We start from the raw sequence: 144,179 nt of genomic DNA on the forward strand, positions 1-144,179 counted from the left end.
ATATGGTATATGTACAGGCAATGCCATTGTGACAAAATGCCTTTAAAGGGGTTGTCTCGCGGCAGCAAGTGGGTCTATACACTTCTGTATGGCCATATTAATGCACTTTGTAATATACATCGTGCATTAAATATGAGCCATACAGAAGTTATTCACTTACCTGCTCCGTTGCTAGCGTCCCCGTTGCCATGGCTCCGTCTAACTTCGGTGTCTTCTTGCTTTTTTAGACGCGCTTGCGCAGATGCATCTTCTCCCTTCGGCTGGTCTTGGAAGCATCTGCGTTTTGGCTCCGCCCCCTTGTACAAATCATCGCGTAGCTCCGCCCCATGACGTGTGCCGGTTCCAGCCTCCTGATTGACTGGAATCGGCATGTGACGGGGGCGGAGCTACGTGATGACGCGTACAAGGGGGCGGAGCCAAAACGCAGATGCTTCCAAGACCAGCCGAAGGGAGAAGATGCATCTGCGCAAGCGCGTCTAAAAAAGCAAGAAGACACCGAAGTTAGACGGAACCATGGCAACGGGGACGCTAGCAACGGAGCAGGTAAGTGAATAACTTCTGTATGGCTCATATTTAATGCACGATGTATATTACAAAGTGCATTAATATGGCCATACAGAAGTGTATAGACCCACTTGCTGCCGCGAAACAACCCCTTTAATTTAATTTTGGGTGTACACAAAGTTTCACCATTTTTTTTTGCCCTTTTCATTGCTGACCCAAATGAAATGTATACATATAAATGTAGGTGGTTACACACAAGAGAATACCAAGTATGTGGTAGATTTTTCTATGTTATATGTATTTTATTAAATTAAATATTTTAGGTTAAATAGTGTGCTTTCTGCATATTTTTTTTTAATTCTTTAAGGTTTTTGACCAGTTATGAGTGGGAGATGGACAAAGCATTATAACATTCTTAATAGTAATCATAATAATAAAGTGGAGGGTTGGGTGGGATGGGTATTCTCAGTATCAGGGTAAGATTCTTCTACGGAGATATAATAAGAGGTGAGTAAGGGTGGTTTCACACATGCGCTCGGGGTTCTACTTTCCTGCTCCATTCGGTGACCACGAAAGGTAAATCCCTGTGGCCAAACCGATCCATCTCACGATGGAACTGAACAGCGCCGAACGGACTCCTTGATTATAATGGGTTCAGTTCATTTTCTGCTCACGTGCCTGGCTTTTGGGTGGAAGAAAAAGAGCTGTATACAATGCTTTTTCTTCCGGTATTTTGATCTGGAGGTTCCAACGCAGATGTGAAATCGTTCTATGAAGTCTATTCAAATTTTCTGTTTAATGAACAGAATTTATAATCATTAATCAGATCGACATAACTGACATAGGAGAAAAGAAATTGCTACATTACATAATCAGCATTCTAGGTATTATGGACCAAAATGCTGACAGCATATAATAAAAAGTGTAGCTTATGGAGGCACTCAGGCGTGTTTGGGTTAAATTATTATGGTATGATATTATGGTATTATAGTATTTTGGCAGTGTATCCAAACTTGCCATATTGTAATATACACTGCCTCACAGGGAAAATATCACGCCATGAAGAAATGCTGTAAATGAGGCTCAACATAAAGACAGAGAATTAAGTTCTGACCATCAATTTTAATTTCATACAATTACGCTTTTCAGTAAGTAATGGGCTGTTATGTTGGGTGATACATTTGTTAAGATGCCGTAGCATCGATTCAATGAGTGTTCGAATATGATCCTAAGGCAGTGTTAACTATGTGGTATTGACCATAGTCCACAGTTCATCTTCATTAAAAAGACTATGGAAGAGCACTCACTTGACGTCTGATCATGTCCAACAGATTGGAGAAGGATCTGGGAATCGTGCTGGCCAAGGAATTACTTGGACACCTTGCAAGGCATGCCTGCTGAAGTTCGCCGTGTGGGGCCTCACATTACTCTGCAGAAAAATGGTGTTAGTTATGCCATGAAGATATGGTAGTGCAATGGCCTGCTGTTACTATGCCCCTGATGTGTAACTAGAGGTGATCAGCTGTTGATCCTGATGGCACCCAAAACCAAAACTCCACGTTGTCAAACTGTGCAGTGCTCCAAAATTGTGGAAGCATCAGCCCTATTACCACGTTGCCTCCAGACTTTCCCTTAACAGTCATCATTGTCAACACAGACTCTCCAGTTGTCGCTGGATGCTACACTGTGCTATTCATCATGGAAGGTAGCTCTGGAGCAACACCACTGCAAGTGTTCATGACGATGGTGAGGTGTGAGGACAGTCTTAACAAAGGCCAACTTGACCTCAAACCTGCGTCAGCCAATCTTCAAGAAACTGTCCTCATTGATATTGGAGCATCACAATCTGACTGTAAGCTCCACGGAATGCAGCAAACTGTGGACTATGAAGCTGCTACTACATGATGCCAGATGTGTCAATCTGTGTATTGTGACATCCGTACTCCAGTTCTACTATGACAATGCAAATGTTGTCCTGCTGACAACCATCTTCAAATTTAAACCCACTGTTGTGGCATCCTGTTGCGCTTTATCCTCTATCATACTCCTGGATTATGTGATTGGCCTGAAACTGCATCAATTTGCATAACTTGTTAGTCTGAACATACCCTGAAAAACGCATAATGCTCGGGCAATATCTTGGTGGAGTGGCATTTCTTTGCAAGGCCATGTATTTATCAAAAAGTTTCCTTCTCTCATTCAATGTGTCTTCTGAAACTTATCTCATCGATCCATTACTTCATAAAAGACATTGATTTTTTTTTCAATATTTTTGGAATCAATAGTTTTACTGCATTAAGTAGATGTAAGGTAATTGGATAACGGATGCTTGAGGTATGAACGTCAAATAAATGTAGCTGTTTAAATTTAGGTGATAATCTATATGAAGTGAAGACAATATTAATTGTTTTCTTGATCTTGTCCCAGAATGATTTAATACTGGGCACAAAGCCCAAATACAGGATAAATTCCCAATCTTCCCTCCAACAAAATGGTGGTTATCTTGAGTTATTTTTGTTTAAGAGTTCAAGAGTCTGGAGATTATTTTATATATTTGTAAAACATTTTTTTCCCCATATATGGACTTAAACTAGACTTTTTTATTAACAATATGCTTGTGTGATATAGAGACTGATAGGGTGTCTGCCATTTTTTGCTGCATGTGTCATCCCTTTTAGTACCACTGTAATACTATTCAGGCCTAGAGTAGTTAAAATGCAGTCATAAGTTTCTCAGTCACAAGAGTGAATGAGCCGCTTCCAATTTCCTGGCTTCAGTTGTCTGTTTAGTTTAGAATTAGCATGAGGATACCAACTTGTGTGACCATTTACTTGTTAATGAAGTCTAAGTTTGGTTTTCCACAGACACTCTGAAATCTAAAATTCAAATTAGGGAAAAATCTTTTAATAAGGATTATTCCTCATGTGAAAGTTCTAGCCAGATATGAATTATATTTTCAGAATCGGGAGGGCCAACTGAATAAAACGCATCTAAAACTCATTAAGGTGCAGGCCCCAGAACACCCCTAAATGGCATATCTGGTAATAATTTACGTGTCATGTTTGATATCACTGAGTAGATAAAATCGTGGCCGGAATTATGCCAGGCATATATTCCCATATATTTTAAGTACTGTTTGTTATGTATACCTGTAAGCCTTATCTCCACTGTAACATTTTTTTCTGCATATTTTGTATATATATATATAAATAAATAAATATTTAGCACTGCTAGTCTTTTTTAGAATAAATCTGCAATTTATTAGTCAAACCTTGTCCGTTTTAAAACAAAACCATAACTCCAAACATTGTGTTAATACGTCACAAGTGTGGGTTCCAGCTTACTTGAAGAAACAAAAGCTGGTGGTGGCAGCAAGTGTGTGGGTATTGTAGAGTATGGGTGTGGTTAGACTGAATCAAGTGGTGATTTTTAGCTTTTGTTCTGTATGCGTGCAGAAGCCTGGGAAAGCTGCATACAAATCCGCCTGTATTCTAACATCTCCATGCTTGCAATTTAGCTAGAGTGATCGATTGAGGCTCTGCTGTGACAAGTTTTCGCAGCGGTGAGAGCACTCAGAATAGTCAATCCAGGACAAATCGGTGATAAGAGGCAGGATCAATCAGGGTCTCCCCCCATCTCTCCCATCTGTGACAGCTGGTATAACACTTCTGCATGCCACATATAGCAATATGTACAGGAACCTTTTAGGACGTATGTCAAGTATGTCCTAATTGGCATAGCCATGAGAAACCTCTTGGGAGCGGTCACAGCACTTACTGTAGAAGGTGTGGATCAATTGAGTTGATGGCGTTGAGCTAAACTTAATAGCAAAGCTTAAGGGATTGTGAGTTCTTCATCCTAGAACCTCAGCAACAATCTTTGTCTTTCCCACAGGGAATCCACAGTTTGTTACCCCCAAAGTACTCCATGTTAGCCGACTTGTAGATGGACTGAAGATGTGGATAATATGTGGAACCAAGCCACTAGGCAGCAATCAAAATCAGACCGAGGCCAGTGTAAGCAGAATATGTTCACAATGGTAGACAGGCTAAGGCCGCGACTGGCAGAGTTCAAGCAAACCAGTGGACAGTCAATAGGTCAGATCTGGGAGCAGATGGGTTGGTAGAAAAGGTCAGAAGAAAAGCCAGAGACCACATATCAATCAGAAGAACACTTGAGAGCTTACTAGACCTTATTTCTCCCCTCCACAGCATTGGGGAAGGGTTTCTTATAAAACGCAAGGCAGCAGGTTACTGGGGAATAGGATATGTGTGTCAAGTAAATTAGAAAATGGTGTGGGAACAAGATGGTGTTCAAACACTATGGTTTCTCTCAGACACAAATAGTTCATAAAGACAAATGTAATGTAATTGAACAAAATAAAACAAATCAAATTTGCCATAATAGAATTAGACAAAAAAAAATCAGAAATGCAATTTCTTTATGACATTGACTGGAAGGAATTTTTTTCAGCTTTGTGGTGTAGGAAAACCTTCTTGCATACACAGCAACATCAGGGATATTAATCTGGCCTTTGAATTGGCCATTAAAGAACCATACCTTTTTTCAGCCATTCCTGGATGGATTTTCTAGTTTGATTTGGGGCATTGTCAAGTTGTAAGGTCTACTTTTAGAAACAGCTTCAATCTCCCAATAGATAACTTTACATTAAGCAGCTATAGAGAGGAGTGCAGTGCGACCCATTAGTATTCATATATTCATTGCTCACCCCACTGATTGACAGGTGTGTCTGTATTACTGTGCATATCGAGTGACCTGTCAAATCAGCAGCAGGGGGCGGAAGAGGCGAAGTGAGCAACGAATATATGAATATTAATAATGTGCACCAGACTCATAGTTGGCTGCAAACTGAGTTTTCTAAAGCTGTAGAAGTGATTGGTATAGGTGACAGACCGCTGAAAACAGTACGTCTGTCACTATACTGTCGTGCCCACTACCATTAGCCACCTGACCACCGCACAGACTATATGCATGAATGCGGCGTTTGCTGTGCTTGGGAAACGCCATATAGTCTCTTGCCTGACAGTTTTAAGGTTCTTTTCATTTGGTTTTCCAGAAGCAAGATCTTTTCCATAATGGCTTGTATTTTTTAATGACACCAATTAATACAATGTATTGAAAAACTAAAGACAAATTTCGATGTTGAGGTTACAAAAAAAAAGTAAGGCCAGATTCACGAGTGTTGTTACGGAATGGGCGTTGAGTATTTGCGTGCGCATTGGCATATTTAATGTACTGATGCTCTCAACCATTGAAATGGTCAATAGTTTAATGATTTGAAAACATTTTCTTTCCCTGCGCAAATTTGCATGACTGAATTGCGCACACCAAATACATGTATGTAAATGAACCCATTGAATCAATGGGTTCTATTTTCTGAGTATTGCACACACAAATTTTTTTAATGCGCAAATGTGTGAATCCGGCCTGACTGCGCCTGTTTTTGGGACTGTTTTAGGTTTTGTTTGTACAGTGTTCACAGTGCAGAAAAATGATGCTAATCAGTACAAATGTGACAAACCAAATTTATATAGTTTTTGCTGTTTTCCTACGATCACAAGGATACCAAAATTTTTTTTTTTAGGTTTTACCACTTTCCTGCAATAAAAGCTCTTTTTTGGAAATTATTTTTTTTGCATTCCAAGTCCTATAACTTTTTTATTTCCCCATTGATGGAGCTCTGTGAGGGCTTACTTTTTGCAAGACGAGCTGTAGTTTATTGGTTCCATTTTTAAGTACACATGGCTTTTTTTGATCACTTTTATTGCAAAGCAAAATGGGGAAAAAATTAGCATTTTGCCTCAGTTTTTTTAGGTTTTTTCTTTACACTTTTTGCCATGCAGGAAAAAAAGCATGTTCATTTTTTTGTACACGTCGTTACGGATATGGCAATACCAAATATGTGGCATTTTAATTAAAAAAAAAATAAAATAAAATATAAAAAAAGTTATGCCAATATGGGAAAAAGTACCCAAAAAAGTTTATTTTTACATTTGTTTTTTTTTTTACATTATTTTTATCTTTTTTTCTTTTACACGGTTTGTATCCCTGTGGGGGACTTTTAGGGTGCATTCACAAGAGCGTAGGCGTATTTACGTTCGCACGTGCGCAGTGTATAATCGCCAGAAAGAACGTTTTTCGGAGATCATGACCAGAGCTAGAAAGCGTATTATCGTTTGTTCCTACTTTGCAAACTATCTTTTCTGCCATCGAATATGCGTTGGCGCGTATTTCAGTCGCGTATGTTCCGTGTTTTTTTCGGGTTGCCGTTTTTACGCGCCGTAAAATCGCCCGTGCGAACGAATACATTCGAAACCAACGCCTCAGATGGTCACGTATATACGATTGGGCGCAAAAACGCGCCGTTTATGCGCTCGTGTAAACGCACCCTTAAAATCACACCTATGATCGTTATAATAAGGCATTGCAGGACTTCCATTCTGCAATGCCTTCTTGCTTATATTACCGATCATAGGCACTAGCAATGCAGGATGCCTGCATATGTCATCCTGTTGCCATGGCTACCCGTCGGCACCCCCACAATTACATTGTGACAGTCCGATTACATCACAGACAGACGGCTCCCGCTGCCGGATCTCTTCTGCTCTCGCGCTATCCCCAGGACATAAGTGTATGTCCTGCTGCTTTAAGTACCCCTCTGCAAGTACATACACATGTCCTGTGGCATTAGGGAGTTAATGCGATTTAAAATTTTTGAAAACTTTATTAAATTTCTTTTTTTTTTTATTTAGTCCCAGTAGTGGAGCTTACCATGCAATAACTTGATCGCTTGTACACAGACATGCCAAAAGTCATGGGATAGCAGCATTTAAATTAATTGGGAAGTAACAGCTTGGGAGTGCACACACGCCTACATAAGTTGTGAGGTGTTATCTTCAGAGTTAGCTTTAGATCAGCATGCTCATGACAAGGTGACGTGAATTATCAGAGTTCGAACGAGGCATGATAGTAGGTTGCAGACGGATGAGACATTCTATTTCTGAAGTTGGGTGACAGTTAACATTCCTCATTTCAAAGTGTGACATGTGTACTAATAATACGCCATTAAAGGCATTACCACCCTATAGCAGACAGCATAGTGGCCGTCCACAAGTGCTTAATGATCGCAACCAGCAACATGAGGCTAGAATTGTCCATGTGAACAGACAAGAAACTCTGGCAGAAATCACATTTATATTCAATGCTGGAGGCCTCACCCACATATCCCACAGGTCAGTGCAGCAGTCTTTAGGTTTGAAAGGGTATGGGAGCAGGAGACCCATAAAAGTGTCTCTCAACACCAGACACAGTGCCTCACCTGGGCTTGCAAAGTCGCTAATTGAACCCTAAAGAATTAGCAACATGTGGTCTGGGCACAAGTCACAGTACCAGTTGTGTTGGGCTGATGGTAGGGTTTGTGTGTGACATAAACCCCATGAACACAAGTGGTCAACAAGGCATTGTGGAGGCTGGTGCTGGCTCCATACTGATGTGGGTGGTGCTCATGGCATGGGTCCATTGTTCTGCCTAAAAACATAATTTACAGATTCTGCTATGCTTCGCTGCTTGCTGACAGTTTTCAGCCCTTCATGAACTTCATGTATTCGCACAATGATGGACTATCTCAGGAAAATAATTCACCATAGCATCAAGTCCAAGTTATCAAGGAACTTTTCTACGAAGGGTGTGGCCTACAACTAAAGCCCACAGGAGCCCAATTGAGCATTTATGGAATGTGATGGGAAGGTCCATTCACACCTACAAATACCACAGAGCTGTGGTTGACTATCCAGACAGCATGCCTCAACATCCCTCCAGATAGCTTCCATCCACTTATGTTATTAATGCAACAATGAGTTGCTGCACTTTGCTGGGCTAGAGGGGGTCCTAAATGATATAAGTTCCTGTTCCATAATTTTTGGCATGTTAGTGTATAATACACTAGTGGATTGTACCTGTTAGCATTATCCAATTAAAGAAGTATTCCCATCTCAAACAATCATGGCTGAAATGGGAATAACTGTCTATGATGCCCGAGATCCCCATTTTTGTAACAACCCCTTAAACCTTTTCATGCAATCATCTGTAGATAAATCATCAGATGCACGCAAGGTTTGTACGGGGCAGGCTCAGGAGCCAAGCCCTCTCTATACACGGCAGGTGTAGACAGTCCTTAACCGTAGACACCTGGCCACATTCAGAGACAAAAAAAAAATGGGAAAAAGGCAGTAATCGAGTTAACAAAAAATTTCAAAAAACTTTAAAAAAAAAATTTGTAATCTGTCACATATGACAGCTGCGGTAGGGGATCCAGCTGCCATCTGTGGCAGGTGTAACAGGAAACATGGCAGCGACGGACAGGTAAGTTTTTTTAAAACACTAAAACTCTTGTTTTTCAGGGAAGAGATTATATGTAAAGCTCTTCCCTGAAAAACAATTTGGGGGTGCCGGCAAACCATTGCCTTCAATGAAGCAGCTGCGGCTCCATTGAAGGCAATGCACAGACCTGGATTCACGCATGTTTTTGCACGTACATAGGTGCGCACTTATGTACGCACCTATGTATGCACAAAAATATGCTGGTGTGAAGCCACCCTTAGACACACTTTTCTTCCTCCCACTGTGGGGGAAAAAAGTCACTGCGTCTTATAAAGAAAGTCGTTGCATCAGCATTTGTTCGCGCTAACTTAATCGCAGTTACGCAACAAACTCATGATCACGCAAACAAATGTGCGATCACTGACCAGTGTTCTCTTCTCCCCACTGCCACCCATACGGGCCACTGACTGGTGGTGAGCGCCGGCAGGCACTGCTGCTGCTTTTCTGCCTCCACCAATCGTCTTTTTTGTTCCTCCTGCCGAACAAGCGCCGCTGTGACTCAGAGCTCCGCTGCTTCAGACCTGTGCTGCTCCTTCTGCTTCGTTGCCCGGCACTATCCCCTGCACTGTCCCTGGGTGAGTTTAAAATATTTTTATATGTATATAAAACTTGGTAGGAAAAAATAAGAATAAAAATTCTCTGATCCTGAAAGGGTTAAGTTGCAAAAAATTTAGTCACTTTTTGAAAAAGGAATGTAGATTTTCTCTCCTGAATGAATGGGAACTAAAAAAGAAAACAAAAACACAATAGTACCTTGATAATGTTTACATCTTTACTTTGTTATGTAGACACTGATATGCAATTTATTAATAAATACAAAGCAAAATTATTAAAATATTTAAAGGGAAGCTGTCATTAGTTTTTAAGCCAGTTAACCAATAGCAGCAGTGCCATCCTGCAGTATCTATCATTTCCACACTGCTTTTGCCATCAATACCGATAAAAGGCATGCTATGTAATAGAGGTTTAAATATTTCTTGAACCCTATGTAAATGAAGGAGTTTGGTCCTATGGGCATGCCGGACCGTCTATTCTCGTTTTCCACCCAGGTCTGCCCCTCTAACCCCCAGTGGAGTGGAGGACGTAGTAGTGCTCTGAAGGACCATGTAGTACTTTGAAGTCTCCCGATGCATGTGCAGATAAGCGCCTCGTTTTTGCTTAAAGAAGAGAGTTAATCTGCGCATGCGCCAGAAGATCGCAGCACGCAGCGTGGATGATGGCCCACTACATCAGAGGGGCCAAAAAGGGCAGACCTGGGTGGGAAAACAAGCAGCAAGTAGAGACGGCCCAGGCATGCCCAGCGGACCACACTCTTACGTTTACATGCGGCGTGGGAAATTTTTGAACAGCTATTACTCAGGCATTCCTTTTATCAGCATTGATGGCAAAAGCAGTGTGGGAATGATAGATACTGCACAATGGTAGCACTGCTATTGGTCAACTGGCCTAAAAACTGGTGACCGCTTCCCTTTAAGTACACGTTGAAAAAAGACCAGCGATACTCCACTATTAGATTATGAAGTGTTCTTCATAACTGGTCTGTACACAAAAATGACAAATTAGCAATAATTATTTCCTTCACCACTTTCCAGTGTAAGGTTACTTTTAATTAAACCCAAATAAAAGTATTACCTAAAACAGCACTTGTGTAATATATAGCATTAGTATCAGGAATGCAGGCCTTTAGTAGTAGTTACGTTCCTGCAATATACACTTAGGGCTGCTGGAAGTTTCAAGCTCCAAAGTGCTACTTTCACAGACTGTTTCGTAGAACGTGCTCCAATAGCAGAGCATTGGCTGCTGTGAATAGAAGCCTGTACCCTGATGACAGATGCATAGGGCAGTCTTGTGGAGAATTTGTATTGGACAAATCAGATGGCCGTAAAGTGATTGCATGTTAGCATGGTATTATGGCTGCAAATCCTGGCCCAGCCGCGGTCTAATGAACAGCGCTAACACCATCATAGACCACTATACTGCTGTTGATTGGTGTTCAGACCAGTAAATGGATCCTAAAATAGGCCCACATTACAGACCGTTCATGTAAGATCTCATTCAAATAATGCAAAATTAACAAATCCAAGTAATTCCCTGATATATTCCTACTTGTTCATAAAATATGAAGCCACACTGCTATAAATATAATTTATTACATCATCATTTGTTAACAGTACACTAAAGTTGCCCACACCCATAAAATAAATGGCAACTGAAATATCCAATTTAAACCAATCAATATTTGCAAATTATATGTAAACAATAAGTTGCAATTGCTGACTACTGCCTGATAAAAAGGAAATTGTGGTTGTCTCAAAAAGTGTATAGCACAATCAGTCAAATGAGGCCAATTATGTGCATGCAAAGAGATTCACCTGGTGACTCCAGTTTGCATTTTCAGTTCACACTGAATTAAACTATTTGAGGAGTTGTACAGTCTTCTTTAACTAAGGCCGCCTGCAGACAGCCGGGTCGAATCCGGCTGCGAGAATGCTCGCAGCCGGACCCGACCCGAGCGCCTGCAGAGAGCAGCATGGAACTCACTCACTCCCGCAGCTCCGGCTCTTTCATGTGCCAGCTGCCGGGCGGCCAGTGAGTGACGTTTCTGTGCGGGGTTCGCAGAGCCCCGCACAAAATTAGAGCATGCCGCGGTTTGTTTTCTGCGTGGGATTCCACGCAGACAAACCGCGGCCGTCTGCATAGGATTGCGTATTGTAATGCAATCCTATGCAGGCGTGTACGGGCGGAAATTCTGCGTGGAATCCCGCCGCGGAATTTTTGCCCGTCTGCAGGCGGACTAAAGCTTAATCATTGCTACGAACGTATGTAACGTTTTAATATGCTTTATTAGTTTAAATCGTACCAATTTCAAACTCTCCATTTTGATGCAATCATTCGTGTAAACATCCAGAGCCAGAAATCCCAAACAGGTCTAATGCCCCTTTTATACGAGCAGAGAATCTTACAATTCCAGCTTGCCTGAGCGAACGAGCTGGTGACATCACTGGCATGTCTGCGCTCCGACAGCCTGTTTAGACTGCATGATACTCCTTCTCATGCACTTCTCATGCACAAATCGTTCAGTGTTTCACATTCCTACATGAGTCGGGAGGGGTATCGTCTCTCAATTCCCAATCATTATTAAGACTTGTATAAAGAGTCGGACATTGTTTTGAAGGAATGTTGCCATCCAATAGGTGGCGCTACAGAGGTATTGTTCCATCTTCCCTATTTACACACGAAATGATCAGTTTTTGAACTGCACAAGAAGTGCCTGAGCCTGCACTGATTTTTAGGCCAGCTGAAACTGAATGACAAACGAGAAGCTCACGATTCTCATTCGGCGTTGGCTTGTGTTTAAACTGAACAATTACACTGTGCAACAAATTAAAAAATTTGTAACAGAAAGTAATTGATAGGTTTCTGTAAAATTAAAACCTTCTGATTCCACTGGTAAACCTGAATAATAGCAGCACGTCACATTTTCAAGTTATTTAACCCCTTAGTTACCAAGCATTTTTTTTTTCCATTTAAAAAAAAACTTGTAACTCCTTTATTTATCCATCGACGTCGCTGTATGAGGGCTTGTTTTTTGTGGGACGAGTTGTATTTTTCAATGGTGCTATTTAATGTACCATATAATGTACTGAAAAACTTTAAAAAGTTCTAATTGGAGTAAAATGAAAGACGAAAAAAACTAAATGCCGTCATCTTTGGGTGAGTCTTGTTTCTACGGCGCACAAACTGCCACAAAAATGGGTTATACTATGGGTCAGTACGATTACTACGATACTCCACTTATGAAGTTTTTTTTTTTGCTGTACTACTTGTATTTTTTTTTCAAACACATTTAATCTTTTTTAAATTATTTTCTGCTGCCATCTTCTGCGCGCAATAACTTTTTTAGTTTTTCATCCACATAGTTGTGCGAGGGCTCATTTCTTGCAGGACCTCATATAGTTTGCACCAGTACCACTTTTTATAACATTTTTTCTTGTGAATGACCAAAAAAGAGCATTTCTGGCGTTCTTACGTGTTTTTTTTCCCGGATGACATTTATCATGTGGAGTAAATAATGCGTTATTTTGACAGATTGGACTTTTACGGACACAGCGATACTAAATATGTATTTTTGTTTTAGGATTTTGATTCTTTTATTCAGTCTAACCAATACCCTGTAAAAACACAGCTCATTAATTACAACTTACTGGTGGATGATTCGCAGTGTTTACGCCGTGGAAACATATCCTATACATTACATAAACCTACCCTTATAGTGTTCAGTCGTTACTAAGCAAGGTTAATGGCAGGCCTACTGGATTAATTGTATAGGCATATTTCCAAAAAATACAATACGACAAATGTGTTGCCTTATTCCCTATTATTAGAAAACCTTACGGGGCAGAATAAAACGGATATCATATTTGAATTCAGCACACTAAAAGTTACTATAAGCCGCCTATCTGCTTATCTGTTACAAAAATTGTGTTGCACAGTGTTATTGTTCAGTTTTGCTCGTTTGAACAATGTTCTGACCGATGATTGTTCCGTGTAAACGCAGCATTAAACTTTTCACACCTGAGGGTTTGTCACAGATTTCTTTGTGACCCAAATACATTAGCAGCACAAATTTCCCTCCTGTTCGGAGCTTCATACAAAGCGTCAGTGTAGGTTACATATATCAGTCTACAGTTTTGTTAACATTAATATAAATTATTTTCCATCTTTTGTTCTAAATCTACAATATTGGGAACATATTCAAGTCATTCATCCAAGTCAATAGTATTCATTAAAAAGTGAATCATAATAAATCTGCCATATCCATCAGGATACCAATAGAAATGCAAGGGTCCTAGTTTTTAAATGCCAATGATTAGCCTTTGATGCATATCCTATTGCTATGCAATCTGTGGTGGGAGAAACCTCTATATGTGCGGTTCAACAAGAACAACCAGATATTATGGATATCTGCAAAATTCCAAACATCACCAAGAAAGAATTAGCTGTTTCTCTACGGTTCTAGAAAACATAGAAACAAAAAGGATATAAAAGATAAAGCCATAATATTAGTAACTAGGAGTTGCAGCAGCAGTGGTAACAAGTCACCAGCTGGTCGGAGACCTCTGACATGTCCATTACCATTTATAAAAGAACTGTATAGTCCCTGTAGGTAATGGTCCTTTTACACGGAGCGAGAAATTGTTCTCAGGAACAAAGGATGACAGAGTTCAGCGAGTTTTTACAGGCAGATAAATAGTTTATATTTAGTTCACTCAATTGTTCAGTCGTTCACATTCAAGGTACCAATGAATGTGAATGGTTGCAAATAGTTGTGCGCAAACAGCGATAGTTGAAATGAGCAAACAATCATTTTTATGCCTGCATAAAATGAACAACAAGTAAACAAATGATTGTTCGCCATTCAATTGTTGGCAGTTTTCACAGAGAACAATTATCGTTCAAAGTTGCATGAGCCAACACCTTTTTTTTTTTTTTTTTTTAAATCTTTCCAATGGTGATTAACAATAGTAAGGGCCTAAGGCTGCTTTTAGATGAGCCGATTCTTGTTTGAACGAGCGAGTGAGGTAATCGATAACTCGTCTGTTCTCGTTCAGCCCGTTTGAACGGGCCAACGATGTGTCTGCCTGCCTAAACAAGCATTGTTCAGTCTTTCACATTCCTTGTATAAGCGAATGTGAAAGACTAAGGGGCGCTGTTTAGGGTAGATTCACACGAGCGTGTTTATGTGCGTACAAAAACACGCCTATTAGAACCATTGGTTCCCTATAGTGTGTTCACATGTCCGTGTTTTACAGGCGTGCAAATGCACGTACCTGCAAAACATAGGACATTCGTGCACCATAGGTCCGTGGTGCACGTCAATATTCCCCAGCAGGGAGTCCCCTTGTCACTGATCACTGAGACAGCACTGTGATTGGTCACAGCACTCAGCCAATCACAGGCAGTGCTTGGCCATTCATTGAATTCAATCACAGGCAATGTATGGCTGAGAGCTGCCTGTGATTGGCTGACTGCTCAGCCAATCAGATACAGCCCTTTCAGCGGGCGGGGGATTTTAAATCTCCGTCTGCTAAAAGAGCTTCAGAGCAGTGCAGGGAGAAGACAGGCTGGACGCGCCTGAGCCCCGGCAGCTGTATAATTTTTTTTACTTATAACACATTCTAGGGAATATTTAAAAGCCCTTCCCTGAAATTTCGTGCAGGGCTTGCCAGCAGCCCATTACTTTCAATGGGACTGCAAAAGTGACGGTCCCATTGAAAGCAATGGGAGAACATCGCGATCCTCTGCCACAGCTGGGGCAGGGGATTCTTTACTCCCCGCAGGGAGTTCCCTTGGCACTGATTACCGCGGCCATGTTGAAGGCAATGGGCACAGACCTGCATTCACAGGTGTTTGAGCATGTACGTGGGTGCGCGGTTTTGTGCGCACCTATGTACAGCACACGCACACGCTCGTGTAAATGCACCCTTAAACTGGACGATAAGTGAACAATGATTTTTCTGTCTGCATAAAATGAATGTCAAACGAAATGTGAATGATTACCTTTTGTCGTTCGGTCGTTGGCTCGCATTTAGACCAAATGATTATCATTCACTTTCACTTGTTTGAACTATAATCGTTCTGTGTAAAAGCACCTTAAGACTAACATTTATCAGGGAGAAAATATTCATTAAGTTGTAGGTGAAGATTTAATAAATAACTGCAAATAATATCAACCACAAGCGGTAATGCTAGACAACCAATGCTGAAAGGGCTGTTTGAGTTGTGATTTTCTTCAATGTCTTATCAGTCCATACAAGTTCCCAATTCTTTCACAGCAAATTGCATTTTTCTCCAGCTCTTTGTCAACAATTATACCTGAAAAACAAGAAGTGTCATACTAACACTGACAAAAGAAAGGTAAAAAAAGACAAAAGAAACAAACTTCATAGATCATTTCAGGCAAGTTTATAGTGTGTTATTATACAAATAAGGTCCATTTACACGGAGCGATGATCGCTAAAAAAAAGTTTAAAAAAGATCAATAAAAAGCGATCGTTTGAGCGATCCAGCGATCATTGTTGCGTATAAACGCGTGGCCATCATGCACTACTAGCTGACCATTAAATTCAGGCCAACCTAAACATCTTCCTGTGGTCTTATCAGGAGTTCTCCACGGGTAGTGCTGATGGCATTGTTGGAGAACAAAGGATCTGAGCACAGATAATAGGCTCTGGCTATTAACTGCTTTCCACTAAAGGCTTCATTTGCACACTTAATTGCTCTAAAGTAGCTGAGTAACTACTTAACAGTTTATGCAAAATAATCATCGCTCAGTGTAAATGGGCCAATAGATTTTATGTCAGTGTTGTCAGATTAATTAAATAATTTGAAGCCGATTCATCCCTCAATAAAATTAGGTTTATACATTTGTCATCACAGAGGAATAATATAATTAGAGATGAGCGAGCATACACGATAAGGCAAACTACTCGAGCGAGTAGTGCCTTATTTGAGTACCTGCCCGCTCGTCTCTGAAGATTCGGGTGCCGGCAGGGGCCGGGGAGCAGCAGGGGAGAGCAGGGAGGAACGGAGGGGAGATCTCTCTCTCCGTCTCTCCCCCCCCCCGCTCACCGCCGCAACTCACCTGTCACCCACGCCGGCAGGCGAATCTTTAGAGACGAGCGGGCAGGTACTCAAATAAGGCACTACTCGCTCGAGTAGTTTGCCTTATCGAGTATGCTCGCTCATCTCTAAATATAATACATGTATGTACAGCCAAGAGTCGGCTTGCAGCTTTATAGACTGATACAAGCAACCGGCCTTTATTCATCTAGAATTATTTTAAAAGCCTGAATTCATACAATTAATTCTCTGCCAAGGTGCAAAGAACTACAAGAGTGTGCAGAACTTACCGTTTCCGTCCTCAAGGTGCCAACAAAAGACTTGCCAATCTTTGCAGTTCCTCTCTCTGCTGGTAGATGTAGATCTGGGTGTCCCACAGCATGTTAACTAATACTGCATCACTAACTTCATCCAGCATGACGTCTGTTTGGAGTTGTGGGCTCAATCTACATTTAAAAGATCAAAAAACAGCATGAAGAGCAAAAATAGCAGCAAATCCAAATACCACCAGAAAATGTAATGCAACATTTTTAGACTACAGGTTAGTCTCAAGCAGGACCATGTAGTATATCCAGCCTGAAATATATGAAGGACCAGAGGAAATTACACAGCCACATAAGAACTAAATACTCTTCAAAAAGGGTATTAATAAAGGGGAATGGTTTGCACATCCACAATCACACACAAAATCAAATACTTGTGGGACAGATTTTGTTGCTTAAGTGATGCAGTGTCTGTGTAATAAATTAGATGTTGTAGAAAAAACTCCTCCTTTCCAGATCAATAATCACAAATTCAAGATAAGAGTTAAAAAAGAATTAGAAAAAAGCTTACGAATTCCAAAACAAAATTTGGAATGTTCACATAATGTGGAGATATTCCATGAAGATCTAATGTGGATCATATTCCATGTACTAGACGTGGTAGTGATAGGGTACGAAAATTTTAAATCACAGAGAATTAGAATAGATCTACAAACTAAAGGGCGCATTTGATGACCATTTAAAGCCATTTACCGACGTAAAAACGATGCAATATTTTGCACAAATGAGGACTTGTGCAAAAATTTGTGACTTTTCTTTAGTCTGTGCTGGTCCAGACACTTTTTCAAAAAGCGGGTGGGGCTTGTCAGAAGGGGGTATAATTTATACCAGATGCTAACGTTAATAATGCTAGAAATGTATGCCCGGCCTTGTCGGGGTCAGGAGTACATATTTCAGAAGGCGTATGACCTGCCGGGAATGCGCTGAATAGATGAAGTGGCGTGCTCCTCTTTATGTATTCAGCAAAGCGTACGCTGGGGGGAAAAAAAGAAAATCATATCCAGCCTGGCGGCCAAAATGCTGGGCTTACTAAATTTCCCCCTAAATTCTTTAACTCCCAAAGGTTTAAATACAGATTTCAAGCTCAGATCATTACAGACAGTATGGTAATTTTGGGCCATTTATGCTTGCCTTGCAGGTCCCCGACACTACTGATCATACTCTGATTGGGCCACCGTTACTAGTGGGGTGCCACAGGGTTCAATATTAAGCCCCCATTCTGCTCAATATATTTATCAACAACCTGATAGAGGGTCTGCAAAGCAAAATATCAATATTTGCAGACGATACAAAATTATACAAGATAATCAATACAACGGAGCACAATGTACGACTGCAAATGGACCTAGATAAGCTGGGGGCTTGGGCAGAAAAATGGCAAATGAAGTTCAATATTGATAAAGGTAAGGTTATGCACATGGGCAGGAGAAACGGATGTCACCAATATACACTAAATGGGGTACTACTAGGGAAAAGTGATATGGAAAACCACCTGGGGGTACTAGTGGATTATAGATTAAACTGGAGTAACCAATGCCAGTCAGCTGCTGCAAAAGCAAATTCAGTCTTGGGGTGCATTGAAAGAGGTATAGGGGCGAAGGGTGAGAACATTATTCTTCCACTATATAAGGCACTTGTCAGGCCCCACATGGAATACTGTGTACAGTTCTGGACACCAGTGCTCAGGAAAGATGTTGCAGTGCTTGAGGGTGTTTGAAGGGTACTGGTGTATCTAGATGCCACCAGAAGCTAGGGGTTTGACAGGGCTTCCACGCAGGAATGCCCCTCTCACACCCCTAGTTCCAGATTGGCGGAAGATGTGAAGGTCCTGGAAGGTCCTACCGGCCTCAGGGTAAGTAGCCTGTGCTGTGCGTGCGGTGGCTGTTACTCACTGTCCCCTGCCACTGTGGCCTCCCTGCAGCCTTGAGTGACTGTACCCCTGCACTGTATAGGCTCCCTGCTGTGGTCCACCAGCGGTACTCTTGCGGTGGCGGCGGCTGTCACAGGGTTTTGTGGGCTCCCTAATGTCCTCTGCCTGTACTTATCTGCCGCGTGTGCTGGGCTCCCCGATTTCCTGCTCCTACTGCATAACGCTGCGTGCGTCGGCTTTCAGTATGTGTCCCACACCACTCTGCCCTCCGTGCTGCAGCAGCACCAGGGAAGACGCTTCAAGCCGCTGTAGGTTCCCTGCTCAGGCCCCCCCCCCCCCTCTGTGGTGAATGCGACACCGGCGGGGGAAGGAGATTTACGGCGCTGTGCTGTCCCTGCTGAGGCTCCCCCCCTCATCGGTGAATGGGCCGATGGCAGAGAAGGAGCTTCACGGCGCTGGGCTGACTGGCTGCAGCGGGGGCCGAGGTATGTTTTAGCAACAACGGCTTCTGGGCCTGCCTGCATTGGGGGACGCTGTATAATTTCCCCATAAACTGTTAGTGGGCTGCCAGGACCAGCACCCCATCCAGGTCTGCAGCCAATAAGGTACAGGGGGTGTAACCCCCCTGTCAATCTTGACTCCACCAGTACTTTCCGGTGGCGTCAAGATACACCAGTACCGGTTCAAAGAAGGGCAACTAAATTAATAAACAGAATGAGAGAACTGAAATTCCCAGAGTGGATATCAAAATTGGTATTATTTACCCTGGAAAAAAGACGGCTAAGGGGCGATCAAATAACTATGTATGAATACATGAGGGGACAATACAAGGATCTCTCCCATGATTTATACCCAGGACTGCAACAGTAACAAGAGGGCAACCTCTACGTCAAGAAGAAAGCAGGTTTCATCACCAACACAGAAGAGGGTTCTTTACTGTAAGAGCAGTGGGACTGTGAAACTCTCTGCTTGAGGACATGGTGATGGGAAAATCCGTAGGAGAGTTTAAGAGGGGACTGGATGTCTTTTTAGAGTGCTATGATATCACAGGATATAAACATTAGGTGACCAGCGGGGGTTGTTGATCTCAAATTTGCCCTCCTCTGGACAAACAGGGGGGAGGTTAAACAGGCTGAACTAGATGGAAATAGCATGTTAGGCTGAATGAAGACAAAATAACTATTCCTGGTCCTCAACCTGACTACATGAGATTTTATAGTGCATTATTAATATAATATACAGTTTCATATTTTGTAAAAATATGATTTTAAGTTATTTAAAATATTGATTTGAGCCAAAATTTTTCTCTTTCTCATGGTGATTATTAGAATCCTGTCTTCCTCCTGGGACCATCTGAGGAATCCAAGATTTTTAATCAGACTTATTTATGAAGATTGTGGTTTATTATTTTTTATAAAGCTGTCTATAGTTGAATTGTATTTGTTAATTATAAGCATCTTTAGCTTTTTCTTTAGTAATAAGTTTATTAATACTTAATCTATTTGTCCAGTTTAAAGATGTTGCTGGTATAATGACGACACAGTGATGTCATCAGACATGTGCAATGGTGACTTGAGAATGCAGAGAATACAGCAGGAGGATGCAACCTTTTACTTTTATGATCACTCCATTTCATGGAGAAGTTATGTACAGGTGTTGGGTAGGAGTGGCGCGCATATTATACACATTATATATATATATATATATATATATATATATATATATATATATATATATATATATATATAAAAAATCTGGTTATTTCATGTCATTTGTATATTGCTGAATATTATTGCTTCTTAAAAGGCATCGGTTATCACCTTTGAGCTGCATTAACGATGGGAGGTAAGTTTTACACTCACCGGATCCCCTGATCCAGCACTGTGCCCCTGGGAAATCACCATGCACAAGTCTGGGTGCGCCTGCTCTCCCACAGAAATAAATTGGAGAGCACAGGCACACAGCCTTGTGAAAAGACCCGAGCTGTGTGTGCTGATTTCTCAGGGGCACAGTGCTGGAACCGGAGCCCAGTGAGTATAAAAAACAGCTCTCTGGACCTCCTGTTATAGGGCTCAAGGGTGGTGACAGATGCCCTTGATATATCTGGCATTTTTGCACTTGCACTTTGGACTTACTTAAAAAGGTTCTGTGGAACTGAAACATTGGAATGAGTAAATAAAGAGGAGATTTTAAGTTGATGTGCTACTCCTTCTGTTTGGAATGTGGATACCCTTTAAACCTGATCTTGAACAGATTTTTGGGATTTATATATATAAAAAATACTCCCATCACCCGATCCCCCACAGCTATTGATTAGAGGCAGTGCCTTATATCCCGCTGCTCTCTTCTTCACAGGGATACGCACCTGCTGAAGCCAATTGCTAGCTGTAAGTAACTCTGGATCAGCTGGTAATTGGCTGCAGCAGCCACATGACCAAGTAACGGGACGTCATCGCTGGAAGAGAGCAGTGGAAAATTGTGCATCGTCAGAAAGGCAGCTGTGTGGAATCGGTGATGGGAGTACGATTTTATTTTTTCATATAAGGCGGGGCATATTTCAATTGAATTTTTCTCACCAAACTTTGAGAGTTGTCTTAATAATGTCTTAGGACATCTATCAGAGCATGGGCTGGTACTATTAGCATTGATAAAATTGCTTGTGCAGTCACTCAGAAATAAATGGAAGTTATGGAAATCACCAAGTCCCCCCTCCCTTCCCGATCAGACAATTCCGTAAAATATTTAAAAAGACAATCAATTATAATATGCTCACCTGAAATATGGTACATCTATCATGTCACACCATGCCTGGGCTCTGGCTATAGCTGGACCATCAGAATCTGTGCACTGAAATAACATAACTAGCAAAAGTAAGTATGCGTACACAAATTGGATATACACGAAAACTGGACAGTTCATGCTCTGGATGATGTATACATACACAGTCTATAACCATCTTGCCCAGTTCTCTTGCTCCAACCACAGTCTTCATCACTTCCCATGGGTTAGACGGCCTAAACACATCAACAGAGCTGACTTGAATTTGAGGAGGCTTCCCAGTGCCTAGTGATACAACCACACCTAATTTCTTTACCTGGTCACCATTACCCTGGATAGAACAGATAAAAACATAATAGTACTGGATGTTTTTATAGTCTGAGGTTAATAAGCTTATTTATTGTATGATGGCAAGCTATGCAACTTTAAAGAAGAGGTTAAAACGTACCTAACTATTAAGGTGACTTTTCAGACTAAGCTGCTGTGTGTGTAAATGAGGAATAACACTATTTCTGGCCATTATATGACTTGCAGATAGCATTTTTCACCAGTTTTTCCTTTTGCATTGAAGGCTCCATCTCTAATTCTCAGCTTTCACTAAGCGGGTGGGTGAAGACTAGCTGCTATAATGTCTTCCATACACTGCACACAGAAGAGCAGGAACGTTTCTTCTCCGTCTCTCTGTAGTTTACCCTCAGAAGTAACAGCCTCATGGAGGACATTATACAGCAGTACGGAGCAGTGTAGATGTGAGTTTTGAAGCTTTAATTATATAAAACTGGAGAGCCCTTTTCATTTAGATATAACAAATATGAAATAGCAATAATATGGTTTCTCAAGTATGTCTTGAATAAAAACTGACACTACAAGTAGTTTTTCATCTCAGGGAGAATTACCTGCAATAAAAAATTACCTACATTTATCTTGGTAAAACTATACTACACAGAGTGGAATCACTTTGAAAATAGCAGTGAGGCTGCTGAAATCACACACAAAATGCAGCCTTAGCCATCTCACCTGGCGTTTTATGCAGGTGTTGTATTCATGTATTTCAGTCATAGCATCTAAAGTGGGATTATTTGACAGCAGTCCGCCATCCAGGAAACGGCCCATAGGGCGAAAATAGCTGGGGGCAGCACCACTGGAACGGGCAGCGCGCCACACCAACTGCTCTGTGTTTAGGAGAGCAGAAAATAGCAAAGCACAAAGAAAAGAGCAAGAATGTAGAGAATAGAGACAAAAAGTAGAAGTAAACAAAAATCAAACAAAGACAAAATTTTCCTATATTAGGAACTAAAAAGTGGGTATTAAATGACAGATAAATATTATGAAGCATCTTAAAGACCTAGAACTACTGTGAAGCTATTGTTCTCACACTACAAGTGACTCTACGGTAATTCAGCACCTAGAGCATGTCTCGGTGGGGTAAGCGTGAGAAAAGCTGGCAGACACTGCTCATACCTTCCCACGACAGTTCTAAACTTTCTCCCTCTTCACCTACAAGTGGTAAGCAAACAGTTATGCAACATAAGGCTAGATTAACACACCAGCTTATTAGTAGAGTTCTCCACTGGACAGACCACTGTATGAACTACTAGTTTGTAGACGGAGAGCAGGAACCGTGGCTAGACAAACCACAATGGCTTCTCTACATACAGAACTTCAATTTCTCCTTTCAACTAGCATTAATGAAAACGGGTTAACAGACCAACACTTCTTTAAAAAAAAATACAGTGAACTACGCAGGCTTACAAACGATGGAACTATCTTACTATTCCTCCACCACCACCCACAAGTTGAGTGCAATGATCTGGATGTTGGAAGAGACCATTTTACTTCAGTAACATTATAGCTATATATTGGAACATCCCCCTTCTCATGGTTGCCTTCCTAATTTACCTTCTGGTCCTGTTACCGGACGGAATGAAGCAAGTCTCTTAAATGTTGGTGGTCGGCCTGTATTTGGGGGTTCGTAGTTTCTGAACAAATGCAGTTCTGCAGGGTGCCTATCCGACATTGTACCAGTCACTATTACCCTGGAAAGACAGAATACGTGGGACTGAGGAAAAATCTATATATATATATATATATAAAGACGAAAGCCCTCACTGACTCACTCACTGACTCGCCAAAAGTTCTCCAACTTCCCGATGTCGTAAAAACATGAAATTTGGCACAAGCATTATCTCCACAATAGGAAAAGTAATTGGGTCCCAACTCGATTATTCAATTCTAGCGCAAAAGAATTGGCATCGAAATTTTACATACATAATCTAAATCTCTCACTTCCCAATGTCATAGAAACGTAACATTTGGCACGAGCATTGAATATCTCATAAATAGGAAAAGTTAATAGGTCCCAACTCGATTATTCAATCTATGCGCAAAAGAATTAGCGTCCAAATTTTACGTACGGAATCTAATTCTCTCACTTCCCGGTGTCATAGAAACTCGAAATTTGGCAGGAGCATTGATTATGTCATAAATAGGAAAAGCTAATGAGTCCCAACTCAATTATTCAATTCTAAGCGCCAAAGAATTAGCATCCAAATTTTACGTACGCAATGTAATTTTCTCACTTTCCGGTGTCATAGAAACTTGAAATTTGGCACGCGCATTGATTATGTCATAAATAGGAAAAGCTAATGGGTCCCAACTCGATTATTCAATTCTATGCGCAAAAGAATTAGCATCCAAATTTTACGTGCGCAATGTAATTTTCTCACTTTCCGGTGTCATAGAAACTTGAAATTTGGCACGCGCATTGATTATGTCATAAATAGGAAAACCTAATGGGTCCCAACTCGATTATTCAATTCTATGCGCAAAAGAATTAGCGTCCAAATTTTACATACGGAATGTAATTTTCTCACTTTCCGGTGTCATAGAAACGTGACATTTGGCACGAGCATTGATTATGTCATAAATAGGAAAAGCTAATGGGTCCCAACTCGATTGTTCAATTCTATGCGCAAAAGAATTAGCGTCCAAATTTTACGTACGAATGTAATTTTCTCACTTTCCGGTGTCATAGAAAAGTGAAATTTGGCACGGGCATTGAATATGTCATAAATAGGAAAAGCTAATGGGTCCCAACTCGATTATTCAATTCTAAGTGCAAAAGAATTAGCGTCCAAATTTTACGTATGGAATCTAATTCTCTCACTTCCTGATGTCATTTTATATAAAGGAAACGTTGCATGATTACCTCCCCGTGGTGTTTCCTGGGTAACGCAGAGAACCATGCAAAATGGTGAACATATGTTTTTCCGGTATCTCTAAAGTAACCACGACTTCATAAGATTTTCCGTGTGAACACCAGATAAACACCAGTACCAAATTAACTCGGGCGAAGCCGGGTATATCAGCTTGTAAATGTATATACACTGACATGCCAAGTCATGGGATAGCAGTATGTAAATTGGTTATGAAGTAGCATTCTCTCAGGTGACAGCTTGGGAGCATCAAAATCTCCCAACTTATGCAGGTGTGATCTTGTGAGTGAGGGTGAACATTGGCCAGCGTGCACATGTCAAGGTGATGTGAATTATCAGAGTTCGAACAAGGCATGAGAGTGGGTACCAGACCGATGGTATATTCTATTTCCAAAGTTGTGCAGGCATTTATAACTCCTTGATCCGCAGTGTCACGTGTGTACTGGGAAAACGTCATAGAAGGTATTACACCCACAGTTGACAGCGCATTGGCCGCCAAAGGGTGCTTTACAATTGCGACAGGCAGTGTCTGGCTAGAATTGTCCATGTGAATAGACAAGTAACACTGGCAGAAATTACATCCATAATCAATGCAAGAGGCCCGCACACATATCCTGCAGGTCAGTGAAGCACCTTTCAGATTCCATGGGATATTGAAGCAGAAAACCCACCAGAATGCTTCTCCTTAACATTCCCTGGGCTCGTAAGGCTGCTAACTGGACCCAAGAGGACTGTCAACGTGGTATCGATTATTTTGGGCTGATTGTAGGGTTCATGTGTGGCACAGATCCCATTAAGCCATGGATTCCAGTTGTCAACAAAGCACTGTGCAGGATAGTGGCGGTTCCATACTGGTGTAGGGTGCGTGGTCATGGCATGGGTTGGGTCTATTTGTCCTCCGAAACACATTATTAACCAGTGCCCACTATGTTTTACTGCTTAATGACCATTTGCAGCCCTTCGGGGACTTCATGAACACCCACAACAATGCAATATTCTATCCAGCAGGATACTACACTATGCCATTGGGGGCAAGTAGTCCAGAATTGGTTTGAAGAGCATTCTAAAGAGTTCCTACAAATGGTTTGGCCTGCACATTCATCCGACATGTGCCCAATCAAGCATCTATGGGATATGGTAGAAAGGTCCATTTGCACTTGAGATCCAGACGGCACGGCTCATCAGCCCTCCAGACATCTTCCATCTAGTTGCCGCACTTCGCCGGGCTGGAGGTGATCCTACACAATATTATTCCTATTCCACGACTTCTCTCACTATTCAGCAGATATGAAGAAAAAACTAAGATAAAAAGGCGCGCTATGCAAGGAGGCACATGGTGTTCAGAAATTGATAAATTGTAGAAAGAAAAATTATTGGCCACCAGGCATGTGCACACAGTGTGAAGGGAAGCGTGCAGCCTAGGATCTATCGATATGTTGAATATGCTGAAACACGTGAATTTTTGTATATAAATCATTATTCTATAAAATCCTTATTGATATGTTGATTCTTAATTAGTTTGTATGCACTTTATCTATCCTTAAGATGAGACAGCTGTCACATGCCCTGGTGATATCATCCGTGGGTCATCCCGTGATTTTTAAATACTTGTTTGTTACTATCTGGTACAGAAGTAGGTTACTACGTGAATGCAGAAGTTTTCCTTTCTGAAGGACCTGTGCACTCCTGCTTAACGCACTTATAATCCTCGTTCTTTCTTCATATCTGCTATATAGACCACGGAGGCTCTGCTTGCTACAGACCTTTAGTATGTTGTGCCTCTGCACAAATCACTCCAGGTATTAACCCTCTACAATTCAATTTTGGATTCAGGGTTTCCTAGGGGGCTTTCTCTTTCTGCCATTATACAATGGCGCCATCTGCTGGCTAGAACCTGTACTGCAATATGTGACATGCCAGAGAGGCCCAGACAACAGAGCGGCTAGTAATATACAGTAAGAATACCTTGCCGGACGTCTTCCGACATTGGAGCTGTACAGTCTTTAATTAGAATGTTGGAAGATGTCAGATAGTGGATTGGAAAGAGTTAATTTCATATCTAGCTAATTCGTTTGTGGGATCTGACCCTACTGCTAGAGATGAGCGAATATACTCGTTTCGAGTAATTACTCGATCGAGCACCGCGATTTTCGAGTACTTCCGTACTTGGGTAAAAAGATTCGGGGGGCGCCGGGGGGCGGCAGCGGGGAACAGGGGGAGCCCTCTCTCCCTCTCCCCCCCACTCCCCGCTCGGGGAGTACGGGGGGAGTACGGAAGTAATCGAAAATCGCGGCGCTCGGGTGAAAAAGTAGGTTTGCTCATCTCTATTAATTTCATATCTAGCTGATTCGTTTGTGGGATCTGACCCTACTGCGTACTTTTTTTATTCACAATTAATTTTGGAATATCAGTGTATAATTACGTAAAATATTAAGTCACAGTTTGCAGTGTTGATAGTTACAAAAAGAAAAAAGACAACAGGGCAGATTTATTAATCTTGTCTAAAATACAGGCAGAGGTTTCAATGCCTGACTATCCACACCAAAAATGCCCCTCTTTAAAAGTCAAATTCTAAGTGTGAATAGTTTTTAATTACTAGTTTAGTGAAATATATATTTTTTGCTGCAGCACAAAATTTATGGTACCAAACAGAACTAATATATACTTGCTTGTTATATAGAATAGCCATAAAAAAAGGCTTTTTAGACAAAACTCCATGGCAACAGTCAACAAAAGCTAAGAAACAAACTAGTATAAGAGGCCAGGTCCACACAGGGCGGATTCCTCGAGGAAATTCCATGTGGAATTTCGCTGCGGCAAATCAGTCTGTGGCTTCTAATCCCAGATTAGCCAGCCATGTGGACGAGATTTGTCAAAAATCTCATCCACGCGAGACTGCCAATCCGTCGCAGCAAAGCTGGCGCTGCGGCGCGTATTCCCTGGCCGCAGCAGGTCTACTTTTTTTTTTCTGTTGTGTTCGCACTTCTCTCTATTGGAGAGCTGGCCGCAATGGAAAAGCATGCGGCCAAGCAGCTCCAAAACACACGGCTAAGTGCCGCGGGTTTTGAAGCTGCGCTTTCCCAGCGGAAATCTCATGGTTTTTCACTGCGGCAAAACTGGGAGATTTCCGGGGTTAGGATAAGAAGTAAAAACTCACTTGGGATGCTTCACATCTGTCATCTTTGTTTGCTCGCCAAATTCTCTTTTTAAAAACTCCTCCAGAGGACCAGACTCGTATGGTCGTGAGCCGCGAAAAACCTCGTTCTTCATTCGGAAGTACAAACAACGAAGGTATTCCATGGACTTTCCTGGAGAAAACAATTTATACACACACAGTATATAAACACAGCGCTTTGAAAAAGTATTAAAACCCCCCAATAGATTTTTCTAGATTTAAAATAACAGATAAAATATTCCAGACAGGACTTTAAGGCTGGCTGTCCACTGGCGTTTTTGCATTGTGTTTCCCGTGGCGATAATCTGCTTGCGGGGAACGCAATGAACGGTTTCCATCGCGTTGCTATGGAAAGCGCAGCTCCCCCTGTCCACGAGCGAAGAATCATAGCGATTCTCCGCTCGGGGGCAGCAAATCGCAGCATCTGTCAGACAGGCTCAGCGTGGAGATCCGTCAGCTGGGTCCTGCTCTCCGGCGGTGGCGAAGATCCGCCGCTGGATATAGCAACGCCCGTGGACAGGCAGCCTTATTGTAAATTAGCTCCTAAAGTTAATTTCCAAACTAATAATTTATCATTTGTCAACACGTTACATAAAAATTTTAACACCTCAAAGATCCGTTTATCCAACTCTGGTCTTGTGCAGCTATAAAAGGTGCCTATATACATCTGATTAGAGTTGTCTCTTTTCTGTCTATGGAAGTATCCCAGATCTCCCGCAACAGCTGTTGCTATGCGAAAGAAGGATCAGGCATGCTGGATTTCAACATGCCCAATCCTTTCTTCCTGCAGAAGAAAAGCAGTTAGAAGGGTATGGCAGGAACTTAAAAAAAATGTAAGTCTCAGAAAAACCCCTTAAGTGGCTTAAAAATTCTGTAAAATAAAGTAAAATTTGTAATCACCTACTCCAGCGGCTCCTGATCCCGTGTAGGAGCCCTGATGCCTGCTGCTTGGAAACCGAAAGCAAGCAAGTAGATGCCCATGTGACGTTCATTCTGCACATGACCACTCAGCCAATCAAAGGCTTCAGCAGTGAATCTTCTATGGCCGCAGAAGCCTGTGATTGGTTGAGCGGTGACGTGCACAATGTATGGCCTGCGATCGCCAGCAAACTTATTTAGAATGATGGGAACTGGGGCTCCCGTCCTGGATGGGGATCTGTCGGAGGAGAGTATGCATTTTTTCTTTATTTTACACAGTTTTAGGTTTCTGATTTGTTTTTAAGTCCCAGAAACACCTTCAATTCCTTCTACCCACTAAAAGAACATTAATACTTATTAGTTGAGAATGCAAATATATGGGGGGATGGGAGCAATTGCTGTCAGACAAAAAGAGCATTTGGCCAAATGCCCACCAACGGATTTGTACCGCAGTTCCCACGGCATAAATCTGCTGCTATTAGGCTCTATTGAACCCAATGGCTTTTCTGTCTGCCAATGCCGTCACGCAGAATTTTACCGTGTATTTCCACAGTGGGAAATAAATCGCGGCATGTTCTATTTTCTGTGGATATATGCCGCGGGAGGTCTCCATTAATATAGTATTAATGGAGTCTGCGGTAAAACGCTTGTTTTTCTGCAATCACCAGCGGGCGCATTTTGTTTACCACCGTGGTTCTCCTGCGGCGTAAATCCACGGGCATAACCAGTGATGGCCGTGGGCATAAGGCCTCTGGCCAACAGCTTACTTAAAAGGTCACACAGATAAAAGGCAATTGAACTTGATGAAAATGTCGCATTTTCAACAAAAAAAAAAACAGTCAACAGGTGAAAGTTAAGAATGAACATTAGATTTAGCCAAAAAGATTGTCATCAGTGGGAGAGGGCAATAAGCATCTGCCAGGCTCCTTCAGCAGTGGCTTATCTCCTGCTAGAACAAAGGAGCGGCATTTGGAAGTCCCAAGGAGTTTCTACAATATTAGACTGTGGGTGACAGACACACCAGCTATAAAGAAATGATAAGTATCGTCTGTCAGATTAGAACAAGCCTGAAGTGCAGCTACATTTCACACAATATTTATTGACGTTAATAATTTCTTCAGTCCATATATGCCTTGAACAAAGTCCTCAAGTCTTCACATACCGGTCACAAAAGCAGACTTCAGCCAATACTGCAGTATTTCGATCAGTACTTTAGATTGGCATTTATAAGCCAAAACCAGGAGTAGAAAAAAGCAAAAACAGAAAGAGTGTAATGGAAGGCTTTACAGCTATTCCATGTTTTGGACACACTTCTGGTTTAAGCTTACAAATTACTGATGTAAAAAATGGGACACTGAAAGGGGTTCTGACATGAATAATGTTTTTATGCTTTAGCAGCCATTGTTCCCTGGTCTGCCTAATGGACACAGGGAATCCACGATTTAATGGCTGTTAAAGCATAAAAACATAATAATTACCTTGTCTTCAGTTGTTGTTGTCATCAGAGGGGTCATCTCCCAGCAGGCTCTATTCTTCCTCTTCTTCCTCCACGAGCTGCCCGGCTCCGGGATTGCGCACATGTGCAGTGGAGAGGTGCCCTCTGACAGGAGTCAGGACGGGCCGCGTCTCCACTGCGCACGCGCAGAATCTCAGAGTTCAGCCAGGACGGACGGGCCGCCTACAGCAAGCACTGCTTGTGACGTGCTTGCTGTGGGCGGCCTGTCCGTTCACCTGGGAAGTTGCATGCCGGACGGAGCAGAGCAGGAAGCGGTCATTTTGACTGCTCCTGCCCTGCTTCTACAAGCCACAGAAGAAGATGCCGGCTGGAAGGCACATGCCTGGCGATCGGTCCTGGCCAGGCAAGGTGAGTATTTTTTAAATTTTTTTTTTATGTCAGAACCCCTTGAAGTACCGGTACGGACATAAATATAAGGCAAGGATGCTGAGGAGCTGAATATATACATTTTTTGCTTCTCTTTCTATACACTAAATGCAGCACAAAAAAGATCCAGAATTAAAACTCCCGATCAACACATTATAGCAATACTGGAAAATGCAACTTCTACAAAACGTCCTTCACACGGGACAACTGTTGGGCACATAAGCATCCGACGGCTGTCACATGGACTGCTGCCCGACTATCGCTGCGATGCCACGGAAGTGTGACAATGTTGTGGGGGCTTCCTGTTACCCTCCTTGTGTGTGTGGCTGAGCATTATCCTGCAGCAAAATCCCTCTTGGAAGCCGCCATGAGAGGAACACATGTGGGTGCAGGATGTCCTGAACATATTGCTGGGCTGTTATTGTCCCTTGTACTACTACTAGGTGACAGACTGTCATATGCGATTGCCTCTAGACCATCACACCAGCGGTGGGGGCAGTGTGCCGCTCCATAGCAAGGCAGGCTTGAGGTCTCATGGCCAGTGTCTGTGCCCAAACTAAACCTGGATTTGCAGCTGAAGACAACCAAGTTCCCCTCCGTAGCAGTACAGTTTCATCGTTCACGACACCACTGCAAACAGAGGTGATGGAGGGTGTCAAAGGCCGTACAAGTAATGGTCTTGTCGTACAATCAGATGTTCCTCTCTACTGGTGGTCTGTTGGGGGCGTTCTGAGCCCAGTCACCTTGTGTGCCCTCACACATCCACCGGTACCAACACCTCCTAACAGTCTGGTCAGAACAGCCCAGGTGGGCACAATTCGTAGATACGACCATCCAGCTTCTCACATCCCAATAATGCGCCCCTCTCAGACTCTGGTAACGGGGTGAAATCTCTTCTCTGTGTCGTAGAGGCGTCTAGTGGCCAACAAGCTCTACACAAGTGGGAGAAGAGGTCACTACACACAAGGAGCCGTTGAGCGCGTTTATTAGGCCAAGGGGGAACCACTTTTGAGGCTTCAGGTGGAAAGATAGTTCAATCTAATCACACCACAATTCTAATCATTTGCAAACGATGCCCAATTATGGTCCCCATGTTTCCCTGCTCCTGCACAGGAGCTAGCACAGCTGGCTCGCTCACAGAGCGGCCAGCAGGGGGGTGGGGCAGTGCAGGAGATTTCTTTCCTCTTGCTCCCCTGGCCCTCTCCATTCAGATAACACAGCGGCCGTTCACTACTGAGCGGCCGCTGGTAAACTGAACAATGAGCGATGAAGCTCATTGCTCATAGTTTATGCAGCATAAATGATGAGCTCATTGCTCAGTTTAAACAAACATCGGCCGTTCAGTAGTGAACGGCAGCTGTGTTATGGCAATGGAGAGGGGCAGGGGAGCGAGAGGAGAGAAATCTCCTGCACTGGCCGCCCCGCTGCTGGCCGCTCTGTGAGTGAGCCAGCTCTGCTAGCTCCTGTGCAGGAGCACAGGAGTGAGGAAACACAGGGACAAGTGTCAGGCATCGTTCGCCCAACATTTGTCCTGTGTAAATGGAGCTTATGATGTAACTACACGCAGCAAAACGACAACTTCTTCTGAGTGCAGGATTTTTTTTCGACAGAGCATAGGCGAGCTAAATAAAAGAAAAAAAAAAAACCTGACGTGATTTCTTGCTCCGTGCCCTGTCAGTGCTTGTGTGTACACAGGACAACTATCGTCCAAATCTGCTATTTCCAACGATTATTCAGGTGATAATCAACCTGTGTAAAAGATACCGTATACAAAAAAAAAACTAAATAATTATCAGATTAGCATGTGGAATACCTCCATTTGATTGGTTTGTGGTTGTCTTTGAAGAACATCAGAAGATCTGTGAACTAGGAATCATTTTTATCTGTACTTTGAATTAAAAAAAATATACAAATAAGGAGACCCTGGGAAGGTATCCCACAACATTACTGTACAAGGATGCAAAAAAATACCTCCCCATGGTAAAACTATTTCACAGACACAAAGCTTAAAATATACCAAACAAAAAAAACTACAATACTTTATAGTAAAATAAAGGAAAAATGAGGTTTGACTTACCATGTACTATGGCCAAGGCCAAGATACCACCAGTACTAGTGCCAGAAACCCAATCAAAGAGCTCTCTTATGGGACGATTTGCTATTTTTTCTATGGCAATAAGCAGCTGAATAAGAACCAGTCCACGAATTCCACCCCCATCCAAACACAGAAGACGATCTTGCCTGCAGGTACAAATGTATTTTAACCTCTCCTCTGTGCTATATGTAATGTTTTTGTTATCGCATACACAGGTATTTGGGAAGCCACCACCTGGCCATCACTACCCTGGGTATAGGAAGAGCTAGGCTGAGGCCTAAGACTTGGATAAATTTGGCTGATACAGCAATGTTGCAAGAACCACAAGGCAACCTAGCATAGCTTTGAGTTGTCCTGGATAGGACTGTTATGTACATGCAGTATTAGGACTCCATGCACGTTACGACTTCTATGAGGCTCTTTTGTACATCTGTACCCCTCACATGTCATATGGAGATATACTGAGTTTTTCACTCTACTAAATTCCGCGTGAATCAAGACAAAAAAAAAAAAGCAACATCCTTCAGTGGATGCTGTATTAGGGAGAATAATCTTGTACTCAGCCCCCTGCACACAGCTCAGATGTGAGCACACGGCCTTAACGGCAGATAGCTCCGTACATTGCGCAGTGGCTTGGGTTGGTACTGCATCATGAATCCTATTGAAGTGAATGGAACATAGCTTCCTGTAGCAAAATAGCTCAAAATGTAACAAGCCTTTGGCTTCAGCTTTGTGTTATTCCCCGATGCAGACACCGTTACCAGCACTGGCACATCATAAATTAACAGCATTGTATTTATAGTAACCAAGTTATCACATTACTGGCTGTAAAGTGAAAATTTGCTACATCCCTAGCCCAGTATATTTCTCCTTGTGAAGGTTTCCTGAATGTGGCCACAGGCTAAGTTCAATTCCACGTTTTCTTTTTTACTTGTGTCGTACTATGGTGCCGTCCGGGTCCCCACCGCTGGTCTCCAGGGCTCCTGCAGGCTTCCATGCAGTCCTCAACGCTGACGGAGTATCTCTTGTTGGTAACAGGGCTTAAATACGGGGCTCCGATTGGTTCATGAGCACCGTCTCAGCCAATCAGAGCCAGCACTCAATGAACCAATCACAGCCATTCATTGAATGACATCATTGAATGGCTGTAATTGGCTGAGGCGATGCTCGTGAACCAATTAGAGCAATCGCTTGCTGGAGGCGGGGTATTCAAGCTTGAACAGAAGCTTGCGGGAGCGCCAGAGACCAGCGGGAGGGTCACGGACAGCACCTGCTAGGTTAGTATTGCTTCCCCCCATGTAGTGTAGCTAGGGCTCATTTTTGGGGAAGGGCTTATATTTCAAGCCTTTCCCAAAAATCAGGGTAGGGCTTATTATCAAATAGGTCTTATTTTCAGGGAAACGTGGTAGATATCAACTATGAACCAGAAACTAGAAAGTTATTTGTACCACTTAAAAGTGTTTTATCTTATGGCAAAAGGATCTATTAGGGAAAGGAGTGGGGGTTAAAACATAAAGATATTTGGAAGGGTGGTGTATGAAGGGATTTGTATGCTAGTTAGTTGAGGGCTGATTTATCAGTCAAATGTTCCATTTGAATATAAAAGTGATTGAATGTTCCATTTTGGACTGCCAGCCTTTTGTTCATAGGTGCAAGTCAGTGAGACTAGAGGCTATTCCTTTTATGGTAGAAACTTGAGAGCTTTTCCAGTTGCGTGCCATTGTAAGACGGGTTGCGTTTAGTACATGGAGGATAATTGTTCTACATTCCAATGGGAAATTATTTATTCCCAACAGTAGAAGCGCCAAACCAGCTTTGTATTTAGGTGAGAAGGGGTGGAGTTTTTTTATAATTTTAAACACCTTTTTCCACAGGGTGGAGATTAGGGGGAGGGGGGGGAACTCCAAAGAATATGAAGCAGTGACTATCTGCAGTTTCTCCAACATTGACAGGATGTGCTGCTATAGATGTATGAGAGTTTTAATGTAGTAGCATCTGACCAATAATTTATAGTACTATTTATGATATGCGCATTCTGTAAATTTTGCGGCCCGTTTTAGGGCGGTTTGCCATTCTTGTAGGGAGAATTGACTTGAGAGGTCTGTTTCCCATTTTAGGAACTAAATTCACAGAGGGGGCGGTCAAGAAAGTCTCCAAAAGTATATATTAAAGCCCTGTCACAGAGGGGACTTAAAGTAAAAGAATACATTTTATTAGGAAAAATCTTAAAATAGTACACACTAGGGCACAACAAATTACATGAATACACAAAGAACATTAAGAGGATGGTGTAACGTATTTTAGGACACACATTACGCAGTTTTTGGAGATATGTGTCGGCTGGCTGCTATACTGGGTCTAGTTATAATCATCCCATAGACCAAAAAGCGATTAGCATAGTCGCCTGACACTGTAACCCTTAGATTGAATCCACTTAAAGTCTTTCCCCAAATATTGGGAGACAGTATTAGATAAATAGACGATGAATTATTGTGGACCAATATAAGGAGGATTCTATCTCCGGCCGCTGGTTTGTCTCTGATTCATTGATGGTGTTCACAAATCTAGACACCATCAGAAGGACTACTTTGTACGGCTACTTGTTGGTTCTACACTGATGATACTGTTTGGTTTCAACTCTTCAAACTTCATGTATGAGGGTCAAAGAATTGGGCTCAAATCAGCAGAGTTGTTTGGGATCTAGCAGTATTGTTTGTGCCAGACCCCAATTCTTCAACCCTATTAGTGGTATGGGAGGCTTGAGGTGTTCAACTCCAGATTTCTAAGGCTATCGAACTCAAAGTAGTTGAGATCCAATAACTTCAATTTTTACTCTCCAATTTTTACTCAACGCGTTTCACCACTATATTACGTGGATCATCAGAAGCATTACGGAGCTTAAATATAGCTTGTTAGGAGTATATATCTATAGATTTCATCATGTGGAGAAAGTGATTGTTTCAAGATCTGGATAGATAGAATACCAGGAAAATGAGTGTCCTAAAGAACAAGGAGCAACTGCACTTCCAAAGTTGGTTAAAGGTGAACACAAGATGAAAAGCTGCTTGTTATTCACACAGGTCATACTCTTAAATCTAATAAAACTGAAAAGCTAATTTATTTCAATTCTCCGGTGAGAAATCATTTAACCTGTGTAAAGTCCCTCTTAGGTGGTCAATCGTAGGAAAACCTAGTTTATTACCAGGCTGATGTACTTATTGGACGTTTTTTTTTAGCCCTAGGCTTAGGATAGAAGGGACCCAAGATGCGGGTACCTCCTGGTCTGTGGGGTAAATATTCCCACTTAGCTTCTGTTTGATTTCTAAGAAGCTTGCACCAAGTTAGCTTAATTGCAGTCCATTTACTGCGATTGACCGTTAGCCTGGTTAGCGTTTAAGTGCTTCGCCAAGGCTGACAACAGACTAGTGCAGAAGAGTAAGGCTATATCCAATTAGATTGGATTATAGTTGGAGAAAATGCTCCAAAATAGCACTTGTCTGTTCAAAAGAGAGCTATTCTGTCTGCAGCTTCGTCTCTGTAGTATACCAAAAAGTTCCCCCTTAAAGGGGTTGTCCCGCGCCGAAACGGGTTTTTTTTTTTTTCAACCCCCCCCCCCCCCCCCCCCCCCGTTCGGCGCGAGACAACCCCGATGCAGGGACCTAAAGAAAAATCCGCACAGCGCTTACCTGAATCCCCGCGTGCCGGGATCTTCTCCCTCGGTGGACCGCAGGGCTTCTGTGCGGTCCATTGCCGATTCCAGCCTCCTGATTGGCTGGAATCGGCACGTGACGGGGCGGAGCTACACGGAGCTACACGGAGCCCCATTGAGAAAAGAAGAAGACCCGGACTGCGCAAGCGCGGCTAATTTGGCCATTAGACGCCGAAAATTAGGCGGGCTCCATGGAAACGAGGACGCCAGCAACGGAGCAGGTAAGTGAAAAACTTCTTATAACTTCTGTATGGCTCATAATTAATGCACAATGTACATTACAAAGTGCATTAATATGGCCATACAGAAGTGTATAGACCCACTTGCTGCCGCGGGACAACCCCTTTAATAGATATGTGATAGCAGCAAAGGGTAGGTAGATAAAATAAAAAGATGGTGTCCGTAGCCCAGATGGTAGGCTAGGGAATGAGGGCTAGACTGATGCTGACCTGCTTATATGCTCCAGTCACCTCCTACAGATGCGTGGTTCGTATTGGTTAGCCAATCATAGTAGGATACGCCCCTCTGTTTTCTAGCCATGTGTCAAGAGCATATTCGTCCGTTTTCATTGCTGGGCAGATGATATAGTGAAACCTCTTTTTGATTGTATAAATCCGATATGTGTGTGTGGATGTTCAAACTAAATTCGCGATTGTGCGTATCCGATCGTAAGCGCAAGAAGGGTAGGAACATCACTCAGCACGTAAGCCGGTGTAGGGGCGAGGTTAGGGCAGGTTGCCATGACGCAATTTGTTCCGGCCAATCCCAATGACTGGGGAGGTGCCGCTATGTCATCCTCACCCCTTGTCGCGGCCAATCCCAGTGGTCGGGGTGGTGCCGCTGTGTCAGCCTCACACCCGATATTCGGACCAATCGGGTTTATGGGGTGGAGTTAAGGCGCATCACGTGATGCTATTGCGCGTCAGTACGTCATGACGTCATTACGTCTCCTAAGATGCTGTCAGTGGAACGCATTAGGGGCCGTAACTCCATAGCGTCGAGCGCATCACATGATCGGGCATCGGTGCGTCATGACGTTCTCTATGTTACGTCCCATGGGACACAGGGGAAGCCGTAGTTCAGTGACGCAGCTTCAGGACGTGTCCGCATTGGACCCGATGCAACATGTGGGAGGTCGTATTCACTGTTACCATGACGGCGGACGGGGCTAATGAAGAGGATAAATAGTGAAATAATATCGGAGGAAATAATCACTCCAGTATAATAATAACTTGGTGCAAGCTTCTTAGAAATCAAACAGAAGCTAAGTGGGAATATTTACCCCACAGACCAGGAGGTACCCGCATCTTGGGTCCCTTCTATCCTAAGCCTAGGGCTAAAAAAAAACGTCCAATAAGTACATCAGCCTGGTAATAAACTAGGTTTTCCTACGATTGACCACCTAAGAGGGACTTTACACAGGTTAAATGATTTCTCACCGGAGAATTGAAATAAATTAGCTTTTCAGTTTTATTAGATTTAAGAGTATGACCTGTGTGAATAACAAGCAGCTTTTCATCTTGTGTTCACCTTTAACCAACTTTGGAAGTGCAGTTGCTCCTTGTTCTTTAGGACACTCATTTTCCTGGTATTCTATCTATCCAGATCTTGAAACAATCACTTTCTCCACATGATGAAATCTATAGATATATACTCCTAACAAGCTATATTTAAGCTCCGTAATGCTTCTGATGATCCACGTAATATAGTGGTGAAACGCGTTGAGTAAAAATTGGAGAGTAAAAATTGAAGTTATTGGATCTCAACTACTTTGAGTTCGATAGCCTTAGAAATCTGGAGTTGAACACCTCAAGCCTCCCATACCACTAATAGGGTTGAAGAATTGGGGTCTGGCACAAACAATACTGCTAGATCCCAAACAACTCTGCTGATTTGAGCCCAATTCTTTGACCCTCATACATGAAGTTTGAAGAGTTGAAACCAAACAGTATCATCAGTGTAGAACCAACAAGTAGCCGTACAAAGTAGTCCTTCTGATGGTGTCTAGATTTGTGAACACCATCAATGAATCAGAGACAAACCAGCGGCCGGAGATAGAATCCTCCTTATATTGGTCCACAATAATTCATCGTCTATTTATCTAATACTGTCTCCCAATATTTGGGGAAAGACTTTAAGTGGATTCAATCTAAGGGTTACAGTGTCAGGCGACTATGCTAATCGCTTTTTGGTCTATGGGATGATTATAACTAGACCCAGTATAGCAGCCAGCCGACACATATCTCCAAAAACTGCGTAATGTGTGTCCTAAAATACATTACACCATCCTCTTAATGTTCTTTGTGTATTCATGTAATTTGTTGTGCCCTAGTGTGTACTATTTTAAGATTTTTCCTAATAAAATGTATTCTTTTACTTTAAGTCCCCTCTGTGACAGGCCATTTTAGGAACTGTACTGTTTTCTTTATAAATATGTCGACAGATAGAAATTGGTAGATTTGTTTAGTACGCTTCTTGTATTGGTTAAGGGTATTCGATATTTGGTCTTTTGAAATCATTGCAATATTGCTTTGCGTGGCTGGGTGCGTGCGAAGATGTTTTAAGTGTCACTCACTTCCTTAGACCATCGCCTGTAAAGTCCACAGTGTCGTGTGAATCCAGCATACTGCTTAAGGCGGTAGAAACATATATCAAGTCCTGGAAACCTAGGTAACAATTACAAGCCAATTATCTTACTAATAATTGAAAATGTAAAAACTGGAACAAAATCCCACAGAAAGTAAAACAAATAAGCCAAAACATAATGAACTGAAAAGGACAGTAGACAGCAAAGTGATGAAAAAATAAATAAAAGTTATAACCGAAACCAATTCATGATGATGAATCTACTCTATGACTACTAGAGAAAGATTTTTGCATCAGAGTGATCCAGATAGCCAGGAACACTTCATATTGGAATTTAAGGCTTTGGACACCTTTGGGTGGGGGGAGGGTGATGTCCGTTATTTTGGTCAGAGGGTTTAATTCAAAAATTTGCACCGTTTGTCTTCTGCAGCTACCACATAAGGGTGCATTCAGACGACCATATATCGGCTGGGTTTTCACGCCCAGCCGATATACGGCGTCTCTCTCTGCAAGGGGAGGCGGCTGGAAGAGACGGGAGCAGTGCTCTGAGCTCCCTCCCCCTGCAGAGAGAGAGGAGGCAGATAGGGGGCAGAGAGGGGGCGGGAGCTCAGAGCACTGCTCCTGGCTCTTCCAGCCTCCTCCCCCTGCAGAGAGGGACACCGTATATCGGCTGGGTGTGAAAACCCAGCCCATATACAGTCGTGTGAATGCACCCTAATACTGTATATAAATGCTGCAGTCTAAGGGTCCCTTTACTTGGAGCAATTAAGTGCAAACAACTGATTTGTTTTCAAAAGGACATCCGTTTACACGTGCAGATACATACTAGCGTTTTTACTACTTTTTTTCGTCTAACTCGTTCAGTTCATCGTTGGTCTGTCAGGAAAGTCTGGAAACGACTGAAAAAAACTCACTTTTTACAAGGATTGATTGGCAAACGGCGAACAATTCTTATGCTGGCATTAAATGAACAACACATGATAATCGAACAGATTATTATTCAGTGTAAACGCAGCCAACGATTGAATGACTATCATTAGTATCATTAGTTTCCGTGTGATTCAACAATTGTTTGAATGATAATTGGTCTGTGTAAAAGGGTCCTTAGACTGCAGTGTCTACACAGTGATACGTAAGCAGCTGCAGAAAACAAAACGGTGCAAAATGTTTCATTAAAGCCGACTGCAAAAATAATTATCAGCCCAAAACACATGCATTTAGGTGAAAAAGAAAAATGCTTTCTCACAGGTGTCTAAAGCCTTAAATGATGCTCCCATGTAGAACATATATTCTGAGATCTGAATCCGTCATTTACATACAAAGACCTACACGTATAGAAAAAAGGAGGCTTACAGAGGAGAAACAATTGTGCATGAAAAGAGAAAGGGTTCCCATATCACGGATTGATATACACAGAAAGAGCACCTGGAAAAATAAAAGGAGCAGCAGAGGAAGACTGTGAAACGGAAAAGGAGTATGTGAAGAGTTAGAGTCAAGTTACCATTACTGGGAACACAAGACCACAGGGATGATAAAGCATTCCATTTCAGGTTACTAAATATCATAAATTAACCGCTTCAGGACGTACATTTACGTCCTGGAGCATCGGGGTACGTATGAAGAGAGGTCGCAGGGCGACCTCCCTTTATACAGTGTGGGCGTCAGCTGTTTATTAGAGCTGACACCCGCGGTCAATAGCTGCAATTGGCCGTGCGGCCGATCGCAGTTATTAACCCTTTAAATGCTGCTGTCAATTCTGACAGCGGCATTTAAATCCCCTGAACTATGTTCTGAGGTCCCGTACGCCCCTCCCCTGTGGTGAGATCAGGAGGACTTAAAATAAAGTTTAAAAAAAAAAGTAATAAAAGTTTAAATCACCCCCCTTTTGCCATATCTATAATTAAAAAATCTAAATTATAAAATAAAAATACATATTTGGTATCACCGCGTCCGTAAAGTTCCGGTCTATTAAAGTAGCACATTATTTACCCCGCACAGTGAACGTCATCTGTAAAAAAAAACCTATACAATTTTGGTATCGTAGTAATCACACTAACCCATAGAATAATGTTATCATGTCATTTTTGTTGCAGTTTGTGCGCCGTAGAAACAAGATGCACTGAACGATGGCGGAATGTCGTTTGTTTTTTTTTCATTTTACTCCACTTACAATTTTTTAAAAGTTTTTCAGTACATTATATGGTACCTTAAATAGAACCATTGAAAACTACAACTTGTTCCGCAAAAAACAAGCTTTCATGCAACGACGTTGATAATAAAATAAAGGAGTTACGATTTTTTTTAAAGGGGGGGGGAGGAAAAACGGAAAATGGAAAAAAAAAAAATAAGAGGCCGCGTCCATAAGGGATTAAACACAGGTGAAAAAGCAAGTGTTCAGTTGCCAGTAATGGTATGACTGTAGAAGGGAAGATCTATGCAGGAGACAAGCAGGTTACCTATGCTGCTAGCTCTGTCCATAGGGGGTGCTGTTGTGGGGAAGGATGCAGCTGGTGGAAGCTGGGTGTCAGGGGGAAAACAGCGCTCTGCTCCTACGTTACAAAGCATGTCGAGTAGCACCTTGCGATTGGATCCTTTAAAAAGGAGGAGGGGCAGAAAAACATCACGTGGATTCAACTTTTGAAATGGTAATGAAAAATGTGATTTAACACAACTGTGTCACAGATGAGACTGAAGTGGATGACGAAATGTAAGAAATAGGTTATAAAACATGAACACAGTAATACACTAAATGAAACTAGTTAGCACTAAGTTATGGTGCAGTTAGGGGAGTTCGCTGATGTAATTTTTGTACTCACCTGCTCTACTGATCCCACACTGTATGAAAATCTGGCGATTTCAGATTGCTGTATGCGTGTTCTCCCACAGAAGTCTATGGAGGAGCGCATGCATGGCAGTCTGAAGAGTGATTTTCTTGCAGGACACGATCTTCAGCAGGTGACCGCTCGGGATCGGGAGAGCGAGCAAAAAATACATCACCAGCTCCCCATCACCTCCCTGAATACCATAACTTAATTTATGGTGCTCTTGGGAGGTGACAGGTTCCCATAAAAACATATATGTGCTTATATATGAACGTACTGGCCTACATTCACATGGGCGAGCAGGATATCGGGACCAATATCACGCTTGTCAATGTGTTTTATCCGTGGATGTGAGGCTATTCAATAGAAAGGAGTTCCTATCTGACCAAGTTTTGTGCGTCTCGCAATGTACAGAACTCACGGAACATTAGCACTTGTGTGAATGTAGCCTTTAAGTGTGTATTGTAAAGTACTCTAAGTATTCTCCAATGTCACACTATTTGGTTTGTTAGTAAAATAAGAGGGTCAGAAATGCTATCTTTTCTCCTTAGGGAGAGCAACTATATACTATAAACTAAGTGAGGAGACTCAAATGGCCATGCACGCTCCTCTGGGTAATATGCACATAAGGGAGATGGAATAAATCCTCCACACTGCCACCTATTGAAAGGCAGCATTCCTTTAAGTCAAAGTCAGACTTTTTATACAAGCCTTGTTACAGTGACTGGGAATTAAAAGCAAAGCCAAACTCCATGTACATACAGCTGTTTCAGGGTTTTTGCCCTTCATCAGTGTACAGTAGCAGTCTCCTCAGTTTATAGTTGCTCTCCCTAAGGAGAAAAGATAGCGTTTCTGACCCCCGTCCCAGGCCTTTCACTAGCAAAGCCAGACTCCTACTGTACACTGATGAAGGGCAAAAACCCTGAAACAGCTGTCTGTGCATGGAGTCTGGCTTTGCTTTTAATTCCCAGTCATTGTAACAAGGCTTGTATAAAAAGTCTGACTTTGGTTTGAAGGAATGCTGCCTTTCAATAGGTGGCACTATGGAGGATTTATTCCATCTCTCTTATTTGCATTTTAGTAAAATAAGTTACAGCGAAGGCTAGGTAAAAACCAATGAGAACTACAAATCCCATAGAAGCTGTCACTCAGATCTCACCTACAACTTCATGTCACATGTATTTACATATACAAGTAATCACCACATAGCTATAAACTCTGGCATCCAGGCGTATTGATAACCAGCTTTCCCAGAAAATGACAGCTCAAGACCTTTTTTTTTTTTTTTTAAGTATGGGAAATGGATCATAGCTAGAGATGAGCGAACGTACTCGGTAAGGGCGATTTCGCAATCGAGCACCGCGATTTTCGAGTACTTCACTACTCGGGTGAAAAGTACTCGGGTGCGCTGTGGGGCGGGGGGTTGCAGAGGGGAGTGGGGGGTAGCAGCGGGGAACAGGGGGGAGCCCTCTCTCTCTCTCCCCCCCCACTCCCCGCTGCAACCCCCCGCTCACCCACAGTGCACCCGAGTACTTTTCACCCGAGTAGTGAAGTACTCGAAAATCACGGTGCTCGATTGCGAAATCGCCCTTACCGAGTACGTTCGCTCATCTCTAATCATAGCCCTTTATACAAATAGAAGGAAGTGTGTTGGCATGCTAGGTTAGAAGACAGTATGTACCGGTCAAACACACATTTTTCACTATATAATTGTAATATATTACCTTTGCTTGATCTAGCTGCAAGGAGACCTGGCGTTTCCCCAAAATCATTAGCCTGCTCCACGTCAGCCCCAAAAACCATAAGGGCTTTAATAAGCTCCAGGTGATCCTTCTGTTGAGGAAAAACCATGTAGATGACAGTTATTCACCTTTTACATGCGCTGAATGGTAAACAATGAATAATGATTTTTATGCCTGTATAAAATGAACAACGACCAATAAGTGAACGAATTATAGTTCAATCGTTGGCCATGTTTACACTGAGTAATTATCGTTCATTTTTGCACGATTCAACAATTTGTACAATAATCACTCAGTGTTAAGGGCCCTTACTTATCTTCAACTCTGTCTTCATCAGTTCTGCGACACCATTCTAGCAATGCTACCTACAGTATATGAGCATTGTCTAAAAAGGGAAATGGAACACTGCCACCTAGTGGCCAAAATTACTCTTCTAGAAGGTTAACTAAAAACAAACTTATGCGCGGCCTTTCTTGTACAATGGAACATCCATTCTTACCAGTTACATTTTTGGGGGTTTCTAAACATAAATGTCCAAGTATTCACTGTTGATAGTCATATCCAAGTCCTTGAAGCCTAATTCACTTCACAAATACTGACCGATTATTGGCTCATGTAGTCTACTACTACACTTAGCATAAAAATTGGCCAGACCATTGAGCAGAAAATGTACATTTCCCTTGTGTCATCCCCATTTTTTTAGATTGTAAGCTCCTGTGAACAAGGTCCTCACTCGTTTTCTTTGAGCGGTTAGTTGGTTACCCTGTAACGTTAGATTTTTCTTTATACATGTACCCTCTGAAATGTAAAACGCTGTGAAGTATGTTGGCACTACGTAAATATCTAACCTACCAATAAACGGCAACACTTTAGAAGCAGTGTAGACACGGCTCAGTTAGTACACATGCAGTATTATTATATACATTTAAATGCAGGCATTACAGAACGGGCAATACATTTATATATACATTCAAATGACAACATCCACAACGGGAACATCCTCACGCCAGAATGTAACATACACCCATCGGCCTTATCTGCTAAATGTGGCTGTACAGCATCGCAAAACATAGTATCAATAAGTGTACTAATCAAGCCAGTCCTGTTTCTGAGAGCTTCCTCCATCGGCGCCTGATATTTTATTAATCTCTGTGCATTCCTTGCTTATGGATGGGTAAAATAGTAACACAGTAAGTTAGGCTGAATGAAGACAATGTCCATCTAGTTCAGCCTGTTTTAACCCCCTTGTTGATCCAGGGTAAGGCAAAATACCCCAAGGGGCAGAAGCCAATTAGCCTATTCAGGGGTAAATTCCTTCCCAACTCCATAATGGCAGTCAGAATAATCCTGGATCAACCTTTGATAGTTCCTACCTGACTGCAAGACCCGGAACAACAACCCGCTGGTCACCTAATGTCTATATCCTGTAATATCATAGCACTCTACAAAGACATCTAGTCCCCTCTTAAACTCTTCTATGGATTTTGCCATCACCACATCCTCAGGCAGAGTCTCACTGCTCTTACAGTAGAGAACCCCCTTCTGTGTTGGTGATGAAACCTGCTTTCTTCTAATCGTAGCGGATTCCCTCCTGTTACCGTCACAGTCCTGGGTATAAACATCATGGGAGAGATCCTTGTATCGTCCCCTAATGTATTTATATGTAATTATTTGGTCGCCCCTTAACTGTCTTTTTTCCAGGGTAAATAATCCTAATTTTGATAGCCTCTCTGAGTATTCCAGTCCTCTCATTTCGTTTATTAATTTAGTTGCCATTCTCTGAACCCCCTGAAGCACTGTAACATCTTTCCTGAGCACCGGTGTCCAGAACTGTACACAGTATTCAATGTGGGGCCTGACAAGTGCCTTATATAGTGGGAGGATAATGCTTTTATCCTTTGCCCCTATACCTTTTTTAATGCACCACAAGACTTTATTTGCTTTTGCAGCAGCTGACTGGCATTGGTTACTTCAGTTAAGTCTACAATCCACTAGTACCCCCAGGTCTTTTTCCATATCACTTTCCCCTAGCAGTATCCCATTTAGTGTATATTGGTGACATCCATTTCTCCTGCCCATGTGCATAACCTTAAATTTATTAACATTGAACTTCATTTGCCATTTTTCTGCCCAAGCCCTCAGCTTATCCAGGTCCATTTGCAGCCGTTCATTGTCCTCCGTTGTATTAATTGTCTTATATAATTTTGTATCATCTACAAATATCAATATTTTACGGTGCAGCCCCTCTATCAGGTTGTTGATAAATATATTGAACAGAATGGGGCCTAATACTGAACCCTGTGGCACCCCACTAGCAATGGTGGCCCAATCAGAGTACGAACCATTTATTACCACCCTCTGCTTTCTATCTCTGAGCCAGTTCTTTACCCAGATACACACGTTTTCACCCAATCCGAGCTGTCTCAGTTTATAGATCAGCCTATTATGCGGCACGGTGCCAAATGCTTTAGACATACGAGATCAATAGACTCTCCCAGGTCCAGCTTAGAACTTACTTCATTGTAGAAGCTAATCAGATTGGTCTGACATGATCGACCCTTCATGAACTCATGCTGGTGAGGAATTATTCCGTTGTTCTCCTTGAGGTATTCTAGGACGGCGTCTCTCAGAAACCCCTTGAATATTTTTCCAGTAATTGAAGTGAGACTTACTGGCCTGTAGTTACCAGTCTCTTTTGGACCCCTTTTTGTAAATTGGAACCACGTTGGCAATGTGCCAGTCCAATGGTACAACCCCTTACGACTCCGGTCAGCAGGCACAGTGGTGGTTGAACATTTAATATTAAAAGCTCTTAAAAGTATTATTCCAATATTGCACTATCCGACCAGTTTATCTTTTACCTTTACAGTCTGGGTTTTTCAGTATATGCTATGGAGCACCATGCTTTTTTCATTTTCTTTTAGGTTGCTTTTAAAAAGGGGTATTCTGTAGAGTAATTTTTTTCTCCAAGTTTTCCGTCATCTACTGGATGGGTGAAAACTGGTAGGTTGGTAGGGGTCCGACCACTGGGACCCCATTGATCCAGAGAAAAGGAGGACCAATTTTGCCACCTATTTTTCAATGCAGGGTTACTTCTGACGCTGTAATGTGGTAGTGAATGGACCACTTGCCATGCTTGTGTGGCCGCCACTTCATTCATTTCAATGGGATTGACAGAGATAGTCAAGCACTTTGTACTCGGTTATCTCTGTCAGCCCCATTGAAATGAATGGAGTGGTAGCAGTGCAAGCATTGCCAGTGGTCCATTCACTACCACATTACAGCAACAATGAAAAGCAACCCTTTATTGAAAAATAGGGGGTGATACTGGTCCCTCATTTTTGGGATAATGGGGCTCCCAGCAGTTTTCTCCCTGTGATCAGTTTTCACCCATCTAGTGGATGGGTAAAAACATTCATAGTCTCTGGAAAACCCCTTTAAGAGTCTAATTATGAGAAGAAATATGATCACAAAACTATAGTTCATAAGTAATATACAGTCAGTTTTTATATAAAACAATGTAAATGATGTTTATGTAAAACATGTTGTGTGAAATGATCCATGCTCATACCATTATTTCCAGCAACACTCGCCTGTGTTACAGGGGTTTTACACAGTTTACCCATTTGACAGTCACAGCATTAGGCATCTGCAGTTGTGAACCAGATCCCAGGCTGGCTCTACTGTAATAAAAGCCAATCTAAAATCTTGTCTAAACCAATGTCACACAGAAGCATCAAGGTTTTTTTTTTTCTTACCTTCATAGCAAGGTGCAGAGCTGAATTTCCATGTTCGCCCTTAGCGTTTGGGTTTGCTCCATGGGTCAAGAGCACCATGGCACAATCAAATCGGTCCTTCTTGACCATAATGTGTAAAGGGGTTTCTGCTGTTTTACTTACAGCATTTGCTTTGCTACCACGTTCAAGCAATAGTACAGCCATCTACAGAAAGAAAAACACAAATCATTTCACTGTAGCATCTAAAACAGTTAAACAGCCACGATCGAAGCAAAGCCCCATCATTGAAGGCGGGTGTCAGCCGTCCCCTGCCGTCACCTACCAAATATGGAGTAGGATCAGCTACTGAGCCCACTCCATACCTACCCTGCGCCCCTATGACGTACATGTATGTCACAAAGCCTTAAAGGGGTTCTGACATCAAAAAAAAAAAAAAATTGTACTCACCTTGCCTGGCCTGGCCCGATCGCCAGACATGTCCCCTCCAGCCGGCATCATCTTCTGTGCCTTTAAAGCAGAGCAGGAGCGGTCAAAAAGACCGCTTCCTGCTCTGGTCCGTCCGTCAGGCACTTCCGAGGTGAACGGACGGACCGCACAGTGCTTGCTGTGGGCGGCCCGTCCGTCCTGCTGAACTCCGGAGTGCTGCGCATGCGCAGTGGAGACGCAGCCTGTCCTGACTCCTGTCAGAGGGCACCTCTCCACTGCGCATGCGCGCGATCCCGATGCGGCACGGCTCATGCAGACAGAAGAGGAGGAACAGCGCCTGCCGGGAGATGACCCCCCCGATGTCAACAACAACAGAAGACAAGGTAAGTATTATCTTTTTATGCTTTAGCAGCCATTAAACCATGGGTTCCCTGGGTCCATTAGGCACACCAGGGAACAATGGCTGCTAAAGCATAAAAACATTATTTGTGTCAGAACCCCTTTAAATGTATTTTGCCAAGATGTAAAAAGTTATTCCATATCCACAGAACAGGAATAACTTTATCATCGGTGAGAATCCAACCACTGAGACCCCATGCAGATTGGAAGAACTGGAGTCCTGAAGGTTCCCACATGGATGAAGTGGAGATTGTGCATTAGTGCAACCGCTCCATGCATATATGGACTTTCCGGACCCCCTTCTCGAAACTGGTGGTTTCAATCAAGTAGATAGGATATAACTTTGTATCTTGGCACAACCCCTCTGAGGGTTTAAGAGAGGGTTGAGTAACACGACCAGATAAAGCAAAAATTCACCATTCCACAGGTTTCCCTCCTGGATTCGTCCTTGCTTCACAACCTCCCCAAAAACAAGCATGCTTGGCTCAGCCTACTGCTGAGTCCTACAGTTTATCGAAACTGACAAGAGAAAATACAAGGTCTTTATATTATTTAATGTGTATGTCATACCTCAGCGGTCTTGGCCCAATGCAGAGGGATTGCCTGATATTTAGGATCTTCAACACTGACCTGGTTCGCAGCAACATCCAGTATGGCTTCTGCACATCTAGGCAAATCACAGGTAATTTTTTTGTTAAATAAAATTCCATGTCTCGTCAGTACAGCCAACAATACACAAATTATGAACGGTTGTAAATATACGTTTACTGTTTTTAAATGTATTAAACATTTTTATATAATACAAGTACCTCTAAAAGCTGGATGCATACTAATAAGGCCCATTAGGTTCAACAACACTTGTCACTTCTGGAAGTCCATAAAAGACAATTTGGGGCTTAAATAAAAATTTTGCAACTTTGGGAGACATTTTCCACTATTACATTTTCAGTGACCAGTTTGCCAATGAAAACTTCTGAATGCAGTGATGCATACAGTAAATAAGTAATGTGTAATAGAACAGCGTTTGTGATACTGTGGACAATCCTATTGCGATATTGAATGTTGTGTGAACAAATACTGTGTCTACCTCACCCTTTCATTGAGTATTTCATAGTTGTGTGAATGGGGTATCCATCCTTTCCAAGGATATCACAGCGTGCATTGCAGCGCAAAAAGGCTAGAACTGACTCAGTTTTGCCCATGCGACAAGACACATGCAATGGGGTCTCTCCAGAGTTGCTCAGGTGGTTAATGCCAACAGAAGGTACGGAACACAGGATCTGGGCATGTAAAAACACATAAAGCGGTAAATGTGTAAGAGAAGATATACATAATAGACAGAGGCATAAAGAGTGATTCATACATAAGTGTGCAAACCTTTATTCACACAGGGCAGATTCAGTGCATTTTAGCAGCCAGAGCCAACATTACATAGTACAGTAAAAGTCTTTCCTTTAAACTTGTATCATTTTGGATCAGCTCATAGAGTTTGGCTAGAGAAAACACTGAAAAAAAAATGCACCAAGTCTTCACTGTGTGAGTAAAACACAAGAGCGATGAACACTACAATGATTTGGTGTAGCCACATCCATGCGCTACTGAAGCACGAATCATAAGGTGCACTAAAAGACAGATAAGACAGGACGAAAATAATCACCTCAATAACACGGGGGCTGTTTTGACGGGCAGCATAGTGGAACACGGTCTCTCCATTGAAGTCAGCAATATCCTTCCGAGCCTGGCACTCTTCTACTAGCTCCTGTATGCACTCAGTATCCCCCTTCTTGCAGGCCAGATGTAGTGGGGTGCAGCCCACGTCACATTCTGTACTGTTCACACTCCTGGAAAATACAGAAACCAGAATAGGTCTATTACTGTACATGTAACGTATAATAAGTGCACTCTCCCACAATACTGGAAAACATGGTAAAGTTATTTTAACAGTATCTATTGCTCATTTTCTAAGCCAAAAAATTCCATAATTCTGTGAACTGGTCTATGACTTTATTGCTGTTGTTAATTGTTACTACATCTGCCTCCACTCTACAATATTCACCATGTTCACTGCTTCTCCCGTCATGATCATCATTCTGTGAATGGGACATCACTGACTCCTACAGCCAATCACAGACCTCAGCACTAACATGAAATGGGATTGAGACCTCTAGGACCCCCACTATTGCCAAGAATGATAGGTTAAAAGTGCACACTCTTGGCCAGAGAGCTGTCTATCTTCAAAGAGGAAAATGAAGGTGTCGGAGCGAGCCCAGTGCACTTATTCGACCATTTCTGTTGCCCCCATTTACTGGGCTATCAGAAACAGCTAAATGAGTGCATACGGCTGATCATAACTAGGAACAAGATTATTTTTTTTCTACACTAGATATTATGTGAATTAAATGTAATAATGATTAAATGCTGACTAAATAGTTCATATTAGCTGAACATCACTTAAAGCTATAAATAAGCACACAATATGGAAAGCTCTATGGTCTTGTGTTATCTCTTATGGCCACTGATAAGTAATACCAAAAAACAGGTCATTATTCATGTACTGTGACACAATGAACCATTATCTTCTCCCCACCTCAGGATGCCATTGTGTTTAAAACTCTCCCGAAACCCCATCTCCACTGCCACGTGGGCCAAGGACCAGTTGGGGTGTCCACGCAGACAGTCAGTAAGCAGTTGGACGGTGTCCAGACGGAGTCCCTGTCTGGAGCTCTCGTAGAATGGACGCATTTTGGTTGCATATTCTTGGAACTGATGTAAAGCTTCGGTTTCCGAATCTAACTGAAATAGACTGAAAGGAGGGTCAAACCAATAAATTATTAGTAAAAAACAAAAATGGAACTCAAAAGACAACCGCTTTATACAAAGATGCCAAGTCAGGCCATTTTAAACTCTTCCCTAGGAGAAGCGCAGCAGTACATGTCAGCATTTTCAAATAAATGGGCATTGATGAAATGAACGGAGGTGCCAGGTCTGCTATAGCAGGAGCCACTCTAAGGGTGACTACCCACTACAGTTTTTTTTCACTGCGAAATTCGCAAGGTTTTTTTTCTCTGCAGGGGTCTATTGGACTTGTAATGTTAAAATCGCGATCGCGCAAAATCGCACTTTACAGCGAAATCGCGATTTTGCGCAATCGAGATTTTAACAATACAAGTCCGATAGACCCCTGCAGAAAAAAAACTCTGCGAATTTCGCAGTGAAAAAAACTGCAGTGGGTAGTCACCCTAAGGGGTCATTCACACATAGCAGTTTTGGTGCAAATTTTGACAAGGATCTACAGCAGACTGCATCCCTTCAAATGAAGAAGTGAAGTCTGCTGCGGATTCACATCAAAATCTGCAGCGAATGGCATAAATTTTAGTGCAGATTTTTCCACAAATCCACATTAAATCCCCTACGTGTGAACGCACCCTTAAAAGGGGTTTTACCCACTGTTACAAATGATGGTATATCACTAGGATATGCCAACAGTTTTTTGAATGGTGGGGGATCTCACTGCTGAGACACCTACAATCCTCAGAATTAAAAGGTAACCAAGCTAGATTAGCACTAACTCTTTTCCTGTACAATAGCGCTTCTAGCCACTGCAGTGCAGGGTATTGCAGCACAGCCCCATTTTGTCACTTTTTTCTTAGTTTCACTGGGGGTTCCCAGAAACCAGATTGCAGTCTATCATAAGGTAAGGCTTGCAAATTAATATTTAATCATGGGACAACACCTTTAAAACGCATCTGGCAACCCTTTTATGACATCCATATGCCATAATAGGACACAGATAGGAATTGTTGAAAGCAAAAATGTCTTTCACAAGTTAACACAAAGAAATCACTATCATTGCTGTATCCACTAAACTATTCTAACTCTGCCCTAATCTGTCTTCTAATAACAGAGCTGGTGCAACTTCATATCAAAAACAATTCCTAGTCCCAGCTAAGTCTCCTTGCTAGTGAATGGGCCGGCTGCTTTGTGTGTTAAAAACAAACAAAAGAAAAACAGGATTTTTTTGTAACTCAACATAAAATCCTTTTCTCGGATGTTCATTGGGGGACACAGCAAAGATCTCGGGAAAATGCGTGGGCCAGAGGTGATGTTGCTCGCCTCATCTGAAGAAGGACTTCCACACACTATGGTAGATGTGAGAGAAAGAGGGTTTTCTAGCCTTGAGCAGAACCCAAACAACGAGGTCAGTGAACCACTGCGCTTTCAGGACTGTAGATTCAACAGCCACACCATCAAATGTATGGTATGCGGATGAAGAGCTGGAGTTGCAGTGTGACACTAGGGGTGGAGGCGAGACAGAGGAAGGAGGTGATGGGGTATGCCTGTGCGACCTTGGCGAGCATTGTTGTTTCTTGGTCCTATCACGCATATGTTCTGGTAGGAATGATTTCTCAACTTCAGACCCTTCAGTCGGATTTTGAATGGATGTCCTGCTCAACATCTCCACAATGCACCTGGAGGCTTTCTTAAGGTCTGAAACCACCACCGAGAGGGAGCGTGCCCATTCAGGTACAGGACCCTATAGGGGCATGGCGGTGGATGTTCCTGGGGCAGGTTCACTGGCTGCGCTGGGAAGCAGGCAATTTGCGCAAATAGGCTCCTGCTAACCGCATAAGAATTTAGTGCGACAATGGGATCATGAGAAGTATGTCACAACGACCTGCGCTGTTTACTGGGTGATGTAACAAGGGTAAGCCAGAAGAGTAAGAGTCCGAAGCAGTGCAGGCAGGCCGGAATGGGAAGCTTGGAATATGCCAACAATTTTTGTTGCATGATCGCGTAAAGCAGCACAGAATGAATGGGACACTAGACCCAAAAGGAGGTAGAAACTCCCAAGGAACACGGCGCAACCCAGGGAAGCTATGCCGAAAGAGAATGACCCCCCTCCTTCCCTGAAAGGTAACAGCGCACATGTCCACCTCCCCTTCAGGCCGCAAGAGAGACGGGGAGCAAGAAGAAAGGGGACTATGGCCATACATACTTACCTTCCCGGAGGGAAGAGCCACGTGCCATGGTATTGACATCCAGCCTGATCCTTAGCTATTCCTCACCTCCCTTTAGTGGGGGAGCCCAGAAAATGCAATTGAGAGAATATTTGCCAGTGGGTCACAAAAAGGTTAGAGCTTCTCTGCACCACCTTACCTTTGAGGGGCAGGGAATCAGCAGGGAAGTTAGGACAATCCTCATGTTCCTACTTAATAAGATAGTAGAGGGGTTCTGTCAGCCTGTGAAACAAAAAAGTCCAGGGAACTCCAGGATCTTGAAACCTGAAGCAGGAAGGTCTGCCACCTATGGACACTAAGCTAAAACTGATCTAACTTAGAGGCTGCAGGAGGGCTATAGCTGGAAGGAGGAACGAACTCTTCTTTTGCTTAGTGTCTACCTCCTAGTGACAGGATCTTTCCCTGAGGTCGTCGCTGTGTCCCCCAAATACACAGTCTTAAAAAAGGTTTACCAATTGTAAAATGAAGTTACTCAATAATAGACTTTGGAGAAGTTTATTAAGGGCTTTCTGTCAGTTTTCTGGCCAGAAAAAAAAAAGGTGCAAACTTTGGAAAACTCCGTATTAGCACAAACATTTTTGTTCTTTCACTGCTTACATCAATAGTGAAAAATGTAATAGGAGCTGAACATGAGGTGGAGGTCATCATCAGCACGACTCCTGGACATCCTCCTCAACACACTTCTAAAGTCATTTCTAATGTAATTTCCTTAATGAGAAAACAAAAGTCAAATAGTTACTAACCGAAAGGCATTTTGTGGAGTAAGTGGGTTTACTAAGAGACATTCCCAGGATTTTGCTGTCTTGCTCCTGTAAAGTAAGACCCGTCCATCTTCCCTAATTCGATGACAGCCAACATAATCCAAAAGTGCCACTTCCCGCACTCGATAGGGGTTGCTAAACAGGTTGCTCACTGAGCTCACAGTATTGAAGATTTTTCCAAAGAGGTCCATGGAAATGTCTGAAAAGACAACAATATAGTAACTCTGTCTCTGTTCTGCCTGAAAGTATCAATAGATTAAAAGAAGACAATGTAATACGCTGGGCACATTCCCATGTGTCACGTCTGCAGTGGCAAACCCATGTGACTTTTGCCACGGATTTCAGTTTAAAAATGCTGAGGAAAGGGTAAAATCCGTGGTGAACATTTCGCAAACAACTGACATACTGCGGATTTAACATCTACACCACATGTTAATACTGTAATGAGTCCCCCCCCCCCCCCCCCGTCATGTGGATGAGTGCTGTTAAAATCTCATCCACACAGTACTGTGCATTTTCCATGTGGAAATAGCACGGACAACCTGCAGTATTTATGCCACGTGGGAGCATCCCCCGAAAGAAACTTTGCAACTTTATCCAAGCTGCCTCCATATCCATCTGTGAAGCGGTACAGAGAACAGCGGCCTCCAATAGCGCGCTATCATAATTACAGTCATGAAAGGAGCATCATGCGCCGGAAGAAACCAATATAGCAAAATTTGAGTGGGGTAACAATTTTTTTGTATAACTCTCCCCTATTCACTTTAACAAATACGTATCATCAGTGACCTACCCAATTAATTTTTGGGGGATTCGATTTGGGTGACACACTAGGTGAAAACAAACTGTGCTAAACGTAGGCCAGCACCCAAAGGGTGGTGGATGACACAGGGTTGATATTCGATTCAGGTCATCCGCCGCCCCCTCATGTGCTGCACTAGCATTTCACAACGCATCAACACTACTTTCAAAGGATTTAGTATGGAAAAACGATGCAAGTGGTTCTATGGCTTGATAGCAATAGAGCACAGGCAGAGCTGGCAATCCCTAATGTGTGATGTCTCAGGGCGCTTTCACACCGTGCGGAATTATTCCACAAGACGTAGCTAAAGATGCAGCTTATGCTACTGCTGCAGATGTCTGCTCCATAGCATGCATGGATGCAGATTTTGGTGCAGAATTTTCTGCATCTTAAGGGTGACTGCCCACTACAGTTTTTTTTTCACTGCGAAATTCGCAGCATTTTTTTTTCTGCAGGGGTCTATGGGACTTGTAATGTTAAAATCGCAATTTACCTCGAAATCGCAATTTTGCGCGATCGCGATTTTAACATTACAAGTCCCATAGACCCCTGCAGAAAAAAAAAATGCTGCGAATTTCGCAGTGAAAAAAACTTAGGGCGCCCACCACCCACTGGCGTTTGCGATTTTCGTGCGTGAAAAACGCAGCGTTTTCGGCGCGTTTTCGGCGCGTTATTCGCGGCGTTTTCGCTGCTTTTTCGCGGCATTTTCGCGGCTTTTTCCGTTAATTTACATTGACATTCATGGGTGCATTAAGAGAAAAATAAGGACACATATGCAACTGACAGTTCCTATGTTAAAAATTGCAACGGACTGAAAAAAAAAACGCAAGTGGACAGGAACACATTCAATTCTAATTGCTCTTGAGAAAAAACGCAAAACGCAAAGGAAAAAAAATCGCCAGTGGGTGGGAGCCCTTAGGCTGGCTTCTCACAGGGCAGAATCCCAGCGGAAATCTTGCGGTTTTGCCGCAGCAAAAAAATTTCAAAAAAAAAAACACCACACAATATTTCCCCCGAGAAAGCGCTGCTTCAAAACCCGCAGCACTTAGCTGTGGATTTGGGAGCGGCTTGGCCGCATGCTTCTCCATTGCAGCTGGCGCTTCCATAGAGAGCAGTGAAACGGAAAAACAAACAAAAAAAAAAAAAGACATGCTGCGGCCAGCGAATATGCGCCGCAGCGCCGGCTTTGCCGCGATGGATTAGCCATCCCGTGTGGACGAGATTTTTGACAAACCTCGTCCACATGGCTGGCTAACCCCACAAGGCTGGCTAGCGGCCACAGGCGGATTTGCCGCAGCGAAACCCAGCATTAAGGTGCGTCTTGCGGAGTAATTCAGTGCGTGGAAGCGCCCTCAGAGTTTGGATTTATAACAATTACATCCCATTTGCAGGGCGCATTTAGCCATAGAATTCACTGGAGAGAAAAACTCTGCTTTCTTGTGGGTCAGAGGTTTCGTACCGGTCAGAGATGAAGCTGAACGTATGGCTTCATTCCCATTTTATTAATAAAATAATAAAATGGGAATGAAGCCATAATTAATTAAAAGAAATAAATCTTTAGCAACGCGTTTCGGCACAACATCGTGCCGTTTTCAAGCTTTGAAACAAATAGCCGAATGCTACACAAATTTTATATATTTTTTTTTTACCCATAGAAATGGTATTGTGGTACAAATGTGACTAAACCACAAAGTATAGCTACCCCCTACAAACTCTGATGAGGATTTGGTCATCATACACTGCAATTTTAATTGGTACCAATGGAGATACTTCCAGCGCAGCACAGCCCTTTAGGATCCATAATTGTCTACTCTCCAGCAACATCCTAACGCTGGGTTCACACAGGACGGAATTTGCGTTGGCAATCTTAAACCCGAGATTAAGCAGCAAAGTGGACAAGATTTGCAAAAATATTGTCCACATGCTGAGGGCAAGCGGCGCTGAAACTGACATGCTGTGCGGAATTCAAAGCCGCGGCATGTCAATTTTAGCGCCGTTTCTGCTGCGGGCTCTCTTCTCTCTATGGGGAGAGATGGCAGCAGCGGAACAAGACACTTTCAAAATTTGCAGGACTTTAGCCATGAAAACCTTGCAGAATTTCTCTGTGCGGTCCCGCTGTCGACATTCCACAAGATTTACGCCCCGTGTGAACCCAGCCTAAGAGCTTCCGCAAAAAAACAGGAGAAGACCTTGTAAAGTCCTAGAACAGTTGGCTTTTCTCCCAGGTTCATTGGTAGATCAGTGTTGGCAGGGGAACTGGCATTGGTCTCTGCTAAGTGCACAGAAGAGTGAGCATATTTATAGATGTAGCAAACCTAAAAGGGAACCTGTCACCAGGGCCCATGATGTCTGAACCACAGGCAGCGTGAACCCAGGAAAAATATGCGCAGTTCCCACATTTAGGAGTTTCTAGTAATTATTAGGAAATTATAGTACCAGTGTTTCTGATTGCGCAATGCGCCACACAGCTTTGCTACATGCCCGTCGTCACACACACACACAGCTCTGCTACATGCCCGTCGTCACACACACACACAACTCTGCTACATGCCCGTCGTCACACACACACACACAGCTCTGCTACATGCCCGTCGTCACACACACACACAGCTCTGCTACATGCCCGTCGTCACACACACACACAGCTCTGCTACATGCCCGTCGTCACACACACACACAGCTCTGCTACATGCCCGTCGTCACACACGCACACACAGCACTGCTACATGCCCGTCGTCTCACACACACACACAGCTCTGCTACATGCCCGTCACACACACACACAGCTCTGCTACATGCCCGTCGTCACACACACACACACACACAGCTCTGCTACATGCCCGTCGTCACACACACAGCTCTGCTACATGCCCGTCGTCACACACACAGCTCTGCTACATGCCCGTCACACACACACACAGCTCTGCTACATGCCTGTCACACACACACACACAGCTCTGCTACATGCCCGTCACACACAGCTCTGCTACATGCCCGTCACATACACACACACAGCTCTGCTACATGCCCGTCACACACACACACACAGCTCTGCTACATGCCCGTCGTCACACACACACACAGCTCTGCTACATGCCCGTCGTCACACACACAGCTCTGCTACATGCCCGTCACACACACACACAGCTCTGCTACATGCCTGTCACACACACACAGCTCTGCTACATGCCCGTCGTCTCACACACACAGCTCTGCTACATGCCCGTCACACACACACACACACAGCTCTGCTACATGCCCGTCGTCACACACACACAGCTCTGCTACATGCCTGTCGTCACACACACAGCTCTGCTACATGCCCGTCACACACACACAGCTCTGCTACATGCCTGTCACACACACACAGCTCTGCTACATGCCCGTCGTCACACACACAGCTCTGCTACATGCCCGTCACACACACACACAGCTCTGCTACATGCCTGTCACACACACACAGCTCTGCTACATGCCTGTCACACACAGCTCTGCTACATGCCCGTCACACACACACAGCTCTGCTACATGCCCGTCGTCACACACACACACAGCTCTGCTACATGCCCGTCGTCACACACACAGCTCTGCTACATGCCCGTCGTCACACACACAGCTCTGCTACATGCCCGTCACACACACACAGCTCTGCTACATGCCCGTCACACACACAGCTCTGCTACATGCCCGTCACACACACACACACAGCTCTGCTACATGCCTGTCACACACACACACACAGCTCTGCTACATGCCCGTCACACACACACAGCTCTGCTACATGCCTGTCACACACACACACACACAGCTCTGCTACATGCCCGTCACACACACACACAGCTCTGCTACATGCCCGTCACACACAGCTCTGCTACATGCCCGTCACACACACACAGCTCTGCTACATGCCTGTCACACACACACACACAGCTCTGCTACATGCCCGTCACACACACACACAGCTCTGCTACATGCCCGTCACACACAGCTCTGCTACATGCCCGTCACACACAGCTCTGCTACATGCCCGTCACACACAAACACACAGCTCTGCTACATGCCCGTCACACACACACAGCTCTGCTACATGCCCGTCACACACACACAGCTCTGCTACATGCCCGTCACACACACACACAGCTCTGCTACATGCCCGTCACACATACAGCTCTGCTACAGGCACGTCACACATATAGCTCTGCTACATGCCCGTCACACACAGCTCTGCTACATGCACATCACACACAAACACAGCTCTGCTACATGCCCGTCACACACACACACAGAGCTCTGCTACATGCCCGTCACACACACACAGAGCTCTGCTACATGCCCGTCACACACACACAGAGCTCTGCTACATGCCCGTCACACACACACACAGAGCTCTGCTACATGCCCGTCACACACACAGCACTGCTACAGGCACGTCACACACACAGCTCTGCTACAGGCACGTCACACACACAGCTCTGACAGCTCTGCTACATGCCCGTCACACACACACACCAGCTCTGCTACATGCCCGTCACACACACACACAGCTCTGCTACATGCCCGTCACACACACACACACAGCTCTGCTACATACCCGTCACACACACAGCTCTGCTACATGCCCGTCACACACACACACAGCTCTGCTACATACCCGTCACACACACACAGCTCTGCTACATGCCCGTCACACACACAGCTCTGCTACATGCCCGTCACACACACACACACAGCTCTGCTACATGCCCATCACACACACACACACACACAGCTCTGCTACATGCCCATCACACACACAGAACTCTGCTACATGCCCGTCACACACACAGCTCTGACAGCTCTGCTACATGCCTGTCACACACACAGCTCTGCTACTTGCATGTCACACACACAGCTCTGCTACGTAGCCTTCGCATATGTGCTGCACAAAATTTACAAACTTCAGTTGGTGGTTGAGGTGAAATCATGGTTTGTCGCTGTGTCATGTAAGCTGCATTAGCTTCACGGCGGCGTTGAACCCTCTGTGGTGACATGTTTGCATGACAGCGACGGTTTGTTACAACATTGGACAACAGTTCACAATTAGATGAAGGCTGGACTAGTGTTGCGGCATTAGCACTTGAGTTGACATGGTATCATGTTCAGGAGATGTGAAGATAGTGGTGAAGGACTAAGCTTCAATGTTGTTGGTCAGTATGCACCGCCAGCTATGTATGTGGGCATTTGTGAGGTGTCATTTAAAGGAGTCTCCACACTGGTGTCCAGCTGTGTCACAACCAGCCAGACTGAGTACTGCTGTATCCATAGTAACTGAGGCCACGGGGGTTTGTGGGGGATGTAGTCCACACATAATCCCTTATTCGGTACACAAGGGTAAAAGACCTGTCATGACGTCACCATCATGTGATCAGGGGGCGGAGTTAAGAGTCGGTAACTGACAACACAGGTGCTGTCAGGCTCTGCATGCAACTCACACATCACACATGGATTGATGGACAAGCAGTCAGTCGCCAGCACTCTGCTTCTGTGGAGTTTCAGAATTAGCACATTTTAAAGTTTTACTCAAACTTTAAAATAAATAAAGCTCCATGCCAAAGAGATGGGCCGTGCCCGCCTCTGCCCGCCCTGAGCACGCTTACTGACAGCTGTCTCCCTATACACAAGCATGGTGTGATCTGATGGTGGGCATATTCACCTTGGCTGAAGATCTTCGCACTCGAACACCCGCCTGTGTGAAAGAGCCTTACATGGAGCCCGCCACCCTTCTAGTGCCACAAAGCACGTTACAGCAGGGGAGGGGACATGGCGCCCGGACATGTATTTTCTATACTTGCCAATTCCCCGGATCCAGCGGCGCCACGCGCCAAAGATCAAGTCGTGCACAAAGGTTTGACTCTTCTCAGGATGCCATGCGCACACTCTCTCATACAAGTCGGGGGACAGTCCATTTTTCACTATTGTTGCGTATATACACAAAAATACATTACAAATAGCGCCAGGTCTACCCGCTATCGCTAAGCAACAGAGTCGAAATTTTTTTTAAAAAGACAAGCACAAACAGGCGCACTGCACATGATAGCATGCGAGAGTACTGTCATACGCAATGCAATTTCCCCGCCATACAGTCACGGCCGGCTCACAGCTGTAAAACACTGTGTACTCCCCATCGCCATGTACTATTTTGGCGTATATGCGTGTATAATACGCACCAAGATAGAACATGCTGTGATTTTTCTTGCATGCGTCATTTACGCAAATCGTGTAAGCGACAACACGGCCGCCTGTGGGATATTGGTGCAGCGCATAACGCACGCAAAACTATCTTTAGGCTATTTAGCATGAGGTGCGAACTGTATTTTAATGAGTGGGACATAAGCAGGGATTGTCCTGTGCTCACAGTCATACATACATAGTCTATAGTAAATTAAGAACAGCGTTATAGAATTGCCATAGACTAAGCTGGAGGCTTCCAGAACACTGCTGCCCTCACTGACATTATGGCACAGAAAGCGCCCTTATAGCGGTTTAGTGACTCACGTGACTCTGCCTTCTCCACAAGCTGCAGCACTCGCCTCCACTCACCGCTTCCGTGCACATTCACAGCTGACAGAAATCTCAGCCAATCACGGCTATTCTGCTTAAACCTCCGTCAGCTGCTAACCAATGAGCGCTGTAAGAGGGCGGGACTTTCCAGGACACGGACCAATTAGAGATATCACAGGCGCCATGTTCCTAGGGACAATACAATTCTGTACAGACAATTGGTTAAGAGGGATGAAAAAAATCCCAGACAGGTAGTGGGGAGGCATATTAGCAGTTTACGCTTAGGTTAAGCAGCGCTGCTGATTAGAGCCACCTGATTGGCTCTTCGGCACCACGTGACTACACAGCGTGCACGCGAATTGCCTTTAGCAGCCGTGCACTACACACTACACTTAAGCAGCACGGGGTTAGGTTTAGGATTACCTAACCCCAACCCTAAACCTAACCCTAAACACTAAAACTAATCCTAAACCCTAACCCCGTGCTGCTTAGGTGTAGTGTGTAGTGCACGGCTGCTTAACTGTAGTGTGTAGTGCACACAGCTGCTGAAGGCAATGCGCGTGCACGCTGTGTAGTCACGTGGTGCCGAAGAGCCAATCAGGTGGCTCTAATCAGCAGCGCTGCTTAACCTAAGCGTAAACTGCTAGTGGGGAGGAGGCTACGTGCAGCCATTTTGTGGATGACGTAAGCAAACGACAGCCACCATGTTTATTGTGGGAACAGGGGTGAAATAAACAATGTCGCACAATTACCAGAGAACTGTACAGTACAGCACATTAACAAAAAATGACCATGTCCTCAAGGAGTTAGTTTTGTTTTTCCTCTCCACTGTAAAAAAAATCAAGTTTTCGTATTTTTCCATAGACGTAACTGCTTGAGGGCTTCTTGTGCAGGACGAATTTTCTTTTTCGATGCTACTATATAATGTACCATATAATGCGCTGAAAACACCTTAAACAATTTCTAACTGGGTCTTATTTTGTATGTCAGTACGATTGTGGCGATACCAGAGTTAGGCCGCATGCACATGCGCGGGTCGGATTCCACATGAGGGAGCCCACAGCAGAATCCAACTTCGTGCCCGGCTGGCATCCGCACGTACCTGTATTTTCTTCTTCTTTTCTGTACACGCTTCGCCGTCGGACCTGAGCAGGCTAGATTTTCTTTTCAAACTCCTGCTTTTGCAGCGGAAGCCGCGGCCAGGAAAATGAAGCATGCTGCGAATTTTAATCCGCAAGCGTAAACCGCAATTGGTTTCCGCTCGTGTACATGAAGAATCACTTTTGCATTGCATGCTATGGGCGGTATTTGCTGCGTAATCCAGAGGCGGATGCCTGCTCCAGATTCCACAATTCAAATCCTCCCGCCGCATTTAACCTTATGTAGTTTTTGTTATTAATAAAAAAAATATATCTTTTTATTTTTTTTAAATTTGCTTTTAGTCGCCATCTTCTGACCAGCATAACCGTTTTATTTTTCCGTTGATGCTGACGTGTTAAAGGCTTGTCTTTTGCAGGGCGACCTGTAGTTTATCAGTTCTATTTCGGGGTACATACGACTCTTTGTTCGCTTTTTATGTTTGAAGATGGGGAGATCAAAAAAGTGCAATTCTGGGGTTGCGTTTTTTTTTCTCATGGCGTTCATGGCAGAATAAATAATACGATATTTTAATAGATTTACATTTTACAGACACAGCAATACCATAGGACGGGATAAAAGTCTGACTGGTGGGGGTCTTACCACTGAGACCTCCAACGATCCAGAGAACGGGGGTCATTTGTCCCCCTCCTCTCTGTGCGCTTACTGCACCCCACACAGTGAGGAAGGGATTTATGGAGCATTAGTGGGATCACCGGAGAACTAAGCACTTGTACTCGGCTATTTTCATCAGCCTCGTTGAAAAGAACGGATCGGTGCCACATATGCACTACTACTGCTCCAGTCACTGTGGTGGGTTCAGAGAGCCCTCAGTGATGAGAAGAGGCATATATGGGACCCCCGTTTTTGTGATTGGTCAACTGTGAAACCCCCACTGAGCATACTCTCATCACCTACGCCTTGGGCAGGTGATAAAAGCTGATTTTGGTAGACTCATTTTAAGCCCTACCATAGGCACTTCTTAATAGGCAGAAATATATGGCAGTCCAAGGGGCTATTTGGGCCATTTACAAGCCACTATCAGAATTGACAGTGGGATCTTAAAGGTTAACAGCCGCAATCAGAGTTGTCTCCAATGGCGGCTTCTGTGGCTAAATGTCAGCTGTCAAATATTGACGCCACCCGCCATGTATGTAGCAGATTCGATTCCCAGGCCACTGCCTACACCCCCTGCGTGCATGAACGACCCTCTTGCGTGAAGCATTTAAAAAGTACACATGACATACAATTGTTCCCTTTGTCCATCTATTTGGAGAATAAAAAAAAGATAGACGTCCAAGGGAATTAAGCAACAATTGCAGAATGTGGTGCTACTACTGGAATATCTTTCATTGTCAGCTTCACATAGCTGAAATTGGCGCACATTCCACCCCAAATCTATAGTCTATTCATCTGAATGGGAATCACAATGTTGTTTATTTTTCCAAGCAAGGATTTGAAATCTACGTCACAGGAAAAAAAAAAGTGACATATGACTTCTTATCGCGGATATCAGCAGATTAGCGTCTCTGAATAGGGCTAATCCGCGAGCAACTACATGGCGTCTGTAAATGCAAATCTGTGGCTGAAATCCAAAGCACAATCTGGGATGTCCGCTACGGATAAGGTGGCCGCTCTGAGCCTGTTCAGATGGCATAAAGCACATTGCATAAATCTGACACAAATAATACCGTCTGAACAGGCAGTTCTCGTGAGAACCGTAAGAGGAGTCACTGCAACACATGTTTAATATGGATTTAACCTCTTAAGGACCAGGGTGCTTCAGTCCTAAGGATCATACTTTTTTTTTTGTGATTTTACTCATGTGGTGGTTTTATGGTCCTATTATTTTTTCATTTAGCTACCAAAATTATTTTCGCTGTTTTTTATCCAAGACATATAGGGCTATTTTTTTATATCTTTTATATATATAATTTTTATTTTATTCTGTAATTTGTTTTTACTCCTTTTTGTAACTATTTTTTATTCTAACATCTACATCCCCATGATGTTATATCAATCCTCTGGGGGACAGTCACACAGTTTTTTTTTCTATTTCACACTTTTCCTATGTAAATGGAGCATCCATAGGAGCCCCTGTTACAGGGGAAAACATCCTCACATAGTGACAATAGTCACTGTCAGAGAGGGGGCATTAATGGGCACTATTAGGGCCCCTGCACAGTTGCGTTTTTTTAACGCTGCGATATCGCTGCATTTTTTTAACGCGATTGTCAATGGGACTTTCTAATGTTAAAAACGCATTGCACAAAAATCGCAAAGCACAAACTTGTGATGTGTTTTAACATTAGAAAGTCGCATTGACAATTGCGTTAAAAAAGCACAGCGATATTGCAGCATTAAAAAACCGCAAGTGTGCAGGGGGGCTGCAGAGGTGATACTATAAGTGGGGCTATAGAGGGCACTATAAGTAAGTGGAACTACAGAGGGGACACTATAACTTAGCTAGGCCACAAGGGAGGCAATATGAAGCCACAGAGGAAAAAAGGGAGCCACAAAGGGCAATATTACTTTGTGGGGCCACAGAGGGAGTACTATGTAAGGGGTTACTGAGACATTCATTGGATCTAACAGCAAAAAACAAATTTGTATGTAGGCACCTCTTTAGTCAAATGTCACTCGGACTTGGCGGCCAGCAGCTGCCTCATCAGGTAGTTAGGAACCCGTATTCTGGAGGTAGGTAGATGTCCCAGAGGTGGGGCCCTCATCTATCAGACATGTCTGGTTTATACAGTGCACATGCCATTATTGTTTAAGGGTTCGTTTAGACAAGACCATTTCTCGTTTGAACGAGTGAACAATGTCAGAATTCATTCGGACCGTCTGTTTATACAGGCAGATTCATCATTGACTCGTTCATACGAGAAACCTTCAGTCGTTCACATTTACTGTATAAGTGACTGGGAACAACTGAGCGATAGGTATTTAAACCATACAAGAAGCGAACGAGCCCACAATGATATTTATGCTGCATAAAAGGAACAACGAACGAAAAGTGAACGATTTATTTTTTGATTGTTGTCTGCATTTAGACAGAACAATTATAATTGTTCACTTTCGCTCATTTGAATGATTTTCTGAACGATAATCTTTCCATGCAAAAGAGCCTTAAAATGGGAATACCCCTTTAAATTGTAAAAATCTGCGTGCAGCTACCACTAGAGGGAGCTCAGAACATATGGATATAGGCTTGGGCTACATGGTGACTGTGGCACATGTCACATGGGCAAAGCTCACAATATAACCTCGCAACCTAATGGAAATTAATGTGATCATGTTGCAACTCACAAGTTCCAACACTCCAACTTCCATAAAGCTGTGATGTCACACGGCTATACTGTGATCACTGGTCACGTGACGTGTTCCGGCCAAGTCGCTGCATAGCCCAAGCCATATCAAGCTCCTGTTAAACTATATAATACAATATGCGATTAGCTCCATCTAGTGGTGCTAGAAAGAATTTTATCACACCAGGGCAACCCCTGTCTTTGCGCCCTATTAGGACATATGGACGTCATAAAGGGGTGTTCCCCAGCTCTGGACCCCTTTTATGGGCAAGAACAAAGGGCCACTGTAAAAGCAGTTCTTGTTCTGATGAACGCCATCAGTTACCATTACTAGTATTTATAAAACCTTTCCTCCATCTCTGAATAAAAAATAACTTATTTGCACTCCAGATTAAACAGTCGATATGTGATGCACTTTGGAATATGCTTTTCATAAAGATCCGATGAAATGTGAGGGGGGACCTAATTGTAATCAGTGCAAATAAGGTGGGGTGACTGATGAATAGACTGCAGAGACCAATGAACGCAGCATGGTCTATTTTATACAAGTACAGCCCTATTGTTCTCTATAGGTTGCGTATTCAACGCTGTACATCTGCAATACATTGCATGTGCGCGCCGATCAATATGCAATGCCAGAGGCGTAACTTGAAGCTCCTGGGCCCCAATGGAAAATCTGGAATGGGGCCCCCAACTATAATGCTTTATTCATAGTATTGATCCTTATGGGCCCTTCAAGGCTGCTGGGCCCGGGTGCAACCGCATCCCCTACATCCTCTATAGTTACGCCCCTGTGCAATGCCACTATGAAACAGCGGGAAATAAAAAAACAGGCAGACTACGCATGACAGCATGCGTGAGATATGAGCGTGAGATACACGATACACTGTCATGTGCAGTGCACAATTGCTGCCATACGCAACAAGAGACGGCTCACGCGGCTGTAAAATGCTGCATGATACGCACAGAGTTTTACGCATACGGCTGTGGGGATGAGCCCTTGTGCAGATAATATATTATGTATAGTACCGAGGCACAATGTAAGAAAACTAAAACAATGATTTACACCTGCTACCGCCCAGAAAATACTAACAATTTACATACTCCAAAGTGGTGTTAACAAAAACTACAACTTGTCTCACAAAAGCCATGGTCTTATTTGGCTACATTGGCGGAAAAATTAAAGGGGTTGTCCGAGTTGTAAGATCTCAGTATAATCCCTTCACAAGGTAGTATAAAATAACAAATATTGCTATACTAACCTCTCCCGCTGTGCCCGGTGCCAATCCTCCACTCCAGTTACAGGGGCTGCAGCCAATAACAGAACTCAGTGATCGTACCTCGCTGTGGGAATGGTGGTCTTGGGGTGATGGGAAGTGTTGGGTTTGAACTACACATCAGGGGGGATTTGTGAAAGCTGTACCCTATGTTTTCTGTCGTCAAAAAGTCACACATTTTGTTCAAGTAACGTTTTGGAGGGGTGAAATCTGTTGGGGTCCCACTCCAGAATCTGCACCATATGGTGAGGATTTTGGTGTGTTTTGCTGCGTATTTTTACAGGGGCTCCAGCACACTAACATATTTGGGGCCGTGTGCTGTCCGAGTTAATTCACAGCCCCATTATTGGCCTATGAGGACATGTTTATTGAGCATTGTACATCCTACTCCAGTCTGTATCACAGACGAGTAATAAAACGGTAATGCGCTGTGTCCGTGTAAATGAGACAGCACACAGACTGCTGTCCCTGTGATATCTGATGCAAGTTGCGCATAAGCGCCTCAGCAGAAGAAGTGTGCATCTGGCCTATTTAGATGAAACCATGAGACAACATCTTCAGCATGAATTGGCCTTATTGTACACATATGAAATTCCTAGCATGTCAATTAAGGATATATGCACACAGAATGTTAAAAAGTTGTGCCAAGTTTCTCAGGCACAACTCATCAGATAGGGGTTTGACAGGGGTTGCATGGAGGAACGCCCCTGTCATGAACCCTAGCTCCCGATTGGCTAAAATCTTTACGGATTTTTCCTGGGCAGGAGGGTTAGGGTTATTTTTCCTGTTAGGCTTACACTATATGTAGGCCTAACAGGAAACGTAAACCTAACCGTAACCCTCCAGCCCAGGCAAAAATCCATACCGACGCTGCTGCTGAGACCTGGGGCTCTCCTGCTGCTGCCGGGTCTCCTGGTCCGCCGCTGCATTTCTGCTGCCACCGCATCTCCTGCTGCCGCTGCTCTTCTCCTGCTGCCGGCTCTCGTCCACTCGCCGCAGCCGCCGCCTCTCTTCCTGGCCCCGCTGCTGCCTCTCCTCATGGGGCCGACGACGCCTCTCCTCCTGCTCCTGCGGCCACCGCCCTGCCACTCTTGCCGCTGTCCTCCGCGACGGACAACAGCACTTTGGGGATGAAACACGCCCCCAGCCAATCACAAGCTTTAGGCATTACTTCATGTCAAAGCTGCTGTATTATATCACCACCCCTAACTTCAGGTGTCGACATAATACACCAGTACCCGAACATTCTGTCCATGTACCGCCCAACGTACAGGAGGCCACATATTGACGTGTACTATTTTCGTCCAATAATTGGACAAATCAAATAAATGGGTGCTATTTCTGTCTGAAAATCGGACGGAAAAAAAGGCTGAGTACATGTATCCTCAGGGCAGCTTCACATGAACAGATTCCTATTGCAAAATTCACGGTCGGTGTCTGCACGGAGGATCAACAGCAAATTGCGTGCATTGAAAGGTATGTACTTTCGCAAACTGAGGAAAAAATGCAGCATGCTCTAGTTTGCTGCAGACTTTACACAGACGGCCTCCATTGAAGTCGATGGAAATTTTCACCACAGATTTCACTCCATCACTCCTGGTGGGTGCTAACTGCATTACACCTACCTTTTCCTACAGATTGCATAAAAAATCCAAACAAAAATTAAAATATTTGTTATTTTGACATCTTCATAGGTCTGAACTATTAAAATATCACCTTATTTATCCCGCACAGTGACCACCATGAAAATAAAATACTGCCAGAATTGTTGCTTTTTTATCAACTTTGGTCAAAAAAGAATGGAAATAAAGGGATTTTCTGGGCAAATATTATTAATGACCTATCCTTAGGATTAGGTCATCAATAGTTGATCAGCCAGAGTCCGCTGCTTAGAACCCTGATCGATTAGCGCCACTGTTTTACCAAGTCAGAATGCCAATAGAAAAAATGTTTCAGGCACTGTTCTAATTATACAATTACAGCATTTTATTGTAGGAGTCATACAATGAATATAGGCATAGTACAACATAAGAGGATACATCGCCCATCAGATGTAATTTTCTCTGCATCCTAGCCAACACATCGAATGGGGAAGCCCTTGATTTCCATTGAGACAGAAGTCTTGCCTACATCAGGGTAAAGGTCCCAGGCACCTCGTCAGGTCCGTTGGCGAGCTTCCTTCCCACGTACTCTCAAGCTCATCTCATATACTATTTACATATATTGTCTACATGCCTAAAGGGCCATCTACATGGGGTGATTATTACGTAAAATTCGTGCTTGGCTGAAGAAGTCACAAGACAGCCAAGCAAACATTGACACCCATTGTTTTAGAGTCAATCTTAAAGTACGTTTACACGGAACGATTCGCGTTCAAAAGAATCGCTGGATCATTCAAATTCGAAAGATAATTTGTGTGCTTATCATTTATTTCATGCAAGCCAGAAAATCACCGTTGGCTTCTTCGCTAATCGTTCGGTATAAATACTGATCGTTCTGTCGTTCTCATTCACCGGTACAGAGAACTGAATGACTAAATAATTTACGAGCGAACTATTTATCTGCCTGTATAAACAGGCCGCACAAGTGTCATTGTTACTACAGCTTTCAAAATACAACATGGAGGACATATAGAGAAAATCAGCTATAAATCTGCGTAGCACTACAGCCACAACAACACAGGGCATGGAGTGGGAGCAGATCGAACCGACCCCTGTTTAATGACTGGTGCTGGTCATCACTGCACCTCCAGTCACTAAGGCCGGCCACTAAACAGGTCGGAGCTATTGGCTTCCACTCGATACCTCTGTGTGTTGTGGCGCTCACGGCGACTACCCACATGGCTGATTAGCCGGGGGCCAAGAGGTGGACGCCACCCAATCAACTATCAATTACGTATCCTGAGAATAGGTCATCAATAGTATTTGCCTGGAAAACCTCATTAAAGGGCCTTTCACACGGGACGGAATAGGCCGCCCGACGCACTCAAGCCGAGGTAAACTCCACTCCAAAATCTGCAAACCGCCAGCAGATTTGGATGCGGAATTGAAAATGGCTAAAAAAACTTGCCTGCAATTCCGCATCAAAATCCACAGTTAGGGCTCATGTCCACCACTGTGTTTACACCACGTATTACGTGTGCGTTGCACGGACGCATGATGCACAGTGAATGGAGTCAATGGACAGGTGAGTGTAGACACTGCGTATTGATACACACGAGAAATAGATTGCAGCATGCTTTATTTCTCTGTGTACCATGCTGCATGAGCCCTATGCATTTCTAAAGGCAGCATATGAAACGCTGTCCATATGTAATACATTGTATATGGGCTGCGTTTACATACGCATACCCGCTCAAAAACAAAGTGGGGAATTAAAAAATCAAAGATTAATCACACTGCGCATGTCTGTGTGGGTGAGATGTGTGGCCATGTGCAGTGCACTTGCAGCCATGCATGGTCTCTGCTGGCATAAAATCAGTAATGCTGCAGGAAGAGCTGCAGCGTTTTGGTGTGGAATTCTGCAATCTCATATTTGGATGTGCCCTGCGCCAAAATTATGTCCCATGTGAAAGGCCCCTGGAGGCTCTTTCACACGAGTGTAGCCGCTTTTACATTTTCACGCCCTTGCTGTTTATTGGCATGAAAAGACGTTTTTCCGTGATCATGGCCAGCGTTTTCTCACCCATTCACACAACCATGAGCATCGTTTGTATCAAAAAAATACGTTGAACCACCGAAAAACCCTCTGTTACGTGTGCTGCTGGAATCTGTAGTTCTAAGCTTCCTAGCAGCACAGACCTCACAGGGTTAATTGATTGAGCTGGCTGGGTGTGGTACTTCCTGCTAGCCAATCTCCTGAGTTTGTGCTCACATATAAACCCAGCTCTTGGTCAGTCTCTATATGGTGTTCAGGGTGAGCAGTCATGAATCCTTGTCTGTTGATGCTTGCTGTGTGATCTGTGTCTTGCTGGTTCATGTCTGTTTGCTCATTTATATTCTGTCAGTTTTGTGTCAGCTTGCTGTGTGACCTGCTATCTGTGTCCTGTTGCAGCGTTCTGTGTGAACTGTGTCTGGTTCTGCTGGACTCCTGGTTAGTGTAGGGACTAGCAGTATAACCAGGAGCCGTGAAGTAGCCTGCTAGCTTTCATGTTTTGTACAAAATGTCAACTAATACCTGGTATTTACATTATAGCTTATCAACTGTTACTAGTGGTTGCATTTTGGCTGCTGTATGCTGTGTATTCTGGCTCTGTGTATCCTGTTGTTCAGTCCCTATCATGTGGCATGTGACTGCGTCTTGTTCTGGTGCGTCGCTCCTAGGATCAGCTAGGGCCCAGATCCGAAGACCGCTGGGCTGCCCTTATTGGGGCAATGTCCCCGCTTAGGTAGGGCCAAGTCAATCTCCTGGAGCACAGGGTCAGTTTGCTTGAAACACGTATGCGTACCCAGTGCTCTCTTGGTCATAATAGTGTGGGCCCCATGCCTAGTTTGCCCACACGATTGTAACATCATCGTTCTGCAAACATCCTCGGGATGCCTTCCATTGCCTATATAGAGGCACCTGTAAATGTTTTGCAGCGTTGGCCGCTGCTACAGTGCCTCCCCTTCCCTTTCTTTTTTTCCAGCTCCCATAGGAGTCTATGGGAGCCACTGACATATATCGGGCAATAGATACATAGTATGTTAGGCTGATTGAACACAATGTCCATCTAGAACTATCTTTTTGCCCAGCATATGTGTGTCTGTGTGGATTTCGGTCACGTGTGTTCCATTTTTGACGGTTCAACACTCTTACGTGTCGTATATTCACCCATGTGAACGGCTGCATTGGAAACCAATGCCTCAGATGGTCGCCTATATTGGCCAGGTGTAAAAATGACGACGTTAATGTACTCGTGTGAAAGAGCCCTAAGAATGATTAAAAACTTATAAGTGCACCAAAATGTTACCAACACACAAGCCCTCACACAAATACATTGACAAAAAAAAAATTGGCAAATGTTCCTTATTGATTTCAATGGAAAACATCACATCACACTCGTGTGCACATCGGATGGCGTGCGATATGTTTGACTGTCCCAATGAAAACAATGGGCAGTGCCTGCAAAAGAACGGAGTTTAAACGTATCCGCATGAGACTTGTGTAGCTATAGCCCCAGTCTGAGTTCTTCTCCAGCGCAGCGTATCACGCGTCTCCTAATGTATTACACCCCCCCATTGTCTTCTATAGGGACTTTGGGTGTCCAAATGCATAGAGAAATAGAACATGTTGTGTGATATTGCGCTCGCCAATGTGCGATTTCCCTGCAAATGTGACATTTTTGCATCAAAAATGCCTCGCATCACTTCAGGGAAGAGGCGATCCTCCAGCGCCGCTTTTAGCCACATTGGAAGATTGCGGACTGTTTCACGTTGTTTTCAATGGGGAAACCTTACATCGCATCGAACTCGCACACCGTGTGATGCTTTGCCGGCCCCATTGAAAACAACGGATGACGTGATGCAAGATGTTCTGAGGGAACACCAAAGGATAGAACATGCCGTGATTTTTTTCCCTGTGCCTAAAAGCGGTAAAAAAAAATCACTCACGGGTATAATCTCATATTTAAAAGAATGCGGTTCAAGTACAAGCGAGTTCTCACAATGCACAAATCTTGTGTGATTTTCTTGGCCGTGTGAGAATGTAATTCTTCATATATTTTTTTCCCCATCCAGCCGCTTCTGGCTAGTAATTCCTGCCAATAATGTGCTATTTGACTGACAGCCCGCCCCCACCGGGAGCTCCTCCGCCGCCGCTCCTGTCAGTGACGCGATCCTTAACACGCGGCCCCTTTAATACTCAGGCATCCAGGTGACGTCACCCCCGTCATGTGACCGCTCAGGCCCCGCCCTGGGGATGACGTCAGCGCATGACTGTGTTTTATGAATGAAAGGAATCTGTGAGTAATTCCAGGAAACATTACAACTCAGCAGATCTGCGCGCTCGTCCGGCCGCCGCAGCAGGGACCCCCAGGCCGCTCGTCCCCCGGCAGCGCAGGTAAGTGGCCTCGGTGCCCCCAGTCCACGCCGCTGGGTGGGGGCAGCTTGTACGCGGCGGGAGGCGCGCTCTGTTTACACGGAGGCTCCGGGCTGCCAGCATCCGGGAACGGCCGTGCGCTGCAACCTGTGGCGTCCCAGCTGTCGGGAGGTGCTGCTCGCTGGGACTTGTAGTGGCACAGCAGCCTGGGGATCTGGTGTAGGAGGGGGTACTGCTCGTTTGTTCTCTTGTATCAGCCTGTTAGTAAATACCATGCAGGCCTCTCCCACATGTGGATATTAACGCTTTGTGTCTGGTTCTTCTACGCTGTTCCAGATATTTAACGCTTCCTGAGAAGCCACCGACGGATCCGTTCTATAGTATCAGGAAGGGGCGTGGCTACGTGATTTTACGTAACGCCACTTATTGATTACATCAATGCCGGTAGTGGATGAGCCGTCAGAGTTGTCATAGTCCCCTCTGAGAGGCTATGGCAGCTCTGATTGGGCATCTGCTGTGGGTAGCGGTGGCCGGTGCCCCCAGAACAGGTAGGTACGGTGGCGGGGCTAGTAACGTGCGGCGGGGGAGGATCTGTTTTCCTGGCTGATTGCTCCCAGATGAAGTCATGTTGTCTTCCGGAGAGCAGTGTGTGACATTCCTTACGTAACATTCCTGTTTTTCCTTGGGTGTTGTCTTATTGTAGCACGCAGGAGGCGGTGCGTCTGCCGGAGGAGCCTCAGCGCTGGAAGACGTCTCACATTCTTATTCCCTTCCTCCTTCTTCTCTTTCGTTTTTAAAAATGCGACCGGTCGGCGCTTTCCGCCTTCCTTCAGCAGGAGATGCCGCTAAGGATCAGGACGGTCCCCGTAGCAGACGGTCATCCCCTCTTATGTGGATTCTAATATAGCAGCGGGTTCTCACGTCTTCGGACCCCCTTGACCGCGGTCACCCGGGCGTAAGATTACCGCGTATTCCACGTGCGCTGTACACAGTAATTCGCAAGCAATGAAATACATTGACTTACACTGTTTCGCTCACATCTGAGTTGTGTATTACCCGATCGCAAAAAAACCCCCCCAAAACACAGCATGTTATAATTTGCGCAAGAGAGCCCGCCATTCTCTGTGGGCGCGTAATCAATGCTGCCCATACGCAATTACATTATGTATGGTTGGGTGTATATGCAACAGAGACAGAAATTGAAACAAAACCAGGACGACATGAGAGTGCGTGAGATATGCTGTCCTGCGCAGCGATAGGCCGGCTCCACAGGGTTTCACGCATACGGTCATGTGAGCCGGCCTTGGCTGGATGATCCGTGGCAGCGGGGTTCTTTCACCTATTCTGACCCCATTACTGGTCTGCTAACCTCTACAGACTCTTTCTTAGGCCGGGCGCACACGAGCGTATTTGAATTGCGTTTTACGTGCGCAGTGTATAATACACAGTCCATGATGGCAATTCAAATACATTGATTTTTGCTGTTTCACTCGCATTTATTCATTGGGTGTGATATGCGTGTAAAGAGACAAAAAAAAGATTGCAGCAGGTTCTATTTTAGCGCGTATTACATGTAATAGAGCCCTGTTCTCTATAGGCGCGTAATAAAAGCTGCACATACACATTTACATAACGTATGTGTGGCGTTTATACGCAAAGTCACTAAGCTACAGAGGGAAATAGAAAACAAAATAGGAGGACCGCATGGCAATGTGCGTCAGATACGCTGTCATGCGCAGGCAAAAATCGCTACCGTTTGCGGTGATACTCCAGTCTATAACATGTTAAAACGTTGCGTTATATTAACATCCTTAATACCAAAATATTGATGCTTCCAAATGATATTAGAGATCTGCTATGACAGTGGCGTAATAAGGCATTTCTGTTGACTGAGGCTGGGCTCACACGAGCGTATGCTTGCCGCGTATTGCGCATGTGGTGTATGGGGTCATTCACAGGCAATCAAGTACACTGCCTTACGCTGTTTCACTCACACGTGTATGTATTGTGTAATACGCGATCGCAACACGTTCTATTTTGCTACGTATAACGTGTGCGAGAGCCCATTGTTCTCTGTGGGAGCTCCATCAACGCTGTCCATGCGCCATTACATTACATGTGGGCGGTGTATACACATGCCATTGCAAAGCGACAGAGCAAGAAATCTAAAGAAAAAAGCAAGACTGCGCACTGTCATGCACAGCACAATAGGGCTGCCATACGCGGCAATAGGCCGGCTCCACAGCGGTACAACACTACGCGGCTCTCGCAGGGATTTGCGTATATGGCTGTGTGACGCCGGCCTGGCAAGTACAATTGATATTTCTCATGGTTAATGGGGTGCTGTCATCAAAAAAATATACATTCTATACTTGCCTATTCCTCCCCAGGCAGTCTTCTTACCTTCACTGATCTTCTCCTGGCTCCTGCAGTTCCCCGGTCACCTCACCTCCAGCTGGCCTGATCCTCTTCTTCCTCTGACGAAGCATACATTGCCGTCATTCTGCTTCCTGCAGGTCAGTGTACCTGGTCACAAGTGATGTTGCGTTCACTGCCTAGCAAGAAATGCCAAATCCTCGGCAACCTGCCTTAGCACACCTGCGCATGCGCGATGTCTCGCCGCTAGTGTTTCATATAGTATATGAAACATTAGCCGTGAGATAACTGCAGGAAGCACCATGCTGGCAATGTACACTTCGTCACAGGAAGAAGAGGATCCGGCGGGCTGGATGTGAGGTGACTGGAGGAGCCAGGAGAAGATGCAGGTAAGAAGACTGCCTTGGAAGGGGGGAGGGAGGGGGGGGAATTGGGTAGGTACTATCACCAGTGTTTCTGGTGGCACAATGTGCCACTTAATATAATTTAGTGAAAGGGATTGGAGTTGGTCAAAATATTTCCGTGCGCTGCACGTGATTTACAAACTTCAGCAACCCGCTGAGGAGACATGTTGGCTCGTAGCTTTCGCATATCTGCTGCACAAGATTTACAAACTTCAGCTGGTGGCTGAAGTGACATTGTGGCTTGTTGCTGTGTCATGTAAGCTGCATTAGCTACACGGTGGTATTGAACCCTCTGTGGTGACGGGTTTGCCTGACAGCGACGATTTGTTACAACACTGGACAATGGTTGATGATTAGATGAAGGCTGGACTGGTGTTGGTGGCATTAGCACTTGAGATGACATGACATCATGTTCAGGAGATGTGAAGATAGTGGTGAAGGACTATGCTTCAATGTTGTTGGTCAATATACCCCGCCAGCTATGTATGTGGACATTTGTGAGATGATATTTATTGGAGTCTCCACACTGGTGTCCAGCTGTCTCACAACCAGCTACAAACTGCCAGACTGACTACTGCTGTATCCGTAGCATCTGAGGCTGTAGGGGTTAGTTGGGGGATGTAGTCCACCCATAATCCCTCATTCAGTGTACAGGGATGACCTGTTATAACGTCACCATCATGTGATCAGGGGTGGAGCGTAGAGCCCCGGTGACTGATCACATGACTGACATCACATGTAACTCACTCACAGACAAGTGGTCGTTAGTATTTTGACTAGTAATTATTAGGAAACTATAGTAGCAGTGTTTCTGGAGGCGCAGTGCGCTACACAGCTGTGCTACAAGCACATCACACACACAGCACTGCTACATACATTGTTCATCCCATATAACAAGGATCAAGAGCAGCAGAGCCCTGGAGATGGACATGTGATGTTACCATCATGCTCCGCCCCTGATTACATGACAATGACGTCATCACAGGTCCTGAATCGTTGTGCAGATTACAGATGGACTACAAACCCCCTGCAGCCTTAGTTGCAATGGAATACTAACGAACATCTAGCCGGACAGCAGCCGTGTGCATACAGGACTGATGATGATGTCACCATCGTGATCAGGGCCAGAGCATATAACCTGCACCCCAACTGGGGATGAAACACCTTTGATGACGTTACTGGCATGTGACTTAGGGGTGGAGCATGTAAGTCAGTCACAAACCCACCCACTCACAGGTTGTCGTTAGTAGTTTGACTAGTAATAATAGTACCAGCATTTCTGGTGGCGCAATGCACCACACAGCTCTGCTCCATTTGATTTGACTGCAGTACAAAACACCCCACCAGCAGGGCTGACTCCTCCCACTCATGTGACGGGTCACATGGTGAGGGACCTATGATGATGTCATCGTCATGTGATCAGAGGCGGAGGTGATCATTATTTTGACTAGTTATTAGTATCATTTATAGTACCAGTGTTTCTGGTGACGCAATTCGCCACTTGTAATATTTGTTGAATATCATCACATGTAACTCCTTGAAGGACCTGTAATGACAGTAGGAGTTGGTCAAAATATTGAAGGACCTGTGATGATGTCAGCATCATGTGATCAGGGGCGGAGCTCAGAGCTCCAGTGATTCAGCTGCTCGCTGAGTTGAAATCATGGTTGAGATGAAGGACCTGCGTCATGTGATCAGGGGCTGAGCATGTAACTCACTCACACACAAGTGGTCATTAATACTTTGATGTTTTCTTTTTTTTTTTTTTTCTTTTCTAATGAGAAAACTCCTTTTAAACAAAAAGGCAAATTCATAGTTTTAGTGTGCCTTCACATGGGTTGTAACCGCTGCCGGCTCTCTGCCTTAAATATTCAGGAAAATCACAGCTACCAAATCTATTTAGGTGCAAATTTAGCCACTTTTTTCCCCCTCTCCGTTTATGAGGAGAGATGGACACAGCGAAGTGCAGGCGGCAAAACAGTTTCAAAACCTGTGCCGAACGGCACAAGTTTTGAAGCTGCATTTCTTCTGCGGAAATCTTGTTATTTCCGTGTGGTCGTTCCGCGGAATTTACGCCCCGTGTGAACCCAGCCTTACAGTCCATACACAATGTGGGCTGCGGCTATTCAAAGTGTGGGCTCTATCTCACATACATACGTGGCAAAATAGAACATGCTGCGTACTGTTCTGCACTCACGGCTTACGCAATTCTAACGCGCTAATGTGAGTGGAACTGCGTAAGGCAATGTCATCGATTACCGCGTAATACTCAATTCTACTACAGTTATGTGAGCCTAGCCTTCTACTAGAAAACTGCAGAGACCAAATCTGTGCCTAAATGCGGTGTATTTGGCTGCGTATTTTTAGAGGATCTGCTGCAGAGTTTAGAAAACCTAATATATAAAATGCAAAATCTGTTTGTTGTATACAAATCCACAGTTCTGGTCCAATTTGAGTGACCTTTTGCATGAGCGTTCTTCAGTGCCAGGCAACAGACACCGGCGTAATTAAAGATTGAAAACTCACCAACTTCCCTTGTAACTGTTGTTGCCAATAGCAGCCAATCACAGCTCAGCTTTCATTTCTTATACTGCTGAGGTAAAATGAAAGCTGCGTTCTGATCGGTTGCTATGGACAACAAAGATTTTCTTTTGGATGACCTTCATAAGGGCTTCTACTAGAGATGAGCGAGCATACTCGCTAAGGACAATTACTCGAGCGAGCATTGTCCTTAGCAAGTACCTGCCCGCTCGGAAGAAAAGGTTCGGCTGCCGGCGCGGGTGAGTGGTGAGTTGCGGGAGTGAGCAGGGGGGAGAGAGGGAGAGAGAGTTCTCCCCTCCATTCCCCCCTGCTCCTCCCCACCAGAACCCAAACCTTTTCTTCCGAGCGGGCAGGTACTCGCTAAGGACAATGCTCGCTCAAGTAATTGTCCTTTACTAGTATGCTCGCTCAAGTAATTGTCCTTTACTAGTATGCTCGCTCATCTCTAGCTTCTACCCACTGGCTCATTTTACGCTGCGATGTCGCTGCGTTTATTGCAATTGGAATTTTAAATGTAAAAAACCATCACACAAAAATTGCAAGTTTGTGCTTTTGCGTTTTGTGTTTTTTGGGGGGTTTTTTTGTGCGATGCGATTTTTAACATTAGAAAGTCCCATTGAAAAAAAACAAACTGATATCGCAGCGTTAAAAAAAAACGCTAGTGGGTAGAACCCCTAAGAGTGCGGTGCCGGGCTCATTTTTGTGGCCCACGTTGTATATTCCAGGACTGCTAGTCATAAAATCGCAGTGAATGTTTGGTGACCCCTGCATTCACACAGGCCAGAAAATCATCACGAGATGCACAACAATCCAACCCATTAATTGTAATAGATGTATTTACACGGGCGATATTCCACATTGATGCTGAAAAGCAGAAAAATCGCAGCACGTTCTAATTTCGTGCGAGTCTTGCCTGAGAATAGAATTTTCGGATGTGAGGTCTTCCAGAGTGTCCATGCGCTGTGCGATAACTCTCCAGAAAATCGTTGGTTGCATCCTACAGTTTAAACAGGCCGTCGGTTCATTTATGAACAACTGCCTTTTCACTGTGATTGGAGGCAGGCGAGCGGTAACGATCCCCGACCCGCTCCATCTCCAGGCACTGAGTGACAATCCTCTGATTTCATATGGAGGTCTTGGGTATCTGATATATTTTATTTATTTATTTTTTTTGTGTGAACTCAAAAGAAAAAAAATCGTGGCGTATGTATGGAGCTATGCTTTACTAGAAGCAATCACTGTAGGTGAGAAGAGCTGTGTGTACACAATTAGCAGCCCCCAAGTATGACAATTGCTTGAGTCAAGTATGTGTCATAGTGGTTGTCATATCACCTTCCTGCCAGGCAGAGAAGGAGATTGGTATAATATATATCTTTTTTTCTTTCTTTACGAATCGATCATATGGAGAGTTGTCTCGCTGACCAAGTTTGTGAGCCAACTCTCTATTTTGTCAGTTTCCCACTGTGTTGACACTCCATGTCCCCCTTCAGCGAAGGGAAGCATCTAGTTGAGGCCTCATCTGTAAGTCTGGTCGCAGATGAGTGCGTTTTTGTAAATCTATGCATCTAATCACATGGCCGTATTTTTTTACGTCCCTTTTTCTTTTTAAACGCAGCATGATCAATATTTTGTTGGGCAAATACATATCAGTATTTGATCATAAAAAAATATATATATATATATATATATATATATATATAGTGATGACCTACGGTTGTAATATCATCTGAAGCACATCTGTAATACGGATCCATATGATGGACAGGTTTCCATACGCCAATCTGACATTGGCCTAATACTGCATATGTAGTACACAGTGGTTGCGTATTAGACTGGCACTTACATTTAATGCTGATTGCTCCTCCATTGTCACTATGCTGATAAAATCGTGTACTTATTAATTTAATAATTATATGTCTAATTTCCTTTACCCGGAGCCAAACTACACAGTGTGTAGGTGAAGGAGGAAGTGTCACAGCTAAGCGTCATTCCCATCTTCAATAATTTGTACATACCCTGTTTCCCTGAAAATGAGCCCTATCTTGTGTTTTGTTTTTTTTTTTGGTTTGTTTTTGTTTAGAATTTTTGAGGAGGCTTGAAATATAAGCCCTACCTAGAAAATAAGCCCTAGCTGCATTATATAATATATTTATTTAAAAAAAAAAAAAAAAAAAGGAATACAGGCTTGATCCAGGTCCCTCCTGCTGCTCTCCAGAGCTTCAATGCACTTCTTGTAGTCCTTGGTTGCCCACAGAAAATCACTTCCTGCTTATGGGATTTAAAAAACCCACCTCCAGGTAGCGATGGCACTGATTGATTCTCGAGCCCTGCTCAGCCAAGCAATGCAGCGCTCGATGAACCAATGCGCCTCCACAACACGATAACTGTGATTGGTTCTTGAGCACTGCATAGCTTCCGGGAGGTGGGATTTATGAATCCTGTAACCAGGGAGTGATCTTCTGTGGGCGACTGAGGCCTGCAAGAAGCATGTCGGAGCTCCAGAGAGCAGCAGGAGGGACCAGACCAAGCCTGCTAGGTAAGTGTAATAAGACATCCCCTGAAAATAAGACCGCGCACCTCTTTTGGGGCAAAAAAAAATAAGACAGGGTCTTATTTTTGGGAACACACTGTACATCAATCAGCCATAATTTAGAACTATCTGGCTAATATTTTGTAGATCCCTCTCGTGCTGCCAAATCTGCTCCGAGACATTGATCCCACAAGATGTTAGCAGCAGATTAAGACATGTTAGGTGTAACTTGGGGCCTCCATGGATTGGACTTGTCTTTGCAGCACATAATCATTATATGGCTCCAACATATTCAGCACATCCCACAGACGCCAGTTTGGATGGATATCTAAGAAATTTGGAAACCAAGTCATTGCCTTTAACTCTTAACCCTTTCCAATCCAATTTCTATCCTGGTTTTCCTAGGGGCTTACTCTTTTTCTGCCGTTATACAACGGCGCTATCTGCTGCCTAAAGCCAGTACTGCATGAGATGACACATTGGATAGGCTCTGACAGCAGAGGCTGGCAATATACAGTAAGAAAACCCCGACGGACGTCTTCCAACATCGGAGCTGTACAGCCTTAAATCATAATGTCTTCAGACGTCAGACAGTGGATTAGAAAGGGTTAATCATGTTCCTCAAACCATTCCTGAACACCTTTTGCCGTGTGGCTCGGCAGATTCTTCTGCTGGAAGAGGCCACTGCCATTAGGCAATACTATTAAACATCAAGCACATCCTTTGATGGCAACAATATTTAGGTAGGTGGAACATGTCACAGTAACTTCCACATGAATGAAACGATCCAAGGTTTACCAGCGGAACATGGCCCAGACTTGCCTTCCTCCCATAGTACATCCATCTCTCCATGATGCAGCAGACCAGGCCACCTGCCATTGCTCCATGGTCTAGTTCTGATGGTCAAGTGCAGCCAGCAATTTGTGTTACAGCAGCTCTTCTGTGGAATCAGAACTGTTGGATTAGTCTACTCTTCCCATGCAAATCTATGACCCTTTCGCCTTCCTTTAGACCACTTTTAGATATGTACTTACCACTGCATGCCGCGAGCACCCTATAACGTCTGCGTCATCTAGTCATCATAATTTGGCCCTTGTCAGTCACCCGAATCTTTACACTTGATCATTTTTCCTGCTTCTACCACAGGGACCTCAGCAATTGCCTGTTCACTTGCGGCCTAATATATCCCATTCCCTTGGCAGGTGCTGTTGTCATGAAATAATCCATGATGTTAAAGGGGTTGTCTCGCGAAAGCAAGTGGGTCTATACACTTCTGTATGGCCATATTAATGCACTTTGTAATATACATCGTGCATTAAATATGAGCCATACAGACGTTATTCACTTACCTGCTCCGTTGCTAGCGTCCCCGTTGCCATGGTTCCGTCTAACTTCGGTGTCTTCTTGCTTTTTTAGACGTGCTTGCGCAGATGGATCTTCTCCCTTCGGCTGGTCTTGGAAGCATCGGCGTTTTGGCTCCGCCCCCTTTTCGCGTCATCGCGTAGCTCCGCCCCCGTCATGTGCCGATTCCAGCCAATCAGGAGGCTGGAACCGGCACACGTCATGGGGCGGAGCTACGCGATGATGCGTACAAGGGGGCGGAGCCAAAACGCCGATGCTTCCAAGACCAGCCGAAGGGAGAAGATGCATCTGCGCAAGCGCGTCTAAAAAAGCAAGAAGACACCGAAGTTAGACGGAACCATGGCAACGGGGACGCTAGCAACGGAGCAGGTAAGTGAATAACTTCTGTATGGCTCATATTTAATGCACAATGTATATTACAAAGTGCATTAATATGGCCCTACAGAAGTGCTGAACCCCACTTGCTGCCGCGAGACAACCCCTTTAACTTCACTAGTCAATGCTTGTAATGTTATGGCTGGTTGTTTGTTGTTGGTGTAAAAAAAAAACAAAAAAAAAAACACTCAACTTATCAAAAACTAAATTGTTAGTGTGTGTGTATAATATATAATTTTATTTATCTTTTTAATGTCCATTCTACATCTGAGTCTCCTTTTCAGCTCCCACAGGAGTTCTCATTTAGTTCAGGGTTTATTCAGATGATCATATATCGGTCAGGTTTTCACTCCTGACTGATATACGCTGCCCCTCTCTGCAACGGGATCGGGTGGGACAGGAGCTAGTGCATTGAGCTCCCGCCCCCTTCGTGCCCCTCACAACTGTTTGTAATGGGAGGGTGGGGCGGAGCTAAGTCCCACCCCCCCTCCCATGGCGAACAGTTGCAGGGGGCGGGAGCTCAATGCACTAGCTCCCGTCCAGTCTCCTCCCCTTGCAGAGAGGGGCAGCGTATATCAGTCGGGCATGAAAACCCAGCTGATTTATGATCGTCTGAATAAGCCCTTAGATTGTAGGAAAAAAACCCAAAACATCCAGCCCTAGATCTCAACACTGGTGTCCCATATTGAAATAACAATAGCATACTTGAATATTATTATCAACATGAAATCCGTGTTCTGGGGCCCAAGTATCATACCATTGTATAGAGCATCCATGCCTTCCTATTTAAGTATGCTATGTTTTAATTTAGGGCACCATTATTGAGATATAGAGTGGATCAGTCCTTTTCACTACATGTGTATGGGTACACAGATCATCACTCCTTTAGTGGTCACTTTCTCCTATTTCAGATGTCAAATTAAGACTACATAGGCTGATTAAAAGTTGTGCCCAAGAAACTCAGGCTTAAGGCCCCCTGTCCATGACCGTGATGGAATCACGCTAGCGCTATTCTACTGCGAGGAAGCAGGGGGGAGAGCTGTCAGGTCTCCGCACTGAGCCTATATGACAGATGGGCTCACCGCGGAGAATCATGGCATGCCGCAATTTGAATCGCTGTCAGAGCTGCACTTTCCATAGCAATGCTATGGAAAGCGTTCACTGTGTTACCCGCGGCCGGATTATTGCCACAGATAACACAATGAACTATCGCCCGTGGACAGGAGCCCTAACTCTTTATCAGTCTGTGTGCATGCATCGGACAGCACGTCTACATCCCATCTGTGTGCAGTTTGAAGGGCAGGACACCACACATTGATATGTAATATCTTCAGCCGAGAATCTGACAAGGAGGCATGCTGCATTTTATTTTTTTCCCTTGGACTATTCGTTCAAGTAAACCTAAAAAAGGCCCATATGAATCCGCCCTTTCAAATGATGGGTGCTATTTCCAGAGTGACTTTCCGGTCTGAAAATCGGATGGCAAACCCGTCTGAGTGCGTGTAGTCTTACCTGTTGACACAGTGTTGCCTCTATTGCTACATGACTAAGCAGATCTGTCATCCAGGACTGTAGTAACATTGTGACACCCTGTTAGCTGTAATGCTGACCCTACTGGGTGTTACGGAGCGTGGAACAAGAATCTAGATCTAGACCTAGTTGTGGACAATGATCTTCTACTCTGACGGCTTCCAGTTGGTGTAAGAGAAAACTCCTGTTCTGTGCAGCTTTACTTCCGCATACTGTGTAGTTTCCATTTCTTCCTCTGCTCTAGTAACTTCCTTTCTAGAAAAGGCATTTCTAACCGTTTTGTTTGCAAGTTAATCGTTAATCACAAAAAGGTGATTATCCTGAAAGGCGGCAGGAAGTAAAAGTCACTAGACAGGTACAGGGTGATATAGCAAAGTTTAAGGAAGCCGCAGGTTATGGGGATTACAGGGGTTTTCCGGACATTACAGATCTGTGGCGTGGAGCCTAGTGTTGTAATTAAGTGTTTTGCATGGGAGTTTTTAAAACTTTTTAAAGAATAGTTTATTAATCAGATGGTAAAATCCACTTCTAAATAATGACCTCTAGTCCTATCCACAGAACCTCAAAAAGATGCAAATATATACTGTATAAGGCAATAGTTATTACACTTTATGATCTTATTGGTACACTATTACTATCTGTTTTTCTCATTTTGTACAAAAATGGACAGGAGATGAGACCCAGTGTATAACGGAATAGGGAAATATCAGGTACATTACGTATTACGCTGGGCTCACACTGACCTATTCGTAAAACGCTGCGAGTGTCATGCAGCTCTTTACCGCCGTGTAGCCACCGGTGAGCCGTCCTATTGCCGTGCACAGTAACAAAATTGTACTGTCATGACGGCGTACTTTTATTTTAAAAAAATTCCCGCACTATTGCTTCTTAATGGCGTGTATATACACCGCCCATACACAGTGTAATTGCGTATGGGTGGCGTTGATTATGCGTCCATAGAGAACGGGCTCCCGCACGCGTAATACACTGCAAAATAGAACATGCTTTGTTCTTTTTCGCGCACACAAATTATGCAATTCCTACATGCAAATGTGAGCGGAACTGTGTAAGGCAATGTATTTGACTGGAATCAATGGACGAGGCATTCCAAGGAAACTCCCAAAGATAGGACATGCCACGTGTGTTTTTTTTGTTTTGTTTTTTTTGTTTTTGTTTTTTTCACCCACATCGCGATACTGGGGGAAAGAAAATCGCTCATGTATATGATGCCATTTAAAAGAATGGGGTTCATAATCGTGCGAGGCTTGTGCGTCTCACATCGTACAAATCTTGTGTGATTGTACCTGGCTCTGTGAAAGCAGCCTTAAAGGAATTTCCTGGGTTCCACAAAACCTTTAAATCCGCTGTTTATAGATTAAAATAAGTAGAAAGTATTCGTCTTTCAAATTCTAGCACTGATACGTTGACCTTACCAACCTCACTGTAGTGATCAGCCATGTCGTCTGGACCAACCCATTTACCAAAGCTCAGCTCTACGCAGTGAAAATTGAATCCTACAATGCACCCTTTCGAATGAATGGCCAAGCATGTCATACATGGTGACACAACGTCCTGCCATAAGTAGGTCTTCCAGAATCCTCCTCTGACAGCCACTGGGTCTGATAGAGCTTTTTTTCTTCAGCAGACAATCTAGTTGATAGTCTAAAAGCCTCCTCCCGGCCCCCCCCCTTTTTTTTTTTTTTGCCACTGTTTATCATTATTGTGAGCAAATGGGCAAAAACTGTTCAAATCAGCATTTTGTCATATGTTCTTCTGTTCCATCACAAGAAGAGAACAATGGAAAGCCGGATCCATCCTATGGCGTTTAGCCCATCAGGTCCGCCTGACTTCAGTCATGCCCTCCAGCATTCTCCTGGATGAAATAACGCAGCATGCTGCTCTGTCTTCTCCAGGATTTTCAGTCGTATCTGTAAGCGCAGGCCCCGATGCAAGTATGAACTGGGCAAGCGGAAAGCAAGTGAACCCCATTAAAGTCAATCAGGTCCTCTTGTTGGTGTTCAGTTCCATCCAAAAGCACGGGGATCCCCCCCTTTCCTGCTTCCTGAACAAAGCGGGAAAGAGGAATCTCCAGCGCAGGTGTGAAAGCACCTGTATACAGTAAGTGACAAGGTGGTTCATATAGCAATGGCGACCCTAATTGTTAAAGCGTTATACCAAGATTACAAGTTATCCTTTACCCACAGGATAAGGGATAGCTTGCTGATCAGTGAGGATTTCCCTGCCATTCTCGCGCGGGGGTCCAGTGTACCCCTAAGCCTGTGACTACAGGACTCGCTTCTTCCCTTGAAGTGACATCAGAATGAATGGCTGAACATGTGCAGTTAGCGCTCCATTCGTGTAAATGTAATTGACAGAATTTCCCCGGGTTTTTGGCGCTTAACTATCTCCACAGTACCATTGAAGGCGAATTGAGCATCAGTCACACTTGTACGACTAGCGCTCCGTTCCGTCTCCTCCTCACTGCAGGAGGTGCCGTAACCCCACAGTGAGAAGGGAGGATACGGGACCCCTGTTCTTCATCAACAGGGTCTCAGTGGTGACACCCCCCCCCCCCCCCCCCCAATGATCAGTAAGTTATCCCCATCCTATGGATTCAGGATAACATGATGTAATCTCAGCACAACACCTTTAAAGTGAAGCAAAATAAAACTATTGCCTTATGCATTGTCAACAGTTTTCGGGTATTTTTGTAATACGATGGTATGATTCTCCCCTGACAATCCAAACCACAAGTTCCCCTCTCATGACAGAAGTGCATGCTAACGCAGACTTCTGTTTAGTGTGTAAGATGACTAGTTCTACTAGGCAATGGTTTTCAAAAAACTGCATAAAGTGGTTCACACCTGCATCGGGAATTCCACTTTCCTGGTCCATTCTGGGAGCAGATAAGGGGAATCCGCGCGGCCAAACTGCTCCATCTCTGGACAGAACTGAACCACATCGGGTGGACCCCATTCACTATAATAGGGGCCGTCTGCTTTCCATCCAGCTGCCCGGCTTTTGGATGGAAGAAAAGCAGCTGCAAGCTACGCCTTTTTCTTTCAGAATGTTGAACAAGATCCTTCAGCGCCGATGTAAACCCGGCCTAATATATTTTATTACAGGAAAATACACCTTTTATGGACTTGTCAAGCACATATCCTGCATTCACACTGAAGATGGCAGCGTTCTAGTCCTTGGCTATCTCCGTTGCTTCCCCTTATTACAGTTGAAATAAATGGAGCGTTGGCCAAGCATACGCACTGCCACTCCAAACCTTTGTGAGTCTGTCAGGGCGACATGGGACCTTTTGTTCTGATGATCGATGGAGGTCCCAGTGGTTGGACCCCCACCAATCCTCTCCTTATCTGCTATCCTATAGCTAAGGGATAACGTTATCTAGCTGGAATGCCCATTATGTTTTATAGGATCTCCACAGAGTAACCGCCTTCTAGTTCTACCAGGGTCCTCCTCCACAATGTAGATCTTTGACCTCGAACATATTGATAAACTTCTGTAATCCAGACATATTATTAATGGTATTGCATCAGCTGCAAAATAAGGGGACAAACTCCAAGAGGAAATGTAATGAATTGTTATTTATCCCATTTCTCAATCTATTCTCCTCTGTCTGCCATGCACGAGTGTGCTGGAAGCCATCCTTGTGAGCATCTACTGCCGTGACTCATCCTTGTTTGTAGAGCCGACCTGCAGTTGCTCCACTCCCTTGTACAACATGATGTGTACCCAGAGAAGCCGCGCGCACCGTGTTTACACTGAACGAGACAATCCAGCAACGTATTTATTTATTAAAATAAACCATAATTGTGCAGTGTGAAAGTATCTGTAGGCTGGGTTCACACAGGGCAGATTTGCTGCGGCAATTCCATCTGGAACTTCGCCACAGCGAATCTGCCTGCGGCCACTAATCCCCGGATTAGCCAGCCATGTGGACGAGATTTCTTAGGAATCTCGTCCACACGGGACGGCGAATCCATCATGGCAAAGCCGGTGTTGCGGCGCAGATTCGCCAGCCGCAGCATGTCCATTCTTTTTTTTTTTTTTTCTTTCCCCCGCTGCGGCCGCGTTCTCCTCTATGGGAGTGCTGGCCGCTAAGTGCCACGGGTTTTGAAGCATCATTTTTCCGCTGCGGCCAAACCGCGAGATTTCCGCCAGGAATACGTCCCGTGTGACCCCAGCCTTGGCCTGCCTCCACGTCTGCGTTTGAGTTCAGATCAAGGTTTCTATCTCTCTACTCCATTTTTGGAGGAGAGAATTGAAATAAAACTGATTTCCCCACCCTTCTTTCTGTTAGGTTTCAGCTTTGTTTTCTCTGTTTTTCGCGCGGACAAACCGCGGCCATCTGCATAGGATTACGTTTTCTAACGCAATCCTATGGCAGCTTCCACGGGCGGAAATTCTGCGGAAAATCCCACCGCGGAGTTTCCGCCCGTGGACAGGGGGCCTAAGACTGTATAGTAAGGGCTCGTTCACACAAGCGTATTTGCGTACATAATATGCAGTGAATAGAAGCCATTGATGTCCATGAGTTCATCCACATAATATATATTTTCATACAGCATGACCTATGTAGTTCCGTACTACGCACCCCAATAGGTGATTAAGTGAGTGGGCCGCGCAAATACGTGGTGAATGTGCAGGAAACCTCTGTATTCACTGCATATTTGCGCACCATTTCAATGAGACCATCTGCATTCTTTTTTGCGTGCCCAAATATGCAGGCATAAGTGATTTTTGATTTCGCAAATACGCAGTGTATTTGTGCGATTGAAATACAATTACACCCATGTGAACGAGCCCTGATAGTGGCCCCAGTAAAAATAACGACCCCCACAGTTGCCCAATTAGTAATATTAACCCCCTCAGTAGTAATACCCCCCCATAGCATCATTAACCGCCCTCAGTAATAATAACAAGCCCCCCCCCCTCAGTAATAAGCCTCCCTCAGTAATATTAGTTCCCCACAACCCATATACTTACCTCCTCCTTGTTGCCAGCACGCTCCCCCTCTGCTCGTGCTGAGCCTGGGTGCACACTGACATCAGTGTGTAGCCCGGCACGCTTCCTCACAGAGTCCTCTCCTGCGGAACTGAGGAGCAGGGAACTCATGGGAGGAGGATCCCGGCTGCACACTGATGTCAGTGTGCGCCAGGATCAGCAGTAACAGCGCGATTACCAGCGGGAAGCTGCGGCACCCCAGCTGGTAATCGCTGCAGTGGTGAGCGGCGTCGGCACGCCGCGGGCCACATAGAATCCGGCCTGCTGCCTCATGTTGCCTGCGGGCCTTGTGTTTGACACGTGTTGTAGACTACAGATGTGATTGTGTGCGAATCATCTCTACATCACTGGAAATATTAAGAGGTTTTATCCCCTAAAGCCAGCTTCACACAGGCGAGAAAGTCACGCAAGATTTGCACATTGCGAGATGCACAAATATGAGCCCCATTCTTTTGAATGGGGTCATACACAGGAGCGATACAATCGCGGCACATCCTTTCATTTGGGCGAGTCCTCGCATCACATCGCCCATTTTTTTTTTTTTTTTTAATGACCGCATCGCACCACACGTTAGGTGCACGCGGTACGATGCGAGGTTTCCCCATTGAAAACAATGTGAGAAACGCTGCAATCCTTTGCCCACACCTAACAGCTGCGACGGAGAATCGCTAGTGATGCGAGGAGATTTTTGATTAAAAAAACACCTCGCACCGTGGGGAAATCGCATGTCCGCAAGTGCGATATCTGGCTGTGATTCATGGCCCAATCTCACTCACCCGTGTGGAGTTGGCCTAAAGGTAACTTTTGCAAAATAACATGGGCACAACAATATGAGGCTCTCTAGAGATCGCATTTCAGGTTTGGCTGGAAAGGAACAGAAACTACAGACACAGACCTTCTCTAAATCCTGGTTTTCGACTGGAATCCGAGAACGGAGTCTGAACAGATCCGAAGAGAAAAAATGGCCGTAGTTCTTTAAATAAAACTTATTTGCTGAACTTTGTCTCCTGCTCTTATGGCCCTTTAATACAGGACAATCATCGTTCAGATTCCTGCGCTCCCACGGGAATTTGGACCATAATCGTCCCATGTAAATGCATGTGGAAAACTGAACGACTGTCTGCTTAAAGTGAATGGAGGCAGGGTGGGGAGAGAGCTGCTCCACCTCCCTCCCGGCAGTGCTGTGAGCAATGCCAGCGGTACTCGCTCCTGTGTAGCAGGATAACCATAATCATTTTGGGTTAAAGGGCCGTAACGTCTGATTTACTAGAAATACATTTTTGCTGTGGGAAACCCCTTTGAAGCCACTTTAGTATTATTTGCCACTATTTAGGTGCTTTACGCTCAGTGCTTACATGACACGGATTTTACTTGCATAGCATCTAAAGTTTTCCATTTTTCCAGACAGGTCGTGAGCCCCTGGTGACAATGTCGTCTGATGGACTGTCAGCCAAGGCATTAAAGGTACTGCATGTATGTGCACTTCAATTCTATCAACCCCTCCAGAAAGATGGGAAAATACATGATAAATACAAATGTGACTTTTAGTTTCTTCTCAGTTGTATTGCATAATATTCATTCACAGATTAGCCAAATTTTGTAATTTTTGAAAAAAAAACAGTTCAGGCTTTTTGAACCCAAATATTTTTCATGGTAGCATCGACCTCTGTGTTCCTCAGCTTCAAGTGTTTTCCAGGTTGTAGCTTCTCTACAAAACTCCCTGCTGCCCGACGTTTTCAGCACCACTGCTCTGTCCTCCGCTCTAGTGTTTGTTTACAGGCTGCACTCCCACCCGCTTTATGGAATGTCACAGGCTCTGCAGCAAACGACAGCTCAACGATCACTGAGCTCTGTCATTGGCTGTAGCGTCTGTGACGTCCCATAAACTGGCTGTGGCAGCCTATAAACCTGACATCGTAGGGCAGACCTTGATCAGCGGCGCGGGACACAGCTGGAAGGTTAGTATATGCTGGTTAGTAATCTTACTGCATGGACAATGGGGTTTTATGGAGAATCTACAACTCAGGTTTCCCCTTTGAGACCTGGCTCACACAGGCTTATTGTTAATTTTCACGTGATGCCAATGGACCATTGACTTCTATTGGGCCACTCACACCTGAATTTTGCGCAAAAAAAAAGACACGCAGCATTCCTTTCTTGGTGCTAATTACATGCGCATACATGCCAAGATAGTGTATGAGGATGGGTGGCACGCAGCGAGTATGCATGTCATTGTGTACTTGCCGTGTGCTCGCATGCTAAAGATATGTGCGCGGCCTGCAGGTAAGTCATGTGAGCCCGGCCTTATGTACCATTTACATGGGACGAACTGGCAGGCAAACTATGCCCAACACTCTTCCCAGTGACGCTTGCTCCTGTGCTGGTGCATAGAAGGGAGTATCACTGACATCGCTCACAGCACTGCTGGCATGGTGGAGGAGCAGGCCGGAGGGCATTCTTCCCCCATCGCCCCCATTCACAGTAAGCAGACAGTGTTTTGTTTTTTTTTTAGAAGTGACCGGCTGCTATTTACAATCAATGACTGAACAATTCCCGTTTAGTCGCTGCATACGTTTACACTGGTTGATTATCGTTCATATTTCCGTAGGAATGTGGGAATCTGAATGCTTCTGAACGATAATCGCCCCTTGTAAATGGGCCTTTAGTGCTGTCAGATATTTGATCCATCCAACCACAAGTGTTCCTTATCAAATTGCTGTCTTGACTCGGGCAGGTGAAAAATCTTTACAGTGTACCTAAAGTAATATATATATTTTTTTTGTATAAATCAGTGGTGTGTGTGTGTATATATAAACCGTAAATGTTCAGAAACTTCCTTGGTCATTTAAAAAAAAAAATCTAAGGTGACTAGAAGACGGGAAGGAGGGGGATGCAGCTGCAGTGAAACAGCATGATGGAAGTGGGAGCAGCAAGTGTTGGGCATCTGATAACTCAGAGCACATCACAGCACTTACATTTCATTAGTAAGTGTGATCAAGCGTGGAAAGTGAAAATGTATATTTACAGAAACTAGCAGAGGGAAGGAGAAAGAAACAAACTATGCCGGTTACACAACATTCCAGTTGCACTACATCTAATTAATACCACTGCTATTAACAGGATAGGGAGTAACTATCCCATTGATGGGAGTCTGACCACTGGAAGCACTACTGGTCATGAGAACGGGGGTCCCCCAATGTATGGCACGGCGGTTGGTCATGTGCACTGCCACTCTATTCACTTCACTGGGACTGCGGAAGATGGCCAAGTGGTTGAATTCTACTAGCTCTGGCAGTCCCAATGAAATCAATGGAGCAGTGGTGCACAGTCACTCCATTCATGCAGGCACCTTTTAGGAGCCCATTCGTCTTTTTCTGGTCTTAGCGGTAGGACTCCCACCGATCAGCTACTTATCTCCTGTCCTGTGGATATGGGAAGAGTTCTACTGGTGGGATAAACCCTTTAAGGCCACTCACACAGGCAGATTTTACAGCGTTTAGCGTGGTGTATGAAATGCCCACTAATAACGCTGTAAACCACCTCCATTGATTTCACTGGAGCTTCTCAGATGGGTGTCTGAGCGCGGCCTTTCTAACACCGCGCTTTTCAAACGCTGTCTTTTTTTTTTGTTGTTGTTGTGTTTTTCTTCTTTACACACCACGTTGCCCATTTCAGTGATGGGGTGCGTTAGAAATGCTGTTAAACGGGTTTAAAAATGCTGTAAAACCCCGCATTTGAAAACTGTGCTTTTGCTAACCTGTGTGAGAGCGGCTTTAGGGTAGATTATTTGTGGGGGGAAGGGGTTCACAATACGCATGCCTTAAAGAGCATACAAGCAGCTATACAGCAGATATAGCTGCGCTTTTCTCATAGCTCTGTTCAGCTTGTAGTCCAGAAATATTGCAGATCCCAATGTAAAGTATTATAGCATAACCCCTTCCTGCTGCAGCTCCATCTACATGAAGGCTTGTTTTTAGCTGGCTTAGTTGTAGTTTTCAGTGGTAGATCCAGCAATGAAGTCCAAGTATTAAAAAAGCACCTTTTATTTAAAACCAAGTTAAAAAGTCCTAAACTCGGCCGTGAAAAAAATTGGCCTGTGTGTTTTTAAACCGCATATAGCGTGTTCTCAAAGACAGCCGACACCTGCCATGTATAGAGTAGGCTTGGATCCTGAGTCCGCACTTGGCATCCTTTGTACGACCACTACTTCTTGATTGGTACATGTCAGATTGCGAGGGCTCCATGACTCTCAGAATAAGCCAGGCCTTCATAGGTTTTTTTTGGCACAGCGAAGCTCCAAGCCACTAAAAAACAGCCCTGTTCACTAAGAATTACCAAAGTCACCTAGATCCCTTTTGTTCTTGGGATTGTCGCCGGTCCAAGTGGTCAGATCCTTACCAATCATAATGCCACAGCATAAAGGTGATTTGGCACCTCTTAGGAGCACCTGTTGACTCGACTGCAGACCTTCTTATCCCCGTAATTTGTGATGAAATGATGAGGACACGGCTGCTCTGGACCATGAAACTGCTCCTCACTTATTGTCCAATTACTTTTGAGCCTGTGAAAACGGAAGGGTTTTTGTTTAAACCCTTGAATTAAACCTGAGGGTCTCCACTCCAACCATATATTGATGGTTTTCTATCACATCCATAGTGGTGGTGTACGGAAGCTAAATTCCAAAGCGTGCCACAAATATTTCTGGACCCAACTGTAGAGACCAAATTCGTCAAAAAAAAATCTATAGAATTCCTCTAAAATCTTGTTTGTGTTGTTGGCTGCCAACATCCTGAACAGAATGTCAGGAAGTGAGAAGATTTTGGCAAACCCCATGTATTAAGTTTTCACACTTTACAACCATGTAAACCCCATCGTGGAAACCATAATCCTGCTCTTCTGTGACTGCTGATGCTTGTGCCAGCTCTGTGTCTTATCTCACTATTTTATCTGGTTTCTTTTTACATGGGCAGGGCATGTGAATGATCTTAATTATAAGATACTGTAAAGACTCTCGTGGGTGTGGAGTCACGGTTAGCATTCCTGCCTCTTATCATGGAGTGGCCAAGTGTTGCGTGTTTACTGTTGTCAGCAATCGAAGCATAAAAAGGGAAGTTTTACATGTTTCAGCAAGTTTTCTGTTACACTCTGCTCACAGAGTTATAAAGCTTTCATTGGTCATGGTATTCACATTAGCAATACAGAACTACTCAGTGGCCAATTAAGAAATGGAGGCGGTAGATTAAAGGAGTTTGTGAGATTAGGAAAAAGGTCCTTCTTTCCTTTTTTTTTTTTATTTTTCTTTATTTTTAAACCCCCCCCCCCTTCCCGCCCCGGACACAGCGCCACTTTTGCTTATGGGTTAGTATTGAAGTAAATGGGGCTCAGCTGTAATACTGAATACAATCCATGGACGAGACTGGTACAGTTTTCCTTCTACCTAATTTTGTACAACCCCATGATGCATTTTTCCCCCTATTTTAGTTATTTAATGTACCACATAAGGTACTGATGAATGTTTAAAAATTTCCAAGTGGAATGAAATGGAAAACACAATTCGGCCAAATACAATTTATTTTCTGTTGCCATCCTCTGATGGTCATAATTTTTTTTCTTTCTGAGCATGTCTGGTAGTTTCTACTGGTATCCTTTTTGTAATTTTGTTTCTCGGAGATAGGGTGACCAATAAAGGCACAATCCTGGTGTGTGCATATATATTACAGTGAATACCGTTTAAAAAAAAAAAAAGGAATAAATTGACTATTGAGTGTTACCATTCTTCTTGCTTAAAGGGTGTCCCTAAACGCTGTTACACGGCCAGCACTGATTGAACCGTGCTACACTGTTTCTGTAACTCAGGAATTGAGGAAACCGCAAAGCTCTTCTGTGCTGCTTCCCTAAATCCTATTGACTTTTATGGGAGTTACAGAAACAGTGTGGTGAAGCCCGCTCGACTGTTTCCTTAGGAAGAGACCACCACATTCAGCTAGGCCAGGGGCAGTGGGCACTAGAACTAGAGATGCAGGTCCCAGAGGTGGGACTCGCATCTATAAGAATTTCATGACATATCCTGTAGATATGCCATAAAAGTCTCAAGTGGGAATACCCCTTTAAACTAAAGAGGTTACCTGAGGTAAAATATTTTTTTTTTACAAACTATTGTACCTCAGACCATACTCCCTGCATGTTCCATGATGACTGCTCTGGGTCTCCACCGTGTTGTTTTTGTCTTGCAGGCTGCATTCAGCCTGTAAACCTGCTGCTGCAGCCATTGATTGAGCCAAGTGATCATTGCTGAGCGCTGTCATTGGCTGCAGCAGCCTGCTAGTGGGACGGCACAGGCTGAAAGCGGCTTGTAAACATGAAGTCAGTGAGTAGACCCAGAGCCGCCAGCAGAGAAAACGCTGGGAGAGATGTTATGTTGTGCTTTGGGGACCAGCTTTGCATAAAAAGGGGTTTCTGAGAAAATATTGTTTTTACAATCATGACTGTGTGTATGTGTGTGTGTGTGTGTGTATATATATATATATATATATATATATATATATATATATATATATATAAAATGTGTGTGTTAATTAGACTACATATAGAAATAAATATAACGTGGGTTCACACTGCTTTCGGGAACCACATCAATAACTTCTTCATGATCAATTTGAATACCGTTTTCAGTTAGGCTGCCTGCACATGGCAGAGCCGGATTCCGCAGTGCAGGTTCTCAATTGATTTCTGCTCTTGTACAGGAAGAATGAATTTCCCATACCATGCTATGAATGGTATTTGCTGCGGATCTGCAGTACGGGCGCAGTGAAAATCCGCCCATGTGCAGGTGGCCTTATTAAGACTGAACTTGTGACAGAAACCATTAATTGGGTTCCGTGTGGACCTAGCCATAACCATTGGCTGGTTATACTGAACTGGACGTAGATGGATTGCATTCATACATTTTATTATAATTAATGCTGCCCTCTCCTTTTCATCACATTATGTTGACTATGAAATCGGTATTACATTTCTATTTTTTTTTTTTTCTTTTGTAGGTGAAAAGAGAAATGGGAGAGAACACGCCAGTGCTTTCAGATGATGAATTAATGTCCATGTCTGTACGGGAGCTTAACCACCACTTACGTGGTTTGTCCAAGGAAGAGGTGGTCCGGCTAAAACAGCGGAGGAGGACCCTAAAAAATCGGGGCTATGCTGCAAGCTGCCGTGTCAAGCGTGTGTCACAGAAGGAGGAATTGGAAAAGCAGAAGAATGACCTACAGCAGGAAGTGGAGAAGTTGGCACAAGAGAATTCCACCATAAAACTGGAACTGGACGCGTTGAGGGCCAAGTATGAGGCTCTGCAAAACTTTGCTCACTCAGTGTCCAGAGGCTCTGTCACTCCAGCTAAAGTGGCCGCCACCAGTGTAATCACCATCGTGAAGTCCTCTGGGAATTCTTACTCTTAACACAGGCAATAGATCATTGCTTGAGAATCCAAATCCCTTCTCACCTCGTCAAGACCTACAAGCCACGCACCAGATGGCCGTCTCGAAAAGACTTGGATAGTCATCAGTATGAGGCTTCAATAATCCACCAATCTGAACGTGTCACTTCCAATAAGTGGTTTCCATAAGTCTCGAAATAATTTACTTAAAGGGGTATTCCGGCAATTCAAAGTGAAAGTTATGCTTCATATGGCAATTAACAGTAAATTTGCAATATATAATATTATAATTTGTTTTACAAAGCTGCAGAGATATGGCTTTACCGGTGGTTCTTCCCTTTCTGCTTAGTCCTCCATTGCTATCCAATAGTTGCAACCTGTATGCCCCGCTGTTTTACTGGTCAGGCATGCTCAGTGCCTTCAAATTGAATGAGCATTTCTCCATAACTGGCAATGGAGCATTGTGGGAGATGTAGCTTTTGCACTCCCTGGTGGCTATTTTGAATAACAATGTGGAAATCTGAAGCGGGCTGGAAAGCGGCAGTGGCGCAAGTCAACAGCAAAAAAAAAATGGTACTGGAGTTCAGTTTAACTATTTAGATGGATGTTGAAATAATGGCAATAAGTGAAAATGTTAGGAAATTTTAGAAAAGCTTGCCCAGTCTCCGGAATACCCCTTTAAGGGTTCGTTCACATCCATATCGGATGTTCCTTTTAGGAACCTCTGTCGCTGATTTCTGCCGAGAAAATCGGATGAAATACGGCTGCATGCAGCACTATTTCATCCTGGCAAATTTGGCAAAATGAAAGACGGACAGAAGCCGAATAAACCCAATTATAGTCAGTAGGGTCTTTTTGTTTCTGTCATATGATGGTTCTATTCGGCCAGGGGGTTGCCAGATTCCTGCTCCCCGAACAGTACAGGAAACCCCGTAGTGCTGATGTGAACAAGTTCTAAGGAAAGCAGTGGGTTTTATCCTAAAGTAAACCTGACACACACATATGTCGACTATAATTCTGATTTATATTTTGTACTAATTGTTCAGTGAATTAATGCAAAATCTTATCATTGTTATTACAAGTATGGATGCATTTAACATTCCATCTCCGAGAGGATCTGTAGACCTTAAAGTCCCTATATAACATTAAGTTAATATTTATTTTTCACTATATTTATTCTAATAGAAATACTACACCTCACATTTTACGACAGGTTTACTTTAAGGAGCCGCCTACATGCTTTGCCGCCTCTACACAAGCTTGAATGACACAATTATTTTTCATGCATAAGTCTTGCCAGTCCTCGTGGCGATTGCTTCAGAATTTCTAGTCCTTTTAGGATTTTGGTCCAAAAGAATGTAAGAAACTAAAGGGGAATTAGTTTTTGGGTTTTTTTTTCTTTAAAAAGGCATATTGTTCAAAGGTAAAGTGAATGTGAAACGGGAAAGGAAAACAGGATGTAGTAAAATAGAATTCGACAAGCTGGAGAGGAAGAGAAACAAAGTACTAAGAAAGTTGATTCATGGGAAAAGATTGCTCACTTGTTAGACATCTCAAATGTGCTATGGGTATATTAATTGCTCCATAGTCCGGGGATGGGACTACTGACTCATGTGTAGAGCAGGGATTCCCCAGAACTCAGCAGCCGAACCTGTTACTTTTACAGTAAAGATGGCAAGCCGACTCTAACCTGCTCAAAGTTGGCTTCCATACTTCTAAGACCATGGTGGGCAAGTATTGTAGTATGCCTAACCCACCAGTGAAAGTAGAGCTTCCATGCAAGCTTTGGCCAAGGGTTTCCCTATAGTAAGAAGTTTGGAAATCTCTGATGTTTTATAGATTAGATATGTAGTTCACGGCTTGACAAATGTTAAGTTGTGAGGTCTACTTTTAGCCAATTAGCTTCATTTTAAGATAATTTCTGCTTTCGCCAAGCTGAAAATTTTCAGCTCAGTATCTCGCTTGCAAAGAAAAAAAATTTAATTTCCTTTAGACCCTCTGAGATAACTGTGGTTTACTGGGCGTTTCCCCTCTGAAAATGAAAAATCAGCAGGTTGATACTGAAATAGATGCGTAAGGGTGACTCTTGATAGAAGTTAATGAAAGTTTTGGTAGGAAATACAGGAATAAGGAGAGACTGACGGCTCGTACTGATGTAAAATATACAGGTGGACCTAAAATCCTATTGGACGCTGAGCGCTGCAAGCAATCTCCACCAGGAGCCCGAATCCTTATTAACCTTGTTGTGTGAGATGGTCTTGTGCTGATGCATACTGATACTGGTGCAAGGTACTCAAATGTCTTTTGGACATCATGCTATAACATTACTGTAAGTTTTTAAAGTGGCCAGTTTTGGGCATATGACAAGTACCCCGTTCTCGCGTGTAATATTACATATGGCGAGATGGGTCTGCTCCACTCTTCTGGAGAAACTCTAAAAATACTTTATTAGCTGCTTAATAAAAAAAAATAGTTTGACAAAATATGGGACAGAGAATTCACATTGCTGGGGAGGGGAGGGGGCGAGTCACAGACCTCAGTTTTCCAGGCCATTTCTCTCTGATTATCCCGGTTGCCCTTATTTGCTCTCTTATTTATGTTTGAGACGTTTATTTTTCTGCATATTTATATATTTTTATTTTAAAGAATTTAGGGTAAAGGGTGGGAAATGCTTATTTTAAATGTTTGCTATGTCTCATAGGATGATTGATTTCTGTTAATGGTTATTGATAATGATAGCATTACTACTTGATCGTATAATTTAGTGGGATTCATGAATTCCGATTTAAGCAACCGGCACAAGTCGAGACACTTTTGAACCTTTTATTTACATCATGTCATACATACTATTAATAGTAATCAGATACTCTACACCTGTTTCTTGGGGGGGGGGGGGAGGAATTAGAGGGGTTGGGTTGTCTTGTCCAGTTGTAAATTATTGATGGCCTACCCTTATAGGATGAGCCATTAATAGTAAATCAGTGGGGGCCTGTGGGCTGTTGCTATCATGTACTGAGCTGATTTCTGCAGGAAGCAGACAGCACTGTTGCGACTGTAGTGGCCAGACTTGGTATTACAGGCAAGGTTTCCACGTAAGTGAATGTGTAATACCAAGCCTGGCCACTGCAGTCAGAATAGAGCTGTCTGCTTCCAGACTAAATCGGCTCGGTGCATGAGGGCACCAGCACTGCCAATAGCTGATCAGCTGGGATCACGGGCAGCAGATTACTGTATCTACTTTTGATGGCCCAACCTAGGTCATCCCCTGTAAAAGGGCCCTTATCGGGTGCAGATACCTCACAGATTGTGCCAGCAATAATTGTTCCTGTACATTTACACAGGAATGATCATCGCTAGTGAATGGAGGCGGAGCAGGCCAGGGATCGTTCCCAACCACCTCCATTCCTAGTAAAAATGCAGTCGTACATAGATGAATAACTGCCTATTTATGCAGGCCAATCTTTCCAATTCTGTGCATGCAAAAACTGAACAGGCGAGAAGCATACAAATTCTCCTTCGGTGTTCAGTCATGGCATCTATACTGAAGGATAATCATTCAGGTTCCTGCTAGTTGCAGGAGTCTGAATACTTCATCAGCCCATGTAAAAGGGCCCTAACAGCCAGCCATCAATAGTTTACAGCTGACAACCCCTTTAAGTTGACTTCTAAGAGGCCAAATGACAGACAATTTCCATCTAATTGGGGCATTTCCTTTGTCTATTTATCAGGACAAGTCCCTTTAACAAAAACTATAAAGCCACAGTTTGCCATTGCTGCCCCACATTTGTATAAAGAGGGTCTCTGTTTTCCAACAACCTTTTTTCCACATGCCCTGATGGTGCATGTCTATTTATTAGAAGGGGACCCTCTGTTTCTGGTAGCATCTGGAGCAGTTGAAAAATTAAAGCAGGGCAGCTGTTCCTGCAGTTGTCCCTGGTTCTCAGTGGCATTCTGCACTGGAGGTACTTTTTTGGCCTTGAATACACCAGAGCTGAGCTCGGTCCTGTTGCATTCATGAAACAGTTTTTTCTTTTTTTTCCCCCCCATCATATCCAATAGCCATTGCGGCCAATATGGCTATTAGACATAAGCTTCAAAAGGTGTGATGGTGGATACAGCTCATGCTACCCTACAAACTCCAGGTGTTGTATTATGGCGTGGAGCACCAGACTTCAGAAACTAGTCTGCGTATCCACTGTAATGAAACATTGGTCCTCTGTCATTGCTCTCATTTTGTTTAGAAGATGCGGCTGCCTTGGCAAGTGTAGGGTTAACTAATCCCATTGTTGAGCCCATAGACTCATAAATTGCTCATTTGTTTGACAGTGGGCCACCCGTCCATGGCTAACTCAGTGGTTACCCAGCGCCTTTATTGATCCTATTACCAGCTGAGGTGTGTGGCATATTTCAGGTGTAGTATCTGTGTGTGGGTCAGATACAAGTGCACAGTACTTATTCTGTATTACGAGACACATGTATTGAACATTTTCATATATCTAATATATGTGTGTATATAAATATAGTGAATGCTATTTATTTTTCTGAAGCATTTTAAAGTCCCTTTATAAGTGTATTTTATATTGTTCGAATAAAGCATTTTTTTCATGTAAATGGTTATTTTTGTGAAGTTTTTTTTTTTTTTCTGCCAGTAGCAGTTTTAATTGGTTTAGTCTTATTGTTTTTTTTTTTGCCTCTAGTCTTTTATTTTGAGGTTTTTGCATGACTGGTATACAGAAAATGTCTCGCCCATATACACTGAACATATAGTATTTCCTTATGGGGAAGCTGGATGAAAACTAAATAGAAACATCACCCCAACAGCTGCGATCATGCAGCCTACACGGGCTAGTCGCTTCATGGTTTTTTTTAATGCACATTTAGAATATACGTTAAATGTACATGAAACCAGTATGCAAACACATGCAATTTTAAGCACCGTTGTATGCTCCTTGGGTAGAGCACATAGTAGGTTTGAGGAGACTTCTAAGGTAATGCATTCTTCTTTGGGTTTGCTACTTTTTAGTAGTTGGGTGGTGCTGCAAAGGCATTTTTCCATCTTTCCATTAGCATAAATTTCCCAGAGGAGCATGCATGGTCTCAGAAGTCTCCTCACACCTAGGTGCTCTCTCTAAGGAGAAACGTTACCTTTTATGACCCACATCATAGGCCTCTTGCGTGGCCAGCCAACAACTTGAGAGGCAAAAATCACAACTGTACATGGTTATATTTTCCTTCTGGAGAAGACTTTCACTTTGGCTTGTATTCCAAGTGATTGTTACAAGGCCTGTTGAAAGGTCTGAAATCGACTTGCAGGAATAATACCTTCGAATGGATGGCATTGTTCCACCTACTGACCCACATCATGGAGAAGACTCTGGTTTTATAGTCTGATTCTGAACGCCCACTCCTCCCATCTGTCCTGTACCAATTGAAGGCTACCAAGAAGTAGGCCAGGTGGAAAAAAGAGGAACTGCTGCATCATTAGTTTTTTTGGGTTTTTTTTCCCATGGTCTTCTAGCCATAGAGCTATTTACGCCCCCCCCCCCCCCCCCCCCCAAATCATTCTGCACTCAATACCCCATAATAACAAAGTTCCAACTTTCTGTTGACAGTCTTTTTGTAATCTTTTTCCTCCCGTAGCTACAACTGGAACCTCCCACTGGTTTACGGTGGTATGTTTGTTTTTTTTTATAAACCTGTATGCTGTTCAAAATATCGCAACCAACTTGACGGTTGATTTCATTGTTAAACCTTCACTAATTACCAGTGAAAACCTCAGAACATTTCACATTACTTTAATCATGCCTTTTACGGGAATCTGTACTAAACACAGTTGCTTATTTATAGGGTGGAATAGGTTCCTTCTGTGGATGGGCTCTTTCACTTCAATTTTCTAACTTTCTAAGTTATTTCCTCTTTATTAGTAACCAGAGGGCCTGAGGGCAGGACTAGTACAAAGCTGCTGTATCACCGTGACTGTGCGCTCTGTAACCCTCTGCCCCTCGCCTTCCAGTCACCTCGAAGAGTCTGCGTGAACCATTAACACCTCCTGAAGACTCCATAATTCACATGCACGCTGCGCTGGTTCATATTGTAGTCTCTTGTTACAGGAAGTAACCAATACTATTTGTAAAACTTTGGATCTGATGACTCATCGGCTGCTGAACATTCTTGTACTCGCTCTACCTTCTTGGAACAATGTTAGCAGCGGTAACGAAAAAACAAGATTTTCTCTTCTGATGTCACTATTCTTAAAAGGATTGCAGAACATTAGAGAAACATCGCTGCTTTCTTCCAAAACAAGTGCCACACCTGTCAACGTGTGTGTGTGTGTGTGTGTGTGTGTGTGTGTGTGTTGCAAGCGGATTCCATTGATGTATTGTTGCAATACCACACACAGCCTGTGGATTAGGATGGCACTACTTGTTTATACATGTACCACAGTTACTGGCTTGTGACCGGCTTGTGTGTGTATATATACACACACACATTACTAGAGATGAGAAATACTCAATAAGGCAAACTACTCGATCGAGTAGTGCCTTATTCGAGTATACTCTCTCGCTTAACTAGACTGTGCACTGCTCTGTGATCAAGTGAGCAGTGCTGGTCAATCGCAGAACAGATCTAGTGCATTGGTAGTTCAACACTACCAAAGCACTGTAGGTTATTAGGTAGTCTAAAGATGAAGGCCCTCCTAGCCACCAGAAGCAGTACAACTGAAGAAAGGAGTAGAAGATCAAGTGCAGGTATAATGAGGCTGGGTGATAGTGGTGTTATTGCAAGGCAGTGCTGGATGGAGGCGGAAGCAGCATATATTTTTAAAATAACCAAACTTTACTGAACTATGGTTAACGTTTCACTCCATAGAAGGGTATTTTGCACTTAAACATATAGTATTTTTTTTTTTAATGGGAAGATACACACATGCACGTCCATAACGGTAACATCTCGGTGAGACAAGGCACTTCTTACTTCAGTCATTACTAACCGCTGTCCTTGAACTACTCTATATTAATCATGACAGCATTGTGGACTCATGCACCGCAGGTGCTAGAGTACATCACCAATGTAGGAGCTCTGCATCACCGTGGACTCAATGCACCATAGGTGCAAAAATACATCTCCCAAACACTTCCATCTCACTCAAATTAGCACAGAGCACCACAGTTATAAAGTGCCATATCCCCTATGACAACCGATATATAGCACTGACCACTAACTACACATGACCCCGTTCATCAAGGCCCTTTGTGTTGGCAGCTCACATATTCGGCCCTATTGGCCCTTTTCTTCATTGCTCCCATTTGTGGACAGCTGTACCCTTTTAGATTAGGCCTCTGTCCATGGCTGCCACCACCACGATGACTGTAAGCCTCTGCTTATTCACCCACTGCTGCTGGCTCACTCACCTACTGCTGCTCACATTGCCTTGTAGTTGCATCACCACTGAACTGCTGAGAGATGTAGCACAGAAAACCTTTTATATGAGAGGCCCTAGGGCACCTTAAACATTCCTGAAGCTTTAGAATGGTGGGCAAGGCCTAGCTCCATTCTATTCATTTTCCTTAACATGCAGCAGTTCTTCTGGGTGGTGATCTAGCATCCTCACCGTGCACCATTCTTCCCTCTCCCTCCACATCACAGGGACCGGTTCTCTAATGGCGCTCCCTGCTGTTACACTGGTAAGGGAAGCGGAGTATCTCTACCCAGCACTTATAAGCACTTGACAGTTCTCTCCTCCACCAGGCTCAATTCTGGGCTGGAGGGGAAAGAGCCTAATCCCAGTGGCCGAAACCACCTATAAGCCACTTCATTGTAAGGGGCAGCATTGTCAGTGCTCCATCCTCTGGTCTCTGGACGGACTTTGGCCCAAAACTGGAGGGCTATTTTAATGTTTCCTGAGGTGGTGTTGTAGGGGAATTAAACATTTTCTAGCAGGTTCGGTAGATGCCTTATCAGTATCTTTGAACATGGAAAGAGCAGCACTTGGCTAGTCACAAGAGATAGGCTCTGTGCATTCCAAATTGATTTGATCTTTAAAAATCTTTTATGGTCTTGTGTAAACAATTTCTAAGCTACAGCGGGTTTCTTCAATGGTAACATTATAAAAACTGTGTCTGACGGCATGCATGTGTTCTTCCGTTCCCTAGAAAAGAGGAAATAGATGGTGAAAAAGGATGCGGCTACAAAAGGGCCTAGATAAGCTGAGGGCTTGGGTAGAAAAATGGCAAATGAAGTTCACTGTTGATAAATGTAAGGTTATGCACATGGGCAGGAGAAACAGATGTCACCACTAAATGGGGTACTGCTAGGGAAAAGTGAGATGGAAAAAGACCTGGGTGTACTAGTTGACTGTAGACTTAACTGGAGCAACCAATGCCAGTCAGCTGCTGCAAGAGCAAATAAAGTCTTGGGGTGCATTAAAAGAGGCATAGGGGCGAGGGACGAGAACATTATTCTCCCACTATATAAGGCACTTGTCAGGCCTCACATGAAATACTGCGCACAGTTCTGGTCACCGGTACTCAGGAAAGATATAGCAGTGCTTGAGGGGGTCCAAAGAAGGGCAACTAAATTAATAAACGTAATGAGAGGACTGGAATACCCAGAGAGGTTATCAAAGTTGGGATTATTCAACCCAGAAAAAAGACGGCTAAGGGGTGACCAAATAATTATGTATAAATACATGAGGGGACAATACAAGAATCGCTCCCATGATCTGTTTATACCCAGGACTTCGACAGTAACAAGAGGGCATCCGCTACGTCTAGAAGAAAGCAGGTTTCATTGTCAATACAGAAAAGGGTTCTTTACTGTAAGAGCAGTGAGACTGTGGAACTCTCTGCCTGGGGACTTGGTAATGGCAAAATCCATAGAGGAGTTTAAGAGGGGACTAGATGTCTTTCTAGAGCGCTATGATATTACAGGATATAGCCATTAGGTGACCAGCGGGGTTGTTGATCTCAAATGTTGATCCAGGAATTACTCAGGCTGCCATTATAGAGTCAGGAAGGTTTCCTTCCTCTGGACCAACAAGAAAGGGGTTGAAACAGGCCGAACTAGATGGACATTGTCTTCATTGAGCCTAACATACTATGTTACTATGAAAGTGATATATGTCGTAAAGGGTTTTTTTTTTTTTTTAATTCGGCAGATAAGTGTATAGAAAATAAATAACTATCACTCAGCTTTATAGATGTCCCAGTGCTGGGCTGAAGTCGTCGTGTAACTGATGAGTTGCACATGACGGCTGCAGGACCAGTTCTGTGGAAAACACTGAAAAGGTGAGTAATTTTTTTTTTTCTGCTAAATTTTCAAAAGCTCACAAGATAACCACTTAAGAAGATCTTCCCACAAGGCAGGGTCACTGCAAATTTTCCACAGTGGCAAATATTGCACCACATGATGTGGTTTTTGCAGCAGATTCCCTCCTTTGCATTGTACAAATCCACACAAGTTATTACATGTCACTTGTTTGCTGCTCCTATCTGGCCTTAAGGCCCTTTTACACGGGCCGACAGTCTTTTAAACGACAGCACTGCTAGGGTCATCAGCGCTCGTGCAGAGCATTCAAACTGAAAGACTTGCCGCTAGCTCCTCGCTCAGCCCTTTGCCTCCTAGGTACTATTGTATCTCGTCACCACCGAAAGTAGAGGTGGAGACAAGACTGACAGGCCGGTGACGCCCCCTGTTCCTGATTGGCTGCATGGCTGGCTCCCCTTCCTCAGCCTCCCAGGTCCTGGCAGTCACCACTCCGGTGTCTGTTCTCGGCCTTGCATCTTCCGCTGCCACTGCCGTCCTTGGCCACGTCCTTTGCTCATCACTCCGGCCTTCTCTGCTGCCATGTCCTCGTGTCCTCTGTTCAGCACTCCGGCCCACGTAAGAGTTTTGCGGCCGGCAATGTGCTCTCAGCATGGGGAGGGGGAATATTTTTTGCAGGCATGGAGGGTTAGGGTTAGTTTCAATGTGAATCTTACATTATTTGCTGTAAATGCTTGCATGTTACTGCAGAACCACTGTCACATCCAAGCATTTACAGCTAATAATGCAAGCCTTACACTGAAAGTAACCCTAACCCTCCATCCCAGCCAATCAGGACATTTGGGGGTGTTACATACCCCTTAGCTGTCACTAAAGGTCTCCACCCCTACTTTTGGCGGTGACAAAATACAATAGTACCTGCCTCCTATGGGAAGTGCTGAGCGAATAGCAGTTACACAGGATGAAAAGCCAACAAGGACGACAAGTGAGTGATTTTTTTCGCAATTACACTGAAAGTTTATCATTCAAATTCAAATTCATTGGAACGAATTTTGAGTGATAATTGTTGCATGTAAATGGGCCTTTACACCTACAATTAACATTCCTCTATATGGTTGCTTAGTGCACATTTACAGATCCCACATACCAGTTAGAGAAAAGAAGCTTGAACATAAAAATGGAGATCTGTCATTCTTCTCCAGGCTTTATAGCAATGATGTAGGTAGGACACACTATACCAAAAAGCGTGCAGGGATTAGGCTGGGCTCACACAACTGGGTTGGATTCCATATGCGGGAGGCCCGCAGTGAGTTCCGGCTAGGAGCCTAACGGTGACCCTGTGTACATCACTTAACTGTATTGCGTATGACCGCGGTGGCTCACAGGCAGTCATGCGCAGTAGAAGACTCAATGGAGTCCATCCATGTGCATTCCACGGTAAAATAGATAGAGCATGCTGGGAATTTTCTTCTGCTCACAGAATATGCAATTCAAATCCACGAGTGTAAAGAGAAATTTGAAAATGCATGCCTTTCAATGCCCACATTTTATCTCGGAAAGTCTGCGCAGACTTTTGCAGAATCCACAATTCACATCCGGTTGTGAGAGACCGACCTTATTTTGTGACATAAAGTTGCCAGCTTAAAACTAATAACATTAAATAGCGAAAGGAAAAGAAATCAGCCGCCAAAAAATGAAGTGTTGTGGACATTCAGCGATTGTTCTTGACAGGGTTAACAAAGTTAAAAAAAGGTTGCACATTATGAGTGAGGAGGGTCAGCCTTTAATTTTTTTCTTTCGTCCAGAAACAGTTCCAGCTTACCCTAATGAATGTGACTGCAAAACCAGATCCAGTCCACGGAGTGTCATTTTTAAAAAGTGGAACTGCAATATAGGTGGTCGCTAAGTGAACATTGACCGACACTCCTGGTACAACTCTGCACTGAACAAAACTGGAAGATCCTGTTCAACCCGACTTCTGCCGGAGACACGTCTATGGTATGACCCATGTACCGTGCCTGCAGCTAGCTGGTCTGGTGTCCACAGTGTCTGGATGCAAAACCTCTTACCAAGAGTGTCCGCTGGTCTTTACCCATATGGGTCTAGTCTTCTTGGATGCAAACACAACTGCCTCGACTCTAGTTGTTGACTTGGATTGCAAAACAAAGCATGATGTGTCTATTGCCAATGATTGCCATGGGGTCTACCATTTATACAAGCCTTCCATTTCTGGAGAGGCTCTATGTTAAAGCAGGATTTGGGTAATGAGCCCCACGTATGAATAGTTCTAGAAAAGCCCGCAGTAGATGGAACAATTTACCCACTGGATCATGTTTTTAAAGATATTTATTACTGATGTTGCACTAGAACTTTGGCACCTTTTTTGGCGCAAATCAATTTAGACAAAATTCACTATTAATTTACGCCAAAAACAACAGATGTTATGCCTCTCACTCCACTTTTCAAAAGGGTCTGGTGGGGTTTGAGTAGAGTGAAGTTTTTAAATATCGGCTAAATTTGTTCTGATCTCACTCGAGTACTTGGGTGGCGTACAAAGACATATTTAAAGCTGCAACAAAAGTTATCATGCAAGATTTGGAACATTTGTTACATTCTTAACTGGAGAATGGGGGTGGGGGGGAAGAAGTTGGGGTGGTTTCACATCTGCAGCAAGGTTTCCCCTTTCCTGCTTAAGGGGCATCCCTGTAGCTGGAAGGACCCTGTTAAAGTAGTTCTCTACTTTTAGTTGATGCTCAAGAGGTATCCAAGCTTTGCAGTCAAGTATGCCTAATTCATCGATGCACCGGAGAATACAGCGTGAAGCGGACAAGTGGCGTTTCCAGATTAGCTGCCTTCTCTGAAGCTCTTTGTTTCTATATATACTTTTTACTCTACACTGTAGCACGAGCTGATCATGAGCGATCACCGCCCGGCGGTCATCCAATCATTGAATGACAGAGGGGTTGGATTTTCGCAACTTAGCAATAATCATAAAGTTATTCAAAAAGTTGAAATTGACGTGTCAGTTACATTATCTCAAGTTTACAAGTGAACATATAAAGCTAAAGCGATCCATTACATTTTTCAGGCTTCTTGTAAGCTAAATGCTAATTGCTAAATGCTGAAATTGGCAATTCTCTTATCTAAGGCTCGCACACAGAACACATTCTTCTAGAGCCTCACCCACTTCTGACTTCTGTTTTTGACTAGTTTTACAAGTCAGTTATGACCCTGAAATAAAATAATGTGTCAAACACTGCTACAGGTTACTTTTCCACACCCCATTGACTATAATGGGGTCTGCCCACTTTTCTGACGCAGATGTGAAACCATTCTTAGAAGACAAGAGTAAAAAATTCCCCCCTAGTAATTCAACAATTAGTGTAAATACGACTACATAGTCCAATAATAGTTGAAATTCTTTATTTATTTATTTTTTAAAGAAACACAAAAAATAAAACTCCACACAATCGCCAACAACTCCCGACTTATAAATGATATTGCACCTAAATGGGATCTAGGACCCCTTGATCCAAGCAGTTTCCACGATTTCTATACTTTAAAAAGGGATAGTGTTCTACATAATGTTTTGCTAGGATACACAAGTCCTGAGGTGCATCCGACTATTTCCTCCTGCACATAGCTCAGTGCAAGTCACGGTAAGCACATAAAGCACCTACAGGTGTGCAGGAAGATTACGTCTGCAGCGATTACAGAAATCTGAACCGTTAAGAATCACTCTTACCACTGCAACATAGTAGAGAAAAAATATCTACAAACATTTATAAAAATATACCTGTTTCATTTACCCCCTCCACTGCCAGAGAAGACGAGAACTGCCGTCTGTTTCGTCAGTGAAAGAGTTAAATATAATAAGCGAAAGGGCATAATGGGTAATTTATGTCTGTTCGCCACTTTTTAATAAATATAAATATTTTCTAACACAGAAAAGCGAATGGAAGATGCAGGAAGACAGCCTGACTGTAGGTTTTGCATCAGTTATGGGCCAGATTCTGACCTCCTGGGTGGTCCCACAATTCCAGCAATTGTCCAGTATGGCAGAAAATAGTGATCATTGAGAAGGGCTGGTATGTTAAAGAGGACCTGTCACTTCCTCCAATCAGCAGGGTGGGCTGCATACCTCTATAGCCAAGTCCCTGCTGCTTCTATTTCTATTTTTGTTCTTGGTACCCTGTAAGCCCACACTGGCTGCTATTACATATGGAGACTGACACTAGTCTTCTGTCAAGTGGGTGGTCTTCACTGCTCATCGTCAATGGTTGATGTCAAACTGACACCAAGTGGTAGATTGTCCATCAAATGCGACATCAGACTAGTGTCCGGCTCCATATTTAATGCAATCAGAGGCCCAGAAGAAGGAAATGGCAATGTAATCAGTGGGGACGTGTTCGTAAAGGTACGCAGCCCATCCTGCCGATTGAAGGACACAACAGGTCCTTTTTAAAGGGGCACAGTTCATAATGGTTACATGTGAGCTGTAAGATTCAGCATAGACACAGCACAGACTACACAGCAGACATGATCCAATGCTGTAGACTGTAGTAGCCTTCTTGATAGGGTTTAACTATATGACCAATGACATGAGGCAGCCAAGTACTCAGATGGATTCCATCTTGCAGTACCGATCTACTCTCTGCTGCTTTGTGCCTGTGGCTTAAACACAAAATAAGAAGTTGACAGATCTATTCTATCGCGTCCCACTGTCACTCACCATCTGCAAGCAGAGGACTTGCCATACACAGGAGCTCCCTGGGCTGGTTCTGTGCAGCACGATCAATACTAATTTGTATTATGGGTCATAAAACTCAAAAAAATAACATTGTAGTAAAATCAGAAAAACTACTGGTCTCTTCCAGCACAGCCTTGTTACTGCTGTCCAACCAATAGCCCCCCTAAATGGCACCCCAGCCCCTGGCAGTGTGTATTATCTTATCTTCTGCTCTATGTCAGATTAGGTTTTAGTTCACATTGGGGCTTAGTCACAGGGGCGAGTTGTGTGTTGCAATACGCACACGAATATGAACTCCGTTCTTTTAGATGGACATGAGCGAATTTTTCCCTGTCAGCGAGGATAAAAATTGCGGCATGTTATATCTTTGGGCATTCTCCAGAACGCATCGCCTATTGTTTTCAATGGGACCCGAAAAGACATCGCATGCCGTGCGCTGTGCATGCAAGTGTGATGTGATGTTTGCCATTGAAATTAATGGGAAACTCTTGCATACGTTGATGCGCCTGAGGATCGCAATTTCACAGAAGCGATGTGAGGCATTTTTGAATGAGAAACGTCTAAGATTGGTGTAAAATTGCACTTTAGCAAGCGAGATATTTAGCCTGATATTGCACTTACCAATGTGAATGTAGACTTAGGCTTCCTTCACATGGCCAGCTCAATATCGCAATCATTATCGTACGATGTCCCTGCAGATGCGAGGCGTCACAAACGCCTCCCATAACTTCATTACAGTTGCGTTTCTCCAGCACAGCTTTCAGAAGCATCAGGGGGTCGGCAAGTGTTTCACATGGTTTTCAATGGGAAACCACAATCGCATTCATGTGCGCCTCGCACACCATGCAATAAGTTTTCCTGGCCAATTGAAAACAATGGGCGATGCGTTCGGAGGGAACACCCAATGATAGGAAATGCAGGGATTTTTGTCGCGCACCACGATGCAGGAAAAAAAACCCAGAATCACTCATGTATATGATCCTATTCAAAAGAATGGGGTTCATATCAGTGCGAGAATTGGGTGTCTCACAACACACAAATCTCGCACGATTTTTCACAGCCATACTAAAGCTGCCCTACAGCGACCTCTCACAGTCCTCTCTCATCTTCTAATTAATATAAGATATCCCCAAAAGATGAACACAGCGAATGTCTTTGTAGGTCCGTAAAAGCACATACAGTAACAACTGAACCAGTTGGAGTTTGGGGTGCACTGCAGCTTCTGAAGCCAATGCAGGAGAGGACCATAAAGTACGGGAAACTGAACAGGAAAGATTTTACTTGCTTTTTAAACTTTTTTCCTTTTCTTTTTAAGTCCACTATAGTCTGGTCTCATGAAGAGAACGTAGCCAATAGCGCCAGCCCTTAGTGTATCACTCAGCTCTTTATGGTTGGGGATCAGCCATCTGCCCTCTCCTTCGATCAGTGAAGGTCACATGATCGGATGTTTGTCACAGGTGGCCAATTCCCAACCACTAAAAGGCAGAGTGATATACTTCATGCCGGACCCCCGCCGATCACCCTTTGATGACTTACTCCGAGAATAGACTATCAATAGAAATAGTTCAGAGAAGCCCTTTGACAAAAAAACCTGATTCAATCTTTAAAGGGGATTTTCCAAATTTTGCAAATAAAACTTATCATTGTATAATGAAAAATTCTGTGACTTTCAAATAGGTTGTGTTAATGCCTCACGGTTCTGAAGATCTCGGTTTGCAGTCACACTGAATGGAGACTTACATGGTCTACATTCAGAGGATATTTTATACAAAATTATGTTCCTACAAAAAGCATATTAGAAAACCAGACCCCTTTCATTATACAATAAATAAACATTATTTGTTGGAACTGGAAACCCCCAATAAAATGATTCATACTACATTTGTAGTGACAGGGAAATGGGAAGTCAAACCTAAAGACAAGTATAAGTGACCCCAATGAACTTCCTAGACAGCATTCTTTTTAGGCAATGTTTAGAAGAAAAGAAATGCTGCAACCGACCACACTTCACAACCGAAGAGTTAAATAGTCGCAGGAGTTGGGAAATAACCTACTGACCGAGTCAAAGGACAGGATAGTATCTTCTGTATCTAATGGAAGCCACAAAGTAGAGAGCAGCAAAAGTAGAGCGGCTTGAGGGGGAAAGGTTGTAAAATGTTTTAGTATTGTTGCAGGTTGTGATCCGTCTCTTGGTGTTTATGTCTGGTACCCAGAACTAGACTAGGACGTGCCCATGGATTTCTATGCGACAAAGTACCCAAAATGACTGAAGACGCCAATCCATTCATTCAGCGGCAGAGGGATGATCTCACAGCATTGAAGGAAGACAAGCCGAGTTGCATTCATAGTTATGGTTTTGCTGGAGCACTAGGAGAATAGAGTTCAGCTATACCAACGACACTACGGTCCAGGTCCTCACACCTACTAATAAAAATATAAAGTTGGCAACAGGAAATGTCATAACCAGTATTCCATTAGCTTGTATATAAAAGAAGATCACAACCTGCAACAATAAAGAATAAAGGCAGCACAGAATTTGGTGAAAGTAAACCACAATTCTCAATATAATCTTGCAGCACGTCTTCGCCCCTAGAAGTTAGTCAGTCAGGCCGTCTCTTCTTGGTGATCAGAATTCATCATCAGAACTCAGAAGTAAGGTCTTCTCTGTGTCACGAGCGCCTGACAGACTCTGCGAGCGAGAGATGATTTGTCCATTGCGCCAGCTTGTGCCCTGCTCCAAGGTAGACTGCTGTGTGTACTGCTGATAGGCTGGTGAGAAGTTATGGATGGCATCCTGGACAATGTCATGAGGATTCATGGTCTCCTTCAAACTACTCGAGATGCTCTTCATGGGGGCGCAGCGGCCTGAAAACCAACAAAATTGTTTTTTAATTAATGTGTCTAAAAACATAACACACATTTACAAACTATCCATCACCCGAGCCACTTCATTTCCTAGCAGCTCTGCTTTTTTTCGGACAACCATTGATTCTAAAGGTTGATCAGGTTGTTGCCAAGAAAGGCCACCAATGTTTGGGAAGGGACCTTTAATTTTAACCATAGAGGTGATTTGACTGATGGTTGAACTATACAACCCAATTGACTTACTAAAATGCAGCAATGACTTACGGTACATGTCTTAAGGAAACCGAACTGGGCAGTGAGTGGCACCCAGACAACACCGGCACCGCTTATCTCAAAAGGACACATGTGAACCATGGAAAAATATGTAGAACCAGCCATCAAAATTACAATATCTGTAAGCAGGTTAAGCCTGCAAAAGCTCTGCTTGTGGTAAAATGATGTGTAATGTACCTTCTTCCACCCCTTCCCGACCGCATAACATAAATGTAAGTCAGGCGGTGAAGGGTGTATGGAGCGGGCTCAGGAGTAGAGTCTGTTCCATGCTTCGCAGCCATCAGCTATTTTTGACAACTGACTGCAATTGCCGCGATCGGGACACATACACAAAACGATGACCCTTCATTCCTGTGCCCCATCAAGGCACTGTCACAATGTGGTCTGGGGGTGCCACTAGGTTAGCATTCCAATCCAGTGCCAACTAAAGGCTGACATTCATAGGTGCCTGTGGTTTCATTGGCAATATAGATATTAAAATTAAAAAAGTGATGCAATGATAGCAAGTTCAAGTCCCCTGTGGGAACTAGATAAAAGTGTAAAAAAAGGTTTCATGAAGCTTTTTTAAAGAGTAAAAAAAATTATACCATAAATTCAAAAAGCAAAAAACAAAACAAAACAAAACAACCTTTCCAATTTTTCCACAAAAAAATTTAATAAATAACCCCCCCACATATTTGGTATTATTGTGTAGGTAAAAGTCAGAACTATTAAAATCTCACACTATTTAAAGGAGATGTCCCGAGGCAGCAAGTGGGGTTATACACTTCTGTATGGCCATAATAATGCACTTTGTAATATACATTGTGCATTAATTATGAGCCATACAGAAGTTATAAAAAGTTTTTTACTTACCTGCTCCGTTGCTAGCGTCCTGGTCTCCATGGTGCCGACTAATTTTTGGCCTCCGATGGCCAAATTAGCCGCGCTTGCGCAGTCCGGGTCTTCTGCTGTTCTCTATGGGGCTCCGTGTAGCTCCGTGTAGCTCCGCCCCGTCACGTGCCGATTCCAGCCAATCAGGAGGCTGGAATCGGCAGTGGACCGCACAGAAGAGCTGCGGTCCACGAAGGTAGAGGATCCCGGCGGCCATCTTCAGCAGGTAAGTATGAAGACGCCGGACCGCCGGGATTCAGGTAAGCGCTGTGCGGGTGGTTTTTTTAACCCCTGCATCGGGGTTGTCTCGCGCCGAACGGGGGGGGGGGGTTTAAAAAAAAAAAAACCCGTTTCGGCGCGGGACATCTCCTTTAAGCCCACTCTGAAGGCCATAAATAAAAAGAAAAAGATATGGAAAACCAGAATTATATTTTTGGTATCCACAAGAAAATGTAAATTATAAGTGATAAAAAATACATATCTTTCCCCAAATTGTACTAATAAAAACTACAGCTCACTCTGCAAAAAAATTAACCCCCACACAGCCAAATTGACAAAAAAAAAGTTACGGGTCTCAGAATATGGTAACAGAAAGCTATTTTTGTTAAACCAAACCAAAAAAAACCCCAAAAAACAGGGACACAGCATAGGCATATAGCTCTTGCCACCAGGAGGCAGACTCCAAGCAAAGCAATCCTGATGGAGATGGACATGACTCTGAAGACTGTGAGCTGGAACGAGGAGGGGAACAAAAAAAGTCCTCTTCTTCTTGGAACTGTACTGATGAGTGGACCTGTACTGTGGAAAGTTATAACTTTTTTCAACCTGTCATCTCAGAAAGAATTTTATCAAGGTGGCTGCCGAACTGGAGAGTTCCAGTAAATGGAAGGCAGGTTACAGACTTTCTAGAGGTGTTGTAGACACTTTAGCCACAAGGTGGGGCCAATTGGCATGGTAAGTGTGAAGGAACCTGGCAGCATTCAGGGTGCCTCACAAAGGCATTTGCCTGCCTTAGAGAGCTGAAGAGTAAGCTCAGCTATCTCTTCCTGAGCCACATCTATTCAGATGTGGCCCTACTAACCTAGGATGAGGTGAAAAGGGTGTGGAGGGCCGACCCAGTTGCCTCCAAAGATGACTTGACAAAGGGTTCCAGCTATCTATCCTGCTGGTCCTTAAACGATGAAGCATCTGAAAAAGTAAGGGTAGTGTGTTTGGATAGGCGTGATACAGGCGCATCCACTGATGGTGAGGAAGACAACTTTTTAATGGATTCCTCGCGGAACGGATACATTACGCCCAGGAACTTCGGCCTGAGGAAATGTCTGGAGCTGACCACTCTTTGAACATGACCTTCTCAAATTCTCCATGATCCGAGAATGTTTTATGTGAACATCTTGGACATCAGGAGGAGAAACAGCCTGCAGTGGCATAGGAATCTGGGTCTTGTATGTGGAGCATCTCTCCAACTGCCTCTATGAGAGTATCTACCAAGGCGGAGACTTTGGAAGAGTCAGAATCCGATATTTCACCCTCGGAGTGGAAGCCATCTCTAGAGGGAATTGCGGAGTGGGACGCTGTGGGTGGAGGTGAGGCGGAGGAAGGAAGCGTCAGGGTATGAGATCCAGCCACGTGTGCGTTCTGGTAAGAACAATTCCTTAGCATCAGACCCTTCAGTCAGGTGATGGGTGGATGTCCTGCCCAGCATCTCCACAATTGACCTAGAGGTTCTAATGCTGGTCTGAAAGCGCCACAGAGAGGGAGTGCACCAATTCAGGTTCAGAGCCTTGTACAGGCATGGCAGTTGATGTCTCTGGGACAGGCTGGTCTGGGAAGCAGGCAGTTCATGCAAAGAGCCTCCAGCTGACCGCATGAGAATTTGGTGCAACAATGGAGGCAAGCGAAATATGTAACAATGGCTGTGCTGCGTTTGCTGGGTTTTCCTCTAGAATCTGACTTTGTGCTCATATTACAATTAGGCAGTCTTTCCTCTACATATGCAGCTTTAATGTGGTAGCGACAGGCTGATGGTTTCCCTAAAAATAAGACCCTGTCCTATTTTTTTTTTTGCCCCATAAGAGACACTGGGGCTTATTTTACTTACCTAGCAAGCTCAGTCCATGTCCATCACGTCGGTCTCCGGAGGTCCATACTGTTCCCGCAGTTCGTACATAATCATTTCCTGGTGACTGGATCCATAAATTCTGCCTCCAGGAAGCAATGGCTGTGATTGGTTCTCGAGCGCTGTGCTCAGCCAATCAATAAAACGCTGGATGAACCAATCACAGCCATCGCATTGGTTCATCCAGCGCAGCATTGATTGGTTCTTGGAGCGCCACGGCTCAGCCAATCAACAGCCATCGCACTGTGGAGGCAAAATTTATCAATTGGCTGAGTTGTGGCTAGCCTCCACAACACAATGGATGTTGATTGGTTCTTCGAGCGCTGCGGCTCAGCTAATCAATGCAGCGCTTTATGAACCAATCAAAGCCATCGCTTCTTGGAGACAGGATTTATGCATACCATCACCAGGAAGTGATGGTGTACCAGCGGCAAGGACTGCGGGAACAGCGTGGACCTCCGGAGAGCGATTTCAGGGACCCGGACCGCACCTGCTAGGTAATGTATTCCTTTTTTTTTTTTTTTTTAAATGTAGCGTAGCTAGGGCTAATATTTAAAAAATAAATAGGTTTCATTTCACCCCAATTAAATTTTTTATAGTTCTTTCATACATTATATAATACCATTAAAAATACAAATCAATGGAAAAGTAAAGCTATGGCTCTTGGAAAGCAGGAACGGAAAAAGAAAATGGAAATCCCTGGTCCTGAAAGGGTTAAAGTCAATGGATGGATGACAGTCCAGTATACCGAGACAATAGGTTATCACTTATAGGAATGGATTTTACTTATTTTGCAGGTTATATGAATGTTAATGTACAAAATGCTTAGCTTTATGAAGCCATTACAGATCAGGTGAAATGTTGATAAGATCGACGGTTAAACATGTTTTCATGCATTTATGTTTCCAACAATACATTTTAACATTAAAAGCCTAATGTGAGAGGACTGACAAAAAGAAGGAAAGGAAGAAGAAGTATATAAAACAGCAGATTTACCAAGCTGGTAAGAAATGATGCAGACAGAGCTGTACCTACCATATGGGCCGTAGGTTGGAACAGCTGCAGGACAAAAGCAAGGGAGAAAAAAAGAGAAAAGGACAGGATCAAGAAATACAGAGGTTATACAGAGATCACAAGTGGAAGATTTCAGCGATCGTCATATGAGGCTCATATGTTGATGAGTCACACATGCACATGGCCTGGATCACAAGAACCTTGTGCTTTCCCCACCCAGCCAGGACGCTCATGGAGATAAGTCAGCACTTCTCCAAAACTACGGAGATGGTCTCCAGCACCCGAGCACAAATATAAACATGCCTGTGTTTAAAGGGAACCGGTCATCAAATACAAGCACCGGAAACTAAAGTTATGGTACTTACAGTTTAGGGGACGTAGAGTCCGGGGAGAAGAGTCTCATACTCCAAGTATGTGCCCTGTCCCTGCGGTGTCCCCCGGTGAAGTCAGTATGCACAGAGTGACTGTTTTCAAAGGTCTGTGCGAAGGCATTCCCATTCATCTCTATGGGGGTGCGTGCAAACAGCCTTCTGAAAACAGCCACGCAGGCTTTGCATGCTCAAATTTCACAGGGGGGGACACTGCAGGGACCGGCTGATTATGAGACACAGCTCCCCGGACTCCACATCACCTAAACTGTATGCACTATAACTTAGTTTACTGTGCTTCTAGTTGATGACAGGTTCCTTTAACACTATGTAAATAGGGCAGTAGAAATGAAATTGACATTGGGGTAGTGCTGGAGTCACCATCTATTCCTGATAGAAACACGTTTTGGTTATGATGATTAGAAATCTCCTTTCAGGCCATCGATTCTGCATAGACTGGATATTAACCAGAGAAAGACTTTGCTATATGGTCACATATTATATTATATTTATATAAGAACGGGATTGTAATATTTTCTCTAATATTATTAATATCGCACTGATGCATCAGTGGGATTTCCCTTCAGACAACGCATACAGAACTCTCTTTCACACCATGTTAATAGGGATCAATTGTAAATGAGAACATCTGATCAATATTTTAGACTGACTGTGGGGAGAAACGCTCAAAGTTCCGTATTTAGCTCCAAAATGCCAAGACTTAAAGGGGTTTTCCAGGGAAATTCTATGGCTGACCAATCCACAGGATAGGTTATCAATAGTTGTTTGGCCGGGGTCCTGAGAGGTAGACTGCAGCCATTTAGCTGATCGGGCGCCTGCTGTCAGCATCCCCTATACATAGGAGCACAGAGCCAAAACTGCTGCCCTGACACATGTAGTGGCCAGCGCTTGTAGTTGCACATGCAGCTGTCATTAAAGTCAACAGGAGCTGCACCTGCAGTTATAAGCAACGGCCACTACACAGGGGGCGGAGTAACAGGTTCTGCTCCATACCAGAGTGTGGCAGTGCTGGCAGCGGGGGCACACATTCAGCTGATCGGCAGGGTCATGAAGGCAGACTCCAGCAGATCAACTATTGCTGACCTATCCTGAGAACATCAATAGTATTTTCGTAGAAAAAAACCTCTAAAAAGAAACTCTGAAAACCGTCTATTTTCAGAAATGTCGCCACATCTATCTATGGGTTGTGTGTGGTATTGTGGTCCAGCACCGTTCACTTAGATAAGGCATGAGCTGCAATACCAAACACAACCTATGGACAGGTGTGGAGTGGTTTCTGGAAAGCAAACAAACCCCTTTATTTTGTAATCCTGGACAAACCGTTTAACCATTACATCACTGGAGGTGAAAGTGTCAGCTATAGTGAACAAGAAGCTTATATGAAGCACAGTCTTCTTAATTGTACTCCATGCACACAACATTGATCTCCACCACTAGTGCGACAGCTGGGCATTAATAGACTGTGGCTAGCAGCTGCAGCAGAGCACTATAGGCAAGCTCTTCTTCTGCTAGCGATTATATGGTAAGTCGTTCGTTATATTATTGTAGCGCTCACACATATGGTTTGCCTACTTCTTCAAATTCTTTACTCCTCTCTGGATCTCTATTTTTTAGGTGTGATCAATCTTACGCATGAGGGAAATCTATGTATATGACTGATGGCAATGAGAAACGGCAGCACTCACCTTGGGCATCCAACCTCTTGTCTAGGTATACTTTGTAAGTAAAAGCATAGCGTAAAGCTATTGCTGCAAAGAACATCTCCACACAGATAATGAAGTTCTGGTAGCCGGCAGCGACTGTGCCCTCGCCCACGGTGACCTCAGCTGAATGGATTTTTGGAATGGCTCCACACTTTTCCAGTATAGCCAAAAGCATCCCTACCGGACAGAAGCAAAACCATCAGTGCAATGTAAACCGTTACAGAGAAGTTGAAGAGCACAACAAACAGGATCTGGTGTTTCAGCTTAGAGGTTCCAAAACTGCAGCAGATTTGCAGCGTATCATCTGTACTGCAAACCTGCAGCCACCTACAGTGCCCATTATTTTGTGGAAAAGCTGCAGAATCTCACCCTCTCAATGTATCAGGCGAGTCTGCACTACGATCTGCAGAAAAATCTATGTTTTACACGTACATTGTGTTGTGAAATTGCATGAATTTGTGGCGAGATTGACAGTAAAGGCTTTGCGCTGCGTGTGGACACAACCTTGTGGGGTTAAACAGTTTTATTGCTTTATAAAGAGATGTTATCTTTCTAATATATAGCTTGTCTTGTAATTTCTCAACATGTTTTTGCTGTCAGTGAATGTAAACCAGACCCAGTCCAGCTTTCACACAGCTGCAGTTTGTTACAATGCAACACTTTAGGCAACCTTCCATGAACTATACACAGCTGCAGTACAAATCCCTAGATCCGAGCTCTTAAGTCAGCTTCCGGCGGCCATAATGAGTTCATATTTTAACATCTGTGTTGTGGGTGCAATACCAAGACCTCTTGCAGTTCTGCTGAAACAAACTTAGATCACCATAAAACCCCCATGATTATCTGAATGTGGTTCTTGCCCTGATGGTCTTGGAGCATTTCTACATTACTATAGGGAAAATGTGCAAGCCCTGGCATCATCCCTGACGATACCATTAGGGGGTTCCCGACAAGAAGCACATAGCAAAGGGGGCTACATTTGCTGAAAAAATATGTCTGCACCACTTGGGCATAATTTGTCATTTATCTGACCAAATTATCACCAAAGAGGAGATGTTTAGAGTGGAACATCAATTTTAGTCCTTTGCATCAGGTTAGTAATATAGGAATATAAAAAAAATGTCCTTTCTATGGAATAAAACTAACAGAAAATCAAACACCAAGGAGACCCCACAGTGATGTCCCATTTAAGCAGGACGATAGTCATTTAAACGACTGCACGAGTGCTGAGGTCTCAGAGAGTTCAGACAGGCTGGCTTCTCGCTCAGTGCTTCACATTCCATATGTGGGAAGCGTTTACACCCAGTGAGAAGTCAACAATCCAGCAAGGATTTTCATGCTGGTTGAAAGTGAGCGACCAGCGAACTGCAAACTAATAGTACGATGGCTGTGGATTTAGATGCGACGATTATTGCACAAATATTGCGCAATAATAGTCCCGTGTAACTGGCCCTTAGGATTTTTAGATTATTCTTCTGAATATTTAAGACATTGAGATGTTTAATCTCACCTTGCCAGAAGGAAAGGAAAATCACCGACTTCACCATGAAGAACTTTAACACCGGACTGTAGGGACTAAGGAGCTCTCGTGTGGCAAAGTAGAAGAGAAATAGAGCGTAGAGTGCGAGGCTGACCGAGATGTTGTAAATAATTGTCACATAGAGGTAACCACTGGCCACACTGCAATGAGATCAACCCTGGGTTACAGGTTACACAGACACTAAATGTATATAGACAATGAACAATAGTAATAGAAAGTAAGACAAATATTAATTAACATATTACAATAACCTTACATTTGTCACCAGGTTCACATTGCTTAACCCCTTAGTGACCAGGCTTTTTTGCTTTTTTCCATTTTTGTTTTTTCCTACTCCCTTTTAAAAAAATCGTAGCTCCTTTATTTATCCATCGAAGTCGCTGTATGAGGGCTTGTTTTTTGCGGGACGAGTTGTATTTTTCAATGGCACTATTTATTGTACCAAATAATGTACTGAAAAACTTTTTAAAAATTCTTAGCGGAGAGAAATGGAAAAAAAACGACATTCCACCATCTTTCGGTGCGTCCTGTTTCTACAACGCACAAACTGCAACAAAAACGACCTGATAGTTTTATTCTATGGGTCAGTACGATTACTACGATACCAAACTTATATAGTATTGTTTTTGCTGTAGTACTTGTATTTTTTTTTAAAGATATTAAATTTTTTTCAATTATTTTCTGTGGTCATTTTGTGCGCGCGATAACTTTATTTTTCCGTCGACGTAGTTGAGCAAGGGCTCATTTTTTGCGGGATGTCCTGTAGTTTCCGATAGTATCAATTTGGAATACATATGACTTTTTGATTGCTTTTTATTGCGTTTTTTTCTGGGAGACAGGGTAACTAAAAAAATGCATTTCTGGCGTTCTTTATTTTTTTTTTCCGGACGACGTTCATCGTGCAGAAAAAATAATGCACTACTTTGATAGATCGGACTTTTACGGACGTGGTGATATCAAATACATATTTTTATTTTATGACTTAGATTTTTTAATAATAGATATGGCAAAAGGGGGGTGATTTAAACTTTTATAACTTTTTTTTTTTTTTTTACAATTTAAAAAAAACACTTTATTGATCTTTTTTCTTACTTTACTTTGAAGTCCCCCTGGGGGACTTTAACATGCGATGCTTTGATCGCTCCTGCAGTATGACGTAATGCTATAGCATTACGTCATACTGCTTTTTTACAGGCAGTCTATGAAGCCACCCTGTGTGGATGGCTTGATAGGCAGTCTGCTAAGGCAGCCCTGGGGCCATTCATTAGGCCCCCGGCTGCCATGACACTTGCACGGCTCCCCCGATCTCACCGCGGGGGGGGGGCTGTGCGGGACCCCCGAACAGCGTTCGGGGGATTTAAATGCCGCTGTCAGAATTGACAGCGGCATTTAAAGGGTTAATAGCCGCGATCGGCCGAACGCGGCTATTGCCCGCGGGTGTCAGCTGTAATAAACAGCTGACGCCCGCGCTGTATGGAGGGAGATAGCGGCGCTACCTCCCTCCATACACGTCCTGCAGCTGCAAGACGTAAAAACACTATGGCCCGGTCGTTAAGGGGTTAATCCTCAGACAGCATGAACCTGGGAAAGGGATGTTTATTGGATGGGCTGAACAGGATGAACCTGTCTTTTTTTAGCTTTACGTACTATGTTACTATTGCAACGGTGTATGTTTTAAGGCCCATTTAGACCCAATGATTCTCGCTCAACAATCGCCCAAAGCAGTCTTTTGAGCGAGAATCATTGGGTCTAACTGCATGGACATCGTGCAGTTTTCGTTAAAAAGTCGTTCATCGTTCTCTTTCAGCAAGCTGAAAGAAAACAACGTGTCTTATCAGTGAGCACGCTGAGTTCTCAGCAGAATACCGTTGATACTATAGTTTCAGCTGGTATCCCGCTCGGAGAACACAGCCGGAGTATGAAGAAGACAGCGGTCCAGCTGGGTTCCCCATACCCCGCTCAGAGCGCTCAGCTGTATACCAGCTGTGTGCTTCGTGAACACAGCAGGAGTATGGGATGCCGGCATCCCTGCAGTGATTTTTGGGTAGTGTATTTAAATACAAGCCCTTCCCCGAAAATCATCCATCCATAAATAATAAAGATAGATCGATAGATAAGAAGCGGCTACACGCGGCTGAGCCCTGGCAGCGTCAGAGAGGTTAAATATATATTATATATATATTTCACCTCTCTGCCGCTGCCAGGGCTCAGCGGTGTGTAGACGCTTCTGTTTTCTCACTCACATGTATACATATACACACACACACTATATATATATATATATATATATATATATATATATATATATATATATATATATATATATATATATATAATTTTCAGGGAAGGGCTTGTATTTAAATACCTTACCCGAATTTCACCTCTCTGCCGCTGCCAGGGCTCAGCGATGTGTAGACGCTTCTGTTCTCTCTCTCACATGTATACACACACACACACACACACACACACACACACACTTTATACATACATACATACATACACATATATATATATATATATATATATATATATACACACACACACACATACAGTTCTATATAGTGTGTGTGTATATATATATAAATAGTGTGTGTGTATATATGCGTGTGTGTATTATATATATATCATATATATACACATACATATACATATATATACACACATACATATATACACACTTACGCACATTATATATATATATATAACGCCTGCTGAAAGACCTGTATTTGATTGAGTGCTCAGCCAATCACAGGGAGCACTCAGCCAGTCAATGAATGACAGCTGAGTGCTGCCTGTGATTGGTCACAGCGCTCAGCCAATCATAGGCAGCGCTCGGCTATTCATTGAATCAGATACACCTCTTTCAGCAGGTGGGGATTTTAAATCCCCGCCTGATGAAAGAACTTCAGAGCAGTGCAGAAAGAAGATGCGGCTACATGCGGCTGAGGGGTCGTCTGTGTTCTGCATACCCCGCTCGGCGTGCTCAGCTGCATATCAGCTGAGCGCTCCGAGAAGACAACAGCTGTGCGCAGAAGATAGCAGTCACGCTTGTCCTCTGCATACAGTGCAAGCCTTCATTTACACACTCACGCAAAGTGAACGCTCAAAACTGTCACTCAAACCGTCGTTTGAGCGATCATCTTGGCGTGTATATGCACTCAAGGATTATCGCTCAAAAGATGTCTTTTGGGCGACTCTTGAGCGATAATCTTTGTGTCTAAATTAGGCATTAGTCAGAAACGCTGCGGCATTTCAGAATAAACACACTTTGAAGTTTGGCTCAGGAACTGACCCCACCCCCCGAGTCACGGAAATGGGCTGAAAATTCATAACTTTTATTTATCTATCAACATCTCAGCCTGAGGGTTTTATTTTGGAGGGACGAGCTGCATTTTTCAACGTTACTATTTAATGTACATATAATGTACTTAAAAACTTTAAAGATTCTAAAGAGTGAAATGGAAAAAAAAACAACAACTAAAATCCGCCATCTTTAGGTGCGTCTTGTTTCTATGGTGTACACACTGCAACAAGAATGACATAAGTTTATTCTATGGGTCAGTACAATTATATGGTTTTTTTGCTGTACTATTATTTTTTTCCCCAAAGATTAAAATTTTTTAAAGTTAATGTCTGCCTTCTCACAGCCATAACTTTATTTTTTTGCCGACATAGTTGTGGGAAGCCTGATTTTTTGTGAGACGTCTTGCAGTTTCTATTCGTACCATTTTGGAATACATTCGACCTTTGATGGCTTTTTATTACATTTTTCTTGGAGACAGGGTGACCAAAAAAAAAGCGCAATTCTGCCATTGTTTATTTTTTTTTCTGATGACGTTCACCGTGTGGGAAATAATATGTGTTACTTTGATAGATGACTTTAACAGACGCAGCGATACCAAAATATGTACTTTTGTTTTATTATTTAGATTCTATTATAAATATGACAATGGGGTTTTGCCATTATTTTTTTTAATAATGAATAAAACTTTTAAAAACTAATTTTGTACACTTTTTTCTAGCCCCCATAGGGAACAGGAACTTTATATGGTTTGATCACTCCTGAAGTATGATATAAAGCATTACATCATACCACGGTCTGACAGGCAGTTTATCAAGCCACGCCATACATATTGCTTGATAGGCAATCTGCAATTACAGCCTTGAGGCCTTTCAGAAGGCCTTCAGCTGTCACAGAAACTAACAATCTCATTGCGCGCGTGCGCGGGGGGGGGGGGGGGGGGGGACGGACAGTGCGAGACCCCGAAACATTGATCAAGGCATTTAAAAGGGTAAAGAGCTCCAATTAGTGGTGCTGCTTATTGGAGCTGTTGTCGGCATTTGTTCGCTGTAAGAAACAGCTGGCACTCACATTGTATGGAATGTCGTAAATGTATGTCCCGTAGCATTAAGGGGTTAAAGCTGTATGAATAGGAGCTGCACAGGACATGATCCCATGTGAGGTTTTCCTGCACAGTATTTAAATAGGAGGAGATTTTCAGAAGCAATAGTAATAAAAGCCAAGCACCATTTAATCCACACAGTTCTAGGTGCAACAGATGCTGCTTTGCATAGCAATGGTGCGGAAATCCCATAACACAAGTCTGTGAGCACCTGAATGTATTTAGGGTCCATATCACTTCAATCTTGAGTATAGTCACCATGTTTTTCAAAAGGTGGTATGAACAATGGCAGATTTCTTTATGAGAAAATTTTCATTTATGGTTCAAAAGTATTTTATTAAAGAACTGTACACAAAGAGAAATGGCTTTACATTTAACATATGTTTTACAGCAGAATGATACATTTACTTTGTTCTAATGCAAACTGATTAATTCTTGCGTTTTAATCTATATAAACAGTAATAGGAAAGCTAGGTCTGCGCTCTTGCCAGACGCGCTAAGACCTTAACTATGTCGACGGGAAAGGGATAACAAGGAGGGAGGGGTGGGGGGTAAGCGGTATGCCCTACAGCCAAAAGGCACTATGATACTTATAGTAATGTTTTATTAAGTGGAGAATACAAGTAGTTTTTATGGTTATGAGGTTACAACACCAGATGCTAACCACGCGTCCAAGTGAGGTGAAGAACGGAACACTATCCACGCTGCCCATGTGATGTAGAAGCTGGTGTGCTTGTTGTCGTCATCAGCAACTAGCTCGTCCATATACATTATATTATCTAATGCTTCTAGCCATAGCAGCCGTGTTGATTTCCATAACTTAGGGATAAGTTGACGCTTGGCTAGGAGAAAGTATCTGAGTGGACTTGTTGTGGTCCTTGCCAGAGAGCCAGGAAGCAGTGTAAGGAGAGCCATTTCTGGGGAGGAGGTCAGGGTGGAGTTAAAAGTCGCATTGTATAGGCCATTTATGTCGTGCCACATAGGCAGGAGTAAGGGGCAGGACCACCACATATGTAGGAAGGAGCCTACACCTGAGGAGCATCTCCAGCAAATGTATGGGGACTGGGCAAACAAAATTTTCATTTAAAAAATTGAATAAAATCAAATTACAATCCACTTGATGCCGTACGCTGGACCATGTTCACTCTTAGGCTGCAGTCGGACGAACGTATATCAGCTCGGTTTTCACGCCGAGCTGATATACGTTGTCCTCGTGTGCGGGGGAGGGGGGGGTGGAAGAGCCAGGAGCAGGAACTGAGCTCCCGCCCCCTCTTTGCCTCCTCTCCGCCCCTCTGCACTATTCGCAATGGGGAGAGGCGGGGGCGGGGCTAAGTTTCAAGAATTAGCCCTGCCCCCGCTCCGCCTCTCCCCATTGCAAATAGCGCAGAGGGGCGAAGAGGAGGCGGGGGCTCAGTTCCTGCTCCTGGCTCTTCCACCCCTCCCCACCTGCACACGAGGATGACGTATAATCGGCTCGGCGTGAAAACCGAGCCGATATACGTTCGTCTGAATGCAGCCTTAGGAACACTGTTTTCTGCATGTGAACTATAGTGCACTATATAGTGATAATATTGTACAGGACCATACCGATCGCAGTAAGGAACCATACTGCACGCCATACTAGATGCACAAGAATAAACATAATCAGTACTTACTTGAAATCGCCATCTCGATATTTACCGAAAGCTTGTAGTATTACAGTGATTGCTGCCATTAACGGCTTAACCACACAGAACTGCAAGGTAGCCTATGTGGGTACAGAAAAAAATAAATGACTACACGGATACAATGTAACATTGCCAAAAGCCATCTAAACAACAGAGAATGCCTCTAATCCAGAGATCAGAGTAGCAAGATGTAACTAAGTGTGTTACAGGTACATCATGTGGAAAGGATTTTAGAATTTGCAATAATATATAAAGACAATGAGTATATTATTACAGTTTATAATGGCTGTATCATCAGCTACTACCAAGTATAACACTCATTAAAAAAAAAAACAGATGACTGGTTTTACAGTATTTACCACATTTATTGAATCTTAAAAAAAAAACAAAACAAAAAAAACAAGAAAAAAAAACACTCATTTTTTAGTTTTTCTTAAAGGAGTTTTCCAATTAAAAAAACTATATATAACAAAACTTGGAAAACCTCTAAACCTCTTTAAATAATAATTCTGTTATGAATAGGGGTAGGCACAAGTATGAGTATAGTTTTTTGAGGGTTTTTTTTTCATACCAGATGGCTTAGGTTTTAGCGTTAGGGTTCCTGTTAAATTGTTGGTGGTCGGGAGAGGTTTGGGTGGTAATACAGAATATCATTTGTGGTTTAGAGTGTTGAAAGTTCTCCCCAGTGCAGTTCACTACCAGTGATGTAGTGGATGACATGCACACCATGCCACAAAGGCTCATGGGCTGTGCATGCAAGGTCATTGGAAGGTTTGCAATTTTGACAGCTCGGGCACGTGACTATCAAGTGAATCCGTGGAACAGGACATGTTTTTATAGTAAGCATATTACAAAACTGTTAACGGTAACAAAAAGTTGAATAGACCCTGTTGTTTGTCTTGGACACCCGGTTCAAAAAGTACCTGCACTTTCACCCTCGGAGCGCTTCTGCTCTGTCAGCCGTTTTCGGCGCCTTCCGGCATCTGAAGATGGCCCTATATGGCCAATGTTTAGCTGCTGGAAGGAAACAAAAAGGCTGACGGAGCAGAAGTTTAATGGTAATATCTGTGGTGAGTTACAGGTACTCTTTAATGTTAACAGGAAGGCTATAGGTTAATAACCAGTGTCCCTGGAGGTCCAGGGTGAATTAGAGGTTTACAATAAATATTCTTGGTGGTTAAAAATGGTGAGGAGTCAAAAGCCATCATAGACAGTGGTCTGAAGTGTATCTATATTTAATTCTATTTATATTCTGCACTGATTAATTTAATCATGTATGTTTATAACTGGCTGGAGCAATGTTTTTGCACGCCGCCACTAGGGGAGCACTACTACATCTATTCAATATTAGCATCAGTATGTAGGCAGTGGCAGCTGCAGTCAGCTGACACACCGTGGTGGCGATCCCATAGCTCTGTGCCCATTGGCAGCTTCAATGGCCGAAGTTATGTTATGCCCATGAAAACATAACCAAACTGAAAACCAATATAAAAGGTTTCCTAATCATTACAAAAGATTCCCCAGACATTGTACAAAGTTAACTGATGAACAACATCATAATATTATTCTCATTCTGAGTAATAATTGTGAGGATACTGAACACCAAGCCATGTTCAAGAATCTAAAAAATAATCTTCATTTTCATATTACTTAATTTTAGGAAACACTTAAATAGGTATCACCACAGCGTAAAGTACTGCTAATTGTAAAATAAATACAATGTGAATCCACTTTTTTCCATCATACCCCCAAACACCCCACACCATTTCTTGGTTTTCACTGTGTACGTCAAGCATAGTCTCTGTCCATGTGCAGCAAATCGCAGAATGCACGGTTTCATTGTTGTGCCGACTCAAGGCGAGCTTGTACAGAGCCAGGCACGGCACGTTGTCCTGTCATTGCCTGTTCCGCAAGCGCTACTCGGCTGTGCAGCGGCTCCAGGCAAGCACTGAGGATTACTGACTAGAACTACCACTGACAGCATGTAGGATTGCTGGAGGAACCCAAGGAAAAGGAACAGAATTGGTAAACCGATTTGGGCATGTAACAGTGTGACAGTGGGTTTTCAAGAGCTACTAAGTTATAAGTCTTTGTAAAATAAAAAATAAAAAATTCTTGGGAAAAAACCCCCTTTATTCTAACATTACACAGACCGCAAATTTTAGAAATATTGTGGACTAAAGTTTCTAAAAACAATAAAGTCTAATTAGTATTACCTCTGTAAGGAAAAGAAACACAATAGAACATTTTTATTTGAAGCCCAAAACGTCATTGAGAACTCACCTGTTTACAAAAGCGTAAGAAGCCTATAGAGTAAGTCTTCCCCCAAAGACAGCAGGTGCCGTACATACAACTAGACCTGTAAGAGACAGAACAACAACACGTGGATTTACAAAAAAAATAAAACCCACGACGGAATATTTAGATATCAAAAGTCAGAACTTGTTTGGAGAGGGAGATTTTTACGGCATGTTCACATGATGCCACCGAGAATCTTTCACGTGTGAACCTGCCTGGGTTTCTGTGAACCTCATTCCGGTGAGCAGGACAGATGTACAAATAGAGGCGTTATGTCAGGACAATTATGACCCATCACATATGTCCACAGGAGAGGCACAAATAGCTGCTAGGCACGGTTCCACAAAATTTTTTTTTTTTTTCAGATTGATGATTTGTGACTTGAGACTTCCATCCCGTTTGCTCTTTGCATACAGATAATTCAGATATATCTCCACCATATTTCCTTGTTGCTCATGGCACACAATATTTCCGATAGTTTTAATTAACGAGGTCAATAGTACTTTTCTTTCTAAGACCCCATTTACACTGAAAGATAATCGCTCAAACGACAGTTTGAGTGACAGTTTTGAGCGATTATCTTTGCATAGTCTATAGTAGCTAATTAGCTACTAAAGAGCTATGCAGGCAGAGCGGGACACAGCCGCTATCGCTCGGTGAACAAACCAGCTGTTCTGCATAAGCAAACAGTTGCATCGTTCTCCATGCTTACAGTTCGCACCCCACTGTGAACTACCAGCGGGACACGAGCTGAAAGAATCTCATCAGCGCTGCTGACTGTGATAACAGCCTGCACCGCTGATAAGAGTTCATCGCTCAATTCTAGAAAACTAGAATTGAGTGAGGAACAAATCATGCACGAAAACTGCATGATGTCCGTGCATTTAGACCCAATGGTTATCGCTCAAAAGACGGCTTTGAGCGAATTTTGAGCGAGAATCGTTGTGCCTAAATGGGCCTTTAGAATTACTAGAGGCATATATACCATAACCAGTATGTCCTCTGCTGGCCTAAATGCATTGCTCATTGGCACAAGATGTGATCAATCTATTAAGTTTATTGAGGCATATGCCTCAATAAACTTGGTGCATGTCTGGCTGTCTGTGCACCACAAAGTCAAAGTTTGTGTAGCAAGTTCCAGTGGATTTGTCAGGCTGCTGGTGACCAGACAACTTTTTCAGGACAGCCTACATTTGGAGAAAAGCCAAGGGCAGTGAAAAAAAATAAGGCCATAAAGTTGCATACTTTTATGCAAAAATCTGCAGCTTTTTTCTATATTATGACTGTAGCACATAGCACTACATAAACATATTATTGGAATATATGGGTGGTGAAGAGGAGGCGGCAGTGGCTCTTCAATCTATGTGACTCAGTGGCTTGCCCTGTTTGCCTTTAAGTGCTAGGTTCCTAGGCATATCAAAAAGAAGAACAAAAAGAGAACATACAAACTCCAAGCAGATGTTGTCCATAGTCAGACATTAACCTAGTACCCCAAACGCTATAAAGTAACAGGGCTAGCCACTTCTTCCTTCTAGAGCAAGAGGAAGGAGGAGGAGGAGAAGGAAGAACAAGCATGGGTGCCTCAGTCAATAAAAACGGTTTGTCTTGCAGTGTTGGGGTTCTGGGTTCAAGGGCAACATCTGTATCGAGTAAATATTTTCTCTTTGTGTTAAATCACCAGGTTGATCACAATGAGCAGAGGTTCTTATAAAATCTTCTCTTTACTTAGATCTCAAATGAAATTCACACGATCTTCACTTCCATGTGCGGCCTCTGTCTTTTTTAACATTAACTTCGCAGTCATTTTTTGTAAATAAACCATAAAAACACTTGAACATTTTATTTTTCTTTTTGGCCACCATTGTCTGCAGCTTATTTTGATATAAAGCATGTCCTAGTTACTGGCACATTTGGTGTGGGGGGTTATGTGGCGTGTTGCGGAAATTTTTTAAAAATAGAAATGAAAATTGCTTAAAGGGGTTGTCCCGCGCCGAAACGGGGTTTTTTTTTTTTCAACCCCCCCCCCCCCGTTCGGCGCGAGACAACCCCGATGCAGGGACCTAAAGAAAGCTTACCGGAGCGCTTACCTTAATCCCCGCGCTCCGGTGACTTCTATACTTACCGGTGAAGATGGCCGCCGGGATCCTCTTCCTCCGTGGACCGCAGCTCTTCTGTGCGGTCCATTGCCGATTCCAGCCTCCTGATTGGCTGGAATCGGCACGGGGCGGAGCTACACGGAGCCGGCATCCTGCACGAGAGGCTCCATAGAAGAAAGCAGAAGACCCGGACTGCGCAAGCGCGGCTAATTTGGCCATCAGAGGCCGAAAATTAGTCGGCACCATGGAGACGAGGACGCCAGCAACGGAGCAGGTAAGTATAAAACTTTTTATAACTTCTGTATGGCTCATAATTAATGCACAATGTACATTACAAAGTGCATTAATATGGCCATACAGAAGTGTATAGACCCACTTGCTGCCGCGGGACAACCCCTTTAAAAAACTCCTATGTCCAACTAACAAAGCAGCAGTTTTTTTATTCTTTGTCGAAGAAGGAAAGTCAGCTTGACATTGGTGCTGTGCGGTGAAAGTGCTGCCTTTAGCCACAGGCCTGTTTTGCCTAAAAATAGTCCCAGCCCTGGGATTACTGCAACCTTTTGAAGAACTATCTGAAAAATAAAATAATTCACACCAATACCGTACAAAATATTCTACCAATTTTATTACAAAGTTGGAACAAAAGTTTTAAATAATTTCACACAACGGCTTGGTGACTGGAAGGGTCTATTTATGTTGGCAATGATTAAATGGTACGTATGTATACAATATCCACTTTACTTTGCATTTTAACTATTACACTAAAAAGTACATCATACAGCAGTAAAACTAACAATTTTTTGTTCTTGTTCCCGGGTCATTCCACATCAAATCACAAAAAATAAAATATGAAATCTTCAACTGGACTATTTTTCTTAAATCTGGTTAGCTAGTAGAGGGCATAAAGTAACTCACAGACATAAAATTTTATCTGTCAGTTGCAAACATGAGAAGAAAAAAAAAAAGTGAAATTTATGCTTTTCAGGTCAAAAAAAAAAAAAGGAACTTTGGGCTCATCTATGACAGAACTTTCGACTTCAGCTCTTTTTGAAAGCGAATCCCTGGACCTGAAAAAGCAAAGATGGCTGCACCAGCTTCTCTGCCTACCTCAGTGTTTCCCAACTCCATTCGTGAAGGCATCCCAACAGGTCATGTTTTCAGGATTTCCTCAGTATTGCACAGGTGACGTTATTCTTGTGACTGCCTCAGACATTGCCACAGGTGTTATCACTAGAGGAGATCCTGAAAAATGACTTCTTGGGGTGCCTTGAAGACCAGAGTTGGGAAACACTGGTCTACCTGATGCACATTGTAACCCGGCTCCTTAGCTTGGGGGGGGGGGCCCTTCTCCACAGACCACACAAGACTTACAAGCGTGGGGATCGCAGCCACGCAGTGCAGGCAGGGAGCAGAAGACCTTACTAATCAATGAGCGTTTGTGCTTTGCAATTTTTGTGCTATGTGTTTTTAACATTAGAATATCCCATTGACAAGCGCGTGAAAAAAACGCGCAAGAAAAACGCAAGTGTGCAGGAGCCCACTCATTGGTTGTTTCACTGATCAATCAGAGCTTCTATCACTGATTGGTCAATGAAACCAGCTCAGATGTTGTGGTTACAGCTCTGCTGCATCAGACCGGCCTCCCCTCCTCCTGCACTGACACAGCAGCTCTGCTGTCGGAACAGAGAGGAGGAGGCGGCTGAAGACACAGACAGCAGGGTGGAGGACCGCCACATCCTGTTCTCACCCTCCAGCTGCCCAGAGAACACATGGCTCCTGCGCTGCCTAGAAAACACAGAGGTCGAAGATGCAGCATCTGCCGGAATGGCAAGTATATTTGTAATGTTGTGTATGTTTGTGAGAGGGTCAGTTCACTTGGGCGTATTGTTACCACGTATATCCTGTACGTAACACGTGGGGAATGGAGGCAATTAAAGTCAATGGACTTTCATTCTTTTATGCACACCTGCGAGTGGACATTATGCATCGATACACAGGAGAAATAAATGGCAGCATGGTCTATTACTCCACATATCATACGCAGCTCTAGTATGAGCTGTGTATAAAACATTGTCCATATGTAGGCATTGTATACAGGCAGCGTTTCAATACACATCACCACTCTGAACAGAGCAGTGAATAAAAAAAAAAAAAGAAATTAAATCACACGGCGCATGTCTGTGACGCGTCATTCCGGGGCATACACCGTGCCATATGCAGCCCATATGAGGTCTCTGCCGGAAGAGCGTATGGGCTGTAATGTGTACAATGCTGTGGGAGACTCACAGTGTTGAATGCATACGCCCATGTGAACATACCCTTTGGTCAGTTCACATCAATTCCAAGCCTCCATTACTGAATTTGCTAAAAAAACAAAAACAAAAACACACACACACACACACACACACACACAAAACAGGACAAAATTGTGCAGCATGCAGCGCTACTCCATCTGGTAAAATGCAAGACTGAAACCAAACAGACCCCATTATAGTCAAAGGGGTTCGTTCGGTTGATCCATTTGGCCGGGAAATACTGCCCCCGAACAGAGCAGGAAAACAGAATCCCATATCATTAATGAGACCGAGCCCTAATATGTGTCATGTATGTGCAACTGATATGTACACCTGAGTAATGGATGGGTATGTAGTGCCAAGGCATCAAAACACCTAAGGGTGCGTTCACACGTGACAGATTTTGGTGCAGATCTGCAGCAAATCGGGGACGTGTGCATGTACCCAAAAATGAGTCTGTCTTGCTTCAGGTAGGACGGCGCTGGGGGCTCAGTATTACTGTCACATTAAAGGGATTTACTAACATTTTAACCCCAGAGAACGCAGCCCTTTTTTTTTCTTCTCATTTTTGGTTTTTCCTCCCTACATTTAAAAAATCATAACTCCTTTAATTTATCAATCAACGTAGATATCTGAGGGCTTGTTTTTTTGCGGGACGAGTTATATTTTTCAGTAGTCCTATGTAATGTACCGTATAATTTACTGAAAAGCTTGAGTGGAGTGAAATGGAAAAAAAAAAGAAATTCCGGCATCTTTGGGGGGGGGGGGGGGGGGGGGGGGTGTCTTGTTTTTACGGTGTACATACTGTAGCAAAAACGACACGTTAACTTTATTCTATGGGTCATACGATTACTAGGATACCAAGTTTATATAGGGGTTTTTTTTTCAAGTAATACTTTTAAAATAATAAAAATATCTTTGGAAAAAATATACAATTTTCTGCTGCCATCTTCTGACAGCCAGAACTTTTTAATTTGTTTGTCAGCATACTTGTGCGAGGGCTGATTTTTTGCAAGACGTCCTGTAGTTTTTATTAGTACAATTTTGGAATACTACGACTTTTTGAACGCTTTTTATTACATTTTGTATTGGAGACAGAGGGACCAAAAAAAGCACAATTCTTGCGTTATTTTATTTTTTTCTGACGATGTTCACCGTGCAGAATAAATAATGCGTTACCTTCATAAATCAAACTTTTACGGATGCAGCGATATCAAATATGTCTTTTGTTTTATTATTTAGATTCTTTTATTATTAATATGGCAAAAGTGTTTTTCTTTTTACTTTTATTACTTTTTATTTTTATTTAATAATTAAAAAAACTTTTTTAAACAAACTTACATTTTTTCTTTAGTTTCCAGAGGCACATGAACTGGCAATGGCTTCATCGCTCCTGCAGTATGATGCTATGGCATTACATTATACTGCATTCTGACCGACAATCTATCAAGCCACGCCACAGGCATTGCCTGATAGGCACTGCAGTGTGATACAAGAAGCAAATCATAGCACGTCCTATCTTGGGGCATGCCCTTACATCGCCCATTGTTTTCAATTGGGTTGGCAGCAGCATTGTGCCACATCCCAGGTGCATGTGGTGCCATGCGAGCTTTCCCCATTGAAGACAATGGGAGAAACTCAGCGATTCTCCGCCGCAGCTGACAGCCGCAGTGGAGGATCGCTGCTTCCCAGAAGTGATGCGAGGCGGTTTTGAGATAAAAACGCCTCCCATCTGCGGGAAAAAAAAGCATGTTGGTGAGCGTGATATTGGGCCGTTTCTCACAGCCTGATATCACACATGCCCGTGTGAAGTTAGCCTAAGGCATGACATCGGCTTTGATTGACCAGTGCTGCCCATGTGAGCAGCACTGACCAGTATAGGCAGCATGTAGTGTCTTAAACTACCGTAGTATAATATGCATCAGGTAACCGTTAAACAGGTTTAGATGTCTTTGCTTGTTCAGACACTCCAGACCAGGAGGGTCGCTTGAAGCTAACGGAGCACACTTTTCATAAAAAGTGGTTTTGTATTAAAGTATTATATTCTTCATTTCAAGGTCAAATGATGTAAGCTTTGACCTTGAAAAGAAAAAAAGTGTGTTCATTTTTGGGGCAAATAAAATACGTAATACAGGTAAATGCAGTCTCTCCTTGGTGCAAGTTTAATTTTGGGATGGCTTTGGGAATAGGTCACACTTGACAGCACTTGTTTTGGGAATTATTGTAGAATGTACTAAAGGTAGTTCATCAAATCTTTATTTTTTTACTCCTATTTTTATCTTTTAAAGGACAGGAATACATACTTTACATACAGCCTGTAGACACTTTTATATATCAAGTATGTCATAATACTCACTCAATGGGTTTGCCTCGAATTTCGGTCATGATATTGCTCTCTCCTCCGAGATACTCATAGCAAAGGCTCAGGAAATTGTAGATGACAAAAGCTGTGAAAAGAACGGTGTTTACATTTAATTTCTAATACATTTGTGGTGCATGGATTTTGTAAAGGAATAAAAAGATTATATCCACCCAAATCGCCTCCATAACAAGTGTATGGGGCATCTATTAAAATATAGGGAAAAAAACTGTGCACACATCATTTATTCTGTCATGGCATTTAATGTCCCGGCCTTGTAACATTTCCTGTTGACAGATACAAATGTCAGCTTTCTTTAATAAAATGCAGTCCCTACATAACAAAATAACTCGGCCCTCTACTCCCTATGTACCCAATACATGTAACGTGTCACTCGTGGATGCAAGATCAGCAGAATGCTGAACACAGAAAGCAGGCGGCGCCGACTCTCAGGGTAATCTGCTTATCCCAAGTGATTGCAACTGGAAAACAACAAAGCAAAGACACAAGAACAAAAATCCGGCTTCTTCTGGAGAGAGGAAGGCGGCAACATACAAAGAAAGAAACTACCAAAAACGTAGAATATCTCTGATGTCAGAAAATATTCCATTTAAGTTATGACGACTGAAAAGTCATGGTGTACACTGAACAGCCACTTTATTAGAGACACCCTTCTAGTAGCATGTCTGACCACCTTTGGCCATCTGAACTGCAGCTATTCCATTGTAGCACCCATCCACAGGTTTGGGAGCAAATTCCTCATAACATATTCTGCATGCAGCAGCCTGAGCTGTCGAGAGTGGATAGGAAGAGTTCATTGATTTATACTGCTTGCAACAAATTCTGCCACTCCCATCAGCACTGTGCAACAGCATTCTTCTGACCGGGAGATGTTCTTCCACTGGTCCGTGATCCATTTTTTGCTCTCTTTTGCCCAATAGTCTTGGCTTTTAGCTTCTCTTGGGCTGGGCTCACATGAACCGGTTGGATTCCACTTGCAGATTTCCACAGCAGAAGACCTGCAGTCAATTGCCAAAAATAATTGAGAAGGTTCGCGGATGTGTGCGGTTTTGTTGCACGGATGTACACGTATCGTCCACATGGAAGAAAAATCTCTTGCCCATTCAGCCGGCATTCCAGCTTTTCTATCAAGTCGCAAACATTTCTGCCGCCCATACTCAATGTTAATTGTGTATGGGCTGCAGATCGCTTGCATCCAGAGACATCTGAGGCCGTATGCGCTAAAATAGAGCATGCTGAGATTTTTCTTCTGCTTGCAGAATATGCAATTCGTACCTGCGAATGCGAAGGAAAATTTGAAAATACATGCCTTTCAATGCCCGCGTTTTATGACAGATCTTCAGGGTGGACAGCAATCGTGTAATCTGCAATTAAAATCCATTCGTGTGAGCCCTGCCTCAGACAGCAATGGTACTTGAACTGGTCATCTGCTGTTGTAGCCCATCCATGCTAAGGAATGACAAGTTGTGTGTTCAGACACTGGATTTGGCTGCAATTTGTTTGATTGTGCTCCACCTGTTCGTCAGAAGGATTCTTGACATTCTCTTTTGATCCCACTGGTTGTATTTGTAGGATGCCCCTTCACCGGGTGGCTTTCCTCCACCACACCATTCTCAATGGACACCGCCACACGAGAAAACCCCACAAGGTTAAAGGGGTTGTCTCGCGCCGAAACGTTTTTTTTTTTTATTCAATAGGCCCCCCGTTCGGCGCGAGACAAACCCAAGGGATGGGTTAAAAAAAAAAAAGTTTATTACTTACCCGAATCCCCGCGCTGCGGCGACTTCTTTCTTCCTTTACCAAGATGGCCACCGGGATCTTCACCCACGATGCACCGCGGGTCTTCTCCCATGGTGCACCGTGGACTCTGTGCGGTCCATTGCCGATTCCAGCCTCCTGATTGGCTGGAATCGGCACACGTGACGGGGCGGAGCTATGATGACGTCGCGGGACCAGCTCTCCGGCACGAGCGGCCCCATTCACCAGGGAGAAGACCGGACTGCGCAAGCACGTCTAAAAACGCCAGAAGACAGCGAATTTAGACGGATCCATGGCGACGGGGACGCTAGCAACAGAGCAGGTAAGTGAATAACTTCTGTATGGCTCATAATTAATGCACGATGTATATTACAAAGTGCATTAATATGGCCATACAGAAGTGTATAACCCCACTTGATTTCACGAGACAACCCCTTTAACAGTGTATGAAACACTGGCCTTGCGGAGTCTAGCACTGACGACCAGGCCTTGCTTGAAGTTGTTCAAATTGCTTGATTTTCCCATCTATTGTGGATTCACACTGAAAATGATCCACGGAAAACTTGCTCACTTGGCTTTATGCTGCACTCCGGGGTCACGGCGATAATGTCAATACTCCAATCATGAAAAGGGTTGGTGTTTCTAATAAAGTGGCCAATCAATGTAAACTGAAACAGAAGAAAAAGATACTCATTCTTGGAATTGTATTAGTAATTATACAACTACCCAAAGCCAACTCAAGTGGCTGTCCAGGCTGTTTATTTTTTTTTTTTTTTTAGTTACATGATGGAACAAGATAAAAAGACCCCAATAGAATAACGCTAAGCTCTGAGCCTACATAGCGGTCATGGAGGGGACGGGTGATCAGTGCTAAATTCCACGAGTAACAAAAATTAAGGTCACTAAGGGGAATGCCTCACTTGGATCTGCTCTCCATTAGATGACTCACATGACCATACCATAATACGCTGCGTAAACTAAAAAAAAAAATTGCAGTGTTTTACCAGCGTAGAGAACTGCGTGTATCTTCGTACTGTCGCGTTTTGTTCAAATATGCCTGCGCATGTACGGCGTATTTTAGGCAAACTATCCTGCACTGGTTCCTTTTTTCTTTTTTTTATTTTCCTTCTTATGTTTCCTGGCAATATGTATAAAAACGCTGCAGATACGCTATGTAATTGCATATTCATAGAGTTTCAAACATAGTTATGGCGAACAGTACGCGATAAAATAGAACATGCTGCTTTTTCTTACACGGAATAAATATACGCAAGTGTGAGTGGAACAATGAAAATGAATGTATTTTCATTGAAGCCAATTACCATGCATTATGAGTGTACACTGCGTGCGTAATACGTAATGCAAATACGTTCGTGTGAGCCTGGCATTGTTTCGAGTATTAAATGGTTAGCCAATTCTACAATAGACAGCGCACAACTTCTCAAAGTGATGAAAACCATTTACCAGCTAAAACCACAGCTGATCACAAATATCCAACAGTCTGACGCTTTTTTTTTTTTTTTGCAACCAAGAGACTGCAGGCATGATAAACAGAAGCCCCCACTACCGAGGAGGGATAGTGTGATAGAATGCGGTAAGGCCCTTTTACACGGAACAAAAAAAAAAAAAAAAAAAAAAGAATCGCTCAAAAATCGCTAAAAAGTGATCGTTTGAGCGGTCATCGTTGCGTATTAACACGCGCCCATTGTGCACTGCTAGCTGATCGTTAAATTCAGGTCAACCTAGAAATCGTTGTGCGGTCTTATCAGGACCGCACGCTGAGTACTCCATGGGTAGTGCTGATAGTATTGTTTCCCGTCAGAGAACAATGGAACTGAAAGCAAATAAGAGCCCTCAGGCTATTAACTGCATTCAGCTAAAGGCTTCATTTGCACACTAAATTGCTATTAAGTAGCTGAGTAGCTACTTAATAGTTTATGCAAAATGATCGCTCAAAGCTGTCACTCAAACTGTCGTTTGAGCGATCATCGCTCCGTGTAAATGGGCCTTTAAGAGACACTCAGTAGTAAGAGCAGCTCTCATCAAGTTACAAACTCTTATGCTGGGGAGGGTATTTCTAGAGACACTTACCTTCGTAGCAGTCCCGCACCGTGTCAAAGTACACGTAGTACTGGTCATTGGTGAAGAACAGGAGACTGAGCCAAGAATCAAAGGCATATATGGGAACGATGAAAAGGATTCGGACAATATGTCTCTGTTCATTCGGGCAGCTGTAGGAGCGCAGATGCATATAGATCTAGGGAGGAAAAGCAATAAAAGGAATAGATTTAATTTCTAGAGCATCTTTGCCTGGCACTCGGTGCTGTGACCCTTGCCTGTCGGCATAATGCGGACATGTATGCTACCTGGTAGTACAGGAGGAGGGGGGAAAGGATGGATTCTGTATAAACCTTCTGAAAAATATTGAAATCCACCCAATGAAGGCTTGGCCAAAAGGCAGATTTAATATGATTCCATATAGAACTTGTTGTAAAATGTGTCAAAATTTGTCATATTTCTGGCACATATGGCTGTATCAGGTTTTAAATGGATTTCTGAATTAGATACATTTTCAACAACCCACCATGCCTCTCTCCACAAGGTGGTGCCAGTGGGAAATGGGCATAGCTGAAATATAACTACACGGCCAAAACTGCACCAAACTAAACCAACCATATGGCTGGTATAAACAGTAAGGGGAGTTTTATACAAACAAATGTCCAAATAGTCGCTTGAAATAATCAAAAGATTGTGTGCTTTTCTAGAGAGCGACTGTTTTCCATGCTAGCGAATGCTGAAGCGTCCACCGCCCTGCCAAGCAGCTGGCTTGTAATTGAAAGACAAATGATTACGTGTTTACACCAAACGATACATTTGCCTGTCTAAATAGGCTGCACGAGAGCAAACAAGTGGGCGGCTCGTCTACAGGACCCTATGTGACTAGTGAACAAGTTCTTGCAGGTCACCCAGTTGGTGGCCATGTTTACATAGAAAAACTGCCACTTACATTCAATCAATCGAGCGCTTTAGACAATAGTCGTCCTGTGTAAAGACATCCTTACGTCCTTTTTACACGGGATGACAGTCGTCTAAACTACTGCACCACCGCTAAGGTCGTTAGCGCTTTTGCAGAGCGTTTAAATAGGCAGATCACCGCTGAATTGCGAGCTTCTGGAAGGAGAAGTGCTGAATGTTTACACTGAGCGAGAAGCCTGCGATCCAGCGATGAAGTCAGTGATAACAAGAAATAGTGAATGAATAGTAAACAGCGTTCTTGCATTTACACTGGACTATTATTGCTCAATTGCGTTCGTTTAAACGAATATTGAGTGATAATTGTCCCGTGTAAATGGCCCATTAGACAAAAGTGTCTAGAGATACACAAAATGTATCCTCCAGCACTAGCTACTGTGATGAATTAGGATTCTTCAGACTGCCTAGTCTGAATTTACACCATTTATTGGACAGCATTTGTATATCTGCCCCGTGTTCATCCTTTAGTATTGTTCCTATAGAACTTAGTTCTGCGCCACTTGTTTGTGGCAGGCGACAATTACCCAGTTATGCCTTAAATATTTTAGTAATTCCTAAATATCCTGCTTTACTGAGTCAGATTTAGGGGTCAGCAGTCAAAGGGTTACCGCACGTCACCTGCGCTGCACCTGTCTTCTGTTGCTGGGTGCCTATTATGTTGCTAAGGAGGCAGCAGCGTTGCATGATACAAAGACACACCTGGTGGAGAAACAGGTGGAAATAAAGGTGTTTACAGTTCTGGGAAATATAGAGGAGACCTAAACGCCATACTGAAGGATGAGGCATAAACAGGTCACCAAACACTTCTTTATAGCTACACCGTCCACCTTTTTTGTTGTTCTTTTTCCATTCCGCACAACATGTTGTCCAACCACCTGGTTTATGACTACAGTTGTATGTAACATAACTGCACACATCAGCTGCACATGTATGATGCTACTCTTCTTTAGGATTAACATGTGAATTATTTCAGAGATATTATAAAGGATCGGTGTGAATGCTCCACAAACCTAATGCCTCCAAGAGTTCCCCCAAAACTGCTTTTATGCCAGTATTAAGAGTGGCTAACTTACCTGGTGGCAGGTGATAAGTAATGCAGTCCAGACAAAGAACCCCGAGATGGCCTGAGTGGTGGTGGTCATGAGGAACATGGGCTGCTCCAAGGTGAAAGGTTCTTCCTCCGGGGTCCTGGAGAGGTTGGGGCTTACAGGGATTGCGGTGCCAGGAATTGTAGCAGCAGGCAAACCAGTGACCATGCCTGTCCTGTCCTGAGGGAGGTCGCCTAAACTGGACATTGTCATTGTGCCCTGTAGGAGACAAAATACAAAGCTATAAGCGACTGTACATATCTAGTGTCATACATTCCCATTGCATGAAACACAACCCAAGTGAATACGTTTTGATATGCAGGCTATTAAAAAAGGACATATGGCAGAGAATTAATATGTCCGCTTGTGATGGTGGTTGGTGGGCACACACAGCAGACAGAAGTGCAACACACTCTGGAAATACCATGCCAGTCATCATGCTACGTATGCGACCAGCGTTCAGGAAGGCGCAGCAGCGGAGGGACGGAGATTACATAAGATTGGAACTCTGCTGGCAAGAATGATAGTCACACCTAACCAGTTAGTACTTTAATGATAATTTGTACTTTTCAAAAGCCCCATTTATACGCAACGATTAATCGCTCAAAATTTGTTCAAACGATGGCATATGAGTTTACTTTTCGGCTGAATGGTGATTTTAAGGTGAGCTCAAAATTTATTGTTCAGTCAGATATTACACTGTATTCTGCTGACAGCCTGTGCCAAAACAAAAGGAGCTGTGTGCAGAGCTCAGACCACCTGCTGTGTTCTGCAATCAGCTTTCACGAGGCCCTTTTACATGTAAATTAAGCTAATAAAAAGTGTTAATTGTACATTCGTGCCCATTAACACTTTTTGCAAAGTGATTGCTAAAACTGTCAATCTTCCAATCGTTTGAAAGAGTGTCTTTGCGTGTAAATGGGCCGTTACTTCAATACTTCATTTGTATTATGCAGCTATTCATGATTCAACATTCCATTGTGCAAGGCAAAGAGAGGAACTTATGATGTTCGACGCGGTCTTCGTGGCTCTGAGGGAGACTATACCTTTTTAGCTTTCTCTCATTCTTCTTATTCAAAAATTGCTTTGTTTCCTTTGGATGCCAGAGGATTGAGGCAACATAAATATATTCTTTCCCACTCAGGACACAAATCTAACTCGAAAAAAGGATTAGAAATGTTTTTTACTACTAACTTTCCGTCAGTTTCTAGCATATTCTCAGTGTGAAATGCCCACAAAGCCTATATGACAGGTTTAATTATAAAGTACTGTCCTAGGGCTAAAAGAAAGAGGAGGAAGAAATAGCTTCCCTGACCTCTTAAATTAATATAATTGACTCCCTAAATAATGCTAATCCCACACCTCAAAGAACAGAAGAAATATTTTGGTTGTGGGCCAGGCTTCAGAGTCTTTTGGCGGTAAAACTTTACATTGTTTTTCAAGACAAATATGTAACTTTACGCACATAACCATACTGGGGCACCATTGGCCAAACAGCTTATATCTAATCCTTTCCTTAGATTTAAGACCTCTTTTAGACTCTGGCAGGCATAAAATTACTCATCCCCAAATTCCCAAGAAATTGCTAATGCATTTGGCTCATATTACTGCTCTTTTTTTTTTTTAAACTATTTTTATTAGTAGTATTTAAAAGAAGGAACATACATGAGCGGGTCATAGCATTTACAATAAACTTTTGGTCACAAAATATACATTTCAGTTACAATATTAGACATCCACT

At 43.5% G+C, this 144,179-nt stretch overlaps 3 protein-coding genes across 13 annotated transcripts in view; 1 reads left to right on the top strand and 2 right to left on the bottom strand.

Annotated features, from left to right (window-relative positions):
* Nucleotides 1-10,346: 10,346 nt before the first annotated feature.
* On the bottom strand, nucleotides 10,347-61,380 carry PLA2G6 (phospholipase A2 group VI). 3 transcript variants are annotated; one of them, XM_066596254.1, is made up of 18 exons: nucleotides 61,320-61,380; nucleotides 53,966-54,182; nucleotides 50,792-51,007; nucleotides 49,862-50,045; nucleotides 49,297-49,484; nucleotides 48,775-48,871; nucleotides 47,401-47,583; nucleotides 43,625-43,733; nucleotides 41,535-41,669; nucleotides 39,068-39,158; nucleotides 32,766-32,929; nucleotides 27,871-28,021; nucleotides 23,398-23,534; nucleotides 22,516-22,670; nucleotides 21,662-21,829; nucleotides 21,494-21,567; nucleotides 16,818-16,973; nucleotides 10,347-15,780 (listed from the first exon to the last, which is right to left on the bottom strand). In XM_066596254.1, the coding sequence occupies exons 2-17, from the start codon at nucleotides 54,172-54,174 to the stop codon at nucleotides 16,829-16,831; spliced, it is 2,406 nt and encodes an 801-aa protein (XP_066452351.1). In that variant the 5' UTR covers nucleotides 54,175-54,182; nucleotides 61,320-61,380; the 3' UTR covers nucleotides 10,347-15,780; nucleotides 16,818-16,828. The 3 variants fall into 3 exon arrangements, 2 of the variants coding, with proteins under 2 accessions (XP_066452351.1, XP_066452352.1); XM_066596255.1 differs by lacking the exon at nucleotides 41,535-41,669; XR_010791211.1 differs by lacking the exons at nucleotides 10,347-15,780; nucleotides 16,818-16,973 and having other exon boundaries at nucleotides 21,662-21,783.
* Nucleotides 61,381-72,948: 11,568 nt separating this feature from the next.
* Nucleotides 72,949-99,514, top strand: MAFF (MAF bZIP transcription factor F). Of its 7 annotated transcripts, none has more exons than XM_066596256.1 (3): nucleotides 72,949-73,086; nucleotides 90,607-90,675; nucleotides 96,243-99,514. In XM_066596256.1, exons 2-3 carry the CDS (start codon nucleotides 90,631-90,633, stop codon nucleotides 96,651-96,653), a joined length of 456 nt encoding a protein of 151 aa, XP_066452353.1. In that variant the 5' UTR covers nucleotides 72,949-73,086; nucleotides 90,607-90,630; the 3' UTR covers nucleotides 96,654-99,514. The 7 variants fall into 7 exon arrangements, with proteins under 7 accessions (XP_066452353.1, XP_066452356.1, XP_066452355.1 ...); XM_066596259.1 differs by having other exon boundaries at nucleotides 90,607-90,666; XM_066596258.1 differs by having other exon boundaries at nucleotides 72,982-73,086; nucleotides 90,611-90,675.
* A 9,787-nt stretch (nucleotides 99,515-109,301) lies between these two features.
* TMEM184B (transmembrane protein 184B) overlaps nucleotides 109,302-144,179 on the bottom strand; it is a 69,398-nt gene continuing 34,520 nt past the window's right edge. For 2 of the 3 annotated variants that reach the window (XM_066596264.1, XM_066596265.1), the window contains exons 3-11: nucleotides 142,424-142,657; nucleotides 140,409-140,574; nucleotides 136,536-136,626; nucleotides 129,775-129,850; nucleotides 127,480-127,571; nucleotides 121,392-121,561; nucleotides 119,864-120,058; nucleotides 117,811-117,834; nucleotides 109,302-113,510 (exon numbers count right to left, since the gene is read on the bottom strand). In XM_066596264.1, coding sequence (XP_066452361.1) covers nucleotides 113,272-113,510; nucleotides 117,811-117,834; nucleotides 119,864-120,058; nucleotides 121,392-121,561; nucleotides 127,480-127,571; nucleotides 129,775-129,850; nucleotides 136,536-136,626; nucleotides 140,409-140,574; nucleotides 142,424-142,657 — 1,287 coding nt within the window. In that variant the 3' untranslated portion in view covers nucleotides 109,302-113,271. The remainder of the gene's footprint in view (nucleotides 113,511-117,810; nucleotides 117,835-119,863; nucleotides 120,059-121,391; nucleotides 121,562-127,479; nucleotides 127,572-129,774; nucleotides 129,851-136,535; nucleotides 136,627-140,408; nucleotides 140,575-142,423; nucleotides 142,658-144,179) is intronic. The other variant, XM_066596266.1, reaches the window with a different exon arrangement.

This window comes from Eleutherodactylus coqui, chromosome 3 (genome assembly GCF_035609145.1).
Source record: "Eleutherodactylus coqui strain aEleCoq1 chromosome 3, aEleCoq1.hap1, whole genome shotgun sequence".
Taxonomy (NCBI): Eukaryota; Metazoa; Chordata; class Amphibia; order Anura; family Eleutherodactylidae; genus Eleutherodactylus; species Eleutherodactylus coqui.

Coding starts and splice junctions, on each gene's coding strand:
- PLA2G6 (XM_066596254.1), bottom strand. CDS start 54,174: ATGGACCTCTTTGGAAAAATCTTCAATACTGTGAGCTCAGTGAGCAAC. Junction 23,535..27,870: donor ACAGATGTGAAGCATCCCAA/GTGAGTTTTTAC, acceptor CTGTCTTTCCAG/GGTAATAGTGACTGGTACAA. Junction 21,830..22,515: donor ACACCTGCATAAAACGCCAG/GTGAGATGGCTA, acceptor TGTTCTATCCAG/GGTAATGGTGACCAGGTAAA.
- MAFF (XM_066596256.1), top strand. CDS start 90,631: ATGTCGTCTGATGGACTGTCAGCCAAGGCATTAAAGGTACTGCAT. Junction 90,676..96,242: donor AGGCATTAAAGGTACTGCAT/GTATGTGCACTT, acceptor TTTCTTTTGTAG/GTGAAAAGAGAAATGGGAGA.